This window comes from Psittacula echo (genome assembly GCF_963264785.1).
Source record: "Psittacula echo genome assembly, chromosome: 7".
Lineage (NCBI taxonomy): Eukaryota > Metazoa > Chordata > Aves > Psittaciformes > Psittacidae > Psittacula > Psittacula echo.
In genome coordinates this window covers 51,325,171-51,433,571 of record NC_137740.1, presented here as the reverse complement: position 1 = coordinate 51,433,571, position 108,401 = coordinate 51,325,171, and the positions used below count along the sequence as shown (strand labels likewise).

The 108,401-nt window shown below is 47.6% G+C and overlaps 7 protein-coding genes across 22 annotated transcripts; 4 read left to right on the top strand and 3 right to left on the bottom strand.

Annotated features, from left to right (window-relative positions):
* Positions 1 to 7,757: 7,757 nt before the first annotated feature.
* Positions 7,758 to 27,492, bottom strand: TRA2B (transformer 2 beta homolog). 5 transcript variants are annotated; one of them, XM_080622694.1, is made up of 10 exons: positions 27,352 to 27,449; positions 21,531 to 21,765; positions 21,089 to 21,222; positions 16,953 to 17,115; positions 15,973 to 16,161; positions 14,628 to 14,743; positions 13,682 to 13,765; positions 9,842 to 9,901; positions 9,041 to 9,114; positions 7,758 to 8,157 (listed from the first exon to the last, which is right to left on the bottom strand). In XM_080622694.1, the coding sequence occupies exons 2-10, from the start codon at positions 21,552 to 21,554 to the stop codon at positions 8,147 to 8,149; spliced, it is 855 nt and encodes a 284-aa protein (XP_080478820.1). In that variant the 5' UTR covers positions 21,555 to 21,765; positions 27,352 to 27,449; the 3' UTR covers positions 7,758 to 8,146. The 5 variants fall into 5 exon arrangements, with proteins under 5 accessions (XP_080478820.1, XP_080478821.1, XP_080478823.1 ...); XM_080622695.1 differs by lacking the exon at positions 27,352 to 27,449 and adding an exon at positions 26,778 to 27,313; XM_080622697.1 differs by lacking the exon at positions 27,352 to 27,449 and adding an exon at positions 24,401 to 26,717.
* A 4,178-nt stretch (positions 27,493 to 31,670) lies between these two features.
* Positions 31,671 to 37,335, top strand: CFAP410 (cilia and flagella associated protein 410). Its single transcript, XM_080623444.1, has 7 exons — positions 31,671 to 31,755; positions 32,014 to 32,032; positions 32,733 to 32,779; positions 33,563 to 33,792; positions 34,418 to 34,589; positions 34,961 to 35,054; positions 36,162 to 37,335. The coding sequence occupies exons 1-7, from the start codon at positions 31,679 to 31,681 to the stop codon at positions 36,285 to 36,287; spliced, it is 765 nt and encodes a 254-aa protein (XP_080479570.1). The 5' UTR covers positions 31,671 to 31,678; the 3' UTR covers positions 36,288 to 37,335.
* A 2,289-nt stretch (positions 37,336 to 39,624) lies between these two features.
* On the bottom strand, positions 39,625 to 47,173 carry PFKL (phosphofructokinase, liver type). 3 transcript variants are annotated; one of them, XM_080623964.1, is made up of 22 exons: positions 46,415 to 47,173; positions 45,826 to 45,899; positions 45,654 to 45,731; positions 45,380 to 45,569; positions 44,912 to 45,077; positions 44,786 to 44,830; positions 44,597 to 44,705; positions 44,181 to 44,276; positions 44,009 to 44,101; positions 43,540 to 43,665; positions 43,371 to 43,435; positions 43,133 to 43,196; positions 42,899 to 43,045; positions 42,719 to 42,789; positions 42,553 to 42,640; positions 42,254 to 42,406; positions 41,937 to 42,101; positions 41,675 to 41,736; positions 41,280 to 41,391; positions 41,106 to 41,205; positions 40,891 to 40,996; positions 39,625 to 40,785 (listed from the first exon to the last, which is right to left on the bottom strand). In XM_080623964.1, exons 1-22 carry the CDS (start codon positions 46,800 to 46,802, stop codon positions 40,638 to 40,640), a joined length of 2,646 nt encoding a protein of 881 aa, XP_080480090.1. In that variant the 5' UTR covers positions 46,803 to 47,173; the 3' UTR covers positions 39,625 to 40,637. The 3 variants fall into 3 exon arrangements, 2 of the variants coding, with proteins under 2 accessions (XP_080480090.1, XP_080480091.1); XR_013957458.1 differs by lacking the exons at positions 39,625 to 40,785; positions 40,891 to 40,996; positions 41,106 to 41,205 and having other exon boundaries at positions 41,326 to 41,391; positions 42,254 to 42,423; XM_080623965.1 differs by lacking the exons at positions 39,625 to 40,785; positions 40,891 to 40,996; positions 41,106 to 41,205 and having other exon boundaries at positions 41,250 to 41,736; positions 42,254 to 42,423.
* Positions 47,174 to 47,479: 306 nt separating this feature from the next.
* PROCR (protein C receptor) lies at positions 47,480 to 49,137 on the top strand (the record flags this gene model as incomplete). The annotated part of the gene is made up of 4 exons (XM_080624035.1): positions 47,480 to 47,534; positions 47,653 to 47,889; positions 48,680 to 48,982; positions 49,025 to 49,137. The coding sequence occupies 4 exons, from the start codon at positions 47,480 to 47,482 to the stop codon at positions 49,135 to 49,137; spliced, it is 708 nt and encodes a 235-aa protein (XP_080480161.1).
* Positions 49,138 to 55,600: 6,463 nt separating this feature from the next.
* Positions 55,601 to 68,463, bottom strand: DNAJB11 (DnaJ heat shock protein family (Hsp40) member B11). The gene is made up of 10 exons (XM_080624317.1): positions 68,266 to 68,463; positions 67,981 to 68,137; positions 64,799 to 64,896; positions 63,677 to 63,809; positions 62,603 to 62,745; positions 62,018 to 62,100; positions 61,354 to 61,411; positions 60,671 to 60,782; positions 60,131 to 60,290; positions 55,601 to 56,010 (listed from the first exon to the last, which is right to left on the bottom strand). The coding sequence occupies exons 1-10, from the start codon at positions 68,331 to 68,333 to the stop codon at positions 55,946 to 55,948; spliced, it is 1,077 nt and encodes a 358-aa protein (XP_080480443.1). The 5' UTR covers positions 68,334 to 68,463; the 3' UTR covers positions 55,601 to 55,945.
* Positions 68,464 to 68,744: 281 nt separating this feature from the next.
* On the top strand, positions 68,745 to 78,750 carry TBCCD1 (TBCC domain containing 1). Of its 10 annotated transcripts, none has more exons than XR_013957473.1 (9): positions 68,745 to 69,210; positions 69,290 to 69,439; positions 71,037 to 71,403; positions 72,368 to 72,554; positions 72,699 to 73,196; positions 75,386 to 75,549; positions 75,762 to 75,823; positions 75,994 to 76,180; positions 76,884 to 78,716. XR_013957473.1 is itself a non-coding variant. In XM_080624379.1 (7 exons), the coding sequence occupies exons 1-6, from the start codon at positions 68,872 to 68,874 to the stop codon at positions 75,513 to 75,515; spliced, it is 1,671 nt and encodes a 556-aa protein (XP_080480505.1). In that variant the 5' UTR covers positions 68,745 to 68,871; the 3' UTR covers positions 75,516 to 75,549; positions 78,736 to 78,750. The 10 variants fall into 10 exon arrangements, 2 of the variants coding, with proteins under 2 accessions (XP_080480505.1, XP_080480506.1); XR_013957474.1 differs by having other exon boundaries at positions 75,936 to 76,180; XR_013957471.1 differs by lacking the exon at positions 75,762 to 75,823 and having other exon boundaries at positions 75,973 to 76,180.
* Positions 78,736 to 84,421, top strand: CRYGS (crystallin gamma S). The gene is made up of 2 exons (XM_080624381.1): positions 78,736 to 82,044; positions 83,922 to 84,421. Exons 1-2 carry the CDS (start codon positions 81,736 to 81,738, stop codon positions 84,192 to 84,194), a joined length of 582 nt encoding a protein of 193 aa, XP_080480507.1. The 5' UTR covers positions 78,736 to 81,735; the 3' UTR covers positions 84,195 to 84,421.
* The last annotated feature ends 23,980 nt before the right edge of the window (positions 84,422 to 108,401 follow it).

The following is a 108,401-nucleotide window of genomic DNA, read 5'->3' as shown; positions in this document are numbered from 1 at the left end:
GCACGTTGGAGCCGCCGGACCCCCGCCGTGGGGCAGGGGAGGGAGGAAGGAGAGGGGGGGACCTGTGGAACCTGATCCGCCGCAGGGAGGGGGGGCCCAGCGCGGGCAGAAGCGGCTTCCAGTGGGGGTCTGCAGAGCCCCGGAGCGAGGTCCCAGCCATTTCATACAATCCCAGACTGGTTCGGGTTTGAAGGGACCTTAAAGTTCATCCAGTTCCAACCCCCTGCCACGGGCAGGGACACCTTCCACTAGAGCAGGTTGCTCCAAGCCCGATCCAACCTGGCCTTGAACACTGCCAGGGATGGGGCAGCCACAGCTTCTCTGGGCAACCTGCGCCAATGTCTCACTGCCCTCACAGTAAAGAACTATGTCAGGTCATTTATTCGTGGTGGGTCAGGGGGTGCAGCTCTGCCTGCAGCTGCTCTGCCTGCAGCGTGCTCCCTGCCTGCACACCCCAACATCTCAGTCCTTCAACTCATCACACCCCGTCTCTGGCAGTTTGGTTCTGGTGTCCTGCTCGCAGATCCGGCTCTGTCCTTGCTTGAAACCACTTGAGTACCTTCAGGGAGAGGGAAACTGTTCGGGAACCAAGGTAAAACAATCAGTCAATAAATAACAGCCTGGATTACGTGCACTTGTTTGGAAAGTGCGAGTGCACAAACCCGCCGCAGCCGACGTCTGAGTTGCCATCGCTATGTGCGAGCCCATCATTCAAAAGGCTGCAGGAAACAGCGAGCCAGTGCTGTGACACCTCAGCACTGAGTTTTGCGTGTTCTCAGCTCAGTGCTGGATGGCTGCTGTTGCTTCTGGGCCATATGGCTCTAAGGGGCTCTGCTGAAGGATGTCCTCAAATGACCAAGAGTTAGCGTCATGACCTGCCTTGTCTGCTGAGGGCTGGACACTGCTCATCAAGTGTTTCCTCCTCTCTGTTCTTGGGAATACAGAGCCAGATCTTTATGGAAGTGTGTCTGGGGTGTGATTGGACACTAAAATAAGGTGCAGAAGTAATACTGTCTGACGCGGGGACAAGTGTCCAGGTTGTTGAGTGTTGTGCCCTAGGGCCAGTCATCCTTTCCTGAAGTGTGTGTGAAGGGTGGTAATCTAATTCCCCAGATTTTAGGTTGGGTGGTGGGACAATTGAACGTGACGCTCCCTCCGGCTGCGCTCCATCCCGCTGTCACTCTTCCCCTGTCATGCGGAGGTGCTGGATGGAGTAGGAATAGCAGTGACGGGTGCTTGATGCCATGTGTACAGCAAAAATAGATGTGGTTGGACTGCGATGATGCAAAGCAAGAAGAATCCTTTCTCCTCCAATTTCTTCGTCTTCGTTTACAGCGCAGCTCTTGCTGGGCTGTCATTCAGCAACGGAGCTGGATGGGGGCTCTGCCATCTCCAGCACCTCTTTTGGGTGCTTTTAGACTGAGATGTGTTTGTAATGTCCTTTTAAAAACAAGGCTTATCCTCATCCAGGTCATGAACTCATCCCCAGTGATGAGCTATCAACAGTAACGGGGCAGGGAGCTGCCATTTCATCGTGTGAGATCATTGCCACTGGGAAGCAGCAGGAGAAACCCGATGTTTCTGGAGTAATTGGTTCCCACGGGTTGGAATACTCATTTATGGCTCCTCGCTCCGGCCTTCTGCGCGAGCAGGATGTAATGTAGGAAGTCTCCTGCAATTACCTGCATGATCTCATCCCTCCTGCCCCTGGTTTTTGGCCTTGCAGAAGCAGCTCAACAGCCTTCAGGTGTTCTCCCAACCCTGTGGAGCTGGTACTCGCTTTCCCAGAGTTTTGGTGGACTGGTCTTGATCTGGACGAGGTGCCCAAGGGAAGTATGTGTGCTTTGGAGAGGAAGATGTAAGAGCACTGGTACAGAATAGCCGGTGAGGCAGCAACCACACAGGCAAAGCTGGAGGTCAATGGTCCTAAGTGTGGTGCAGAACCCATCAGGAAAGGCAAGTTTTTTTAACAAGGGCAGCTCTGCAGGTGGGATGCGCAGCGAGATCATTCCTCTCTGAAGAGATGCTGCCATGGAATGAGTCCAGGAGGCAGCAGCGAGACTGATAAAAAGAGCAAAAACTGTGATATTGAGGGAAGGTTAAAGGAGGGTTTGTTTAGTCTGGAGGAGGACAAGATAAGAGGCAGTGTGTGTGAAGGGCTGCCTTGAAAAGACAGGAGATATTGCAAAAAATACCCTGTCTTTGGCTGATCAGACACAGCAAAATAAGGAGGTGGAGCTGTTCCTTGGCTGGAGGTTTTGGGAGGGTTTTTACCCAGCCTTCAGTGATCCTGTTTTGGAGCAGGCAGGTTAAGATCAATGAGGTTTCATCTCCCTTTTCTGATGGGCTGGTTTGACTGGGACCTGCAGTGAGGGCATTTGGTTGGGCTTCTGTCAATGAATGCTTTTGGGGTGCCTGGGATTGAGGCATCCTTGGATCCTGACTGCTCTTTGCACTGAGTACAGCGGGATTATAGCTGTACATGGTGCCCCAGGGGGTGGATAAATGGGCTGTGTGGGGAGAGGAAAATTGGCTGGACCAAGCCCTCATCATGCTCCCCAGGAGATGCATTAATCCCATGGAAAAAGCCTGGCTACCTGGCTCAGGAGTAACCTCCCTCGTCTCTCTATCCTGCCTGTTTCCCCTGAATCCTTAAGGGTATTTTTCACTCATACATCACACAGGAGGTGTGGGGTTTTGGGGGCAAGGTGGGATGCAGTTGCTCATCGCTCTGGGCAGGGATGCACCTCTGGCTCCTTCTCACCTTCCCAGGAGAAGCAGTGCCAAAAAACCCCCAAACATATAAATGCTGCCCTACAAAATAACTGAATTCCTTTACAAAAATACTTACTATTTGATTCCGAGTTGCAGAGGTGACTTCATGTGCCACAATGCACTGCAGAAAGGGATCGCCGTGTGTTGGTGGAAGTGGCTCTCACCTGCCCTAGACCACCTTGTACCAAGGAATGAGACATGAGGAGGTTGGAGCAAAGCTGAGATTTTAAACTCTAATACAGCATTAATGAGCTTTCTCAAAAGTGGCTTTTGGAAACCTCCTATAAGAGAACTGAGCGGCTGCTGCAGAGACGAGGGAAAAGCAGCACATACGTGGCTGCAGTCGATGGTGCACTAAAGCCACCTGTTATGGATGGTATATTTGAGAAAATAGTTCAGAATTTGGTTGAAAAACGCTTCTGTGCTTTTCAATCCACAGGCCCTCCAGGGGAGGCCATGGAGATGCTGCAAGGGCTGGAGCAGCTCTGCTCTGGAACAGGCTGAGAGAGCTGGGCTGGTTCAGCCTGGAGAAGAGAAGGCTCCGCGGAGACCTTAGAGCAGCCCCCGGTACCTAAAAGGGCTACAAGAAACCTGGGGCGAAGCTTTCGACAAGGGCCTGTAGGGACAGGACAAGGGGAATGGCTTTAACCTGACAGAGGGGAGATTGAGATGAGCTCTTAGGCAGAAGCTCTTCCCTGTGAGGGTGCTGAGGCCCTGGCACAGGGTGCCCAGAGAATCTGTGGCTGCCCCATCCCTGGCAGTGCTCAAGGCCGGGTTGGACGGGGCTTGGAGCACCCTGCTCTAGTGGAAGGTGTCCCTGCCTGTGACAGGGGGTTGGAACTGGATGAGCTTTAAGGTCCCTTCCAACCCAAACCAGTCTGGGATTCTGTGAATTGTTTTGCTCACCATTTGCTAGGACACAAGTGAAAATCTACTACAGAATTCCAGAGGCTTTCAGGTCATCAACCCAAAATGCTCAGGGGTGCTGGGGTGCCAGGCAGCTAGGATGGCTGGGTAATTGAATTAGTAACTGGGCTTCTGTTAATTACACTTGTACAGGGGCTGAGTGCGGCTGAGATATAACTCCAAAGTGGGAACAGTGGACAGAGACTGTCAGTAGGGATGTACAAATAGGTCCTTTGCAATAGGGTCTGACCCTCATAAGGTGATCTTGAAGGTATGGATGTCTAGGACTGAGGTGAGTCAGCAAAGGCCAGGTGCTGCAGATGGACACCAAAGAAGCCCTACTCAGCGTATCAGAGCAGGCAAAAGAAAGGGTCAGCTTCTCTCATCTCCGAAAGCAGCTCTGTTGGGTCAGGAGTACCTGCCTTTCCTGCGATGGATTTGCTGGAGTTGAAACGTGAAGCACCCTATAAATTGCTTGAACCTGAATTAAGGAGTTGCTAGGAAGAGGACTTTTAGGAACTCACCAAGTTCAGCAGCGAGGAGAAAGCTGCCGCACAGCTTGTGCAAGGGGTGTAGGAGTCACAGCCCCATGCTCTCCATCCCTCACATTCAGTACCCCACTGGTCCCAGATGGTCTCAAGACCCAGTTTCCAGTTCATGTGTATTTGTGAGACACCTTACACGTTGATTTTAATAATGTTTTCCTGAATATACTAAACCCATGCCTACTCCTGATGCTATCAACTGCTGTGCTGATGCTCAGCAGCTCCCCTGCGCTATGCCATCCCCTGCAGGGGAGATGCTGTGGGGTTAGGCAGGGACTGGTGCATCTCTCTCATGCCAAGGGAGGAGGCAGAAGCTGACCCAGAGGAAACTCCACCTGGACACAGTGGGGGTAGACCAGCGACACAAACAGTGCCCAATTTCCTTTCTCCCCCCACGTGTGCTTTTAAAGCTTTTTATTTGTCCTCCTCTTGACGGGAAAGCGGGTCAGCACAGGGCACAGCATGTCACATCCACCCCAGCAGATGTTGCTTGCGCAGCCGCTTCGGCAGAAGGCACTTCCCTGCTGCTGGTGGGATTCCTGCTGAAGTTCAAGGGACGCTTCTCCCCCCTTCCCCTGCTCTGAATGTGTGCTACATGCTGGCAGAGCATCAGGACATCCAGCAGTGATTCAGACGTGGTTTCAAAGTGCATCACATACCACAGCAATCTGTCATTCCCGCGTAACAGGGCAACATTACACACGACAGGGAGCATCTGACCAGGGGCTTTCTTCTGGACTGACAAGCAATGGGAGTGATTCAGCAGCAGGAAACACCCAGACAAAAGGCTCTCCCTACTGCAAGGCTGATGATTTCCCCAGCCCTAGAAACAGCTCTAACACAGATCTGAGGGTGCACTGGCACCCACCAACACACACCCCCCCTCCATTCCCTTTTGTACCCTTGGTGGAGGAAAAGCTTTTATTCAGACACTGCTCCACGGCAGGTCCGAGCTGTACCAGAAGTACCAGGTATCACTGTGCGGGGAAGGGGTGGGAGGATGCTCTGCTGGCAGCAGCGAGCCCTCAACTGAACTCAGCTGCCTGGAACTGCACCACGCATTGTGAAATCCTCGTTTTACTAAAACATAAAGCAGCTCGCTCCACGTTCGTCAGCCCCTGCCGGGTGATTCAAAGGAAGCGTAAGACCGTGACTAAGAAAACGTGGTCAAAAGATGGAACAGACTGCCACTCTGCGCAGGAGAAAGGTCAGCTCCAGCGGGGGGGACTCCCCCTTCCCAGCGGCACAACTGCACACATCCGTAACGCTCTCACTGAGCGGGGACCTGGCCCAGGGATTTGGGATGCTCTGAGTGCAGGAGCCACACTACGTGCTCTAGGGGACGTGTAAATGGGAATAGCAACTCAGTCCTGGATGTTACTGCTCATCCAGTTAAAATAATTACTGCTGCAGTGCTGCTCTGTTCGGGACAGTGAAAACATGGATTTAAAAATAAACCCAGGTATTTGTAAAAGCCTTCCTAAGCTGCCTGGTGTACTGCTGCTAGCTGCCTTTCCCTGCAGGCAGGTGCAGCAAGTAGGGCTCATTTCTTCTGTGTGTTGCTCCATGCGATTGCACAGAAGTTGTCAAACTGCTTCTGAGAGCAAAACAAAAGCATTTCCTTCCCTACATCTGTACAAACCATAATTCTGAGTACAGAAATGAATACACCCCTATTTCTGCACACACACAGAAAGCACTCACCCCAAACCAATGTGGGAAGCTCAATGCACATCCTCCAACACAAGGTTAAAAACCAACCAGATCACAAATCTAACTGCATCGATTTACCACACGATACGGCAGACATACTGTGTAGTGTTTGCCCAGGAGCTTTTAAAGCCAATAGGTAACTTGAGAGTTAACCTTCCTGAACAGCAAACTGAGTGATACAGTGCCGGCCCTGGAAATGAGAAATGGACTTTAGAAACAACTCATGAAGACCCACCAGTGCAATCCAGCCTTCATGGGACAGCAAATGACTGGTGGTTCCTATAAAAGAAATGAGATGTAGCTCAGACAGCACATAAACACTTGCTCTGGGGATTTACCTCTGAGGGGTTTTGTTAGGCTTGACAGGACTATTACAGTAGCTCCCACTGAAAAAGAATTTGGGGGTAAAACAGGCTTACCACTTAAATCCCAACCTGTGCTGGCTTTGGTGGCACTTCATAGCCAGGTGCCATCACAGCAGCTCATACAGCCATGTTTTAAATTCTCTGATGAAAGGATGACTGCAGGGACAGGCTCCTGATCATTCATCCTCCAGTGCAAGCTCTTGTAAGTCATATGAAAACCTTCAGCTCAGTAGTACATAACAGAACCAAAGCAGGACACTTGTGAGATAGTACTCAGACAGATGTCAATATTTTGTTACCACATAAACCCACAGTTCGTAAGCCTGTGGAATATCATGTGCCATACTGGTCTGTCCTTCCACCACCCTCCAAAGTTACTGAAAACTTCCATACAAAGATCTACCTCGAGCTGAAAACCACAGCAAGATGGGGGGAACCCCTGATTAGAAATGGTGCAGAAATACATGGAGAGCAGCTGCCTGCTCCATTCCCACACAGGAACAGAGGAAATCATCAAGAAAAGGTCAGGAGGCTGCAGGTCCACAGGGTCCTGAAACTGCTCTTAGTCCATGGAAAAAAAAAAAAAAAATGCATGGAAGCTACCATACAGGAAAAGCTGAGAGAACAGTGGTGGATATAGCCTAGGATCTCACTGCTCCTTTTTGCTAGGTTCTCCATGCATGGTGGCCATTGAGCTACGATACAAGGCTGAGGGAAGTTCTTGTTTAACAATGCTTTCAAATCTTGCATAGAATTTTAAGTGTTTAAGTTCATGAGTCCAAGTAGGCAAAGTTGCACTAACCCTGGTAGGAGAGCATCATTTGAGAGTTATATACAATTTTAGCTGCATATCCAGTTAAAGATGTACTCTTTAGAAGGAAGATCATCAGTGAATCAAGAATCATAGAATGGTTTGGGTTGGAAGGGACCTTAAAGCTCATCCAGTTCCAACGCCCTGCCATGGGCAGGGACACCGTCCACTACACCAGGTTGCTCAAAGCCCCATCCAGACCAGCCTTGAACACTGCCAGGGATGGGGCATCAGAAATAAGAAAAACCAAAGTAGTCTAAATGTTATTTCACTGGATTCTCTAAGCGTATGCTCATTTACTGCCACTGAAGCTCTCTCCTTTTTAAAGGTCTGTAAGAGATGAAGTGCTCCCAGTTCACCCACCTCAAGGCTCAACAGCATCACCAAGAGTTTGTTACAAGTCTTGCTCCATGCGTACAGTGCTGCTGAATGATGTTTCTTGCTCCTGCAGAGACTTCTCTACGTGCTGGGTTTACATACCTGAAGCTATTACATTTAGAGAACAACTAGCCAGCAACACAAAGTTAGGGTGAATTTTACTTCTGGGTTTTAAACATTATTGCAGCATACATAGTTTAAGTGTTCCTATGTGTTTTCAACCCATAACTTACACTTGGCAAAAGTAAGTAGGAAAAGAAAAAACAAACTTCTTTTTATTTTATTTTTCACTTTTGAAAGCATTTTACACAGGTTTTGATCTTCAGAATACCTTGGAATCAGTAGAAAAAACTAACTGAACATGTTTGTTTTTACAATAGAAACCTTTCAGGAGTCAAAATGGAGCCTAAAAAAATACATGCAAAACATACTCCTTTCAAAACACAACTTGAAACAAAGCACCAAACTACACAAATATGCAGAATGAAACGGCATTTAACACCACAGAAGTAGTCCTCACAAAAGGTGTAAAAGTCACCTATTCACTAGGCACTGTTCACTTGTTTAAATGGAAGAGACAATAAAAATATTGTCCACAAACTTGCAATTTCAACTCAAAGGCTGGAGCTAGAAATTCCTCTACATGTCATGCTTTAATAGCGACCTGGAAGAAAAGACAAAATACATACACTGTTAGACTTCCAAGGGTTGTCAGATATTTTAAGATTCCTTCTAAACTCACTGCCTCCCCTCAAATCTGCATTGAATTTAAACATCTTGTGATCTGTCGATGATCAATTCAAGCAGTCAGTAGAGTTCTACCATTAAGTTCCTTTGTGTAGGAAACTCCCAGTTCCTGTCATGTGCCCAGGGCCAATGTGAATTGGTGCACAATGAGAATTCATACTGTAACTACTCTGTGGTGGCCAGTTTCCCTATGGATCAGTAAAAGCAGTTACACTTGTTTTCATTTGGACACAAAGGGTAAACATGAGAACACGACCTATTCATTCACTCTGTATCCATTTACAAAGGGACTATGCTAGGAATGCTACTGTGGTTTATTACATTTCTGCCATCAAAATGCAGCTTTATCTTCCATGCAAATAAGCAATTCAGGGTAAAAAGAAAAAAAGCACTGTTTGGAGCTCACATGAAGTTAACCTCCTCTTTAACAAGTTATGTTGGGAAATTTTGTGTTAGTGTTAGAACACATGAGGCTTGGGGATTCAACCTTGCTGCCCTAGCGGTAACCAAACTGTCAACATACTACAAACTCCTGTTTTCCTGTTTCGGAGAAAGAAATGGTACCTCAGACTTTTTAACAAGTGGTATTATCTAGTTTGGTTTATTTGCAAACTGAATATTTGCTCTGTCCTCAAGGTTGCCAGTTGCTCAATGAAACATGAAAGGGAACTGTGGTTCAAAAGAAAAAAAATAACCACAGTGAAGTCAAATAGTCTGTATGGACACTAAAGCTCCACAGTTGTTGTTCAGGCAAAGTGCAGGGAATCTACTTTTGATATGCAAGCTCTGCAACTACTTACGAGGTGAATAGGATCGAGATCTGGATCGAGATCTGTAGCCCCCTCGGCTGTAATATGGGGATGGTGACCTCCTCCTGTCAAAGAGGGTGACAGAAAAATCCCTTTGTTAAAGCCTGTGGCAGATGAGTTGCAGCAGCTTTATGTTGATACCTCTAACCCCATCCTGGTATCAAGAGTATACCTGGGAAAGCTAACAAGCACATAAATGACTCATCAATATTTCTACTGGATAACAAAGCAAGCATTTGAATTTTCTTAATACTCTTTTTATTACCATTTCAGAGTAGTATTACTTTGGGCTAACAGAAGAAATACAAGCTCTCTTGCATTCACAATTTGACTAAATGCCATTTTAGTGCTTCAAGCCAGGAGCATCTCAAACAAGCCAAGTCACACTTTAGCTTTAAATCTAAATTATTTGTCCCAAGACAGAAGAGTTTCTTTGACTAGCAGTCACTGCTACAACCAACCTCACCCCCAAATCCCTCTAATCCAGGCACTCTCTCAAGCTTTGTGTTTTCTTGGCTCATTCTGCTTAATTCAGGACACTAACATCTTGGCATAAATCACAAAGCTTTTCCTTTGCTAACCTGTCCCTGTACTAACCTGACCCCTTTACACAGCAACGAAGGAACCTTTGCAATGAATCACACTGCTCACCGAAGAGCTGCAAGTGCTCAGCATCCACCCAGTTTCTGTTTAAAGAATCAAGCCTATCTGAGGGTTGAGTCATAGAACACTCAGTAAATGCCATATGTATTTCCCACTGATGACCAGACACTAAAAGCTTTCCTATTATACCTGTAAAACTGATCCCTGTCTTGAACAGCTCTCCATCCTCCGCCACCACCGCCACCTCCTCTGTGAATACAAAAGCAGAATGGTTTTTGAATTTTAGAAACAAACAAAAAGTTCATTGTACAAGCAAGAAGCATCATCAAGCATAAGAAAATAACAAAGACAAGAAAACATTGGTTCCTACATTGAATAATGTTGAATGACTTCATTATGTATTCCTGGAATGAGCTGGCTAAACTTGGTGGCAAGGAGCAGTCAAAGAGGACTAATGTTCCACCTCACCAATATTCTATTTCACAATGTCATACTCTTCAACGAGCAGCAATTCAAGATTGGTAGGTACCCTTCGCTTCTAAGGCCACTTCTATTCTCAGATGCTTACCTGCTTGAGGCAAGCAAATCTACTTTTTTTTTTGAAGTAGCAACATCAATTCACTCTCCTGAGGAAAAAGTTGATTTCAAGGGGGAGGTAGGGGGAAAAGTTCCACATCCTTACATTTTAACATTTCACAGTCATGTTTAAACGAGGGCATTTAAGATACAACTTCTACTGATTTAAGAGCCGCTGAGAACTGAAACAGTAAGTTACAGTATTTAACAGCCTTTGGGCTGGTACCGCCACAGATCTAGATACAGTAGAGCATTACCAGGAGACTAAATCAAGTTTGGATTATGGAACAGTCACTGCCAGAGATGTCTCACAGCACATCAAAAAAGGCTGCAAATCGGATGAAGGACCAAGAGCCCCCAAACACCACACTTGCAATCAGCAGGTCTCCTTTTTTAATTATTATTACTATTTTTAATGTCTTCTCCATTTGGTAGTGAGTCAATGTGCCAGTTGGGTTTTTTTAATGTTATTCTTTACTTTACAGACATTTTTCCAGACAAGATTAAGCATCCCACAGCAACAACAAGAAGCTGAAGTTTTAACATGACAATTCCCATCTGAAATTGTATTTCCCTAAAGGCTTCACTGCACAGGGGGCAAGGAAGGCAAAGTAACTGTTACCAATTGATTTTCTAGGGTGGAGTACTAGTATGCAATGCTCTACTGCATCTTTAACAATTCTAACTTCCTTAAGGAAGCACGCACAACATACCAAACACTATCCTCTCTCCCTCAAACCACCATTATCTGCAGGATAAAAACGTAGCCACACAAAAACCATTTGTGGCTTACATTTACTGCTTCAGTATCTGCTATCAAGAAACATTATAAAGGTTCTGCAGTGAGCTATAACACATTTGGGGGGGGTGGGGGTGTTTGGTTGTCTTGAGGTTTTTCTTTTCACCTCCTTTTTTTTCCACTAAACATAGGAAATGGGAAGTACCTCTGCTGGAATTGTCAATATTTGAGTATTTCCATGCCAAAGCCCTAGTTCACAACACACACAGGATGGGAGAACATGAAGGAAGGTCAGAACGTTGCCCAACACATGACTGCCTCACTGAGCTGGATCAGAGCATAGCTGGGAATTCTGGTAAGCTACACTCAGACTAGTACCCTAACTGCAGTAGCCCATCTTCTAGCATAGAATCATAGAATAGTTAGGGTTGGAAAGGACCTTAAGATTATCAAGTTCCAACCCCCTTGCTATAGGCAGAGACACCTCACACCATGTCACCCAAGGCTCTGTCCAACCTGGCCTTGGGATGCAGCATGGCTACTTACTAGTCTGCTCTTCCTCATCTCATGCATGTAGTCTCTTTATGTTCACCCACTATCACAGTCTGCAATTGTTTTCACTAGCATGCACCCAGAACTGATGTAATTACAACTTCTGATAATGTTTTATGAACATCTGAACCACTGTTCACCATCAGAAATCAAAAAGGTAACACTTAAGCACTTAAAGACTTGGGGTCATGCCATAACGTAACAAGGAATAAATTACACTTTAAGGACATGCAAGCAACAGATTTCAACGATAACCAGTACACCCTGACTGATCCTTTAGGAAAGAGTAAAGAAACCTGTACTGTGAAGAATAGTGGCATAAAACTCCTACCAAACACTGCAGAGCGCATCTTCTGCTGGTCCTTAGGTGACTTTGCCCTTCCAAGAGGTTTACATCAGAACCACATAGAAAACACGGGAAGTGGGAGAAGCAAGCTAGAAGCACCACTTAACAAAGAGCTTAGCAGATTATGTTGCAAGTCTTCTGTTCCCCAACACTCTGGCAAGCTGCTTCAGTTAATTTATCCACTGGATTTCAGTGAATTCCTTTCAGTACAGTAACTGAGATGAGGCTATATTAACTATTCCAAGCAAGCTTCTGTACCTTGTGCTCCGAAACAAACTGGAAGTTTGACTGAAGAGCCATCTTAAAGCCTACATACAACACATCTGGGTTGTGCTATGCCCACTATCAACTTCAGATTTTTAGCTGCTACAGTTCTCCAAAACATTTGAACCTCTGGTATTCCCAAAACCTGGACTGCTAGAGGCAGACAAGTAGCCTATCACTGCATCTCATATGTGGCAGAACGTGTGTCTCCTGTGTTCACTGTGGTGATATAGAGCACTTTGATCCCCTCCCTGTCCCCAGCAGCACTGAAGCACTGCAGAAGCAAGGCACCTGATTTAAGTGACAACAGAAAGGCAGGGAGAGGAAAAACAGATCAGAAGCAATGCCGAAAACCCAGAAAGGAGAAGTAGCTGGAAGCAGTAGTAGGAGAAGGAAGAGACAGCTTCCCTTGGTCAAATACCAAGACCATACAGCTACCAATATCAGCATAAAGATGATATTTAAGTCTTAGCCTACAAAAGCAACAGGAGAGAATACTGGAAGCTTAGAACTTATTTTTTTATTTCTTTTGTCCCTAAGCTATAAAATGACAATGCAATTTGAATTCATGTATTTCCATGAATACACAGTTGCTATGAGGGAACAATCATAAATGCACTCATTTCTAATTTAAGCTTTGCAAACCACTTAGGAAGTACTACTATAGAATTCTGCAACTACAGGAACATTTAGTAATTGCAGACAGAAAAAATTAACTCCTATCTTTGTGTTGAGAGTTACTAACTCCTAACTTAAGTGTCACAGAAATTGTCAGGATTTCACAGGGAACAAGTCTTCTTGGCACTCTTAATGGAAAATGCAGAGGACAAACTTGCTCTATCACTAAACCAATCACACAACAACCATGTTTTCTATCAACATTAAAAAAGAGATTTTCTATCAACTTTACTACTATGCCATCAAACACAGAAGTTTAAACCAAAGACAGACATAAATAGGAGTCCTACAAGTAAAACACACGCATCCAACCTGACAGAGTATGTTAAAAACCACCTTTTTTTTTTTTAATGCAAACGTCCAATATAGAACACAATGTTCCAATCCCTGATCCCTTATCTTTGGCAACGTTTGAGGTGCCATAATTTTCAGTAGGGAATACAAGTGACCACTGAATTTCCCACATTTATCTACTACATTACACTCAAAATGTTAAGTTCACACTATAATACTAATTCAAATATTAGATCTGCACCTGTGTTCTCACCATTTCAGCACTAACAGATGAACTAACAGAAGATTATTTTAAATCAGAGTACAGACAACACACTTTTTCAAAACATAATGTAGATTAAACAAACATTATGGACTAACTCATGCCACAGGTTAAACGTCGCAAAAGCTTCTCAATCTGACCAATCTGATTTGTACCGAGCAGTCATTTTGGTAAACGTTTCACAGTTAAGATTCCAGACAGACAGTGAGACCAAAATTATTTTGGCATACATACATATGCTTTACACTTATGTATGTGGAAAGGTAGATGAGAAAGCACAGTTTAAATAGCAGTCGAATATTACAAATATTGCCTCACCTGTATGATCTGCTGTAATAGTCACGATCGTCATACCCTCTGTCATACCCTCTGTCATAGTAATCTCGTCGTCGCGAGCTGCCACTACAAGCAGTGAATTACATTTAATAAAATATAAAGCATTAATATTGTTTGCAGTGCTTTTCAGTAGACATACAGTCACAACATTTTAACTGGGTTATATTATTACCTTGCATTCTCACAGCTGAAATGAGTGGGAAAGCAGGACTACTCACACCAGTACAGATGGAAACAGAACGCCTTAAATAACTGCTTTTTAAAAATGCTTGAACTTTAAGACAGCTACTTTCCTCCTTGGTCTGAAACCTCTTAACCTTTTGGTATCACAGGCACACAAAGAATTCCATTCTGTGACAACTCTTCATTCGCTTTTAACTCTCAGAAAGCTCCTTTTGGAAGAACTTTCTGATTAAAAAATAATCTGCAGTCTCAACAAAACATTAACTACATAACCACTAGTACCATAAGCTGAATGTTGTGGGAAAACAACTGCGAAATTACTTGGGGAAATTTAAATTCTTTGCAACTTTTGACTTAAAGTGCACTCTGTGGACAGGCAAACTGTGCCACACAGCTGCTCAATTAGTACTTGTTCATTCATTCTTGAAAACTTGAGCTTGCAGAAGACATTAATATTTGAAGTACGTGTGGCAACAATTTAAAATAATTTAGAAGTTGTCAAAAATCTTACTACAGACTTATTTAAATGCTTAGATAGCTTATGTCTGGGCCATGTAACTAAGGAATCCAAGTTTCTGCTCACTGTAATCCAGGCTGGCCCTCGACCAGTCACTGGTAAGTGCTATATAAATGAACCCCTTGTATCTGAAGAGGTGGAAAGATACACATTACTACTGATGGCTGTCACAAGACTACTAATCCTATCCCACACCTATTTGGAAATAAATCCACACAAGTAACTTACTAAGTGGGTCTTCCCATATAGATTCCAGGGGTTGGTGTATGAGGTCTTTTGGTTATGGAGAAGTCTACCCGGATCCTTCTTCCATCCAGCTCCATTCCATTGGCACGTTCCTTCGCCTGAACAGTGATAAAATACAACTGGCTGCAGGTATGAACTTTATTACCAATACAAGTTTCACTTCACACAACCACTGCTTCAAGTATTAAGTCCTAAAGTGGCTCAGGATGTACATCTTGAGTTTCACTTATGCCTTATACATAACACTGAAGATAAACTGCAAGACATTCTAGGCCAGCTGGATGTAAGGTTCAGTAACCACCAAAAATGTGACTAATACTGCATAACTGTTTCAATATATCTGTTTCTAATATGATTAAGAGGAACTTTCAAACATACTTATGGAGATGCAAACACTCCAGCACACAACATGAAGCAAAGCTTTTAGAAGTTCACAAAGGAGCACTGTTAAGACTTTTTCCTCCAATACATCCTCAAAACCTACCATAATCTCAAATATAGTAGTATCTGAGTCATAAGTAAATCTGATGTAAAAAACACAAACCAACCCACAAACACCAAACAAAAAAACCAAACAAAACCCACTGTTTTTTTTCTGCCAATTAGCAGGACCTACATCCAAAACTCCAACCTAACATGGAAGCCTTCAAACCAAATTTGGAAAAAGACTACACTAGAGACTAAAAATAATGGAACTTATGCAGAATATAAGCCTAGTTACCGCCCATAGGCATGCTACTCTCCAACAGCTGGCCTGAGCATAGAATTCTACACCCACTGCATACAGAATTCCCTGTTCATTCATTTGTAAACACAAATCCCATAATTTCTTGTACTGAGGCTGACACATACAGCCTGGCCTTTTATTTTTCTGAAAAAGATTCCACCCTGCTGCCGCTTTCAGACTGAAGCACTAGAGGTCAGCAGAAGGCACAGTAGCACTCCCAGAATGCTCCGAAAAGGCTGCCTGGTCTACTCTGAACATGCCTGTAAAACTAAGATCACATGTGGAGTTAGGAAGAAACTATTGTAATTAAAACAGAGCCTGTGTTTCTATTTTCTTTTCCTTATTGGCATAGTTTGCACTATGGCTAGCCTGAAGTTTGCTTTTCTGAATTGCAAAACAGCTCAGCCTGCACAGGGACCATTATTCATGCTTCTCCACCCTCTCCTCTGATACGGAGTAGATCTTTTGAACTAGGACTCCTACATTTATTATGAGGTGCCTAATATTTCTTAGGCCCCAAGTTTCCCCAGGCTATAGAATATACATCCTAGCACGTGAGAACACAGCAATCATTCCATATAATACTGTACCCCAACCTACTTCCTTAGCATCCTCAACGTTTTCGAAGTACACAAATGCAAATCCCCTCGAACGCCGAGACTGCTGATCATACACAATGGAAACATCAGCAATGGGACCATACTTGGAGAAAACTTCTCTGAGATCTCTTTCTGTGGTGTACAGGCTCAATCCAAACACGCCGAGACAACAATTTGGGTCAGGATTTGCCTAAAGGAAGGTGCAGACAGGTATTAGAATAAAATCTTCAACACAAAACAACAACAAAGATACTGATGCAATTCAGGCTGGGTTAATCTGCTAATAGACACTACTACAGTTAAGCTTACAGATTCACAAGCCTCCTTTCACAAAAATACTTTGCATTTCTCATGTACTGTGCGAACTACCATTACAGCACATAAGTACCGCATTTAAAAGAAATTTCCCTCCAAAGGCTAGCTTATGACTGTTCACTGTGGAGATTTATATATACACACACAGACTTGGATCACATCTTCATCTGTGTTAGTTACCACTTCCTCCCTCACTTCAGCACAAACCACACCACGCTCAGCTGCCTGTGTCGACAAAGCAGCTAAAAGCAAACTGGCTTGCATGCTCATTTAATAAAGATGCCATCCAAACAGCTTTTAATGAAATGAAATTTTAGTTTCCCAGGTTTTCTAATCAATAAAATCACAAATGTTTCTCTCCCCTCGTTCTACCCCCATCCTTTGCTGCATGTATTCACTCATTTATTACTGTGGGTATAGTGACAGCTGTTGGCACTGAATCACTTCTAAAGGCATCTGTTAAAAACCAGACAAAGAAGACACCCCACCCCACAATCCCCAATGATCTTACAGAGATCCATGGCTTATCAAAAGCTAAATGACCATTAAACTCAACAATATCTTTTAAATAGACCTGAAGCAGAACGTTTTTCTGGGAAACCCCAGCTAAGTGATTACAGGAGGTACTTAGGACTACGCAAGAGCCATCTTTGGTAACAAACATACCCTGTTTCCAATATGACGTCTGCGAGTAGACATGGGTGAATGGCTGTGACTGTGTCGCCGCCGATAATCCCGACTGTAAGACCTACTTCTGGACCTCCTGTGAGAGCGGGAGCGAGAGCGTGATCTTGTGTAGTGTCTACGGGAACTCCTTCTTGATCTAGATCTGAGGGAAAGAAAAGTATAGTGTTGGGTTTAACCCTTCAAAAATTCAGCCAGATGCTCACACACAAAAAGAGCCATTTTCCCAAAAACCTGCAGTACCACATGATTTAGCTGTAACCTATTTAGTCACTACTCTCAAGGACAGTGTGCTAAGTCTTTACAATTAGATTATTGTAGATGCTCAGAGCATTTCTATTGCAGAACAGGAACCTCAACTTCCATTTTAATTAACTTTTAATTCCCCTATAGCTTATAACTTTCTCTAGCGAGACTATCTTGGTTTCACACAGTATCTTCACAGCATTTACTCTAGCATTTAAGTAAAAATAGCTGGGGTGGCTTTCTTTCAAAGACTTAACACAAAAAGAGAACAGGAGTAAATATGACTTAACATAAAGCAAGCAGAATTGCAGAGATGCACGCTTTGCTTATTCTAGCACCCAGACTAGCACTGCTTTCAGTGTCACTGAAAAGCAGGTATACTTTTTACACAGTGCAGAACTAAAAACATAGAAGTCTGGCAAATGCCCCCAAAACAGAGCTTAATACAACTGAAGAAAAGCTGTAGTAGACTTATTTACCTTCTGGTATTTCAAAACTTATTTCACATTAGCTGTTCGTGAACGTTTATGTGTTCACACTTCAAGTGTATTTAGGCAAAGGTGCTCACCAATTTCAGCCTATGCCTCAGAACAGTTCCAGAATCATCTTCTGACAGCACTACGTCTGCGGACATGAGGTTCTGAAACACTCTGATTCCTTCTCCTAAACCCTTAGCCCTCCCAGAACAAACAATCTTAATTGAAAAGTTGGACAGGCACTTAAATTGGAATGTAATGCCTGACCTTGGCCTGCTGATGGCAGTCACTGAATAATCTGCGTTCTACACAACTACAAAGGAAATCGCTGCAAGGCTAAGAAGTGCAATAAGCAGTTTCATATTCAAGGGCTCCTAATCATAAATTGTTAAATCTTCAGACTTCTGTTTACATCTTAAACGTCCTTCCTCTAGTTTGTGAAAGCCAAGGTAGTTAAGTACTGACCAAAACCATAAGCTACCATCATTGATCAACCACATTTCACAGTACCTACACCACCACTACACTTGGCATGAGTGAAACTCTTAACCTGCACCCATTTTTACTCCTGAGCACTTACCAGCTTCTTCCAGAGTCAGGATTTCTCACTAGCTAAGTGGCATCAGACAGCCAAACTGTACATATATACTCTGTACATTACCGGCCTCCTTAAAAAAAATAAAATGCCTTCAGCCCTGTATGAAGTGGGCCAGCTAAGTTTTGTCTTAAATTTGAAATATATACATATATATAAATATATATATATATAAAAAACCAGGAGAAATGACTTTAGCATGTCCCATTACAACACTACTAACTACGTATTTAGAAAGACTTAAGTTATTTTTTTTTGCCACAGAAAGCAAAAAAAGAGAGAACTTCCTTGAGGCAGGAAAGACAGCAATAATAATAGCTCAACAGATACAGTCACATTTCAACCGCTGACATAGAAGAAAAAAGGCAAACACAGAACTGACGGTTCCAGGTAACAGAATACACTAATTACACTGAACAAGATCTGGATGCTTCTAGATCAGATTATCATTATGCAAGAGAACAAGGCTCATTTTATATAGGCACTGCTTATATTGCTGCCTTAAATGTCATACTGCTGTTATTCTGCTTTATTGTGAAGTCACCACAGCTGACAACTCCTATTCCTTCATTAAGAATTCTTTAGACTTCACAGTCAACGAAAAATAACAAGCTTGCTATGCTGCTAATGAAAACATCAAAAGAGCAGGTTTTTTAATCAAGTATATCCACACCCCAAATGATAAATATGCCAGGACACAGATTTGTTCCCAAATCAAAGTTTAATTTATAAAGCTGTTCATTCAGAAGTACATTTGCAACAGAAACCATCAAGAAATATAAAAGTGCTCACAAGGTTGTTTCTCTGGTGAGAGCCAGGGTTAAATGACTTGTTTGTGATCATATTCAAACATGAGACAGCACTGAAGAAAGATAAATATATATTGGTTCTAAGTATGTGCCTTGACACAATTCTGCCAATGAACACACTCTAGCTCTGCCAAAGGCTGGAAATACTTGAAGTATATATACTGCATTTTCAAGACAGCTGTTAAATGCTCAGGAAGCTGTTGCAGACATAGCTTCTACTTCTGTTCATCAAAAACTAACAAGTCAGTTGCCAGGGTACCAGTTAAAGGTCGATTTATCATATATGATTTGCTAGGTCTCCTGTAAATTCTCTATCTTGTATTTGCTTCTTCCAGCATTTTATACAATTTGTGACTACATTCTTATACAGTACTATTCTGCAAGTGAGAAACATGGTGCTTTACAGAATATGGCATCCCTAGGGCTGTGGATTAAGGTGCAGAAGGACATGCTGGGCTGGGTCCTGACTGGCTTATTATTTTAAAATTCAGAAGTGTTTTGCAGTCTCCATCCTCTGAGGTTTTCAAAACCTAACTGGATAAAGCAAGCCCTGAGAACATAGTCTGAGCCCAGAGTTGACTCTGCCTTGAGCAACATTTTGGACTGGGCCCTTCCTGAACTGTCCAATGAATCTCTTGCTACGGTCAATTCCAGAGGTCACTCCAATTTCATACTCTATAAAGTGGTATTACTCTACCAAGTATTTAATAATTTAACACATTTGTTCTTGTACTATAGGGATTGCCAAGTGCATAATTTGAAACCTGTGACTGTGCCTGAAATGCAACAAAAAAAAAAAAAAAAAGCCCCACAACCCATTCCCTTTGCTATCAAAATTTCCCAGGTATTTTCCTTCTCACAAAAGGCTTTCAGATGTATCACTTTGATCTTGCAAGGAGATCTAAACACAGTATTTGATAGCATTTTCCATCATGCGTGATTGCTAATAGCACAGTATGTTCCAGTGTTGTCATTCCTCAGCCTGACCCCCAGGCTTTGGCACACCTAATTCATTGCTTACACACATAAGTAGTATACTGTGAACAGCTCAGCTGGAAACCCCACTGCTGAAACCCACATTTTCTAACCTGAGTGCTTACGAATGAATAAAACTATGAACACATTCATTTCTATAACCAGCACTCAACTATCTAGACTATTTATAAAAATAACAACATTCACCCATTTACAGGCTTTGCTACCTTTCAATTCTTTATTTAATAAGTACATCTTACATGACACACCTATTAAAGCCAAGGTAAAGTGGCCAGCAGTGATGTTTACAGTCTTATAAAATATGCTGATAGTCTAGAAATGTCTGTTATGTGTCTTAGCAGTTTTAAGAGAACTCTGTCACTGCACACAGCTAGTTTAGCAGGTAACGATAGGTAATACAGTGCAGAAGGCATTTTCAGAGTGTACATTTGCATCACCACGTAACAAGTAAAATAAGCAAGCTACTTTCTCCACAACTTTGTTGAGAGCAAGGAAAGCCATCTAGTCTTTAAAGCTTTCCAGTCTGGTAAATTACTATTATTTAAAAGGTCAGACAGATGTCTGTTGAGATTCACACTTCTCTCTACTGCTTCTTTTTCATGGAATATACCATTAAGTACTCCAGAAACACCACTGTTTCCAGTAAGAAAATGTAACACATTAATGTGACCTAACTAAGATCTTGAGAAAAACTAAGATCTAGAGTTAGTAGCACTTCATGCTCAGAAAACTAGCCATTATTATAAGACTTAAAAAGCATGCCACCTCCAAATTGTAGCAGCAAAGATACATGTCTATGTAACTTGTACAGGAAAAGCTGCAGGAAGATCTAACTTGATAGTTCAGCTTTTCAAATCCTGAAACCAAATATGCCCAATGTCCACAGATCACCAGTTGTCTCTGGAAACAAAATTGGGCTAAATTTGACTTCAGTTCCCCTGTGACATAACGATCTGACTTGTGAAGAGGAGGAAGAGGTAAAAGAAGTAAACTCACCTGGATTCAGACCTGGATCTAGATTTTGACCTGGAACGCCTGGAATCCTCCTTAGATCGAGATCTTGCAGGAGTGTGCCTCCCCGACTTGCCAGACCCATGAGCACTTCCGCTTCTGGAAGCAGAACGGGATTCCTGCACGCAGATATTGAAAGCCTAATTTGTACACAATTTCTTGTTTACCTGAGGTCTGTAAACAAGCTCCAGTGAAATAAAAGGTAAAAATTCACATCTATGTGTCCGGGCAGTTGGCATTAGAACTGCCTAGATTTTTTTTTAAGATTTTTTTTTTCTTTCCTGGTAGACACTTCTTTACCCTGCATATAGTTTTGCTATTAAACAGATAATGCATGCATGTTTAGCAAAATATACAGGGACACATAAACAGACTAGTAATTACTTAGCGTAGTGCTTTCAGATTCCAGATTACTTCTTATCTTAACTTCATTTTTATTCCTTTTCTTCATTCTTCCGTTTCAAATTCTGACTTCTTTCATCTTCCCCACTTCACACAAATTGCTCAATATTCTACAAGTGGGACTTCTGGTCTGATAATTAGCATGCATTCACTTTCTTTTTTTTCAAATTTCAGCTTCACTTATTCCTGAGCTTCAAATAATTCTCATTTATAAAACTTGTCAAATGGCGACTTCCGCATTTTCCTTCTTCAACATTAACCTTAATAGAAAAAGAACAGGATGAAGAATATTTAAGAACTCCAGGATAAAATCTAGTGCCAAAACTGAAACTAGAAAAAAAAAAAAGTTTTGTGGACTTTTACTATTATATGCAGTTCAAGAATTGAATCTACCAAACGCCCTACTATTTTATAAACAGATTCAGTCAATTCAGTTTAACTTAGTACTAAGTAACTGAATTTGCTAGTTATTCCAGCATTTAATAGCAAATGCACAGTGGATCAACTGAATATCAACTAATGAATTCTAGCATTAGGAAAGTCAAAATACTTCACTGTCAGCCACATACTTAAGACAAAATCAACAAGGAGTGACTTGAGTAAGGTCCCTAGTGCGGCCACAGGTGACTGAAGTGCTTTTAGAATGCAGAAAGCACAATGCATTTGGTCCTTCAATGACTTACAATTATATTACTTTTTGGGATATTCTTGCAGTTTAGGCTTAATTTGAAGGTTTATGATCACACTCACGCCTACTCTGCCTGCACAAGCATGATTACACATGCAGGCTTCGTGCTTCCAAGTAAATCATCATTTTCCACTGACTGAAAATTCAATTCTGTGCAATATGCACAAACACTGTTATACAATAATATCCCATCTCCTCTACTATTTATTTGAAATCTTCTCTGGTAATGACATACCCTAATTAGCATTTTCAGCTTCTCTTTTTTTAATCAGTATATTAACTTCAGTCACATGGCCAAAACACTCAGTTTGAGCATGCTGGAAGGTATTATTTCCAGATATTAAGAGAAAATGTAAAATCAGTAGCAGAATTTGACTTTTCCCCCCCTAAAACCAAACAATTCTAGATTTTGTGTCAATTCTGATCACGAATGCTCACTAACACCATTAGAGTACCACAAAATAAAAATAACTTCTTAAATCTTTGTAACACCTCTTAAACCTGAACATTCAACTCAAAGACATTCTCAGAAACTCATCTGCTGACCCCAATTCAATCATGCTTAAACCACTTCCACACAACTCAAAACAGTTTAACCATTTACAATTGCCTACCATACAATACTAGGGGGACACAACTTGCAGGATAAAGCAGATTTTCAATTAAAAGAGCAACAAAGTCAAGGACATTCTTCTCTGTCACAATGTGTAAGGAGGTGTTCTAAACTATAGCTCTCTCATATACTAATCTGCAAAGGGCAGTGCAATAGAGCTAAGTTATAAATAACAAATTTAACCTAAACCCATTACTTGAATGTATTAATTTAACCATAATAAGTCCTCAACTCTTTTTAAAGAGTTAAAGCAAGACTGAAGAAAGGCTAAAAACCAACACCTGCTCTTCATTTGAGGAAAAATGCTCTCTTCACACAACCTAACTCTCTTGACAAACTCAGGCCAGACTGAAGGAGCCATGTCCAAATACTGGTGGTCTAATACTGAAAGGATGCAAGAAATAATGCAGGATGGGAGGGAAGCAGCAGGATCTTGACTGTAAACATACCCCATACCCTTCTCAGAGTTTTAGAAGTCTCTTGAAATCTTTATCTTCAATACGATTATGCCACTTCTTTATTACTTCCCGGCTTAAAGGAATTCAGGGCACCTCACCTGCTCCAGATATTACTAAAACTAGTAATAAGCCCTAAAATTTCAAAGTTGTTACCCTCCCCACCCCAGGAAATCCTTCCTACCCAAAATCTCAAGCACTGGGGGAGCTTGCAGCATTCCAAATTTCCTTTACACCCCATTATACTGCACCCATTGAGGGCTCCCATAAACTATTCTCATAGCTCACTTCACTTGGAGAGTTCTTTTGGGTTTTTTTACCATCTGTAAAAACATCTATTCTCTTCAATAACTTTTACTTTTCTACTTTTTGATGTTTTGCTTTGTGTGTTTCAAGGTTTGTTTTGTGTTTCTTAAATGCCCAAGTAGGGTCTCCTCATGACAAACAGAAGACAACAGAAGAAACAACCTTTTTATCCTGTCTGTATTGAAACACTACTGGTAGGCAGATCAAGACTGGTTTTCAGTATTAAATAACTGTTTTTTAATAACCTTGAGATTGTGAAGCATGGATTTTAAAAACCACCAGATCCCTTGATCTTTCCCAACACTTCTTCCCCTCCATCAGGCATTCCTGAATCCAGGTGGAAGCTCTGAAGTCCAGGTCTGTGGTTTCCAAATTATTCTTTCCATAGTTAAAGCATACTAAAACCAATGTGTAATACTGTAGGGATGGTAATTTTTTAACACCTCTAAGCACATTCATCTACTCTATGAGCAGAAAATGTCACAGCAGAAGGATTACTTTGGGGATAGTAGATAGAAAAGATTTCCATGGACTGCAGCAGCTGTAAGGTATGTGAGGACCATGTGTTCACACTTCTGAGATCCAGTTTTTCCCATGGGAATACAAGCTACAGATTTCAGTTAACAATGTAAGATACAAGCAAATAAAATTAACAGTATCTTTAAAAAAATCCTAAATCCCTATGAACTTACGCATATCCACCTGTCTTCCCAAAGCAAGGTACAGACTCGCACATTACCAAGTCTGCAGACAATGTATTCAAGGTGCAATTATGACAATTTCACATTCCTTCAACCTCTCTACTACTTAATTTAGCAATCCATCCAACAAACCCTTTGCCTCTCTACCCCTGAAGCACATGATCACCAGATCAGATCACTGCTGGGGGCAGCTGGGAATCCACTCGGGAGGGAAAGCAGAACAACCCCTTTACGTGACAGTTTCCAAACTCTGCCAAAAAGAAAAAAGAATGTATTTTGAGAAAACCCAAAATCAAGCTCACAGGCTAGGAGCATGGAAGCCCAGCTGCCTCCGCACTGACCCTGAGGGCTCATTCAGCGCACCAAACTGGCAGGAAATGAACAAACTGCTTTCTGGCAGCTTAGGGCACTGAATCAGCCACCAAGAAGTCAGATCAAGTGCCACTTGATGAAGGAGGAAGACAGAGAATGCCCTAATCTTTTAGTGGCATCAAGCTATCAGATTACTTCTAACCTTCCCAAACTGTTTCTTTAGACCTTCTTCCATGAGTTAGTAACAAAAACAGCATTTCTGGAAACGTATGTGTTAAGTACCTTGTAAGCAGATTTGCAGATTAAGCATTTACACTATTCAAGTTACTCTGATCAAAAAACAAAACAATGTTTTTTGACTACCTGACTCCCATATTAAATAGTTTCTGATCAGACACATACCAAGTAATCACCATCACTATTAACCAACAGATAGGATGAGACTCACTATTCTTCCTTTAACTAGTCTTTCCAACCCTTCCATGCCTGGATCACATGCACTTCAATGAGCACAATTTCAATGAATGAAATCAAAATAAAAGTGACTTAGGAAAACATGGCAATTATCACAGCATTCTGACAGTATTTTAAGCATGTTTTAGTATCTGAAGTATTGGCAGCATTCAACAATTTATAGTATTTTCAGCTAAAAAAACAAAAACCAAAGAACTTCTAGAGTTTAATCCCAGTATGGAGTACAAACTGTAAAAGAGAATTTGACCACGGATATTTTTCTCTTCTCCCTTCATTTTGTCGTCTTTAAACTGTTACATAAGCCCATCTGAGTTTGGGCTGCTGTCAAAATAGCAAGCCCCATTACTTGTGAAAGGACCTGGTATTTCTTCTTCATCCCCAATGCTGATTAGGACTCGTGGCTACACAATCAAGTCAAGCCTGCAAAGCAATGCAGCTGGAAACTTCCCAGATCTGACTGACTGACTATACAAACAGTAGCACAAGGGAGAAAGCAGGAACGTGTTTTCAGGAGCACAATTCTTCTTGGCAGCACGGACTTGGAAGAGCTTAACAGACAGTTGTAAAGTCATATCCTAGATTATTTATCCAAACACTGTTTCTACTCTGCAGAGACCTTAGTGTTTCCAGCTTGAAAAAGCAGAAAGCCATTGACTCAGTAAAATATAAGCCTTCAATAAGCAAAAATCATCATCAGTAACACTGGCAATAGAATCTGCTTATGATTCATAAAGTTCAGGCATAACTCATTTTAAGCCTTGGTGAAGACTGCCTGCACATGATGGAGCTTTTCTTAAAATAAAGGTATAGAAAAGATAAAATAGAAAAGCAGGTGGGACAATAATTGCTGTCCTATCATACCCTGCATAATCATGGTTCAAAGACACTTTGCTATTAACATTTCCACTCATTCCTGTTGAAAACTAAACCAAACTCCTAAAGTTAGGCTACCATCTTAAACTGGTAACCTAACTGAAATTAAACCAATTTTAAAAAAGCTAACACACAGAAATCCATCTTGAGCAAGTCAGAAGTAATACTCCCTCACTAAAAATACACCAGTTGTACGAGTGACACGATGACATTAATGAAATGTCATTACTGGGGGTGGTATGAGTTTTAATCCATGAGTCTTTAATCCCTACCTTTCAGCATTCATTTTCATCTGGCATTTTTAGCTTTCTTGAAACTATATTCTTCTAGCCTAACCTCCCTTGAAGTAGAAGTAGTCATACTAATAAAACTTACTACAGTGAATCTGAATGAGAAAGCGCCATATTCAAAGTCAGCCATTGCAATTTTGTGCTCAGAACCTCGAAAGTTTAAAATTTAAACTACTGCTGCACTCATGTGTTGTAGTAAAAATTAAAGACCCCAAAGCAAAACAAGACTGATTCACTAAAGCAAAACCAACTATGGATAATCTGTACTGCAGATGCACATCACAAATGTGAAGCTTAGCAAGTCATCTACTGCAGTATTAGTAAAATTCCATCCAGGCAGTAAGATCTTGCAGTAGCTATGCAGGTTTCACAAAGCAAAGAGACTGCCCTAGCTCTGAGCACGTTCTGTTTGAGGTTTAACCCTTCGACTATTGCCATCACACCTACAGACCAAGCCACCCAGATGAAAGGCTGAAACTGCATCAAGAAGCAGGGTTAATGTTTCACAAAGCGAGCGCAAGAAGCAGCAAATCGGAGCTCAAATTTACAAGGTATCTCACCCAAAGCGAAATGCAGTGAGCTTACAACAAAGGCTCAGATTACCAGCCCAGGACGTTCCTTGCCTACCCTAACCGGACTGGTGGAATAGAGGAGGCACCACGGCACCAGCTGATCCAGCCGCAGCCCGGCTGCGCACTTGGAGGGGCCTGAAGGGCCGCGCACCCACGGCGGGAGGCAGCCGGCCCCGTCACAGCCTGTGTCCCGCCACTCTCGGGGCAGGGCCGCAGCAGCCCGGCCGCAGAGAGACGAGCGGGCGGACCTCGGCCATTTTGTCCCAGTCTCCGGCGCGCCCGGTCACCAGCCCAAGATGGCGCCGGGCAGACTCCACGGAGCGCGCCGGCGGGCGGGCAGCCTACAGCGTTCCTGCCGCCCGCCCTCCCCGCCGGGCCGGCCGCCATCTTCCCCCGCCGGAGGCCTCCTCACCCGCCACCTACTCCGCCCAGGCCTCAGGACGGAGACACGGCGGATGCGGGGGGTGAGGAGGGGAAGCACCGCCCGGAGAGAGACGGAGGAGTGTAGTGGGGAGGGAAGACGGGACGCGGCCGGGCAGCGCGCTCAGGCTCCATGTATTACCCGCTCGCCGTAGTTCTGCTCCCCGCTGTCGCTCATCGTCCCGCCGCACCGCTCCCCACCGCTACCGCCGACACAACCGTCCCCAGCGCCAGCACGCTCCGCAAAGGAAGTGACGAGACCCGCGCGCGGACTCCGGGGCCCGCCCCCTCCGCCCGTGAGGGGAAGCTCCGCCCTCCCCCGGCGATGGAGGCTGTGGCTGTTACTGGTGGCTGCCCGTAGGGGATCGGTCGCTGCTCGGTGCCGGGTCACGGCCGGACCCCTTCAGAGCCGGGTGGAGACGGTCCTGCCTTCCCGCCCGGCCAGGGGAGGCTGCGGGCAAAGCCAGGTTCTCCTCACACAGGTCGTGCCGGTTTAAAAACCTCGCTGTGACTGTAAGCGGAGGAGATTGCCAAGAGTGTTAGAGCGCCAGTTTAGCTCAGGTCGGGAGTGAAGATTGGGATGTTTCTAAAGTGCCCACGCGATGGCAGCATAGCATCACTGAACAGTCACCGGGGCTCTGTCCTGGGATCGTGCCTTCCCCTGCAAGAAGCGACACAAACGCCTTTTTCTCCATCGCTCTGGCTGCCACGGTTTATTTCACCTTAGCAAGACAGGCAGCACGAGTAAAGCACCATCGTCCACAAAGGGTCTGCGCGGCTTCTGATTGTGCAGGTATTAAACGAGGACGCCCAAATGGAGAGGATTGCTGTGACTTAAAATACACCGACTTAAAATACACCCCTTCAGTTTAAGTAAAACGCTGACCTAGTGCTCTTGAAGCCACGGCACTGCACAAGGGTTGAAGTGTGGAGACGGAAGAGTCATCACACCCCGTCAGCACATCCCAGTGCACCGATTACCCCATGCACTGCTGCTAAAGGATGCACTCCCACTCCGTGGCAGCTCCCAAAACCATCTGACACGCCAGCAGCAATTATTTCCCTTCACTTGAATGCATTCCCTGTATAGTGAGAGTTGGAATAATGCTCTGCACACACCTGTATTTGTGCTGTTAAACGAGCAGCAAGGTAGAGAGTTGAACACCTCAGTACCTGTTCAAACTGTGGCTTTTTTTATTCCCAGCGCTATTTGCCACACATTTAAGAGGTGGCAGCAACGTGCTGGAACAGTAAAGCTGAAAACACCAGACAGCAGCTTGGTGGCACACTGTAAAGTGAAGACAGCAATTTGACTGATAGCTTTAAACGCTGGTAGCTGTGCTGTGTGATGAGCAGCTCCCGCGCTGCACATTTCCAGGTGATGGCCTCTGAAACGCCCAGGGGGATTCCAGCTCCATTAACTTTGACACTCACAAGAAGAGACAAGCTGGAGGCTGCTCAGCTGCCCTTCTGCCTCCCAGCCCCAGAACACAAAGATAAATGTATCAACCAAAGAGGAAGGCTTTTGCTGATATAGAGATACCGCAAGGTTTTTTTAATACCACTTTTCAATGGCTTCATCTCCATGCTTTGCTGCTGTTACAGCACAGTTAGTGATACACTGTGCTGTACAAAGTCACAAGCAAGTGTGGCAGGACAGAGACACAGAAAGCACCACGTGTTTGTTGAATCATTGAGGACTTGAGCTCAGGAAAATCAGTTTTTCCTATATGCTGCTTGTAAGAGAAGGGAGAAAAGGAGCATCCTGTACTGAAGGGTCGGGGAGAGACATTTGAAATGAGCTTCCAAAGCTGGCTAACATTCAGGAGCATGACACTGAAGTTACGGGTTGTCTTTAGAAACCATATCACTCCTCCAAAACGTGCAGCAAATAGTTCTGACTGACAGTGCCTGAACTCTACAGGGATCTCCTTTGGTTTGCTTTTGGTGCAGAAAGTTTAATGGCATTTATTTTCCATCCTCTTGGTCTGTATAAAGCTAAGTAATCCACAACCCTCAGAGAGGGTCCTGTGACTGTAAAAGCAAAACCTCTGCTGACAACACTCACTGCAGAGCCAGGCATTGGTCTGATCACCCCTCCTCAAGCTGTTCCCCTTCACCAGCAGGACTGAGGAGATACCACTGGGGATAAATTGGCTGAAGTCTGCTAGGAGCAAGGGCCTCTTGCAGCTCCGCTGTCCCCAGGGCTCATGAAGATGCTCTGAGCAGGAGAACAGGGCACAAAGGAAAAGGAACAGGTGATCAGAGAGTGCTCTGATCCTTTCTATTCATAGTTAAACTTGGTCAAGCAAGAGCTACTGAAGCAATCCTACCTTTCAGCAAACATCTGACCCCCCTGTTCTTGGCCTTTGCAACAGTGACGCACATGTGTGAGATGATCCCAAGGAGATTATCTCCCTGCTGAGGGAGGCACTCAGAGATGCAGCTCTTCCTTTCTCTTCATATTGGTTACGCAACTGAATTCAAGACATGCTTTCTGGTTTGTCTGGGCCAATCCCAGCTTGTGTTTCTACAGCGTGAATATGCATTTGTGGGACTCCTGACTGTGTTCTCCACAGCCATATTCCTGGCAGAGGTTATAAAAACCACTTGTGCAGTTAAAGTAACAGTCTCACACATGCTACATCATCTTCAGAGGCAACTCATTCCTCAGAAGAGATACCTCAAAATCTACAAACAGCTCAGGTCATGCACTCTTAATTTCAGAGCATGCTTAGACACGACTCGCAATCAAGCAGTGACTGTCCTCTCTGTGCTCATCTCCATTTGCTCTTTCAGCAAGTGTCTAATGCTGGTTCACTGATTATTTTTGAGCTGGCTCACTTCCTAATGTGGTTTCTGTGTGCTCCAGCAAGCGTGTTGGCGTGCTGCGGGGGCAAGGAGGGGCGGAGGGGGAGCAGGGAGCTGTCAGGTTGGCTCTGCAGCTGCAGACACGTTGGAATCAGAGTGTGCCACTGAAAACAAAATAAATCTTTCCATAAATTTCAGAAGTGTGGGTTTTTTTTTTTATATAGCCTGCAATTCAGTAAGCAAATGCCAAAGAATTAGCAACCCCTGAGTAAGCATTGCTATTTGTCAAAATAATAATTTCTCATCATCTTGCATTACTCATGGGAGTGGAGCCTGGGGAGTTCATGGTGGGAAGATTCCATCGCTGCAGTGGAGCCGTGAATGATCTGATAGGTGACACTGCAGGGCCGCAAGTGGGATGTGGGCATGCCATGGGTTGTAGGGGTCCTACACAGCCTTATGAGATCATGTGGTTCCAGACTTGCAGTGGTTCTTTGGTTTTTTTCTCCAGGCTGCTATTATTTAAGCTCTCTCCATTCTAAAAGACCGGGGAAGAGTTCTGACTGAGATTATTAGTGATACTACTTGCTGTATGAAACTGGGGATTAAAATCAATTTAATTAACCTGAATGAAACAATCTTTTGCACATGGATCAGTTGCGGGAAAGGTGTCAGAACAGGCAGAGGAGTTTAAACAGACTGACCTGTACCTGTGAGAGCAAGGTAAGTATGAGAATTTCTCTGTGGCACCTACAGAAGATTCTTTAATCTACTTAACCTGTTTCAGGGACAACAACGCAGCAATGCACGGCTAGGGCTGGGACTGTGCAGCCAGGCAGGCGAAAGCATGCTCTGGTGTTTCCATATTCCACTGGAAGTGAAAGCAGCCCAGGATTTGGAGAAAGCAAGCTGTGTACGCTGCTGTTCCTCCTGCAGCGCTGAGGATTTGGATCCTGCAGCTGCCTTCACCAACACATGGCTCGAATCCTGTGTCTCAGCACTACCTCCCATCAGCGGGCCTATGCACAGCTGCACACAGAACAGTCAGGAACTCTAAAAGTTGCTTCAACTGCCTCCAAGGCTTGTTTTTGCATAGTTTATATATATACAGATGTAGGGGTATACATACATGAGTAGATCTATATACACATGCATATATATACACATGTGTATATATATCCCTACATGTCATGTGTAAGTCATATATAAGATATAAATATGTCATATCTATGCTACATATAAATACATATCCATAAAGGTGTGAATGTATGTATGAAACGTTCTCTAATAAGATGTAATAAAATTAATAATCAAATCTACACACAGGTATGAGGTAATTAAGCACAACTGGACATCAGGCAGCTTCAGGATACCCAGCCTGCTGCAGGCAACACAACTCAATCCAGAGCGGGCAGGGCTCGAGCAGGAGACCCAAAGGGTCGGATGAGACCCAAAGGGTCGGATGGCTGCCGGCGATGTCCTCCCCGGCGGCCGGTCAGGGAACGGAGGCGAAAGGTATGCAACGCAAGGCAAAGCGCGCTGGAGCTTGAGGGCCCAGGCCCAGCCCCGTTCCGCCCCGGCCGGGAGGAGCCTGCGCGAGTGCCGGGTTCCGCCTCTGGCGACGGCGGTGCCGGGGTCCGGCCGGGCCGGGCCCGGCCATGAGGCTGACGCGGGCGGCCGTGCTGGCTCGGACCAAGGCCGTTGCACTTGATGGTGTCCGCCGCCTTAACTGCTGGTGGGCGCCGGAGGGGAACGGCCCGGGGCATGCGGGCCCGGCGGGAGGATGGGCGGGCGCTGGACCTGGGCCTGGCCCTGGGCCTGGAGAGGGGGTGCGGGCAGGGCTGGGGTTAGGGGCACGGGCAGAGCTGGGAGCGGGGAACACATGGAGGGCTGTGTCAGAGGAGCTTTGATGGATGCAGACCCGGCGTAGGGGCAGCAGGCGGGCGGCTGGGTCCTGCCGTGCTCCCTGTAACCCCCTGCTCTCTTCCCGCAGGGGCAGCCGCTTGACGGATGTAAGTACTGCGTGCCAGCTCCCATCCTGCCGGGAAGAGCCAACGAGGACGAGGCACCGCGGCTCCACGCTGCTGTCGTGGAGCCCCAGCCAGTGCCCATCAGGCTGGCCTTAGCCTGGGCCGGCAGCCGCGGCGGGGATGGGGTTAACAGGGCTCTGAGGAAGGCACCAGCCCGGGTTTGGGCTAGCTTGCTGCCAGTGGGCTGCAGTGATTTTCACTATTGATTAGCATCTCAAAATAACCCAAACAAATCAAAATCAAAAAGCCCATGCAGGGATGCTGTTGTTTCCAGGGAGCACTTGGAACCAATTCCTCACCAAGGCCCTGCATGGACCCTTGGACACCCTGAGCCCTGTCTTGTCTGTTTGGGACTTTGGATGACGTACTCTTGTTAGAGGGCTGTCTGGGGTAAGAGGGATCCTTCCCTGTATGTGGTGGCTGGAAGCCTGTGCAGAGTTGCTGGAGCAGAAAAGCAACATGATGCTGGCTGGTGTCTGTGCTTCCACTCTTGGGCAGTGAGGGTGGAGGAGCTGCTGACTCTGCAGTGATTGTCACAGCAGATCTCTCTGGTGGTATTAAGTTAGGCTGAAGCAAACCTAAATTCCTGTGCTTGCTTTTATCTTGTTTGTCTGTGATTTAAATTGCCTTTTTCTCTTTTCTGGAAGTGCCAACTTGCTGTTTCTGTCTCTTCCTGCCCCAGATATCAATATGCCGGGATTTGCCCAACATCGAGGTGATCACGTTCAGGTGACTGTTGGACTGCCAGTTTTGGAGAGGGCAGAGGAAACCACCTTAACATGGGGCTGTGACCTGGCCAGTGGTTTCTTACCACCTTTCTGTGGCTATGTGAGCTGCATGGCTCTTCATGCCCGATTTCTCAAGTGGCAGAGATGCAGAAATGATTATTATTTTGCTGGGTTCTCTGCACCCTTCCCTTTGCTACTCAAGAAAATAGTCCCTGTTTTGAGAAGTGTTGAAACCTGTTAGAATTGTTGCTTCCTAAGTCCCATTCTATAGTTTGGGTGGGGATCTTCTGGGCCTCTCTATGGGGCCAGTTTGCAGAATGCTTGTTGAAATGTTTCGTGGACCTCACAGAGCCTGTAATTTCTGTAAGACTCCCCCTAACAACACATCCATCTTTCCCCTGTCCCGGGCACCCCACAACAGCCAATGCTGTCTGTAAATCTGAGATCTTTAGCTTCGGGAATCTTACATAGGTTCTCCTTCAGTGAGTCTGAGGAACTGCTGCAGGAAAGGATGCAAATGTGACAGGCAGGCGTTTGGGGAAAGCAGAGGCTGTCACTTGCGGTAGAGAGGAGTGGCTGCTTATTTATTTATTTCTTCTGTTGAAAAGATTAAATGCTATAAGCTGTGGGTTGCTTGACGTCCCTTGCCATGATGTGCCACGGTGTGGAGTTGTGGGAAGGGGGGCTGGAAAGCTGCTGTGCTACAGGGGCTGTGCTCTCATCTGAACAGTACAGTGAGGGAGGGATGAGCTTACTGGTCTCTGATCCTGTGCTGTCTCTTCAGTGTGAATGGCATCTCAGATCTCGAGCCGCTGAATCAGTGCCAGAATCTGACTGAACTCTATCTGAGGAAGAACAACATTGCAAGCCTAAATGAGCTCTTCTACCTCAAAAACCTGCCCCGGCTGAGGGTCCTGTGGCTGTCTGAAAATCCCTGCTGTGGGACAGACCCCCACCGCTACCGAATGACGGTGCTTCGTAACCTACCCAGCCTGCAGAAGCTTGATAACCAAGGTGGGTAGACAGGTAAACAGCCCCAAGCCATGGGCAGGGTGAATGGGAAACCAGCCAGTGACATGTTGGTTCCTCTCTTTAAGGTGTCCTTTGACTCTTCCTTGAGTCAGGATGCATTGAAGGTTGAGTGTCTGCTCTGCGAGATCCACTGTTTCTAAGCTGGTTTCTGCCTTTCCTGCAGTGCTAGAGTTAACACTAGTGGGACCGAGAGTGCCTCATTGTAGCTTAGATAGTACCACTAATTACTGGTTTATAGAGCTCTCTCCTTAGCTGTGGCAAAACAAAGATTCTGTAATTCATGCTGGCATAAAAAAGAAGCTTTTCTGTCTGGTAGCTGTAGTGCTGTGGCTTTTGGAGCTTTTTCCAGAGACAAGAAGTAGCAAAGCATATTTGCAGCCCTCCTTGATACCTTTCTCACTTTGATAGACTGGTGATGGCTGCCATCATTCTCCTGTTGGGTTTTACTGTAGGAGGAGGATAAAAGCAGAAGGCCAGTGCAAAGGATGATTTTTGGGCCAAACCTCTGCAGTGTATCTCTGCAGCAGTAGTACCTGCCCCGTTAGAGATGCTGCCTTCCTGAGCTGTTGGAGTTCATTGCCGCAGGCTTTTGTTTTGGCTTTTGCAGCTGTCACAGAGGAAGAACTGTCCCAGGCCCTGGTTGATGGCGAGGAGATCACGGCCCCACCAACAAGGAGGAATGTGGGGAATGGCTGCCCAGAGTCCACTGAATCCAGTGCTGCTGAATCCACCACAGAGACCGAGAGTGAACTGCTGAACTTCAGTTTGGAAGAGACAAAGTGAGGGCTTGCTTGTGAGCTGTTAGGATGTCTGGGCTGAACTCATGTAGTGTGAAAGGAGGCTGGCAGCCAAACCTGATACTTCATGGGCCAGGCCTGCAGCTGGTGCAGATTCCCACTGTTCCACTTATGGTGCTGGAGCTGTGCTGGTTTAATAGCATTTGTGGGTTTTATGACTGGGTGGATGGCACTTCATGTGGGAGTTTTACTTGGGATGTTGGTTTGTAGGCAGTGGTGGCGTGAGAATAGATGCACCTCCAGTCCTTCAGCTACATGCTTCATTCATGGTTGCCATGATTAGAAAGGACTGGCCTGGCAGAGTAAGGTTCTCCCAGCTGGTCATAACATTTGCTCTTCCTCCCCTTCTTCAGCAAAATCCGAGAGGAGCTTGGTATGAAGCCTGTTCCCAAGGATAAATTTTCCTCCTTTTCACCTCAAGAGACAGACTGTAACCGCAAGAAGAGAGTGAGTATCTTCTAAAGACCAGATTGCTTTTTGTTGCCTGCAGTTCTGGGCCAAACCATCTAAGAATGATGTTAAGGTACTCGAATGCTTCTAGAGGAGGGCAACAAAACTAGTGGCAGGGCTGGAAGGAATGTCCTGTAGGGAGTGGCTGAGGACTTTGGTTTTATCTAGTTTGGAGAAAAAAACTGGCTGAGGGGCAACTCCGTTGCTCTCTACAGCTTCCTGAGGAGGTGAAGTCGAGAGGGAGGTGCTGACATCTTCTCCTTGGGATCCAGTGATAGGACATGTGGGAATCATCATAGAATCATGAATGGTTTGGGTTGGAAGGAACTTTAAATCTTATCTAGTTCCAACCCTCCTGTCATGGGCAGGGACACCTTCCATTAGAGCAGGTTGCTCCAAGCCCTGTCCAGCCTGGCCTTGAACACTGCCAGGGATGAGGCATAAGAAATAAGAAGAAATAAGAAAAATCAAAGTAGTCTAAATGTTATTTTACTGGCTTCTGTAAGTGTATGCTAATTTACTTCCGCTGAAGCTCTCTCCTTACTCAAAGGTCTACAGGAGATAAACTGCTCACAGCTTACCCACCACAAAGCTCAACAGCATTACCAAGAGTTTGCTACAAGTCTTGCTCCACGTGTACAGTGCTGCTGAATGATGTGTGAGGGTTGGGCTGGGGACCTTCAAAGGTTTCTTCCAGCTCGTGCTTTTATGAGTCTACCAGCTCTTTATTCCTCAGATCAGAGGGTTCCTGTCCTTTCCCATCCTACATTCGATCATGCTGGAGAGAGAGAGGGTGGTGGCTCATGAATGCGCCTTTCCTTACAGAAGGCAGTTGGGAGGGTGGCCAGAAGCCAGAGGCATGTGGGCAGTCTGCAGGACTGGGTGGATGGGTTTGTCCTGCATTCCAGTTAGCCTCCTCACATGCAGTCTCTGCCCCTGTCTGCCCCAAGGGCTTGGTTGTCCTGTCCTTGTAGCTGCAGGTGGCTGTTGCAAACTGGCGGTGGTGGAGTTCCTAGAAAGAGCAGCGTTTTAAAAATCAAGTGTGCTTTTCTGGGCTTGGTGTTAATATGCTTGTATAAAGTAGTGGCTGTCTCATTCCAACAGAACAATGTCCTGAATGCCATCCTACTACTCACAAAGGAACTGGATGCAGAGGGTCTGGAAATCATCCATCAGACAGTGGGGAGGAGGCTCCAGGCCATTCGGAAGAAGGAGCTGCAGGAGGAGTGACGGTGCCCATTACAAACCTCCCTGGAGAACCAGCCAGACCTGCAGCACCGTTCTGCTCGCACATGCCTGGCTGCAGCCAAAGCCTCGGTGTTTTGCTCTGTGCTTTCCCTGTGGAGGGGCTGGACTGGGGTGCTGCTGGCTGCCCCTGTAGCTCCTGACAACGCCCCTGGCTGTGCACTTCACACTGGGGCTGGCAGCGCCTGAGCCGGCTGTCGGGAGCTTTCCTGCTTGTGTAGCAGGCTCTGTTAACATTTGTATCTCATGTTGCTGGGGCTGTTTGATGGGAGCTGCAGGCAAATCAGCAAAGCAGAAGTGAGCAGGGCTGCAGTGAGTGATGCTGCTGTGCTGTGCGATCGAAGGGGGAAGGCAAAGCCTGCTGACAGCCAGAAAGGTCACTCGCTGCTTGTTGGTGGCTCCCTGTCAGACTGGTCCTTGGCCAGCCTCTGTGTGTAGCACACTCTGAAGGCAGTTCTACTGCAGAGATTTGGTTTTGTGAAGTCTGCTGGGGAGACGCTGTCTGAAGTGATCACCAAGAACTGTCTGGTGCAGATGGTGAAGGTCAATGTTGAATTCTTTATCTTCAACTCTTGACTTCTGGTCCTCATTAGCAATGTGCAGCATCTGACTTGGCCGGTCAGGCAGCCCAAAGAAAAGCTGATGCAGCCTCAGTGAAACAGCAGTTACACTCTCCCAGATCCTGAATGCTCGGCTCTGCTCTCACCCCCTCATGCCCCTGCAGGCATTAGAGCAGCTTAAGGAAGCAACATCAGAGTAAAAAGCCCCTGGGCATTTTGCAGTTAGGAGGAAACAAACCAGGTGTTACTGTCCGGCTTGCACAGGTGTCAGGAGTTGGTGTTTCTTCTTTAACTGAAAAAGCTGCATTTACTAAGATTTTATAGAGCTCCTAAACACAAACTGAAATGTTGTGACATACCAAATAAAACCAATTACCCCTCTAGGATGCGTCACTTGTGGCTGGGGTTCAGCAAACATAGTGAGAACAACTGACTCTGGGCATTGCTCCATTACGTCTGGTTCATGGCTTGCATTGTTATCCCTGTGGAGCAGGAAGGGGGGCTGTGGGCCCCTGTGCCTTCCCGCTTCACTGAACCTGGGAAATGGCTCACCAGCCTCTGGTGTGGGTTAGTAGCACACCGGACTGCTGCAGGGCTGCTTTTCAAAGGCACTGTGGTATTTGGGAACCTTCTTGCAGCCACATGGAGCGCAGGAAGCAAAGGAGATGGTGAGTAAAGCTCACTTGCTTGTGCAGAGGTGCAAAGGGATCGTAATGGCTCCTGAAACATAGAATGTGAACCCTGTGTGCTGCTCAGCTGTGGACCATGGTGCTGTGCTGGGGGACGTGGTGTTTTCCATGTCCCCACTCTCCCTGTTTGTCATGTTGCCAGAAAGGAAGGAATGCTCGTCCTGGGGGATGATGACAGCCCTGTGTCTACAATACTGCTGACATTGGTGGGAGGGGGCACAGTTTGACCCTCATCACTTGGGTGAGGATTGCTGAGGCATTTAACTCCTCAGATGATTTAGTTCTTGCCTTCTGCGTCAAACCCAGCTCCATTTAAATGGCCAGTGTGATTTATACTATACCAGACTTCCCTTGACAGCCAGGGCCCAGGAGACTTACCCGTCAATCTTGCTTGCATCTTGCCCTTGTGCTGAGGGCAAGCCCTTTCCCAGGCTGTCTTGGTGGCAGTAGTTGTGCCTGTCCAAGTTGGGGGGAACAGGAGAGCTGCTCTTTGGGCATGCCAGACCCCCCCCCACACCTCAGCTTTGCTGGAAGGAGAGTGATCAAAGTGTCATCTGTCATGGGGGCTCCTTGCTGTGAGGGTGGCAAATGGAGCAATCGCCATGGCCTGAGGCTGCTTTGGCACAGTTCCTTCCTGCTCCACTGGAGAAGCTGGGCTGTTAATCCCTGACAGCACGACTGTCCCTGAGCTCTCACAGCTTACGTGCTGCACTCTTCACACTTGGCGACTGTGGGTGCTCCCGCTGCCAGGAGAGCTGCCCTTGATGCTCCCAAACACTCCTTGCAGGATGACCCTGCAGCATCCCGCTCGCTCTTGGCACAGCCCCGGGGGAGCTTGGCCCCTTCAGCTCATGCCTTTTCACCCCAGGGACCTGGCAGCCTGCCCTTCGCTGAAAGATGCTCGTGCCTTTTTGTCCTGCCTTCTCTATGGGGAGAGTGGGAACCTGGGCCTGGGCTGGATGTGCTGGGGAGCTTGGGTGCACAGTCACTATGTCCCCTCCTGCTTGTCCTGGTAGGGCACGGGGTGGTTGCTCCCCACAGGATGGGAGAACTGTGCTTGCCTGTCTCCCCCCAGGAGTTTGGCAGTGCAGGCTTTTATGTTTTGGGGTGGAAATGAGGTGTTAAGGCTGCGGTGACCCTTGTCCATGTGGGGATACCCCTTCCCCATTCACACTCTAAACCTGGCTGTGGTGTCACGCCAGCCCATCCACGGCCCTGCCAAGAGCTTTTTGGCATGACTTGCTTTCACCCACACCTTTTGTCTCAGCAGGGATATCTAGCGGTGAGGGCAGATGTTTCCCTGTGGTGGAAAACACCAGCAGCTGCAGGTACAGCCTGAACGTGTGCTGAAACTGCCCTCGGGGACTCTTGGACGTTGAGGCAGGCGAGTGGGACCACTGAAGCTTCTTCAAAAGTGCACACAGGATGGTGCGATAGGATAAGGGGTAAGGGGTTTAAACTAAAACGGGAAATTCAGGTTAGATATAAGGAAGAAGTTCTTTACTGTGAGGGTGGTGAAGCACTGGCACAGGTTGTCCAAAGAAGTGGTAAATGCTCCATCCCTGGCAGTGTTCATGGCCTGGTTGGACAGAGCCCTGGGTGGCATGGTGTAGTGTGAGGCGTCCCTGCCCAATGCAGGGGGGTTGTAACTGGAAGATCTTAAGGTCCTTTCCAACCTAAACCATTCTATGATTCTATTTCCCACTCACCGGTGCTGGCAGGAACAGCCAGGTCTCTGCCTGGGGTCCCCAGAGCAGATACTCACCCAGGAACAGCAGTGATGCTGCCTCCATCACCAAGGCCTGCTAATTCTCTGTGTGCCCAGCTCTGGCAGGGAAGATACAGTAATTACGATCTTCCTCCAGAGCCTAAAACAAGTAATGGGGCCAGCTAAGGGAAAAGCACTGAAATCGGGGGGAGAAGTCATCGCCTGGAGACAACTCCATGGGGAGGAAAATATAACTGCATGTTCAACCCAAAAGACTGGGAAGCGTCCTGGTGCTGGCCATGTCCCAGGGGCTGGAGCCATAGCCAAAAGCCCTGGGAGGAAAGCGGCCTGGGAATGAGGCTACATGTGTCCATCTGGCATTAGCTGAGCTGAGCACTGCACGCGGGAGCCGGCACGCTTGGCAGCCGCCCTGGGAAACTGCCTTAACAAACAAACATAGCGCCTCCATAAATCACTTCTGCGCTTTCTGTGAAGGTGGGAACCAAAACAAAGGAGAAGCAATTTTCCTCCAGGATTGCGAAGTCTGCCTGCAGAGGGATGCTGACGTCCAGCTCTCCCAGGCTTTGAGGATGCATGAAGAAGGGAAGCCTCACGGCCCAGTGTTATTCCACAGCAAACCATCTGGCTTCATTCACCCCATCCTAACCACAGGTATCCCCCCACAATAATCACTCTCCAGCAAGGCAGGTTTGGCTCCAGCAGGTTTTATCTCTAGAGGAAGAGAGCAGCACCACGAATGGTACAAGATTTGGGGAGTGAGATGACGGGCACAGCACTCAGGGCCGCACGGTGATGGTCGCAGCCAAGCATCATGCAAGGTGGCCGGGAAAAAGGGGCTTGCCAGGACCAGTGCTCTGTGCTGAGCCCCCGAGACACCCCACAGGCCAAACACCACTGGAGGATGGAGCTTTACCAGGGCCCTTGGGGTAGCTGAAAGCGCCTGGGAACAGCCCCTACCCACTCCGAGATCTCACCACATCCTCCTTGGCTCTCCTGCACACAGGACAGGTGACTAACAGCAGCAGTTGGCTCAGGCGGTCAAGCCGCTAAATAAGGAATCAAGATACCCCATCGTTAAATAACAGGAATAAACTATTAAGGGAAGACAAAGGGTCTGGGCTCTGCAGCAGGGCTCTAGCAACGTCTCTTCTCTGCACCTGCACAGGAACCAGACCCCTGGACCAGCATTTTGGGGCAGGATTGTGCTGGTTTGGGAGCTGCGACCAGGCTCTGCCTGCTTTAAGGGGTTGATGGCAAAGCTACAGGGCTACTGAGAACAGGGGACCTGGTGCTCCCCGAGCAGCATGTGGGGATTGAGATGACACAGGGCAGGCGGCTATGGCTTGGGCTGGTGGGATCAGAAGCCCTTCTCAATGCTGAGAGTGCGGCGGGTGACGTGCTCCATGGTTCCCGAGATGTACTCGGTCAGACTGATCTGGTAGTTGGCGAGCATCTTCAGCATCAGCCGCAGGTTCAGCCACCACTGCTCCTGGGGCAGCCTGTGCCTGCACAGGGGGAGACACAGCTCTAGTGTGGCCTCAGGGACAACCCAGGAGAGGTTCTCCCCCTGGGACCTGGCGAACCGCTGGGGCACAGGGATGGGGACTTACTCAAAATCAGTGACTTTCTTGAGCTCGGTCACAGGGCTGAAGGCCACCACCTTCTTCCTGAGCCCGATCACACAGGCAGACTCTGCTGAGTTGGCAAACGTGCGCCCTGGGAGGGAGACGGATGCTGCCAACCATGGCCACCTCACCAGGGCCCAGTTGCCCAGTGCCACCAGCATCCACCCACCCCACCACAGGACCCCCAGTCTTCGGCTCACCCTTGCTGTAGGCCTCTTGCAGCTTCTCCGACATCCACAGCACTGCCTTCACTCCCAGCTTGGTCCCATAGTTCCGGTCAAAGGGGGTTGGTGCTCCCCCCTGGGGACAAACAAATGGCAATGATAAACCCACCCAGCTCTTGGGGACAGCATGTGTTGCCCCATCCCCTGTACCTGCTGGAGGTGGCCCAGAACGTTAATCCTGCAGTCAAAGATGCCTTTGCCCTCAGAGGAGTAGAGATTGTAGAGGAACTCGGTAGTGTAGTGTTCATGGCACTTCTCATTGCTGGGGGAACAGAGGGAAAGGATTGGAGGGCATCCCTCCATGCTTCCCTGAGCATCTTTTTTGCTGCTCCAGCTCATCTTCCCAGCAGGACTCTGGGGCAGGGGTGGGGACAGCGGCAGAGGCATATCCCACTGCAAGACTGTCCCCCAGCTGAGTGCCCACCCCACCAAATCTCACTGCACAGAAGGACCCTCTCTGGCCACAGGAAGGGCTCAGCTCCAGCCTCTATCCGTTCCACAGGGCTGGGTTTTTCAGTTAGCATCCCCGGGGGTTCCCAACTCACCGCAGCACCAGCCCTCTCTGTATATCTGTCTTCATTTTGTCAGTCAAGTGTTCCACGTTTGCCTGCAAGATGAACACAGCCATCCTGGGTCCCTCTGGTTCTCTTGTTTGGACCTAAGTGCTACTAACATCGACCCAGCAGCTTCACAGGGGTTGGCCATGTTCTCCCACATTGTGCCCTGTCCCAGAGCCCTCCCTTTCCAAGTTTTCCTTCTTATTTTACCCAAATGATACTGCCAGAAAGCAGGTCCTGCCCTGCTCACCTTCAGATCATGGATGGTGAAGGGATCTTCATAGACATAGGCAGCATCGGCACCCACCGCAATGCCGGTGACAGTGGACAGGTACCCACAGTAGCCCCCCATTGTCTCCACGATGAAGACACGGCGCTTGGTGCCTGAGGCCGACTGCTTGATGCGGTCACAGCTCTGTGCCAGGAGAAGTGGGGGTCACACAAGGAACACTCACCTTTGCTGCCTGGGATGGGAGCCTGGTTCATTCTCAATGTGCCATCCCAAAACATGATGTGATCTGCTGGAGCAGGACAGCTCCGGGAGCTGCTCCCTGCCCTGTCCCTCACCTCCATGGCTGCATTGACAGCCGTGTCTGAGCCCAGGCTGAAGTCAGTGCCAGGCACGTTGTTGCTGATGGTGGCAGGGATGACACACATGACGATGCAGAGCTCCTTGTACTGCCCGCGGGCCTCCACCAGCTGCAGCACCCCCTCGTAGGCCTGCAAGCAGCCCAGAGCTGGGGATGTGCCAGCCCTTAGGCCGGATCCACATCCCAAAAGGGATGCCCTGGACTCCCTGCACCACGTGGGATGCTGACAGCCCACCCCAGCCCCCTCTGAAACAGAGTTGAGGATTCCCCCCGCACCTCGAACCCCCCGATGACCAGCAGCCCCTGGATGTTGAATTTCCGCACGTTCTCCACGATCTTTTCCATGCAGGTCTTGGGCAGTGTCCTGGGGGAAACGGAGGAGAGACCGTGAGGTTAGGACAGGGGTACCCCCTCCCGTATTGCCCTCTGGGGCTGCACTTACCGCTTGGTGCCCAGCATGGACCCACCACGTCCCAGCCAGCCTGCCACGTCGTGCCAGCCCACCTCACGGATCTGAAAGCAGCAGAGTTCAGTTGCGGGGTAAAACACCCTGTAACTCCCTCCAAGCCCAAACCCATTCCTCTGGGCAATCTGTGGCACCCATGCTCAGCATCCCACTCACCTGCCCCTTGGACAAGCCCTCGAAGCCATCGCTCACCACGTAGACGGTGTGTCCCTGGCAGATGCCGATTCGCACGGCCGACCTGACGGCAGCGTTCATGCCGGCAGCGGGGGCACCCACGTTCAGGATGGCCAGGCTGAAGGGGCTCTGTGGGGACAGCGATGGGGATGGCACATCGGTGCGTGTCCCCCAAGGTGGGGACAGTGACCACTGACGCTCTCTGTCCCTCCTCACCTTCTCCTGCGCTGGCTTCTGGTGCGCCAGCAGCTTGTAGATGTTCCAGTTGTTCTCAAAGCTCCTGCAAGAATAAGGCAGCGTGGCCCTGAGGGGCATCTAGACCCAGAGAAAGGAGGGGGGATGCCCTCCCAGTGGCAGGAGTCAATGGTTTCCCCCCAAGAGAGAATCCCCCATCGCAGCACACCCTTTTGGCCATCCCATAGGGAGGTCTCGCACCATCCCAATCCCTGCTCACCTCCCACGCAGCTGGATGGCCTCATCAAACCTCTTCTCATCCATGGCCTTCTGCACATCCTTAGTCTTTGGGGGTATAAGAGAACAGCACCATGAGACCCCTGCTTGCAGGGAAGGGGAGCAGGACCCGCACCCAGCAGGCTGGCATGCCTCATCCTCCTGGTACTCACCACCTGGACGCACTCCATGAGCGGCAGCCGCACCGACTGGTTCCCCGAGAGGCTCACCACGCAGGCCGGCGTGTCCGGCGTGGCCTCCAGCAGTGCCATCACTGCCTCCATCCCCATCTTGCTGCTCTGCAAAGGGAAAGGGGCACCCGGTGCCCTGTGACATCAGGGCCGCCCTATGCCAGCTGGCTGGGATGCTCCCACAGGCTTGGAAACTGCGTGGCTGCTTGCACAGCTGATTTACAGCCAGGGAGCTGCTGGTTTTATTTAAAAACCCATGGAATTTGAAGCAAATGAGGGAAAATGGGCACATTGTTCTGCAGTGCTGAGCCTGTGGGGACCATCTGAGTCTCATCCCAAGCTGGCAAGTCCTTTGCAATGGGTAGAGGGAAAGCAGGAACAGGGTTCCCCCAGCTGCCTTCTCCTTTCTGCAGGATGACCCCCCCCATATCAACCCTCACCCGGGACCTACCAGCACACGGTCAAAGGCTGATGGAGTCCCGCCACGCTGCACGTGGCCAAGGACGGTGACCCGTGTGTCGAAACCCAAGCGCTGCACCACCAGCTGCAGAGAAGAGAAGAGGTCACACAGGAACCCACTGGTCACTGCAGGTGCCGGAGCGGGTGCAGGAGCAGTCACTTACATCCTTCACGTAGTTGGAGGAGATTGGTTTGCCATTGCGGTCGATGGCACCCTCAGCAATGATGATGATGTTGAGCCGTGAGCCCCTGCTGCGTGTCTGGTGTGGGGAGGAAATCAGCCACCGTGGTTAGCCAAAAATCACCGGCAACCAAGTCCCAGCACCCTTCCACCCTCCCCACACTGGCTGCTGCCAGGGGGTGGCTCATGGTCTGGGTGCCCAAGCCCCAGGGCAGCACTGCCCCTGGCACATGAGGGCTGGATTTGCACTCAGCTGAGTGCCCTGTTTCACAGGGACAATGGTGGGAGCTCCCGAAGCTTCGCAGGGGTTGGCCACTGGCCAGAGGGCTCAGCCCAGATCCCTGTGGGGACTCTCCAGAGAGAAAAGTGGGATGTGACCATAGGAAGCCCCCTTCTCACCTCCCCAAGCCTCTCACACATGAGGTCCTCCCAGCCATCCTCTGGAGGGGATTCAGGGATGAAGAGCCAGTCTGCGCCTGAGGCCAAGCCAGACACCAGTGCCAGGTACCTGCGGGGACACGGTGGTGGCAGCATCAGCCCCAAGACGCAGCATCTCATCCCATCCCATCGATCCCTTCCCCACCTTACCCGCAGTGGCGGCCCATCACCTCCAGCACAAACGTCCGCTGGTGGCTGCAAGAATACAGGTAGGAGGAGATGGAGAGTGGATGTGATGCCAAGGATGGTCCAGAGTCCAGCCCCCAGCCCACTCACCTCTGTGCCGTGGTGGTGATGGCGTCGATCACCTCCATGATGCGGTGCAGGGCCGAGTCGGTGCCAATGGTCATGTCGGTGCCGCAGAAATCGTTGTCGATGGAGCCCACCAGCCCCACGATGTTCAGGCGGCAGTTCTTGCGTGCCACCTCCTCACTGATCTGCCCTGCAGGGGGGGATGGCCGCGCCACCAGTTATTATAGGGCACTCCCATTCCCTGCCCCAGTGTTGGGCTGGATTCTGCAGAGCAGTGGAGGAGCCCAGCCCTCCCTGGGTCTCATAGAATGGACTAAATCAGAAAAGACCTTTAAGATCATCAAGTCCAACCAGTACCCCAGGACTGCCAAGACCATCACTAAACCCTATGGTGGTGCTGTATCGTGGTGGTAGGCTAGAACCTCTGGACCTCAACACCCCTCGAATGCTTTCACTCTACCCACCCAGGGTTTTGGGAGGGGGTTCACCCACCGTCTCGGACCAACTCCTCCAGCAGCCCACCCCACTCGGAGCGGAAGATGTCGGCGCCTGTGAGGCTGCCATCCCCACCGATGACGCAGAGGTTGGTGATGCTGTGCTCCACCAAGTTACGGGCAGCCCGCAGCCGGCCCGCACGCGTGGTGAAGGCTTTGCAGCGGGCACTGCCAATCACCGTCCCACCCTGCAGAGAGAAAGGGGGAACACAGCCCATCGTACAGGTTTGGGGTGGGATTTGGGGGTCCCATACCCTACTGCTGATCCTCACCAGCTGGATGATGTTGGAGACGCTGAGCCAGTTGGCTTGCTTGATGTTGTCTCCCCCCTCCACCAGCCCCTCGTAGCCCTGTGGAGAAGCAGGGGGTGGAGGTGAGGGGTATCCTGGCACATGGGGGGAAGCTCCCCCCGACTTGTGATGGGGAGTGGGTGTGTACCCCAACCTCATAGATGAGGAAGACCTTGGCTCCCACATATATCCCCATGCGGGTGACGGCGCGGACGGCAGCGTTCATCCCTGGAAAGGCAAGATATGAACCAGGATGGCCTTGAGGGACCCTGTGCCCCAGAGGGTACCAGATCACAGCGATGACCCTGAGGTGCCCCCTTGAGGAGCGGGGGCCATGCGGGCAGAGACCGGGGAAACTCAGTACACGGGTGAGAGCTGCAGATGAGCAACTGCCTGCGAGCGAGGTGCATTACAAACACTGGCTGTGGGGGGACGGACCCCACCGTCGGGCTTGCCCTTGGAAGATGCTCCCGCCGGGGTGATGGGGACAGGGAAGCGCCACGGGTGGGATGCACCGCGCGGGAAACACGGCAGGAATGTGCGTGCGTGTGTCCGTGTCCGTGTCCGTGTCCCTGCTGCGCCCGCCCCGGGCGTCCGGGGAGGAGCTGCGCTCCCCGAGGCCCCGAGGACTCCGGCCCCGCCGCGCCTGCGACGGCCAGGGCGGACACGGCCACGGCCACGCAATCCCGAAGGGGTGAACTCACAGGGGCCGATGTCCCCGCTTCCCCCAAGGCGGGCCCCACCTTGCGCGTCGCCGCCGCTGGTGAGGACGGCGATGGCCATGCCGGCCCCGGCCATCCGCAGCCGCTCCAGCTCCGCCGCCGCCATCGCTGCGCTCCCGGCACCGGCGCCGCCGGACACGCCCCCGATAACGGACACGCCCCCGACGGTTAGGCCACGCCCCCGGCTGTTAGGCCACGCCCCCCGCGCCACGCCGCAACGTGCGGTGGCGGAGCGCGGCGTTTTAGCGCTCATCTCGTACCGTTTGAACGCTAAACCGCGGCTCCTACAAACACCCGGCACACGGAGCCAGCACAGCCGGGCGCTTCTCGGTCCCGACCCCCCCGTGAGGGGTACGCAGGGATGCTGCATCCTTAGAACCGCGTCCTTCCAAGGATAAGCGGGGGTCATGTCGCATCAGCGGTTGCCGGGAGCACCGGTGCCGGACGTACGTACCAGGCCCCCCACGGGTGCAGCATGTGAGGCTGCTCCCCTCCGTCCTTCCCTTCTCCTTCTGAAGTGGTCCCCAGCCGCTGTGTTTCCCCGCCGGCATCGCACATTCAAAGGGCAATGGGTTTAAAAGAAAACGAGGGAGATTCAGGTTAGTTGTAAGGAAGAAGTTCTTTCCTGTGAGGGTGCTGAGGCGCTGGCACAGGGTGCCCAGAGAAGCTGTGGCTGCCCCGTCCCTGGCAGTGCTCAAGGCCAGGCTGGACAGGGATTGGAGCAACCTGCTCTAGTGGAAGATGTCCCTGCCCATGGCAGGGGTTCGGAACAAGATGATATTAAAGTCCCTTCCAACCCAAACCATTCTGTGATTCTATGATTCATGGGGTTCCTGCCCAAGGGATCCCTGGAGCTCATCCTCAAGGGATGGGGAAACTGAGGCAGGCGCTGGCTGCTCACTCCCCTGTGAGCTCAGAGCTTTAGTGCATGTCCGGCAGGGAAGGGGTGCCGGTGGCTCGGACTAAGGAAATGGGAGAGACCTGGCCGGACTCCCACTCTCCTCCTCCCACAGCCCCACCTCCCCGTCCTGCTTAACTCCCCGCCAGGCCACCCGTGGGGCCACCATTCCAGTCCCCATCCCCACGATGCTCCGGTTGCTGCTGCTCTGCGGGGCCCTGGGCTGTGGGGCGGACCAGGCGGGTAAGGCAAAGGCACGGTGGTGGCTGGGGTTGGAGGGACTCAGTGTTCACATGTGGGGACACCCATGGCTTTTAGGGGAGGGGATGAAGCGGTGGGTGATGCCTGATATCTCCTGCAGCCCCGCTCACCTTCACCATGCTGCAGCAGACCCGCGTCTCCAAAGGCAGCTCTGAATTCTGGGGGAACGCCAGCCTGGACGGGCAGCTCAGCCATCTCCTGGAAGGGCTCAATGTCACCCAGGTGCTGCCGCTGGAGCCCCCTGACGCCTGGGCCAGGCGGCAGCAGGATGTGACCACCTACCTGGACTACTTCAGCCAGCTGGTGAAGCTCTTCAGCAAGGAGAGGCCTATCAACTGTGAGTGGTACCCTGGGAGGGCACGGGGATGGGTCCCAGTGGGGAAGAGGAGCCCCCATTCAGTGCCTGGGCACTGGGACAGCTTGGCAAACGGATGAACATGGCCACGTGCAAATCGTCTCTGTAGGCAAAAGGAGCCCTTCTGCTGAGCTGGGAATTTCTTATCCAGAGCCCATCCTGGGGTCAGGGTGACGCTCAGCCTTGGGAAAAGGGCTGGGGGCTGCAGCCTGAGGGGATGGAGAGCTGTAGGTATTCTGCCTGCACCCTGCCTTTATGTTGCCTTCACTCGCCTCCTGCACCCCATCTGCACCCTGCAGCTGCTGTGGGAGGTGCAGGATGCTGATGGCAATGGCTTCATGTCCCTGCCTGCATTGCTCCTCTCATGTTCCTGCCCAGGCTGTGTTTCCTTATCATTTCCTTTTTTATACCCAAACCAGCTTTGCCCCAGCTCTGCATTTCCTTACCTGGCCTTTAGGAAGCACTTTCTCACCTTGGGGTTTCCCCTTGCCCAGGGTCCCATGCTCCCTGTGCTGCATCTTTCCATGAGGGTGAGGAATAGCACCTAAAACCTACCCGTCTCTTTGACACTGAAGTTCTGCTGTACTCAGATAAGGACGGGGAAGATAAAGCACAGTGCCCATCTGCTGGAAAAAGTTGCCGTTGCAGCTAAACCTTGTGGTGCAAGGCTGAGGCCTCACAAACTCAGCGCACAGCTTGATGCTGGTGACAGCCATGGGCTGCCGAGGGTTAGGAGCACGCTGACCCTGACCTGCTCCCTCTGTCCCCACAGACACCCAGAGCCTGTGCTGCCGCCTCGGCTGCCTCCTCTTCCCCAATGGCACAGCTCAAAGCTTCTATGAGGTGATGCTCAACGGGACGGCTTTCCTGAGCTTCCACGTCCCCAATGCCACCTGGGAGCGGCGCTGGCCCGGCAGAGACGCGGTGGCCACCTTTGCCGAGAGGGAGCTGATGAAGTACCCCAAAACCACGCGGGACCTCCAGCATTTCCTCAACACCACCTGTGTGGGGCTCTTACAAGCTCAGAGCGCTGGAACAGGTCTGTGTCAGGTCCAGGAGGGGAGAAGGTGGCTCGGTGGGTGTGAGCCCTGTCTCACCTCCATCCCTCTTATTGCAGGTAAACAGAGCAGCCGGTCACACGCCCCGCTGGTGCTGGGCCTGATCCTGGGGACCTTCTCCTTGCTAGGCATGGCCATAGGGATCTTCCTGTGCACAGGAGGGAGCTGCTAGCGGAGCCAGTGGTCCCACATCACCCTGTGGAGGCAGGGAATGGACCCATCAGGGACCAAGCCTGTGCCCTATGAGGGACGTATCTCCCTAGCACCGCAGGCTTTGCTCTCAAAGGACACTGGTGGGTTCCCTGCCCTGTCCCAGATGGGTTGAGCCCCCAGGCAGCAGCAGCGCCTTGCACTAGGGATGGTCCCCACACCAGGCTGGTATGATGCACTGAGTCTTAACACTGAAATACACTTGGCACGGAGGAAAAAAGACAAGGAAGCAGGACGCGGGGTGAAATTAGCAGGAGAAACAAACAAGCAAGTTTAAATGCTTGGGTGGCATCATACCCTCATTTATCCTCGTTTAATGGAGATAAATGCATGGGAGGGCAGATGTCAGACCCTGTGGCACTGCTTGGAGCCGTCGTGAATAAAATCACTCATCAGCTGTCATGGTGTGTTTGGCTGCTTTCATTTTCCCTCCCCCCAGTGCTGATGTGGGGCTGCAGATCCATGACAGGGGAGGCAGACATGGGGAGGGACGCAGTTGCTTTGGTTCAACTCAATTAAGTCACCTCTCCCATGGCCAAGTGGCAATGCTTCATTTAGTTTTCATTCCCTCATCTTCTTATGAGGCATCGAAGTTGAGCACAGACAGCCATAACAGGACAGTCTGTCCTAGCAGATTAATGTGTTCAGTGCTCTGATGCCCTGTAAGGATGCTGCCAGAGGGATACAGGAGCGGGGGGATGCCAGGTGAGGGGAGATGCACTGGAGACCCCAACGTGAGAAACCGCTCCCCAAGGACCAGCTAAAGACATGCAGAGCTCTGTTATTAGTGCTACTGTGGTACTAGTACAACAGCATTCATTGTTTTATTTTCCCTTTCTGCAGTCTAGATCTGAGATAAAAGCTCTCTATTTAGACTTTGGTTACATTCATTATTAATCTTGGCTGCATTTCCCTTTCACCCATAGCGAGATTTTGAGCACATCAGCCTTCTTATGCTCATCACTGCTGCCCCAAAGGCAAGAAGGGCTGGGGATTAGCCAGGAGCTGGCTTGGGCCACCAAAAGAGGGGACAGCATAGGAGCTAGGAGCTTTCCTGGATTAACTTCCAGCTCATTCCTTTCTAAATACCCTTCCCTGCAGCTCAAAGAAAAGGAGGCAGGGGGAAAGATGGGGAGAGATGCAGGGCAGAAAGGGGATGGGAAGATGACATAGCGGTTGCCCTTAAGGAGGGATGGAGGGGGAGGTCTCCAAAGACCACATCTCATCACCCTGGCCCTCAGCCACAGCACAAGCAGCCCTGCCAGGCAGGCAGGGGCCGAGGCGCTCCCCACCCTCCAGTCAGCTCCTTTGCACAAGGGGAATGGCAGCCAAGAGGTCACAGGCTCCAAAACAAGGCTGAGGCACATGGATGTCACTGCTTGGCCTCGAAAGAAGCGTCCTTGGCCAGCAGCTTTGCTGTGGGCTGAGCACTACAAGTCCTCGCTGTGGGCATCAGAGGACAGGGGTCTGATGCTGAAGGTTAAACAACACAGGTTTGCTCCCCACAAAGGGATAAGAATGCTTGTAGCCAGCTTCCAGCAGGGAGAAACTGCTTCATTCCCAGCTCTGCCTTGGTTTTTGGGCTTGAGGCATCACCGTTACCTGCACATGGAGGCAGATGTTGCACTGTGGTCCCAAGACACAGAGTGATTCTTAATGCCAAGTGTGTCACTGGGCACAGACTGGCATCAGGGATGATGGCACCAGGGACAGATCCAGGCTGGAGAAACAGGGCTTGTTTTGCTTATGAAACTTGTCATCTTTTGAACAGATGAGGAAGTCTCTGCTTTAAAGCTCTGTAAAAGCCTTTTTCCTGACCCCAGTTCCCTGTGCATGTTGGTTGCAGCAGGAGAGAGCTCCAGAAAGGAGCAGACCTTGCTGCTGATCTGAGTCTCTATCGATGCTCACAAGGATATGGGGCAGCAGCCAGCAAGGGGGATCCTGCTGGAACTGCTGAATCCCAAGGAACAGCCTCATCTCAAACTGTGCCCATGGGCAATGCACCCAGCCCAGTGCCACCTCCCTGGTGGTGACCGGCACCTGCGCTCAACATATCACAGTGGCCAAGAGCAGAAGGGTTATGGTAACAGTGTCTGCTCCAGCACATCATAGCCCCAGAACTGCTCTTCCTTATCCCAAACTGCCTCATCACAGGGTCACCGATACCTGGCCCCATGCACCATGCTGGGGACACATGGCCAGGCTGTCCCTCACTGTTCTGAGGTGTACCATGGCTGTTGCTAGCTACATCCATGGCTGATCCTCTACCAGATTTAGCTATTCTGCCCTTAATCACAGCCTGGGACAGGCACTAACACTTAACTGTGTATCCTGTCAACTGAGGATTGTTTTTAGTTTGCTACTTGTTTTGCTTCCTGCAGGAGGGCCAACAAGCCCACACACAGCCCTTCAGAGGCTTTAACACCAAAGCAGCATCTTCCCTAGGGAAAACTATCCTCGTCATCTGCACTGATCACTGCATGAGGCTTGGCCTTCCATGCACCACATGGTTTCCATCACCCAGCTCTGCTATCGCTAGCTTGGATAAGAGTTGAGATAAGACACCCAGCCTTGAACATTGTTCCAATGAGTAAGATGATGCCGATGTGCTGAGAACTGGCTTTCCCTTTCACCCATGTTCCATGGGATGACGGGCTTTATACCACTTCCAGCCAGCTCCCCAGAGCTAGGGATGCCTTATTGGGGCAACATAGTTTCAGAGGTGGAGGCTGTTTGGTATCTGCTTTCTAGCAGCATTCTAATCCAGCATGAGTGGGCAGGTCCCTGGAAACACTTAACAGTAGGAGAAAGGGAATAGGGTGTACGGATGCCCAGGACCCATCACTGCCCTCTTCCCTTTCCTCTCACCTCCCAGCTCAGAGTGCCTGACCACACCAGAGGAAATGGGAGGAGAAAGCTGGCTGCTGGCCACAGTCAACACCAAGCAGGGCTACGTGGCACTAGGGATGAACGGAAGCTTCTGGGCAGTGGGATACCACCAGTGCTGCCACACCTCCTGCCCCAACCGGGCTGTCCCCTCCCTGGGCTTTGGGCTGAGCAAGACATCCGTTGCTCTTGCCATGGGAGCAGAAAGCGAAGCTGTTGTCTAGAAAGCACATTATCCAGGAAGGAATCATCACTTCCACCTTCCCTTCCTAACCAGGGATCCCCCTGGTACTCAGCTGTTTGAGCAGATGTATTCAGGAGCACCGCAAATCTGTGTGCCTTCAGAGCAATTTTATCCTGGCATCAGTCACTTCTGCCCTCTTTCCTCTCTCCCCGCACTGCGTATCTCATAAGCAGAAAAGTTTAGACAAACATAGATAAGTACTTTAAAATAACAAGCCCTTAAGTAAAAACAAAAGGAAAACCAAACACTGTACTTGCAGAGAAGCTTCCATGGAGAAGAAACATGTTTCCACTCCCTGACCAGACTTGGGGATGAAGGAATGCTCTATGCAAGCAGTGCCACTTGCTATAGTGAGAAGACAGCAGTGGCCTTCTGCATAGCTAAAGCCCTCAGGAACAAACTGCACCTTTGGGCTCCTCAGGACACACATATCTAATACTGAAGCTTGTGTGCATCCTGGGATGCATTAGGAAGAGTGTGGCTAGCAGGTCAAGGGAGGTGATCCTCTCCCTCTGCTCTGCCCTGATGCAGCCTCACCTGGAATACTGCATCCAGCTCTGGGCTCCCTAGTACACGGGAGACACACAGCTCCTACAGCAAGTGCAGCAAAAGGCTACTACAACAAGTAAGGGTCTGGAGCATCTTTCATGTGAGGAAAGGCTGAAGGAGCTGGGCTTGTTCAGCCTAGAGAAATCTCTGGGGATCTGATCTGTGTGTGTACGTATCCAGAGGGTCAAGAGGATGAGGCTGGGCTCTTCTCTGTGGTGCCGGGGTATAGAACAAGAGGCAATGGGCATAAGTTAAACACAGGAAACCCCACCTGAACACAAAGAAGAGCTTCTGTACCGTAAGGGCAACTGAGCACTGGAATAGATTGCCCAGAGAAGTTGTAGAGTCTTCTGCCTCGGAGATAGTCAAGAGTTGTCTGGACACAATCCTGAGCAATGTGCTCCAGGAGACCATGCCTAAGCAGGGAGGCCGGATTAGATAAACCCCTGGTGGTCCCTTTCAGCCTCAACTGGTTTGATTTCATGAACATCTCAGCCTCCTAGGAAGCCTTTATATGAGATGGAGTACATGCACGCTAGGACTCACTCACACCAGCTAAATGTTACTAAAATATAGGATGCAAGATATCACAGACACTGAACAGCTTCCACACCCTCACCGGCCAGACATCCTGGGGCCCTTTGGAGGACAAATACTTCCTCCCATGATGCTGCAAGCAGCACAAGATTCCTCAGGCAAGCGGACAAAACCAAATGGAAGCCTTTGAACCAGACCCTGGCAAGCACTAGTGTATACTGGTGCCTGCAGAGAAAGCATGGAAATCCTGGAAGTTCTGTCTGAAGGTGGGAAAGGTGGAGGACCCCAGCTCTGCACAAAGCCAGGGGGAAAAGGAAGGAAGCAGAGTTGCTTGCTGTGATTTGAGGCTTTCTTTCCTGTTCTGATTCTCACCCTTGTAAAAGCTGGGGCTTTGCAGTTACTGTTGTTCTGCACTAGCTCTCACAGGAGTACAGACCCACCACAAAAACTAAAACAACCAACAAAGGAAGGAAAAGAATTAGCAGGAAAAGCAGCAGCAGGAACAAGTACTCATGCCTGAAATAAACGCACTGCCTGCTGCTAGGGGTGCAGGTAGGAAAGGTTACACCACCTTCTCCTGGAAAGTTGAGGCTTTGGTGTCAAATCCCAGCTTTTGGCTTTACTGCTACAGGTGGCCACTGGCAGCATGGTTGTGCACCAGTGGAACAGCAAGGCAATCAAACCCTTGAGGGTCTGAGATAACAGAAAAACAGCCCCCCACACAGGGATAGCGAAGATTTTCTTTGAATTCTGAGGTTTCTTAGAAATCAAATCTAAGGGGGGAAGCGCAGACAGAGCTGCCTACACACACCTGCAAAGAGGCTGTCATCAAGTGGGCTGACACTCAGGCTCAGCTGGGATTAAAGCTCACACTTACAGGTTTGGAGGAAGACAAGCATTGAGAGCAAAGGCTTGGCATCCTGGGTTCGTCTTGTCCCTCTCTCAGCTGATCCCGAAGCCCCCGCTTTGCTCTGCGCCAAGGCAAATGTACAAAGCATCCAACAGGAAACCTTCCTGGTGCTGCTGCTTCCGTTGCGTCAGCTCCCGCTGGAGTTGAAGGGTTGGGTGGGACATTGCTAGACCAAGGGCACACACAAGGGGTGGGCCAGAGCTGCTCTCCACCTTCCCAAGCTCACATAGGAGCTACTTAAAGTCCACAATGAAGAAAACCAAACACCACAAAACAACTTACCTCAAGTTTCCTGCTGCTGCTGCCAGCAAACACTTCCATATAGAAAACCCCTACATCTCATCCAAATCCCAGGCACGGCACAAGGTATAAGGATGTAAGGATCTCACTTTATAGTTCCTAAGAGCCCAGAGGGAAGCAGCAGAATGCTGTGCTACACCAACTCATTTCTCTTGCTGCCTACATCCCTTGTCAGTAAAGCAGAAGTCTGACTGACACAGGCATCTCTGAGAAACTGTTTAGCTACCAATCCTGAAAAACTTACGGAGATGTGCATCTCTGATCAGAATACATAAGCAGAGTCTTCATGACAGAGACCAGAGCACCACAGGAACCTCCCCATCAGGTTACCAAGCCCTCAACTAGTTCAAATAAAGCAGCTACAAAGCTTTTGCTGGTATTACCAGCTGTAGTTTCACCCCTTACAGCAGCTCACAGCTTAGATCATTGAAAGGACCATTCCTTGTTAGCTGTTCCAGGGCTGAAACACATAACCAGGTAGATTTTGCCATTCCAACTCAAACATCTTTATTTCTGTGCTGTTGGCTTAATCTGTCCTCACAGAGGACAGACTGCAGGAGGTAAGAGAATTTTTCCAGACAAGCTGTTGGTTACATTTGGGAGCAACAAGGAAGAATCAAGGCCATGAGAAGCTGTTCTCATTATTTTCCATGGAAGTCTTGAGGAGTCTTTGCTAAGCTGTTGTGACTTCAGATTCAAAACCAAGCATTAGCTTCTGGGACAAGAGGACTACTTGGTAATTAAGAGTCCACAGGAGCAAGAGACTCTTCCCCTGCTTTCCCAACCGTATGTGGGGCTTAATACAGCCCCTAAAGCCCCTCTTGCCAGTCCACTCCCACCAGCACCTGTACTCCTGCCCCAGAAGCACATACTCTGAACAAACTCCATACTCTGGGCTCAGAGGGGAAGGGGATGAAGGGCTGGGATTAGAAAAACAAAACAAACTCCAAAGAGACTGACACAAAGGACATAAAAAGCAGGAGAAGCTATGAAAATATGTGGAGATGGTCAAGAAAAGTCACATCAAAATATATTTAAAAACCAGAAATTCCAATCTGTGTGGAATTTAAAACTCCTTTCCCCACCCTTTTTTTTAATCCTCTGCTCAAGGAGTCTCTGTTGTTCCAGGACACGGAACATGATAGGCAGCACCAGTTACATCCTGAAAAGGGTAGCATTTCTTCCAAGTCGTCTGAGCACTTCCACCATTGACAAAGAAAAAGAATTATATATACCTCAACAATTGCCCCACCCTCCCTCTTTTCCGTTCTACAGTGGGCAGGAGAAAAGTCGGCAAACAAATTTGACTGTCTGTTGCCAGGTAAGTCCCATTTTTCCCACACATCAATATCCCTGCAATCCATTGTACACCTTCTGCACCGATCCTTGTTTCAGCAATTGTTTGAGACCTGCAAAAGAAAGGAAGGCGTTACTGCACAGCACAAACAGGACTTTGCATTTACTGTTCCCGCTGCATTCACACATCTGGCTCAGAGACCCGCTATGGCTGAGCCCATTTAAGTAACACAAACACTGGTATTCTAAGAGAATCACAAAACCCAAAAATGAGAACAATCCTCCAAACCCAGCAGTGTGACAGCTTTACTCCCACTCCTTCAGCATCCCCACCAGGAGAAATAGGCCTGAGGTTAGTAATGTTGTAACGGCACTTTCATGCACCCTCAGGACCACACAAGACCAGTGGTTCCAGGGAGAAAGCCTCCTTTGCTACAAACACAAGCTCCTCACAGCTCTGCAAGGGATAAAGCTGACTCCCAGAGCTGCTTTGCTGTTGAAGTTGACAGCAATTTTATTGCATTTGTACTTTAAGATGACAACAAACAACTTGCTAAGTACTTCCAATGTCTAATTAATGTAGCGCATCTCCCAAGGCTCCCTCTACAACCCAAGAGAAACCTCCTAGCAGCAAGCTCAGGAGGGCTACATTTGAGTCCTGGACTTGCCAGCTATAGAAATCCACAGGAGTAACTAGAAAACAGGTTTTCACACTGGTATGTGGTGCCTGGGGACACTACCATCCACTAAAAGCAGTCCCTGAAGGCAACCAAGAGAAGCAAACTTATCTATGGGCTTAAGGATCCTATTGAAGGCCTGAAAATCTTAAGGGTTTTCGAAACCCACTGTTTCAAAAGGATTCTAGATGACTTTTCAAATACCACCTTCCACATTCATAAAACACTTCAAGGAGCTGACTGCTCTTAGCAGAACAGGATAAAAGTGAGTCAGCTTTTAAAACCATACTAGCTCATCTACTGGGGTCAGCACATTCAGGGAAAGACTGGCAGTGCTATTGAAAGGGCAAGTCCACACAAAGCAGAGGAAGCAGACTGGCAAGAACAGATGCGTCACACTGTTTTTTCCAGAGATAAAGAGGGAGTCCCCTCTAATTAAAGTCAGCCCTGACACACACTGCCAGGACTCCCACTGCCCTGACCACAGCATCCCTCAGGGCACGGCAGCATCTCTGCTCTGACCAGCACCAGAAACCACTGAGCCTGAGGAAGGGCTGTCAGGACTCAAAACAAAGGAGAAAACTCCCCACACCATGGGTAACTTTCAAATAACAGTAAAAAATTAAGCTAAACTGCTAAAATTCTGCTGCTGGATGTTCCCAGAACAAAGCGTACAAGCAGCTGGCTTGCACCTCAACATGACAGTAGATAGGACTGCAGTCCTGCCTCAAAGGACCTTAATCTGCTGCTGCAGTGAAGCCAGTCTTGGCATCACAGTGTACAGGTTTGTACAACAGGTCAGATCAGGCTGCCTAGAAAATCCTGCTACAGTTGTTAACTTGAAGTGAGGTACTCCGGCATGAGGAGGGAATATCAGCAATTAAATGAATCAATTTGTGACGTTCCTGCAAGGTTAGGGGTTTTTCCAGTCCAAATCCTTCAACAAATCCAGCTAAAAGATATTATGTCTCCCTGCAAACCTTGTCCTGTTTGTCTGCCCTTCAATCATTCTGGCTGCAGATACTACTGTTCTTTAAGACCAGCGATTTCATGCATAAGGGTCACAGTAGCTGTTAAAATACTGGAAAACTGTTCTGGAAGTAGTAACTGGAAAAGAGATGGCTCTCTGCCAGGCAAGAGTTATTCATGCTTCTTGCTTGATAGCCAGAGAATCCTGAACACTCTTCTACGCTCAGAAACATCCCTAACAGTGGGGCAAAGCAAGCCCCTATACAGGAACCCCTAATTGTTAAGGGTAGGTCATTCTCCAGGGGAGTGCAACACAAGTTCACTTCCCCTCCACAGCCAAAGGAGGCTCCAAGTCACTTCCTGGCTAATGGGCAAGAGGAAGTGCCTCCTGGATGTGTAGTTCTTTGGAATGAAAGCCATAGCTGGAGAAAGGTGTGCTCCAGTAACCCTGAAGAACCATTCCCGTACCTCGTTTCCTGCTAGCTAGCTCTAGGCAGCTGCCTGCTGGCCTGAAAAATCCCCCATTATTGCACAGCATACGTCAACATGTACCTGATGTTCAGCCAGGAGCTACAGCACCTCAGGCACTTTTTACTAGAGCCAACTTCGAGATTATTCTGACACCATCAAGAGGTGACAGGTTACAACACAACCTGGGCACTTCGCTGAGCCTGCTGCTGCTCTCTGACCACTCCAGAGTTAAAGCAGGGAATCCAAAGCTCCAAAACAGACTATAAGCAAGCATCAGTAAAGATGAATGAGAAATGTCAAAGAGAGAAAGTCACCTCTGATCAACAGACAATAAATTCCCTGATGTCACACTGGCAGGAAAGAAAGCATATTATTTCTCTGACTCTAAAGCTTAGACTGACCAGAGCGGTGTTCCCTAAGTCGAGTATCTTCCAACTGCCCCAGGAGCTGTGCATATGGTTACGAGATAAGAAATTAGGACCTCTGCCAACAATAAGAAAAAAGGGATGTTTTGAATCCTGAAGCCTACAGTCTTCCTTTGAATGTGTACACTGAACTGCTGCCATACAACATGAATAGATGTATTCCCTCATAAAACTCCTTAAATCACTGGATGTTTGGAGATATTCTACCACTCAGAAATGCATTTGACTGCCTACCCAGTAACCTTCTCCTGGGGAGCACAGAACTGCTTTAGGAGGGAGTGAAATGTGCAAAGGGCCCATGCCTGAACACACTCATGCCAGTATCGTCACGTCTCTGATGCCAGGATATCATAAAGGTCTGTGAGCAATTTTGACAAACACAGAGGCTTCTGTGACTGCTCCTTGCCTCTTCTAAATTGCCAAGAGCAACAGCTGGAATAACCTCAGGTCTGTTTGAGAGGTGTCATTGCCTTACAAAGCTTCAAGAAGGGCAGCAGATCCTGGAATGAGACTTCACACTGATGTGGTCACTGTGCTCTGCAGCTCTCACTGGGCACAACACGCTTGCAACAAAAGCGGGAAAGCACAGGGGTCAAAACACAAAACAAGTGAGCTCAAAACACAGCCCACAGGCACAGACCTCGCTGCAGAAGTCTGCGACAAACAGCTGCAGAGTCACAGAACATCAGTCAGCCCTGGAGCTACCAACTGGGCTCTAAGTGGTAGCTAGCACAGTATGGCCAATGCAACAGTAAATGCCACAAGGCTGAAAAAGCCCTCCCAGGGATTGGCTTCCCTCTACACACTTGAAGTGTACAGGAAAGCTGCACATATGCCTCATTCCACCAGGGCAGCTGCCAGAATCCACTAAAAGCGTAACTTAAAATGAAGAAAGTATGATAGCCCTGGCCAGCAGGAAGAAGTTTTGGGGTTAGGGTTTTCTAAAGAGCTGTACTGGTACATTCCAGGAACTTCTTTGTTCCATAGCAGAAGATAGGGCCCTTGATGCCTACTCTGAAACCTTGTGAACCTACCACAGAGGCTGCTGAAACAAAGAGGAATTTCCAGCTAGGAGTATAAAATTTACCCTCCTGTCAATCTTGGGATTTCTACATGGGTCATCAAGTTTCCATTTGAGTACTAAAGCTGAGAAGCAGATCTCTATTGCATCCTTCTTCCCTAGACAGTCACAAAGCACTTAGGGTAGAAAGAAATGTAGAGAGGAACAATCCTTCTGATGCTGTCTGACTCTTTACCCTTGACAGCAGAGGGATTTTCACACATCTTGCCTCTAAGAAAGCAGAAGCAGGGCCTGGAAAACTGCCTGCGATCCCATTCCAACAGCAGCAAAGCAGGCAGAAGCTAAGCCCAGTAAGTCTTTCAGTTCAGACAGATGGCCAGCTACAAAACAAAGAACCTGCAAATTTGCCAAGTGCTACATCCCAGCAGTAGCACATCCCAACTTAATCTGGCTCCCTACAACTGCAGCAGCCAAGTTCACTTGGCTTCAAAGGGAAAGAGAAGTTAATCACAGGGCACTGGCCAACTGTGTTTATGTTGTGCAAGGGGCACAGGGAAAGGAGAGCCCCTCCTGACCACTGCAGGCCCTGATTCCGTTGTGCCAATGTCTTATCAGCTTTGGCTAGAGGTCTGTGCAGCCTGCTGCCATGGCAGGGCTTGAAAACACGCACCTTCCCGCTGCTCATTTGTCAGTTGCTCCTTGGGGAACTCCACATCAAACGTTATTATTAGTGAGCCTTTGATATTATTGTTATCAAAATTTGGAAGACCTTCTCCTTTCTTCCACAGTTTGGCCCCAGGTTTCGTAATTTTATCCCGAGCAATGTGAACCTACAGACAAAAGAAATTTCAAGACATTACTAGTGCTCTGTGTGTACCCCAATACATCAATGCCCTTTCCAATCCACTAGAAAGCTTCAACTGAGTCTTTGCCAAAGTCAGTGATATGCAATGGGTCCAGGCGGTGTTACTGTCAGAACTAACATCACTGAAGACAGCAGCTGCTGTGACAGCCACGAACAGAGCACCACGCTGTGCACCCCTTGTACAGCCTGTTATGACTCCATGGAAATTTGTTTGGAAGGCACTAGCCAAGGGGATGCTGTATACAAGCAGCAGCCGCACACCCCCTGAGCAAGCTAACCCCCCGCACAGAAGACCTGCAGTTAAACTTTTTTAATACACAGCAACAACACAAACTGTTGCCTCACCTTGTGCCCATCCAAGTGGGCGATATCCATTTCAAAGCCTGTAAGTGCCTCGACCAGCGAGATTGTCACATTTGTATACAGGTCATCTCCTCTTCTTTCAAAGACTGGGTGCCTGCGGAAATAAAAACCATTGGAACTTTTCTTCTTCCCCATAGGGAAAACAGGTCCTCTAGCCTCTTCCCCTCTGTTTATGAGTTTGGAAAACTCACAAATCAGAGAGGAAGTGAAGAAGGAATTAAATTTAGCTTCATCTTCCTGTGTGTGGTATGTACTACCAAATAACATTTCTATTTCTAGGGCAATGAGTGGCAAGGCGTGTCAAGAAGCTGTGACTCACGCAACAATTTTCTTAGTAGTGCATTTCCTTACAATAGGGAGATAGTATGTTTATGGAAAAAGGAGATTTTTCATGTGATTCACACAGAAGCCACTAATGCATGCCAGCATTCAAGCCAAATAAAAGTGGAATTATCGCAGCATCTTACCAGTGGTGAATCCAGCTACTTTAGCATCAGCAGGGTTGAACATCCTGCACAGCCCTGAGTAACCAACCCTTGGCTGCACTAACTCTGCTGAAAGGCAAGACACATACTAGCCAAGCAGGCAATGCTGGCCAGAAAATTGCTTGCAAGCTTCCTTTTATAGTAACCAGAAAGAGAAGACTAGCTAGGCCAGTTACTTACTTAAGGACTTTTATTCGGAAGCGCAAATCGCCTGGCTCCCCATCCACATGGGGCTCACCTGTGAAAAGAAAAGCTCTGTTTAAAAGGGCTAGCTAGTAACAACTGAAGAAACAAGCAGTATTTTAAACACAAGAGATCTTCAGTTCACATGTTAGGAGAAAAAACAGGTAGTTGATCTTTACATGACTAAAATCCTGCTTAGACAGATGTGCTATTAAAGAGCCGAGGACTTTTGAGTAGTTGCCTCCATGAGCTCACACCAGTCTGCTGCTCTGAAAGACTTGCCTGCATGCTAATGATGTCCCTTACTTGTTGAAGGACTTACCTCCTTGGGCAGAGACATTCCCTCACATACTCAAGCCCAGCACAGATGCTCCTACTCAAAAGTTATCTGAAACATCAGATGTAGAAATTGCTTTATATTCTTTTTGTGCACACCCCCAGTACCAGCAAAGGGAGTGGAACTTGGAGCATTCTCCATACTTATCAGAGAGTATGCTCCTGGATTTCAGCAGCACACAGAGGCCACAGCACTTAAAACCACATGTGCTGATCATTTACTAAAGGCAGGGCTTGGACACTTTGACTGCCACACAGACCAGCTTTGCATGACAGGAAAGGAGCAAGTCAAAGCTGAGCAGCAGGGCAGTGACCATATACATACCTTCACCAATGAAGGGATACTCCATACCATCCCTCACACCTGGCTCTATCTCCACTTCCAGCGTTCGCTCCTCATTCACAAGCCTGCAAACGGGAAGAGCAGCCAGGCACTAAGTTTCCAACACTAGGCAGCAGCACCTACTTATGTTACTGCAGTAACACATCTAGAACTGAAGGATGAGTGTTGCCTTTCTTGTGTGCTGATACTTAACTACCAGAGAAGGCAAGGTTAAGCTACTAAATGCATAGGACAGCAACTGGATGTGCAATTATGCCAGTATTCCATGTCCAGCTGTTCCCAGCTGGAAACTCTGGGCTTCTCTCACTTTGTTTATTGATATTTAGTTGTGGAACTCCCACTGTAGTATTACTGATTGTTCAAGGAAAAAGAGGCTGAAGGAGCAAACTGGGGAGTTCTGCTTCTAATAGAGATTGCCAGCTCTACTGTAAGAATAAGGATTGGCTCCTTGGAAATGAGAAATCTCTGTTTTCACTCCAGATCTTATTGGTAGTAGAGATGCCTTCCTCCATCTAGTGGCAGGTTTTGAATAAACACCCATATATCATTACAGAGCATACAACTCACTTGACATTTGGACATTCATCACAAACGACTTCTTGAGTCATCTGGAAACGTCCAGGACCCAACTGGGTGGTCCTCATCTCCTGCCGGCAATTGCATTTCCTTTTGCCAGGTGCCTGTCTTGCCACTGGCTTGTTCCTGACAACCTGCAAGGAAGAGGAAGAGGTCAATACAGCACACAGGCCAGTAGCACTCCTAGGGCTCCACAAGCATCTGGATTTCTCAAACACCTTGAAAATACTTTGGTTTCGTGTGCTGCCTCTACAATCCACTTGCCAAGTGGCCTCAAGCAAAACATTGACAACAGCTTTCATCTTGTGCTTCTTGCTGATCACACATTAAATACCAGAAAAACCTCTCTAGGACACCACTATTTCCATTTCTTTTTCCTGCACACCTTAATACATAGAAAAAGTAAAGCTAGGATGAAAAACCTCACACTTTGGTTACAATCCACACCTTGTCCTGCACAATGGACAAAATTATTCTGAGTTCCCCATTTACCCAGAAACTCAAACTTAAGCATCACATATCCTAATGTGCAAAGTAGCAGGGATTGTCAGCACCAAAAATTTAGCTTGCTTAAAACAAATACCAAAAAATTAAAGGGCCACCATATATTCATCAAGTATGCAACTCAGCAATTTGCAGTGACATGTTTGGCCATATAAAGAGACTATGAAAAATCCTCAACATGGTTTTGCAAGAATTACGACATGAATTTAAGGCTTACAAATGGACCCTCAAATATCAAATTCTACAGAGAGAGCGCTTACACTATTTCCAACTGGGCTACTGCAACAGAAACAAGCTACAGATGGTCACTGACAGCAAATAAATAAGCTATTATCACAAGAAGCATTATTCTATAAAGAATGGCAGATGGCAAAGTAAGTGTGTTGTTTCTTCAGTTAACTATTAGCAAACAGCATCATAACATCCTTCACTGTCACTGCAAAATACTGAGAAACTGAGCACCTATTTTAGTTCCATTCTTTGGAACATGATATTGTGTCTGAGGCCAGACACCTCAAACCTGAGAACACACTGGACAGACCAACAGGCAACCAAACTTACTTCTACAAAGTTTCCTGAATACACCTCCTCAAGTGTAACCTCCAGATCCACAATTATGTCACTTCCTCGGGGAATATTCCTGTCTTGTTGGCGAGGGTTACCTCCGAACATGAATCCAAAGTCCCCAAAGAAGCTGCAGTAAAAGCACATCAATTAGCTCAGGAAGGAATTCTCAAACAAGGCTCTGAAGAGAGAGCCATCCAAGGCAGCAGCAACATGGTGCTTGGCAAATGCTTCTAGCCCACTGGTGAACAGCCTTCTCACAGTACAAAAGCACCACTGTAAATCCAGATACCTTTTTCTGCTCCTCCAGAACACAAGCTAATGCCTTCTAACAAAAGTTGTCATGTTGGAAGATATTTCTGTACTAAAGAAACCCAATTTTGGAGCATGAATTGAACACCTCAAAAATCTGACCACTCCCTAAGGGTACTCCTCTCCATATTACACTGCAACCATTACCACAAGGCACAACCTCCGAGTAGTGCTCCACCTCTGGCATTTCAGGTCAATGCTAGCAGGTTGGTTTTCAGTAGTTTTAAGGACAAAGGGCAGAGATGAGAAAAAACTTCCTAGCAAGTCTCTGTATTTTTCCTCAAAACAGACCAGCAGATAGTGTGAGATTTCACCCAGAAGGATTACCTGAGATGAGCAACTTCAAGAGCTGTTCTAGTAACTGTGTGCCTAGCAGAACCAAAGGAACCTTAAACAGAAAATCAGGTTCTGCCTGAGTAACATGCAAGTGCTTTCAGATTTTACTGACCCAAATTCTACAGTTGCTCTAAAACTTACTCTAAGTCAATACAGCATTACTTTGCAGAAGAAAAAAGTGACCCAAAGTGCACATATGATCTGTGAGAACAGGTTAAACATCAAGACACCACTGGTTTCCACTCACTGCTTGTGAAGCAAGGACTGATGCATGACAGATAACTGAAAACTGCACATGGGATATCCACTGTAAATATATTTCTTCAAATTCTCAACTGTTACTTCAGATCAGTGCCTCTAGACTGGGTAAAAGACCTTAACGTAGAATTTGCCCACGTCAAACGTGTGCATGAGCATCACAAAATTAAAGCCCCAACAGTAGAACGGCCTGAAGTGGCAAAATCTCCTTACTGTGAGAATATGTCTCCATGAGAGCTCTGATGCCCATCCTTCAATCCCTCCTCACCATACGCATCATACTGCTTCCTCTTCTCCTCATCTGACAGCACCTGGCAACGGCATGAAAGTGGACAAGTCATTCACCCACAGCTGAGCTGAGTTATTTGAATAAGGCTCTGAGAGGAAGCAGCTCAGCAGTGCTCTTCACTGGGGGACAAGCTGCAATGCTTTACATTACAGAAGTACTGGCTAGAACTTGTTTGCTGCACTAGACTAGAAAAAAACACTTATCAGTTAAACCCATAAAAAATAAGTTATTTTATTAAATCAGCAGAAGCAACACAGAAAATTAAAGTAACACTGAGTTTTCTTATGGATTAAAAAAGAATCAGAAGGAATAATTCAAATAAGTTTCTGCAAAGCAGCAAACTGAAAAAAAAAAAAAAACCAACAAAACCCAAACCCATAAATCATGCCACCCCTGTTTCTCAGTTTGTTCTTCAAGCATGCAGAAGATGTATTTCTCCAGCCACTATTTCATGGCAACGATGGCAAGTTAGCCTACCAAGCTGAACCTGCCAAATACAGTAACTCTGCACCAGTTTGAATGCTGGCCCTCATTCCAAAGGACTACAGAAGTTAGGAGTAACTTCAGTACTTAGGCAGAATAACACATCCCAACACACACGACTTTCAGGACTTCAGTTTTAATTCCTGAACATTGATCTCTGCTCTTTTCTCCTGCAGAGATCCAGAAGTTTCCAGTCACATTTAGTTTTCCTTCCCCTTCTTCACCTGTTGACTATGTTAGGAAGGTCAAAAGGCTCGAGAGGAGTGAAAATAAATTCAGAAGCAACTAAACGGGTGGAGAAGCTGGCTAAATGATGAAAACCAGCCTGAAATTGTAACTGATGGTAAATGCTAACAGTAGGGGAAAAAAACCCCAAGTGACTTCACTAGCATCATCTAGTAGATGAGTTAAATTCTCCCTTTGTCCTATTTTGTATTAAATCACACATTTCCCAAAGCTGTTGGAGAACACAACTATAAGAACACAATTTCAAGACTCCTTGGTTGTTACGTTGGTTGCCTTGACAGCAAAGCAACTACAGTGGACAAGCTTCAGGTTAAAAAGAGAAAAACAAACACCCTCAAGCCATCCTGAGACTAATCACAGACTGGCTTGGTTTGGAAGGGTCCTTGAAGTTTCAGCCCCCTGCCACAGGCAGGGACACCTTCCACTACAGCAGGTTTCTCCAAGCCCCATCCAACCTGGCCTTGAACACTGCCAGGGATGGGGCAGCCACAGATTCTCTGGGCAGCCTGTGCCAGCGCCTCACCACCCTCAGTGAAGAACTTTTTCCTTGTATCTTATCTACATTTCCCCTCTGTCAGGTTAAAGCCATTCCCCCTTGTCCAGCCACCACATACCCTTGTGAGAAGTCCCTCTCCAGCTTCCTTATACGCCTGCTGAAGTAGGGTAGTTTCAGTTCCCTCTTCTTTCTTATTGAAACAACTGCGCACAGACCACACAGCTGCAGGGTGGAAATCACCTAGGCTATTATTAAAATGTAAAACCAAGTAGTTGAATTAACCTACTTTCCCCACATTTTCTTTGAAGACTTTGCTATAGATAGGCAGTCAGCTGAACCCTGAAGAGCAGTACTACTACAGAGGCTGTTGCATTATGGCACAAAGCATCTTCATTTAGGTTACAACATACACATAATTCTACCTCCCTTTTACCCAAAACAATCAAATCAACATCCTGACTCTAGCAGCCACTTTAGCAAAAGGATGTGCAAGCTGTACTTGCTAAACAAAGAGACAAAGACCTTGCAGGACATCAAAGCGTTACTCCTTCCAAATCTATTTTAAAAGCACACATATGTCAATACTAGATTTCAACATTCTGATGCATCAGCCTCCAGCTGAAGACTTTGAAGGGAGGTTTCCTGGTTTAATTTTACCAGCATCCAGTGAGAGCATGTTACATTCATATTGTCTGTGCTAGCACCAGCACTCCACACTTCATGTTGAAGAAGGACACTGTTGTACTTCAATAACACCCTGGTTAGGGGAAAACAGGCTCAGTCGCTGCTCATAATTCATATTCACCTCCTCCTGCCACCACATACCCTGCTGATTTGATTTTACAACCATTTGCTTTTAAGAGTACTCTCAACTGTTACTATAGCAAAGAAATAAACTGGGACTCAGGGAGGAGGTAGAGAAATGCTTCCTATGCATACTGTCAATGTGACAAGATCCCAACTCAGCAATGACACTGAGCTCACAGCTTTAAAGTAAAACACATTCATCAATCTCCAGATGCTGCAAGTGACAGGTAATAATTCTGTCCACAGAAAAATTTTTTATGTTCGCTGGCTTCCCTGTGATAGTTCAGCCAATTTGTTTAAATAGGTAACTCTGAACTAAAAAGAGGTTCAGGTCTGATACAAAAGTAAAGTTACATACATTTTCTTTCTGCTCTTTTATCTCCCATCAGCTCAGCCTTACTCACAAACACACACATTTGCTCCTGTGCCAATACTCAGGGTTGCATCAGCTATATTCCCTCCTCAAAAAGCTATTAATAAATACCAGAGAATTTAGGTTGCTGCCCTCACTTTCCTCTGGCTAAGTAAGCTAAGGTCTTTTATTGTCCTCTGACAGAAGGAGCTCTGTAATCAACCTGGCAGCTTCTCCACCTTTGTTTTTTATTTGGTAGAATGCCTGAAATTCAATATAGTAATAATGGAAGGATGGATTGTACCTGCACCTTATTAGAAGAGCTTTCACATTTCCTAGAAGGCCTCCTTTCTTTTTCCCCTGAAAGCTATATGATAAAGTTTCACAAGACTACTTGCTGGCCAATCTCAGCTTCATGCTCCCAGAATCATAGAATGGGATGGAAAAGGCCTTAAAGCTCATCCAGTTATAGCCCCCTGCCACGGGCAGGGACACCTTCCACTAGACAAGGTTGTTCAAAGCCCCATACAACACAAACCCCATCTACCCTTTACAGCATGGGAGGACTTCAGGTTCCCCGATCTACTTACGACAGGGTGCACAGCTTCACCCCTCATCTTCCCCCGCAGCTACACCAGCCCTCACTACACCTGCCCTACACTGCAGCTAGCAATGCCCACTGATGGGCGCAGGGCAGGGGTAACCCGCAGGCCCGGCCTCACCTCATAGGCAGCCCCCAGGTCCTGGAACTTTTCCTGCGCCCGGGGGTCGTCGGGGTTCCTGTCGGGATGGAGCTGCAGCGCCAGTTTCCGGTACGCCTTCTTGATGTCCTTGATGGAGGCGCCGCGGGACACCCCCAGGATCTTATAGAAGTCCCTCCTGCAGGGAGAAGGGAAGGAAGAGACCGCGGCCCCGTCAGCGCCGCGGCCGCCGAGCCGGAGGTAGGGAGAAGGGGGCCGGCAAAGCACAAAGGCGCGACGGAGGGGACTCAGGCCCGGCGCACTCACCCTGCAGCGGCCTCCCCGCAGAGGCAGAGCAGCAGCAGGCAGAGACGGCCGAGCCAGCCCAGGGCCATGGCACGACGCGGCCGGGCCTGCCCTGCCGGGGGGGAGGCGGGGAGAGAGCGCGGCACTCCACAAGCGGGTCCGCAGGCGCCCGCCCCGGCACAGACACTAGCAGACGCGACGACGGGGCCGACCACATCCACTGGCCAATAAGAGCACGGCGTGGCCCCGCGCGCTGCGTGCCGGCTGCCAATCGGCTGCGCACACTTCACCACCGGCTCGACTCCGCTGACCTATCGTCTGCCAGGACGTTGGCTCTGAGCCTCTCGATCCAATCATAGCTCACTTCGTCACGCCACGCCCTGCCCTATCGCAGCTCCATGCCGCACGGAGGTAGGATTTCACGGTGTAGTAGCCAATCAGAGGGCGTGCTGTTAATTCCCTGTAGTTGCGCAGGCTTGGGAAGCCAATCGAAACCGGCTTCCTCAGGGACGGGGCGGGGCTGCGCGGCCCAAGCGGAGTCCTCCAAGGGGTGAGGGAAGCGCCGTCTCGTTGGTGTGCGTCGCCGCCGCTCTGCGCGGGCACCGGAAGCGGGCGGTACCGGTCACCATGGAGGCGTCAGCGGCGGTGCGGCTGTGGGTGAAGACGGAGCCGTTCGTGGTGGGGGTCCTGCCCGCCCCGCCGCCCGCCCGCCTCGGCCCGCACTATCTCCGGAAGATGGCGGCCTACGCCCGAGCGCGGGCGGCCGAGGGCTGCTTCCCGCGGCTGTCGTGGCCCCGCTGGCGGCACATCGCCTGCGGGAAGCTGCAGCTGGATCGCGGCCTAGCCTGGCTCTACTTCGAGCTCTTCCACAGTCTCCTCATGCCCGACCCACCGAGCAGCCTTGAGTGGGCCGAGGCCGAGGCGACATGTGCCAGCGCCGAGGAGCTGGAACGGGAGCGGAGCAAGGCAGGAGCCTCAACCCGGGCAGGGCTGGCGTGGGGAGAGCCCAGGCCATCCTAACGCCTCTTTTTCTCCTCTCGTCTAGCTGTCGGTGGACACGCTGCAGTTTCTGCTCTTCCTGTACATCCAACAGGTAAGCAAGGTGTCTCTGCGGAGGTCTCTGATCGGGGAGGAGTGGCCCAGCCCCCGGACCAAGTCTCCTAGCCTGACTGGAAAATCAGCCAGCGAGAACAAGGTAATTGTGGCAGTAGGGCAGTCTCCTTGTGTGGCCGTGTGAGGAGCTGCACGGCCCTGCCTTGAGGTGGGTTGAAAGTGGATGGTTTGTGCCTGGGAGGGTGTGACTCTGCCTGTGGTGAAGTCTGAGCTAGGGTCAGGTTGGGCGTACTTCACACAGTAGTAAATGGAACGGAGCTGGTGTATTCTCTGCAGCTGTACCTGCAGAATTGCTGGTAAAGAGAATCTGAGCTGTGAAAGTACTCCCAGAGTCATGGGAATTATCCTTTTAAGAAGTAATTGCCAGTTTGGTGAAATGGAAAGCTTTTCTTGGGTTGGAGGTCCTGTGATCCACTGTGGAGTATTAGGATCCCAAGGTGGTCCCTCACAGTGTATTTCAGACAGGAGCTGGTTGATCAGCTGTTGGTCAAATATGTGGAATTGCTAATGTCTCCTTTTAAAATACTATCAAGTGTTGAAAGAAGAGAATCGAGTTGGATGTGTTCGGTGTAGCTCTGTGTTTGAGGGTGAATTGTAGGTGGGCAGTGTCATTATAAAGTGCAGTTGCAAATTGCAGTGGGTTTCTATCACGACTGTGATGCTGGGAGCTGTATGAGCTAGTGAAATACTGCTTGGGAGAAGCTGCAGGAATTAAAAGCAGGAACTGGGTGACTTTATACTGAAAGATTTAACAAATGAGAAAAGAAGTGAGGGGACCTGACACAGGGCTGTGAGTTGGGTGGCTGTGGAGCATCCAGTGTTATTTGAAAGCTGATGCTTTCCTTTAACTGTTGCCATTACACAGAACTTGGGACAGGAAGGAGGAGAGTCTTGGCTGCCACTGTAACCTACGCAGGGGGTTTGGTTCCGACAGGATTGGGGTTGGCTCCACTGGTGTTACTTTTTGTGACTGGGAGAGATTTCCCAGCTTCAGCCTTTCGCAGTGGTATAGTGGGGCTTGTCTGGTTCACAAGGGTTTGTGTTTCAGAGCAAGGATTACAGCTGCTGGATAAAATGTGATGGTGAGGACAGTGTGTGATTGCAGCTTGTGCTGCTTGTTTTGCCGTTTGCAGGCAAGCAGCAGTTGTCTTTGTTAAGATCTGCCATAATTCTGGTCTTCTGCCTTGGTTTTTTGGTCTGGAGCCCTTTAGAATTTAAACCGATGATTCTTTCAGAGGTAGTTTGGTTTATTGGTCCTCCTGCTGTGAAGAGATGACCCTCTGCTTTTTTCCCTGCAGTGCCTCAGCAGGTGGCAGTGAATCATAGCTGAAGGTCTGGGGCAGATGGGGTGATTTTCCAATAGAAAGTTGCAAGACCTTGACTGTCAGTTATTGATTTATTTCCTACCTTTAATTGTCAGCCAGGAGCTGGCTGAATTTGTGCGGGAAGGATTGTAGGAAAGTGTTTCTGCTTTCTAGAATGAAATATTTGTTACTTGGAGTTAGACTATTATTTTTCCCTTTCTGAGGGAGCTTTCTGAGTTTGGAAGCAGCAGAAACAGCAGGAGAGACCACCATGTTTGACTTGACTTTCTCTTTTAGAACAATTGTAAGGAAGCGTATATAATGTCAGCTTTGTGAGAACTCACCTTCCCCTTGTGTCTTTTTCTGTCCACCAAGATCTGGAATGATCAGGACCACCGTGCCTTTGTGCAGAGCCACCTCTTGGAGATGCTTGAACTGCTGCTGGAGCCTGAGCAGCTCAGTGCCTCCTCCCATTCAACCCCCAGTAGCCTGGTATCCTACGAAGCTGTCTGTGCCCTCAGCTTCCTTATTGAAGGGACTGTGAACAAATCCAGGACGGTTCATCCACTGCACGAGCTCGCCCTCTGGCAGTCCTGTCCTGGGCAGAATGGCTACTCAAAGATCTCTAGAGCCTTCTCTTTCCCCAAGCTAGAGAGCTGGCTGCGGTCTTGCCTGACAACAAACCCTTTTGGAATGACTGCCTGCCTCAAGTCCGGGAAGAAACTCGCATGGGCACAGCAAGGTACCTACAGGCCTTGTCTTTATCTTTAGAAATAGCTTTCCAGTCTCAGCTCCTCTTGCTGACTGGGTTTTATGAGGGCTTGCCTCCTTTTTCTGTGGATGTGAGGAAGGTGGCAGCTTAGGGGCAAGTCTGGGAGATAAGAGAGCGCTGCATGACACCTGTGTATGTTTTTCTGGTCTTTGGATCACTTTTGTGAGCAAACATTAATGATGTTATTGTCAAAGGCCCCTCTGAGTGAGGTCAGGATTAGTACCCTTGTTATTTAAGTACAGCTGGGCACAGAGAATAGATAATGTGATGTGTTTGTGGCAAAGCTGAGAACTGGTCTGGGTTTCCTTGGCTTGAATCACAGCCCCTTGCCTGGAGGGACATGGCAGTGGAGCCAAGGCACCTTCTGCCTTAGGAAGAAAAAATTTAAATGAATGTTTTGTTTCTCTGATTGCACAATTGTAAGAGTGACATGTGTTAGGTAGGACAGTGAGGTTGCTCAAGGATTGTACTGTAGAGGGAGCATTTCACTGTCTTAAACCATACAGTTCCTGCTTTCAACATAAAACTTGCCGTAAGGATCTTCCTGCCAAGCAAAGTCTCGTGTTTGGGAAAAGACTTCTGGAATTGGAGGTGCCCAGGTCAGGGCTGCCTGTAGCTTGTGGGAGGCATTGGCCACCCCTCGATAATCTTGAAAGGATTTTGATTTTTCAATGTGCCCTGACTTCTGGAGCTTCAGACTGCCTTGTGCTGCTGAGCTGCCTGGTAGGCATCGGTGGATGGTGTGACTGGTGCATGAAGAGTGGAGTGTGATGGTACTACCCTGCAAGTTTTGGGCTGATTATTTTCTTGAGGGATTGCTGGGTGATGTGGACAGTAAGCCATCATGTCTGTCTCTCTGTAGGAATCTCATGTAGCCTTTCTGTGCTTAAAAAATAAAAACCAATTAAATGCATTGGAAAACTGTATTTTGCAGTTGAAGGAACAACCAGGAGAGCAAAGATTGCCTGCAATACTTGTGTGGTGCCTGAGGTGTTTCCCATGGTGATAATGAGCCAAGTGTACAAGCAGACGCTGGCCAAGAGCTCGGACACCCTCGTAGGGGCTCATGTAAGAATTCATCGCTGCAACGAGTCCTTCATTTACCTCCTCTCTCCCCTCCGGTGAGTTTTTGTTCTCCTGGGACACAGTCTTTTCAGCAAGTCTGTTCAAGTGCTATGTTCTTGTTAGAATGGACTAAGCAGTGAAAAAGTCCTGGGTTTGCTCTTTCCTGCTCACCATGTCCTCTCCCTCATGTTCTTTTGCAGGTCTGTGACCATTGAAAAGTGCCGGAATAGCACTTTTGTCCTCGGCCCTGTGCAAGCATCTGTGCACGTCCACAGCTGTGACAATGTCAAGGTCATCGTGGTTTGCCATCGTTTGTCCCTTTCTTCCACTGCTGGCTGTACTTTTTACACTCTCACACCTACCCAGCCCCTCATCCTCTCGGGGAACCAAGCAGTCAGCTTTGCCCCTTTCCACACCCACTATCCCATGCTTGAAGACCACATGGCTCAGGTGGGCTTGGCCACCCTGCCAAACTACTGGGACAGTCCCATGCTGGTGTGCAAGGAGAGCAGTGACACGAGTGTCTTCCGCCTCCTGCCACCCTCGGACTTCTACACCTTTGTGATTCCTTTTGAGATGGAAGGAGACACCACAGAGACGCCGGGTGGGCTTCCCCATGCGTATCAGAAGGCGCTGAGTCAGAGGGAGCAGAATGTGCAGATATGGCAGAAAACTGTGAAGGAGGCAGGCCTGACCAAGTGAGTGCTGAATCCAAATGGGAGTATGTGAGATTCAATGAAAAGCATGCCCAGATACTGTTGAGGGCTGACATGAGGGAACCATCCTGGCAGTAGTAAGAGTTTACAAATGATCTCACGCTGGGTGCTGTCTCTGTTCTGCTTCCAGTGTTGCATGCTGCTGTGGGTGACATCTAGGTGCGTACCCTGAACAACAGCTCTACTAATTATTGGCCTGCAGCTGATTGGGTCTTAGTCCAACTGTTACAAGGAGGCTGAAGCTTTAAGTTACTGTCCCATCTGTTGTTGAGGTGAGCTGAGAATGTGCATGTGAACCATTACAGTAGATCACCTCATGGACAGTAGCTTTTAAAGTCCTCTGTCAGATCGTATCACATCCTCTGCCCAGCTTTTACTATACTAGCTAGGCCTGTCCTAGCCCATCTCATGTACTCATGTGCTTCTGCTTTCTCAGTACCTATTGTGGAGTTCTGACAAAGTTCTTCTTGCTTCTTTGTCAACATGCTTTCTTCTGCAGCCAGCCAGATTGGACAAAGCTGCAGAATCTCTGCTGACTTCAGTTTAGCTGCTTTTATCTTTTTTTGTGAACTGCAAACCTGAAGGACCTGGCTTCCTTTGCAAATACAGAATGGGGTTAGAAACCCAGATATTCAGTTGTAAAGACTTGAAAAGATGAGAACAAGTTTAGTTCCCTAAGCTGGACTTAAGCTGTATAGATTTTCTTTCTGTTCTGTGCTCAGTCGATGACTTGTAACGGGTGTGTAACTGGGTGCTGATAAGCAGTGATTTCGGAGGGGTTTATCCTGTGGGAAACTCAGAATATGAAAACCTCTTGGGTCAGACTGTCAATACTTCCCATCATACCAGGCTGAGGAGTTCTAACCCAATTGATGGTTCATTGTTTTGGAGGAGCTCCCTCTGCTTCTCTTGATCCTCTCTGAAATCCAGGTGCCTCCATGCTGAGTGTGGAGGAGCATGCAGTTTGAAAGAGCTCGAGAGAGAAAGGATTCTGGGTCAGGATTTTGCTGCAGGTTCAGGGTGGCTGAGCAGTGGTGACCCAATAGTGATGACAGAGGTGACTCTGGACTTTCAGCCTTGAGTCTTCAAGGGCAGCAGAGAGGAAAGTTACAACTTCAGCCTTTATGGTTAGATTTAACCTCTTCTACAGCAGTCACAGGAAGCAAGCCAGTCACTACTGGAGTGGCTTATTTCATAAAAGGGGGGAGAACTGTGGCAAGTTTAGAAGCTTCCTGAAAAGAAACTGGGCAGCTGATGGTGTAAAATGTCTGTCTCCTACAGGCAGAGAAACAACTCGGGAGACAACTAGGAAGCTTGGAGCAAGCGGGGTATCAGACTTGTAGAAAATAAAAACCTGCCATGCTTGAGTGGGGAGGTGAAAAAGAATGTTAGAAATAAGAAGACATCTTTCAAGAAGTTGAAGTTGTCTGAATGAGGAAAGTGGGGCAGAAAAAGAATGTAAATCCTGCCAGGCTGAAAGTAAAACCCCCGTAAGACAGGACCAATAAGACAGCTTGAGGAACAACTTGCAAAAGCATAAAATCCTGTTTATTCATTTCCTGAGCATATCAGACAGAAAGTCTTTCAGGGTCAGTTGCAGATCAAGGTATATAAAAAGCACTTGGAGAAAATAAAGCCATAAGGGAAGAAAGCAGTGACTGTCTTTGTGTTCACATTCACTGGGGAGGAATTTAGGTTAGTTGCTGTCGTAGAACCCTGCTTTCTGGGAAAACATCTCAAATGGAAGTGATAGTATAAAGAAGAGCCTATAACTTGAAAAAAGGGTCTGGGTACACTGAGCCTCTCTAAAGCTGAGTGGCACAAAAATGAATAGGGCTTATGTGCTGCTTTTCACACTAGAGGATGGGATCAGCACATCAAATTAGGATTGGGCTCCTCCTCGGCAGCCCTGTGGAGCCGGGTTGCTGTGCTAGTGGGATGGGGAGATTTGCGTGGTTTCTACCACCACGAAGTTCTGCCTTTGGGGTTCATTGTAGTCATGCTCACTCAGTAAAAACCTTTTCTTCCTGATACAGACAGTTCAGGAACCAAGCCCAGCTCTTAGCTGGTACATAGGGAGGCTTGTTTTGGTAGTGAAGATGCAGTTAGAAGTATAATACTATAAATAAATGACAGCTTTACATACTTCCCTGCTGATCTTTTGGTTTCAGGAATCAAAGGAAACATTTCCAGATACTGGTAGAAACCAAGTTCTATGAGTGGCTGGTTCAGACAGGGAACCGTCAGCAGCTGGATAGCCTTGTCCCTCCTGCAGTAGGCTCCAAGCAGGCAGCAGGATAGCATCACGTTCATGTGCAACAAAAGGAGTGGAACGGTGAGTAGAAGCCTGTTTCTCTTGATTCTTCTCAAGAATTGTCCCATGGTTGTGTGTACAGGTTAGGCAGAGGTAGAAGAAAGAGGAGGCTGTTCAATAGACTATTCTCCCAATAGCCTTGCGTTTGGTTTTAGTTCTTATTTTGCAGTCAAAACCTCTTTTCAGTTTGAATCTGTTCACTGTGTACTCAGCACATCTCTTGTTCTGTGCAGGTGTTCTGTTTGCTTTGTAGGAGAAAAAGAAAGCTGCTGTGTGCATCTGTAAAGGCAGACAGGTATATTGTACATAATCTGATGTAAAAAAAAAACCCTGATTTGAATAGCTGCTCTTTCAAAGAGGTGCTGTGCATTAATATCTGTACTTACCTGTCTCCCTTTTTGCTTTAGAGAACCGAGTGAGACTCAAATAATTATTACTTTGTAGCGTCTTTTTCTTCCCAAGCAGAAGTGGTTTAGGAGCCAGAGACAAGCCTTTATCATGCTTTTCAACAAGTTTTTGGTGGCCCAGATGGGACACCATTTGGACTGGACCTTGCTTGGGAAATCATTGCAGCCAGAAGGATTCGCCAGATGAACTCCAGCACACACCGGTGTGATTATCCAGGGACTCCCCTGGCGAACCCCTGGTTGCGGTGAGTTCTTGAGCTATGTCCTATACAAGATATTGTTACTTTTATTTCTGTTTTGATTTCACCCTCTGAGCAACTTGTATTAGAAAAGATATGGATCAGAGGAGTAAAAGGTACCTGAAGGTATTCCCGTGCATGATTACGGTGATGACTGGAGCATGTGGAATTTGGATTATTGTTATATTCCTAAGAATTGGTTTGCAATGCATATTGGCCCATCAGGGCAAATGTAGGGGAGATCTTTTAACTTGGAAAAAGTTCTCTTTCACTTTTTATCAGGCACCATGCTCAGTCTTTCCTATGCTGAGAGGCCACCACTGATTACAAGACACTATCAGCTTAACTGAGCATAGTGCCTGATTAGCATGAGAGGCGAGAGAGACTTTTAACCAATAAGTAAAGGGTGGAATACTAGTTAATTGTGTAACTCTCAAACAAAGGACACTGATTACGTTGTCAAAATGTATAAATAGCTTAAAGATACGATCCTGGGGGTGCTTGATTTGTGGAGACTTCTGAGCACCGTGCGCAGAGTAAACAGTGTCTTCTTTCTGAACTAGACTGTGTGTCTTTGTTCAGAAAGTCCAAATCGGCAACAAAAACATTAGAAACTTGGGTTTGGTTTTTTTCCCCTTTTCTTTATTCTCTAAGTTGCTTTTTCTTTGTTGGTGCTGTAGTAAAAGTTTCTCCTCTTATTTTGTTACAGAGCTCTGGGAAAACAGTTCTCATTAAGACTGTGGCCGTCTTGCCTGAACACACTCGATGTGGATCTGACACCCACCCTCGGTGTGGATTGGACTGTCTGTCTGGTTTAGGATTTGTGATTGCTGCCACTTTCCCCGGAATGTGCTGTAGCTATGCTGTTGGTAGCTGAGAAAGTATGTTGCTAGAGGATGAAGAAGTATGCCTCCTTGAGTGAGGAGGCTGTCATCGTGGCTAGTGTCCATGGCATGCAAGTATCCAGCAAAGCAGCCCTCCCTGGTACAAAGCTGGATGCAGGGCCCTTGGCATCACCTGCATCTTTTTATGGTACAAGCCAGTTGCACTGGTTTTGTGAATATGAAAAAGAAATGTTTGATTTTGTTATGGATGAAATGAAACTGATTTTTTTTAATTAAATTGATTTAAATTTAGTTTGATTTTTTAAATACGAAGATGGCACTTAAGCAATGTGATTTTATGGAATTTACTTCCTTGTATGTTTGCATGTTTTTGACAAATGTCAATAAAACAGAGTTCTTAGATAAGCTTTATATATGGCCTACTTTTACCTGTACAGTGAGTGTCAGAGGGACACAGCATATTTACTGCTTCATGAAATGTGAACCGTTCAGAGCGGAGAAAAGTGCCAATTTATTAACAGCCATGGAATTGAACGTTTTGAAGGCTGCCCTAGCACAGCATTTTGATACAAACACTGTTTCCTACCTTTAGTGTTTCGTCTAAAGAGTATCAGCTTGAATGAGTACTGTTCTCAGGGGCTGGTGGAAGCAGTCCTGAGAAGATGTGCTTGTAGCTGAGCACCTAAATAAGGAAGGCAAAATAGGCAGAGGCATTGGATGACCAAAGGCAGCTGCTAAGTTGTCATTCCATAGGACCTGGATTGTCGTTGAACACTGATCTTCATAAGGCAGATTTTGTTTTCTTTTTAATTGACATGTGGAGTGTTCTCACAGCGTTCGAGCAGTAAGAGCTGTAAGCAGCAGCACTGAGTGATTCAAGACACCTAAAGAGGGAGAGGGTGAGATACTGCTGAGCACATCTGTTTCAGGCTGTCTGTCGGACTGCTGCGGCGATGTACATGGAGTGGCATGCAGAGCTGCTGCGGCCAGACTGCTTGTCCTAACAGATTTGAAATGGGATCTGTGTGCTGCAGGCGCTGCCGTGCCGAATTCATTTCCCTTTGTTTCACTAAGCCTTTGGGCTGGTGCAGTGAATAGCTGCAGAGGTGTTTTTTCATATCGTGCTGGCGGGTGTATGTAAGCCAGCAGTCTCTGCCCCCTCTGCTCAGTGGGCCTCAGTGGGCTAAAAGGAAAACTCCTCTGCTCAAGCCTCAGATAGTGGTGTAGGAGCTCTGAGTTGCGTTTGTGACATTAGCAGATACGGTCAGAAATTTGGACATTGTTCCTTACTATTTGACCCTTTGGTGGGGTGTGGCTAGATGTTCTCTGATGAATATTGGGTTTCCTCCTCACAAACAGAGATGGGCCTTTTGGAGCTGACAGAATGCCTTCTTGTTTAACATGCTTAAAAGGGAGAGAGCAGCCAAATTGCACCCCATCCTCCAGGACTTGGCAGGGGCTGCATGTTTTTGAGTGTGTTTGGCAGAGTTTTGGTGTTCTGATTCAGCAAATGGTAACAAAGGGAGGATGGCAAAGCCTTCCTTTATTCCATAATCCTGCTTGCTTTTCTGGAAATCGGCTATAGCTTCAGAATTACTGACTCAATTTTTGGATCCTATTCTCATGACAAAGCAGCTGTCTCGTTTAAAACAAACCCGTTATAAAAAGGGTGCCTTGGATCCTGGCTGTTTGTAACAGCTTCTGACATTCCTCTAGTACTAGGGAGCTTGCCTGGAACAGAAAATGTCGGGAGCTGGAACCAAGGTAAGTTCATTTGCAGCCTATTTGTTATCGTGGTTAAGAGCCCTTGCTAGTCTTTTCCCAGATCTTGGCTGTCTCCTCTAGGTATGGCTCTGTGAGAGGATGGAGTTGAACACAGTGACTGGTGAGAGCATACTTAAAGATGCACCAGGGCCTAACGCCTTGCACATTATTGGTGGAGGCTGCTGTGCCGGCAGCAAACCTGACGAGCTGTATTTGCAGGGCGGAGTCTTGTGGAAGGCTTCCTTGGGACAACCTGAGTCTGTGTTGGGTGCCTTCCACATTCCGCTTCCATGGTGGAGCAAAAGGTGTACTGTGACAGAAAGATGCCTGAATGATGACCACAGCACTGAAACCAATAACTTTCCCAGAGAGATGCCAACCGGCCTTGTGGTTTGGTGGAATCAGAGGTGAATTTAAACTGGAGAAAGAGATGCATCAGAAAGTTCAGCTTCAGCTTGGAAGGGTGTGCATCAGATGGGGATCCAGCTCTATTGCTGTGTTCTTCAGCCTTGAAGTTAGCAGAGCTAAGCTGTTTGGTCACACAGACCTTGTTGCAAGGTTGGGGCTAGGCAGGAATAAACAGCTGGGAAAGGAGGGCAAGAACTTTAGCTACTGGCCAGTTCCTCCCGTCAAACATTAAACATCAGTTAAGAGGTTGTGGTCAGATGTGCATCTTTTCATTGTATGAGTTGCTGTCGTGTGACATTCCTTCAGTAAATTCCTCCACAGTGCGGAGACTGTAAGACCCGAAGTAGCAGAAGGCTCAGAAGCAGAGTGGGTTGTAGGCACTGTCTGATGTCTATGGAAGATCTGGGATCACTCTCTGCTTCCCTGCTCCTTCCATCTACGATCTTGGCTCAAAGTGATTTGGCCATTTATGAGCAGTCTTTAGAAACTGAGGGTGAGTGTGCTGCTTGCTTCTAACCTGCTGGTTGTCAGATTGCAGTGGATACAGTCTTTATGTACCTGTGCATAAAGAAGGTGCTGGTGAACTGCAACTGATCCATGCTGGAGTCTCCTGTCTGCTTGAAGAGACCTAAACACATAACTGCCTTTACCCCTGCTGAAAGCCGTGTCCCTGTTGAGTGTGCTACAGGGAATTATGTGGTGCTACAAAATGTCCAAGGGGACTTAAGTCAGTGAAAGAGTGTGAATCTCTTCTTTTCTCTATGCCATGCTCTTATCTAGCATGTTCCAGGAAGAAGAAGAGGGCAAAGGAGATAATTAAACACTCTTTCTCACAACCTGAGCAAGCAGTCTGCCCTAGAAAGGGAGTTGCTGCCTCCATGCTGCTTACTTAGAGGGCACTGGTAGTTATTGTTTATGAGCTTTCTTCTAACAGAGCTGCTGTTGGGAAGAAATATAGTAACTGCTATGGGGTGGCCAAAGGAGTAAGAGTTTTACAGTCCTGTAAGGAAGATGTGTTGTGGCAAATCTGTTATCTGCCAGGTAAGCCCCCAAAAAGCAAGTTTGGGCAGTGAGTGGTTAACAGGTTAGCATTGTAAGCAGAGAAACTTGATGGCTTTCCTGAAGGAAGGTGATTTGTGTTGGAGGAAGATGCGACTGAAATGAACTGACGAATCTGGAACTGAAATCTGTAATTCACCTGTCATTATCCTGCGGGTGAGAAATGTCGATCGGGTCAGCTTGAGCCTGGATGGCTGGGGGAAAACTGAGGAGCCCCAAGTGTGAGGGTCTGAACAAACTGAGGTGTGTGCGAAAAGGGCTGTGATGGAGAATGGGTGGGCAGGAGCCCTGTCCTTAAGTCTTCCTATAAATGGTCTAGGAATAAAACAAACACCACTTGTTTGGTCACTGTGTGGTGGGAATAGTCATACCCTTAATGTTCTCTTGGTTTTTTTTCACTTTGTGGCTTTATAAATACAGGGAAACAATGAAGTTCAGTTTTGTGTTAGGCTGGGTAGGGAAGAAACATCAAATGAGCTTTTCTGTTACAAAATTAAAGGCCAACTTAACCAACTTCCTGCACAGTTGCTGTGATAGGGCATTGCAAGAGGAGCTGGTTCTGCTGGATGTTAGCCACAAAATCAAGGCAACTTAGGCAGAACCAGGACCAGAGGTGATGGAGAACCATTCCTTTCCCACTGCCAACTACTGAAGGAGGCATCCCTCTGCCCAGGCAGAGTGCTGCCTGCATGGAGACCAGACCTGTGGTCTTACAGATGTTGGGAAGAGTTCATCATCGACCCTGCTGGACCCTCACTACATGGACAGCGGTGGGACTGCAGAGCTTAGGGAGTGAGGCTGAAGAGGGAAAGATGCTGTAGCTTCCTTGACCACCGACTTCAAGAAGAGGATTACTGGCGATGGGTGGCTGCCAAGCCTTCACGAGCAGGGCTTTCAGTGTTGCCTCTGAGCTCATGCTGGCAGATTTTTCAGGGGACACCTCTAGGAACAAAGATCCAGAAGCAGGATCTGTAAAGCAACAGCAGGGCTGTGGCTGGCAAGGGCCAAGCAGCATAGTTAGCATGGGCACAGAGGGGCTGGACATTTTACTGCACACCTTTTACAACCTTTATTCATTTCCTGGAAAGATGATAGTGATGTCCCAACTCTCCATTGCACTGAAGATGGGAAGAACTTAGGAGGGAGAGACATGGGGACAGGTTACACAATCCGTTGACTACTTGGCTCTCTTGGCCATAATTTATTAACTACTGATCTAGACAAGGTGGGAGAGAAACGTATTAATAGTGTTTCGCTGCTGTTTGGGGCTTCACCAAGGGAGTTTTGTGTTGGACTGGAACAGAACTAGGTGCTGGGAAGGGTAAGACATTGGTGGCAGACTGGAGGCATTGGGACCACACTGCTGAATCGGTTGCCAGGGTTAGTTGGGATGGTGTTCATCCTGCTCAACGGTTGGGCTCCATGACCTTTTAACATCTTGAAGGCTTTGTTTTCAGGCATTTCATGTCGTGATGTGGCTAGAATATGGCTGCAAGCATGGGCTGGGGGACAAGGAACCTCCCTGCCTTCCTTCCTCTGCTTGTGTTTCAGGTCACCTTCTATGAAGACAAGAATTTCCTAGGCCGTAGCTATGAGTGTGACGGTGACTGCCCTGATTTTCACACCTACCTGAGCCGCTGCAACTCCATCCGTGTGGATGGAGGTGCCTGGGTGGCCTATGAGAGACCCAACTTTTCTGGGAACATGTATGTTCTGACACAAGGGGAGTATCCTCACTACCAGCACTGGATGGGCCTGAACGACCGCCTTGGCTCCTGCAAAGCCATTCAGATAGTAAGTGTGACTTCTTCTCAAGGGACATCTTAATTTGCACACCTATAATTAAAAGGTTTCAGCATGTTTGTGGGTGCTTCCTTGGGGAGGATGGCTATAGAGGGTTTGTTCCTTCAGCCCTTCTCTGGGAATAGCAAGGTGTTTGGTGGAGAGAAGAACTCTTGGCTACAGTGGGAAAAAGCAGATGCCTTTGAGTGCTTTGTAGGTGAATTTCCATAGGAACAGCAGCATAGTTTTATCTGTATGTTCCTCTAGGGACTTCAGTGTCCAGGCAGGTCACTCCAAGGTTTGCCTCTTGCTTTATCCCCAGAGAAAGATGGTGGATGCAAGGCTTGTAACAGTGGGATGCAGATTTTGCAGAAGCACTTGGAATGAGGGGCAGTTTATTTGCCTCTGTAGCAAGCCAGGGCTCCCTTCTAATACAGGGAACCAAATCTCAGTACCAGCAAGCCCCTCTGGGCATGGGGACAATGGGCCCAGCAGCAGACCTGGAGTGACCAGGACTGGGAGTGACTGAAGCGGTCCATAGGCATGCTTGGAGCAGCCCTTTGTCACCTGGCATTAGGAGAGCACAGGGCAATGCGTATATCCCTGCTGCAGTAACTGTGCTCATCCCCTCGTAACTGGGGATGGGGAAAGACGCTTCTGGAGCCTCTGGCAGCAGCTGTCCTTCCACCAGCAGGAGATGGGATAAATGTGGGTTTATCCATCCCACAGTGTTTACGCTTTGTGGAAGCACTGGCGGGGAGAAAGTAACAGAGGGAATCATCCCTTTGGGAAGCATATAGAGAGAAGCACACTTTAAAACTGGCAGGGATGAGAGCATAGATGAAGTGTGAATTGGGGTTGAGACTGTTGAGTGCTGCTGCTGTGTTTTTGCCAGCAGTGGGGCAGACATTGCTGATCTGTGCATTGGTGTCTTGAGTAGCAAGTCAGCATGGAGCAGGTCCCAGAGCTGAGAAGGGGTTTTGCTTTTATGCCTGCAGTTTTTTCTGGGTTTGAGCTAGGTCTAAATCCCTTTGCACAGGGCAGCGGAAGTTTCCAGCCGGTTCAGAACACAGTTCTGGCAATAAGAGATGGAAACAAAACACCCATCAGGATGAAATGCGGAGGCCTTATCCTGCATGTCCACCTGGTGCCAGGCTTCCTCTCCTGAGCTTGGGGACGGTGCATGGGGACCTGCTGCTTGTAGGTGTTGAGTCAGAGCATCCCAGTGGCAGCGATGAGACCCTGCAGAGCTGGGCTGGGGCTGGCAATGAGAGCAGGCTTGGGTGGATGGGGGGAAGTGGGGGATAGGCGGTGTCCAGGCAGCTGAAGATTAAACCTGCAGTGCCTTCAGGCAACACAGTGCTTCAAATCACAGTGGAAAATACCCACGCTGTGTTCGCTGTAATACAACCCAGCCGGGGTCACCAGCTCATTAAACAATTCCTTGCCTGGAGGAGCAGGGAGTGCAGGGGGTCCGGCTCTCCTGATGCTCACGTGGAGTGTCTGAAGGGTCAGACCAGCAGTGGGACAGTCAGGCTGCCTGGGATAGAGAGCCTAGCGCTTGCTGACTTGGCCTTATCCCTCCCTGCAGCCTTCCTCCCTGCCAAAGTGGGGCTGTGGTGGGGGTTTGAGCTGAAACTGCTCTGCTTGGTGCTTTTGTGTCTCTGCATGTGATGCCCAGGCAAGAGTTATCCCGACTGCTTCCCCACTGTGCTTCTGGGGGGCTGCTCAGCCCTGTCCTGGTGTGCTGGGGGGATGGTTTGTACCTGGTCTGAGCCTAACCGTGCCTCAGCTCCGCTCTCATCTGCTGGAGCCAGGTTCTGTCATCTGTCAGAGATGTACGGGTTCCCCTCTCCAGCTCTCTGCCATTTTCTCTCCTTTTCCTCTAGCCAAGTGGAGGCCGGGGCCACATCCAGGTATTTGAGAAGGGAGATTTTGGTGGGCAGATGTTTGAAACCACCGAAGACTGCCCTTCAGTCATGGAGGAGTGGCACATGCGCGAGGTCCACGCCTGCAGAGTGCTGGAGGGTGTCTGGGTTTTCTATGAGCATCCCAACTACCGGGGCAGGCAGTACCTGCTGCCCAAGGGGGAGTACCGCAAACCTGTGGAGTGGGGAGCAGCCAGCCCTGCTGTCCAGTCCTTCCGCAGCATTGCCCAGTGAGGAGCCCATTGACTCAATAAACCAACTAAGTTGCTCAGCTCAGCCTGGCCTGCTTATTCCTGGGGTCTGTGTGTGAGTTATCCAGCCCTGGAGGAGGTGGTGCCTTCTCTAAGCAAAGCACATCTGTCTATACTGTCATCTCTTTCCTCCAGTCTGGCCCCGTCCCCTCCATCCCACTGCTCCTTCCTAAGGAAAAACAATCCCAAAGCTGGAGCTTAGGCTCCAGCGTTTGGCCAGTCCAGTGAAGCAGTTGGACCACTCCAGGTTTTGGTGCTGGCTGTGGCAGGTTCAGCCTGTCATGATCCTGTGGAATCCCTGCTTGCTGCTCTGCTGCTCTGTGGCGGCTTGGGAGAAGGGGCTGCTGGTGGCTGGGGAGAAGGGATGAAGTTTGCATCCTTGCCACATGCAATGAGACCTCCCCAGGGAAGCTGATCAGGCAGCAGATTTCCTGTTGCTGGAGAAGCATGCTCCTCTCGTGATGCATGGGGCAATGGGGCTGTGGGGAAAATGGAGGTGTGAGAGACAGGGATCCCAGAGCGGGAGGGAGGGAGATGGCTGCAGTCTTGATGGGGGATGCTGGGCCAGATGCAGCATCCAGATGCTCAGGATGCAGCCCAGAGTGTCAGGTACAGGATGCCTCTCATAGGTGTGAGACAAGGGATCCAGCAGCTTAAAAGGGGGTAAAGCACTGCATCAAGATGGGCAACTGGAAGAGGAAGAAGAGGCTGTGAGGGGACAGATAAAGTGAGTGCCACTGAAAGCTGCCCTGGGATGGGAGGTTGCTGCTGAATCATCTGAAAGGATGGGAATTGGTCCCTGGGCACTTGAGACATGCAGAGAACTCCCAGTCAGCCCACTTTGCCGCCAGCTGGAACATGAATTTGCCCAGTGCTATTAGATGTCAGGCTGGGTCCATGCTGTGGGCAGGGACAACTGATACCCGCTTTGTAGGGCACTCTGCTCCCGGGTACCCAAGGGACCTGCAGCCTGTTTGCTTATCAAACCAAGGGACTTTGGGATAATGATGCTGGACACAGAAGTAGAGCCCTTCTAGCCATGCTCTGCAGTCTCTTTGCGGTTGATGTATGAGGTTATTATGGAGCAGGAAAGCAGGTTAAGTGATGCTTGTCAAGTTGTGGTGCCACGACCTCCGAGAATGCAGCTGCAGGCGGGGAGTGGGAAGAGGCTGCCGAGAGGGGCTTCCCCCGGCACAAAGGTGGGCTGCAGAAAGTTGCCTTCCTCCTCCTGCTGTGATCCTGCAGTTCACCCTCCGGCTTTAGCCTCCTGCCCTGTTTCAGCCCTTTGCTACAAGGGGTGGCGCATCCTCATGACCAGCTTTTGTCCCACCTTGCGCTTCTCCTCTATCACCTCTCCATCATGGGTCAGCAGGATGCAGGTGATTTGTCATTACGGTTGTGTCTTGGTGCATTATTTCTCCAGGACCAAACAGCCCTGCCAGCATCAGCTCCAGCTCCCTTTTTTCCCCTGCCTCCTGGCACAGCTCTCCAAGAGCTGCTGGCTGCTGCCCATGCAAAGCACCAGCTTGAGCATGACCTTGGACACCAATTTCTATGGGGAGCTTGTTGCCACCCCTGTTTGGGAAGGAAAATCTTCTGCAGGTAGGCATGCTCTGGCCAGTGCATTTCCAACCTGATTTTGGGATATGTCTGCCTGAATGCTGTGCTTCTGCATCCTGTGGTGGGATTTGTCCCCCTCTGCAGCGGGTGCTGGGGCTGCAGTGGACAGGTTTGAGGTGCTGCAGCCCTGTGGCTGCTGGTGTACATCCACCCCAGAGCCCTTACACCAGCATTTCCTCCCTGCATCCTTCCCTTAACTCACTTGATCTACCCACTGTGAAAACACAATTATCCCAGCTCTTTCCCCCCCTCTTCCTCCTCTGTCGGGCTCTTGCCCTCTGGTGAATTTTGCATTGTGCCCTGGACGCTGGCAACCAACACGAATAACAATAAAATATGCTAGTTTGGTGGTGGGGTTTTCATTATTATTATTTTTTCTTATTTTATTATTATTCTAGATTACTTTTTCCTTCGGGGGCTCCCTCGTCACGGCTGCACATGGAGCAGACTGCATATGGATGTGAGCGGGGAGCGCAGGCAATCCAAACACAGCCTGCTGATGCTGTTTCTTGCTTGACAGCTAATTTCCATTCCTCAGTATCAGGGGGTCTGCTCCAGTAATTGGCATGCAGATTGTGTCTGATGGGCCTGTTAGACACGAGAAAAGACTCTGCTAGTTAGAATAAGCCAACCCCAGGCTGATGGATGGGGTGTAAGGAGGTCATTGTGAGAGAGAATATACTGATGCCCATATGCATCTACAAAATTTCGCATATCGTGCCTTCCCCCCATTCCTACTTACTTTATCCAGCAAACGCTAATCTATCATATTTCATTGAGACAAATCCTGCTCCATTTCTCTCTCTTCCCCTTTTTCCCTTAAAGGGAAATGTGATGGAACCTACTCCTGGATTTAATAAGAAGATGGTGCAGCATAGCAGGAATTAAAGCAGTGCTATGCTTCATTAGCAGCTAGGGATCACACCGAGCTGGCCCAGATGTTAATTACAATGTGGGAATTAATTGGTATGAGGCGTTCCTCTCCTCTGTCATCCGTAATCTGGTGGCTGTGTGAGGACTTCTGGAAGTGGAGATCTCCCCTCCTCAGCCTGATCGGCGCTGCCTGTGAAATCTTGAAGACACCCTCATTGCAATGAGGGTGGTAAAATCCTGGCACAGGTTGTCGGAGAAGGAGTGGATCCACATCCCTGGAGACACTTGAGGCCAGGCTGGATGTGGTTCTGAGCAACCTATTTAAATGAAGGTGTCCCTGCTCATTGCAGGGGGGTTGGAATAGGTGAGCTTTTAAGGTCCCTTCCAACCTCAACTATTCTATGATTTCCAGCCCCTTGGTGCCCAAAGACCTGCTGCTATTTTTACCTGTTTTCCTCACTGTGCCACTCTTCGAGACTTTTTCTCCAGCTGCTGGGGAGGGGAAGATGGAAAGATTGGGGAATGGTGGGAGGTGGTACCTCTTAGAAGGAGGAAAGACTGCCCCCATTGAAGATAGACCCTATGGTGCCCTGTATGAAGTCTTTCTCCTGCTCCCAGACCCATCCCTTCCCTCCAGCTCTGAGTGCAGCCCCATGCTGTTCCCTGCGCCACAAGGGAGAGCCTCAATCTGTCCCTGCAGCACCTCTGCTGCTGAAATCCATCCAGTTCTTGAAGGAAGATGGTCCCCACTTTCTTCCCTCCTTTTCTCCACCTTGAATTCATACTGATGAAATGCAAAAGCTTCTAAAAAGCTGGATGGGGAGGGGGAACTTTTTGCCAAAGGACAGAAATGATATGCTTGGAAATGAAGAGTATTCCTCTGAATACCACCAATTTGTTCATTTTCTGAGCTGCCAATACCTGGGTGGTCTCTGAAGGTCCTCACTAGCAGTTACAGCACATACTTCAGTTTTGCCAGTGTGGCCTTCCAGACAACCTCTTTCCCTCTGCTTAATGTGTGAACCACCATAGACATCCCCTACTCACAGCAGCTGAAATGCAAAGGTTGCACAGAGCAAAAGGCATCAGGAAGTGATACTGAAGACTGCCTCTGTCCATCCTGCTTTGAGCTTCTGGGTAAAGCCTGGCCCAGCTTTGGATGCACAGAGCTTTCAAGCTGTGCACAACCAGGTGCAATAGCAGAGCCAAACTGCTCTGTATCTCGCACATGTCACACATGACTTATGCATGTCCTGCAGACCCCTCTGGTTTCTGCTTACTGTCATGGGTGACCTCTTGGCCAGATGTGCTGGCCATCCACTGGGTTGGCCATGTCCCACATCTGTGGGCTTCTCTGGAACATGTGAGTAGTGACAAGGGATCATGGGGAGGCTCTGTCACACCAACCTGGGGCTCTGCAGCTCTCCCAGAACTGCAAAGGAAGGCGAGAAGGCACGGCCCAGGGCATCAGCCTTGCCTTTGACAGTGCCCAGCAGAGGGCAATAGAAGCAAATGGAAGAGACGAGACCTTGCAAGCGGTGCGCGAGAGGAACAGTTGTAGCGACCTGCAAGCAGAGCGATGTACAGGCAGTGATGTGCAGACAGTGATGTGCAGTGGAAGCCGTGTTTGAGGGTTGCTGAGGAGGAGGTCAAAGCAAAACAGAGCAATTCAAAGATAGTTTGGTAGGAGTTAAAGCAAAACAATTCTTTCCCTAAGTCCAAAAGTAATTGCTTTGTGTTTGGACGGAGAAGAAAGATATTTAACCTTTTTGTTTAAACTTTTTTTGATTTTAGGTCAGTTTTTATGTGAAAAGTGCTGCCAGGACAGGCATGGCTGAGCATCTCCACTGAATGGAAGGAAAAGCTATGGGAGATGATAGAATCGCAGACTGGTTTGAGTTGAAACAGACCTTAAAGCTCATCTAGTTCCAACCCCATACCACAGGCAGGGGCAACTTCCACTAGAGCAGGTTGCCCCAAGCCCTGTCCATCTTGGCCTTGAACACTGCCAGGGAATGGGCAGCCACAGCTTCTTTCCCAGCACTGATTGTGTTCTACCTGGTCAATTTGTGTGACTGAGCTGAACTCGGTTTCTGTGTCTCTTTCTGGATACTCTGGTCTTTTGGACATCAAATTCTACCATAGCCATATGTGCCTGGAGGTTTTGGGCACTGACCTCTGCCTGCAGTGTCCCTTTCTGTCCATGTTTTGTTTGTCCCAAACCGCTTGGAATTACGAGGGTAAGGAAGGAAAGCTTTCTGTGGCAGGAGTGTGATCCCACAGATGTCCTCCCAGCCAGGACAAGACATCTGCACAAACACCAGAAGGAAATATTTTCTGGCAGTATTCCCACCTAGGTGTAAGAATGAGACCTGCTCTTTTTTACTTTTGGAAAAAATAAAGCAATTATTAGAAAAGGAAGGACAAGATCCATGTGGACACACAGGGAGCTGTGTGCTGGGGAGCATCGTCTGCATGGATGCAGGGTGTTCAGGGGGGCAAGACACCCCAGCAAGCAGCTGGGGATATTATTTGGTCAAAGCCCTACACCACGGTGCTACTGCTGAAATGTGGGGCTAAGGGCAAAGCCTTGGGGAAAAAGAAGCTTTTTTGGGAGTCCTTTTGTTGTGATGCTGCTACTTGGAGAGAGCACAACAGGCTCCAGCCCTAAAGCAGAAGGACGAAGGGGCTCCACCACCTTTGCACTGCAGAGCCCCCTGATCTGCCTCGTTAAACCCCTCCTTGCTGAGTCAAGCAAGGCACAATCCCCCCATCATGTGCGTTATCTCCCCATCTGCCTTCTCTTCCAGATGCTCCTTATCTGCTCTCACCTTCTCCAGCAGCCCGGTGTGCTCCTCCCGCTCCCCCGACTGGAGGCAGAGACAGCTGCCCGTGCCAGGGCTCTCTACCTGTGATCTCCCTGGCTCTTATCTGCCGATGGGAGTTTTGATCCAGCCCCTGTCTCAAAGTCAAATGGATTTCTGGCAGGGTGAGCACGGGAAGGTCGGCAGCGGGAGGGAGGCAGGGACCGCTCTTTCCATCCACCCTGCTCGAGCCAGTTCTCCAGGTAGTGCCTCTCCCCATTTATTCTCCGACATTATCAGTTCATTTGGATTATTATTACTCATTGAAGCCAAAGTGAGTCGCAGGCAGCTATTTCCTAATGGGGAAATGTTACAGGCAACTTATTAACGAACAATGCGTCATTAAGGGGGGGAGAGCTTCAAAGGCTCATAAATGCATTTCAAAGGACACAATGCGAGCAGAGCCTGCAATAACATATCTGGGGGACATGGGCAAAATTTGTGACAAGAAATATACTGGGCCCAATGTAATTAACTAATTCTCGATCAAAGGGGTTTTAGAACTGAATGGTCAGGGAATTCAATTATGGGTTTCCTAATGAACCACTGTGTGCCAAGGCAGGGGGATATTTTCTCCTGGAAAAGCAAGGCTGATCAGGACTAGCATTTCCAGGGAGATCTGGGGAGAGAAGCACTAGAAAAGCTCATCCCCTATGGATTTCTGGGGTAAAGGTTGGACTTGATGATCTTACACGTCTTTTCCAACCTAGCTGGTTCTATGATATGATGCAGGGGGGACGGAACAATGCACCATGGAGGGAGGCACTGTCCAGGTCCTATATGACAACTCTGTGTCCCAGAGATGGGACATGTTCACCCTGCATCTGATCTTCGGCAGACCAACAGCTCTGAGGCTGTTGGAAGCTGAAGTTGGCTGTTGTTGAAGCTGAGGCTGGTAGAAGGGGTTGGGGGATGTAGCTCTGCAGCCCCTATGGGAGGAGGATGGCTGCCCTGGGGCTAGCACCTCCTGAGCCCCCCCATGGAAAACCCATGCAAGGGAGATTTCCTCTCTGCCATCGGAATTCAGTCTCTAGTAAAAATAACGCTGTTCTCCACTTATGAAAGAAGCATCTTCTAGTCCTCTGTTAGTTTCTCTTATTATAGAAAGTTGGTTTGCTCACTTTACAAAGGGAAATGTATTATGAATTTTCCCTTCATTCTCCTCCTTTTTTTTTCCACGTTTAACAACCGATTTGTGTGTTGCATGAAAGTTACACAGTTCTTTAGATGCGTCTGCTATTTTATTTTCTTTCATTCAAAAATATGTCACTAATCTTTTTGTTAACATGAAAGATAAAGGATTAGTAATGCAAGATGCAGTTTTCTTGTAACCTTCTTGAAAGCAGACTATAGTTTCTTATCTGGCTCTAACATTCATTTTCCTGAAATGAAAAAAATAGAAAAAAGAAAGAAGACTTTTAAAATGAAATAAACTATATTCGATTCAGACGAGCAGCGCTAGCGAAGACATTTATTGCAGGCGGCAGAATGGAGCAGCCGCACACAAGTCTCAGTGTTGCAGCAGTGAGCACCTTTCTAAGCAAACAGCATACATTCCATAGTCTACAAATGGAAAATGCTGCTGCAAAGAGAAAGCACCATGACGAAGCCTCGTGTTGATATCACAACACATCCCAACATATGCCTGTCCAGTTGACTCCAGTAGCTGTGACACTTGCCTTGGGAACGTCCAGGAGCATGTGATATGTCGCAGGATGGAGATGGGCCACTTGTTTCCTGGGCTTGATGTTCATTGCAGGTGTGCATCAGTGGGCTGCCTGCCTGCTACGCGCTGTGTGCACCGCTGAGTCCCTTCTGGGTTTGACCCAGAAGTGCTTGTGAACTAAGGTGTTTTTTGGGGCTACAGCTGCACCGGGTGTCCTGCAAGACCTAGAGACTACAGAGGCCAAGAAGGAGGAAATTGGTGCGGTTTTATGTGCTGATGATCCCTTGAGAAATGTTTCTAACAAAGCCACACATTTGAAGGATCTCTTCTGCTAAGAAGAGGGACTCAGTAACCCTGGGTTACAGTGGTCCATGCGAGCGCCCCTGGTTCCCTGCTGCTCACCCTGCTGTTGCACCAGCATCTCTCCTGCACCCGCTGCCCTCTTGCACCAGCCTGGCAGCTCCATAAGGGTTAAATCATTATTTCAAATGCTGGATTTCTATGGCAATTAGCTAATGGGTCCTCAGCATCTAAAACAAAGTGGTTTTCCCCATCAAGTAAAATAATAAGGAGCTGCTGTTTACAACTTTGTTTATAACCTCATTTGCAGGGATACTTTGTTTTGCTCCGGAGAAACCTGATCTTTTCTACCGCTTTATGGAAACGTTTTCTGTCGCACAAGACATGGATTGTGTCCTGCTGTCCTTGCAGGGCTTAACAATTAGAAATAAATAAATAAATAGCATCATCTTTTGGGCTGAAATCTTTGCTTTTAGTGTTTAAGGAGGTCTCTCATCCTGTGCTAACAGATCTTTGGTTTCATTTGAGGAAAAGTGTGTTTTCATATCAAAGGAGCCCCACCTCACTGACCCAGCCTTCCCTTCCCCCCCTCTGCCCCAGCACACATGCTATTTTAATATTTCATATATTTCATAAGCTTTTATGCCTCTAAAAGAGAAGTGAATTTGTGGAGAGTTGAGCTCTCCAGAGCTGTACTTCAGAGCTGGGAAGTAATTCAGGGTGAAGCCTGTATTAATCTCAGGTGAGAGAGATATTTAAATTCAGGCTACCAGTGTGAATATAAAATGGGGATCTCTTTACAAAAATTTCAAATTGTAATATGCAAAGCTTAAAGACAAGAAACCCCAAGGGAACAGCTTTCTTCTTGAACATTTTGTTCCAACCATCATCTCTTTACCTTTATTTTTTTATTTAAAAACCCTCCCTTTGCCATTTTGTATTTTTAAATTAAATCTTTCAGTTTTTAAAATGAAATTCTCTATTGCTGGGAGATGGCAGTGGGGGTGGAGGGGTGCGGAATGTATGTGCCTGCCTGTGAAAGACGGTGCATGGGCCCAAATTTTAGCTGGAGCAGAAGGAATATTGCCAGGCAGGGAAGTAAAACCCTGCCCTGTTGTCCCCTTGTGTGCCCAGGAATGCAGGGGCACCAGCCATCTCTCCACTTGAAGGATGCTGTCTGCATCTCACTTTTGGGGCAGCTGTCCCCCCCGGAAGTATCTGTTTAGAGGGAGGGGAAGGGCAACACAAGGATGTGGATGTGGTGGCCGTCCCACACCAACAGCCCCAACAAGGGCTGAGCTGGTCCTTCCCCATCAGCGCCTGGTGCACATTCAGCCTTGTCCTTCTAAGCAGATAAAATGTTAATATTTCTGATCCTAGGCAGCATTTTGGTAGGGGTGGGATCAGCTTGCAGATGTCTGTGTCTGGTGTACTGAACAGCAAAACCCAAACCCCAGAGTACCACTCTGGGGTTTGCACCCGTGGCTAACCCCTTGGGCTGCAGCCAGCTCCCAGGTCAGGAGAAATGGTGACAGATGACATGCTATTATCAGCTCTGTCAATTAATTAAATTATACATTATGCTTATGAGGGTGATATACTGAGCCACTCTAGATTAAGTTACTCAATTAAGTGTTTAATTTATCTTTAATAAGTAAGTTATTATATGTTAATAAAAGATCAATTAGTTGTTAAAAGAGCATTGATGCAGGTACAATAAGTGTGTCAGGGAGACATAAGCTGACATCGAAGAGACTGGGTGCTCAACATGTGTACAATTAGGTTTTTAATAGAGTCATACTGGAGTGGGCACAGAGGCATCTAGTTTGCGTGAGTGGGATATCACACTGTCTTGTAAAATCTGGCTCTCCTAGGCTGTAAGGGCTGAGAAAGCCAGGTCAGACCCAATCGTTTGGTCTCAGAGAGAGAAAGCATTTCCCCCCTGTGTGATGACCCCAAGAAAGGACCTTCCATCACCATCAGAGAAGAGGTGCCTCCAAACCAGGGGGTTTTATTGCTTGCTCCGCTATGAACTATGCACGACGGTGCCTTTCTATGTGCCTGATGCACGACCCCTTCTTCTGTGATCCCTAGCTGAGCCTGCTCATTCTCACAGGGAAATTTTGGGTGAGTGTGGACCAGCTGGGAGCTTGCAGCTGGGCTTCCAGGGGGAGAGGAGGGAAGCGCTGGGCTTCAGCGCAGCCAAGATTTCAGCTGAATATGGATGACATCATTATACGGGTGATCCTTTCAGCAACAGCGAGCCGGGTTTTAAAGTAGCGACCTACAGCATACAAATGATGGGTTTAAAGGAAATAAAAAACGAGGTGATTTGAATAGCATACATTTATAGAAGAAAAGCCTCCCCCCCCCCCCCCTTTCCATTTCTAATATCTTTCTACGGGGCAGGCGCTGTGCATTCGAAAAGAAATTAAAATACTCCTCTTAAATACACTCCAGGCTGTAACAATGGCAAAGTTAAGAAGGTTACGAGACTTAGTTGTCCCAGCAACATGTCATCAAGTTGAAATGAGCAAGAAACACAGATAACGTAAGAAAAGAGGAGGGGGGAGGAGAAGAATAAAACCACAGGAGGAAAAATGCCAAGAGATTGAGAAAGAAAAGGGAAACCCCTTTTTATTTGCTGTTTCATTAGAATGAATCTGATTTTATAGTCTCTAAAAGAAGCTAAAATATAATCTCCTTTTGTGTAATGCATGTGTTAGGAAAATGTGTCATCAGCAATTCTTCTGTACACTACAGCAATATCCAAAAAATTAGCAGGGATATTCAAGTCAAGCTACAAAGAGAAACAAACACAAGGCTCACATTTCAAGCCAGGGCTGTCATTTAAGAACATTTTCAACTTTTCATTAACCTTTCTGATTGTCCCCTCTGGTTTCTCTCCGCCTCAGCTGAAGAGCTCTGAGTTTCAAAAGGAAGACAAAGCATCCCAGAGAAAGAGGTTTGAGATGCAGCTCTATCTGCCTAGCAAGCCCAGGGCTCCCTCGACTCTTCCAGCATGGCAGGGTTTTGTGCTTGGCGCTGTACGTGAGCACAGGGAGAAAGCCCACTTGCCTTGTGCAGTGTAGTGCCTGATAAAGGATGAAGAGGTGGTCAACAAAGAGAAACGAAGAGCTCATCTGAGTCATAAACCCAAATCCGCCTAATCAAACATAGGCTGCTTATTTAAGGCACTAGCCCAGTGCTAAGGCTGCGTTGCACATCAACGTATTTGCTCCCATTCTATGGGGGCAAACCCAATTGTCACGGGAGTCTAGAGCTTTTGGTGGACATCCCTCCAAAGCCTTGTTTGTGTGATGCTCATCAGTGCCTCCCACTCCTGTGTCCTTCATGTGTATGTTGGTCTTGGGTTGCCCCACAATGACATGTGTCTGGCTGTTGTCTTCTTATTGGCATCTTCCCCTGATGTTGAGGTTTGATCCCTGGCTAGATTCACTAAGCGTGACTTTAACTGAAATAGTATTAATAGATCAATCTAGTTCTCAGCCTCATTTGTGGTAGCTGCAGGAAACTCAGGCTGCTGGGAAGCAGGCTGCTTACTTTACTCTTCAAATAGAGGGCACTGGAGCACTTGGCAGTTAGTTCAGTTACAATGCGGTACTGATACTGGAAGAAATGGGTTTGAACTGGGAGAAAATGAGGCTGACTGCTAGTAAGCAGTTTCTGATGGCAAAGTGAGGAGGCTGTGGAGGAGTCTCCCTACCAGCACACTGCGCACAACATCCCCCAGACTGACTCCTTCCTGCAGAGGAGCTCATTTTATGCTGAGATCCACGACTGATGAAGGGGATTAAACACCAGCATTGTCCGTGCTGTGGGGGGATGGACTTCATGGTTCCGGAGAACTTCTCCAGTTATATGTACCTCAATGTGAACTGAGGAACCCAATTTTATGCACTACTTTCAAAAATCTTGATCCAGGCATTTTTTTGAGTGTGTACCTCCAAACTCATGACACCTCTTAAGCCCCTCAGCTGCATTTTACAACCTCAGCAGTATGTCTTAGCTTGCTCCCTGCTGAGATATTTTGTGCTTGTACATTACATGCAAGCACCCAAAATTAATCTCCCCTCTTTCCTTGCCACCCTTTTCTCCCACAAAACATATTTATTCCTTGTGCCTCTGTTGTTTTTTTTTTTTATTGTCTCTTGCTGTGTCTTGTTGTTGTGGATTATATTTTAAAGCAAGGATTGATTTAGTTAATTGATGGAGAGCTTTGCCTGTGAGAATTTCCTAATCCTTGCTATTTTATCTTTGCAATAATTGCTGTGTTTGTGATTATTTCGAAGGACTAAGAAAAAGCAGACAACGAGAAAACAAGCTCATCCACTCCTATTCTGCAGCTTCTCCAGGCACCTGGGTGGGCTCCTTCCTCTGCAAGATGTTCCCTGTGCTGCAGCTCAGGAAAGACAACCAGGCAATGCAATGGGGTGAGATAATGGGAAAGGATAAGGACCTGGGGATCCAAGGCAAAGCTCTGTCATGAAGATCACTTAGGGTCTCAGTTGGCATGGTGACAATGAAGACTGAAGGCCATCCTTCTGGGGGAGAATGAGGAATAGCCGCCAAGGAGAACTGAGTATCCTGCATCCATATGTTTAGCCACACCTGGCCAAGGGTGGTGCCATTGTACAACTGCACCAGGATGAAGGGCAGTGAAAGAGGTGCACCCCTTCGCATGGCCTTGCTGCTGGAATGACATTGTCACAACATCGCATGTCCATGCAACAAGGACAAGGGCCTGTCCCATGTGTCTGTACCATTTCTGGTCAGAAAGGGACAAGGCTTGTTTCTGCTCACAAAAAGGCAAGTGTGATGGTGCTGTCGTGTCAAAAAACTGCCTTTTTGGTGAAAAGGATATAATTTATGTCCTTCTGGGTTTGGACCAGCTGTGAATCCCTGTGGGCTGAGATCTGGTGGGCCTAGATGTGATGAAGGGGGTAGCACTGACAAACCACATGAGGAAGGGGGAGTGTCATGAGGATGGAGCCAGGCTCTTCTCAGTGGCAAACAATGATAGGACAAGGGGTAATGGGTATAAACTGGAACACAAGAGGTTCCACTTAAACTTGAGAAGAAACTTCTTCTCAGTGAGGGTGACAGAACACTGGAACAGGCTGCCCAGGGAGGTTGTGGAGTCTCCTTCTCTGGAGACATTCAAAACCCGCCTGGACACATTCCTGTGTAACCTCATCTTGATGTTCCTGCTCCGGCAGGGGGATTGGACTAGATGATCTTTTGAGGTCCCTTCCAATCTCTAACATACTGTGATACTGTGATACTGTGACACTGCATGCCAAGCCATGCTTATGTTTGCTATGGGATTTTGGATGTTTGCCGTAGGATGTCAGGCGTGAAATGACACCGGTGTTCACCGTGGGACATTGGAAGTGAGGCCAAATTGACGCTTGCCATGGGATGTTGGATGGGAGGCCAAACTGGGTTTCACTGTGAGACATGGAGCATGAAACCACAACGGTGTTTGCCAGGGGACGCCAGACATAGGGCCACATTGGTGTTTGCCTTGGGACACTGGTGCTTATGGTGGCACTCCAAGCGCACAGCCGTGCTGGTGCTGTTTGCCAGCTCACCGCTGGAGGCTGCTGCTGTCTTTGCAGTCACCAGCAGCTGCCTGCGATCCCTGAGCACCCATCCGGAGCAATGCCCAACAAGAACCAGCGTGGACGTGAGGTACGGTGAATGCCACCTGGAGCTCCTCCAGCAGCCCAGAAAGCATCCTCCATGGACCTCCCTTCCTTCGTAGGAATGAAGGCAACAGGCTGAGAAGGGATCGTAGGATGGGAAGGGGGTCTCTGTGTCACACTTTGAAGGGGCAGAGTGGTCTTCTAATTAATCAGTGCCCAGGCGTGTTTTTAATGGAAAATACAGAGTTTTCAATGCTCTCTGTATATTTTGTTAGATTTAGAAACTGTTAAGAAAGGGTCACAGCTTGGTATTACAAACAGCTGTGCCCTGGGGGTACTAATACACCTTGATTGCCCTAAGCAAGCTCACCTGGGGCCCTGCTGCACACAACCTGCTGCCCAAAGCTCAGGAGCAATATTTAAGCCCAGACTTGGGTACTTGCTCCTGGTTTGGATCATGCTGTTAGGTGTGCTTGTCTCCAGTTTTGCCTCTCTCCTGGAAGGTTTTGAAGGTATGTTGTATTTATGTTGTTTCTGCCCCATCTTCTGAAGGGATTGCTTGGGTTGGTCCTAGGACCTGGTGCATCCTTTAGCTGTTACCAGACCCTGTTGCCTGGCTTTGTGGTGCTGAGGGCCTCTGCCTTGATGAGTGAGGGCACTGCCTGTGCTGAGGTCACCCTTGGCTCCCAGCTCTTCCCACCTTGCACAGCAGTACTGCTGCCTGCTGTGTAGTACTAGATACAACCTGATTGTGGCTACCCTGCTGTGCGCAGCTTGCTGCTGAGGAACCGGGGTTTAATTCAATGAGGAAGGTCATACTAGTTTGAAGTTTATGCATGAGGAAGGTAATGATTCACACTCTGAAAGCTACTAGATTGGAAGCTTGGGTGAGAAGCAAACTCCAAGTTGAACATCCAACACAGAGAGACCAGGCTTCTCTTGTGGACATGGCTGCACTTGTGCTTCCACGTTCCATCATGCAAAAGCTAATGCTTCTGGTGACATTCCCTTGGTCCCCTCATTAAACCTGCTCTGTATTGAGAGGTCAAAGCACATTCTAAGTGTTTTCCCAAAAACTTGGCAGTGACCAAAGATGTGCTAAGACTTGTTCAATGTTGTGGCTAATAGTCATTCCACTGTAATCAGAAAAAGGTGGTGTTCATGGTGAGCACGGGTCATCTGAGTTCTCAGCTGTTGTCTGGAGAAATAAGAAGGGAATGATGTTTTGGGGAGTTTCCATGGATGGGGTGAGTGCAGAGCAGGCAAATCATAAAAATCACCTAATAATTGTTTCAGATAGGGAGGTTACAAAGTCCTGAAAAAATGACAGCTTGTAAGGATGCTTGTAACTTGCATTTATCTGCCTGATTGTTGGGGTGATATTTTCAGCTGTGGGTTGGGAAGAACAACCTCACTGAAAGCTATCAGTGCATGCTGAGTCTGAGGAAAACACTTCTGTAACTCTCTAACTGCTGTAAAATGGGTTTTGGTGATTTCTTTTGAACCAGGGTTTTCTGCCGGTTAAATACTACAGTTTGATCAAGCCCTTTGAGTACACAGGAAAACTTAAATTACACATGTCTCATGTCCCATAACAAAATGCCTTCAGTGTATGGAGTCTGTCAGGCTTTCAGCAATTGCAGGTGATGTTTCTCACCTTTTCTCCTGCCAGTCCTCTCAATCTCAGCCTTTCTGCATCATCTCGGTCTGATTTGTACCCAGCTCCTTCAGGTGTGCCTCAGCCTTGTCTGTACCGTGTGTGGTGGGTATATGGTTGCTGGGTGTATGATCTGTAGCAGGGGAGCAGTGGGATTTGGGGTCTCTCCCAGCCTAAGAGGCAGAAATGTGCATGGATTGAGAGCTCAGGGCACAGGAGCAGGGCTTCAGCCCTTCGAGTAGACTGGATTAGTTCCTAGCAACACCTATGCAGTCAGCCCTCTCCTGCTGCTGCTTCATATAGATGTTCCTGGTGCTAAATCCAGGGAAGCAAAATCTGGTGATGTGATTGCAGGAATGGAGCTCAGCTTGATCAGCTCCTAAGCCCACTTGCTGAAGTCCTGTGTTTTTCCTAAACCTGTAAGCTCTGGAATTGCTCAAGATGCTCCTGAGTTTAACACCTAACACCTGAGCAGCTGTGCATTAAAAACAGCTGCTATACCTGGAAGAAAGTATCATCAGGCTTATCTTTGGGCTGTAATCCTCAGGATCACCTCCCCTGATGGAGGTAATGTTAACACCAGGGAAAGAGATTGAGTCAACTGTTCGGCACAGATCCTACATCTCTGCATGAGATGAGACTAACAGACGTTCTAGCAAGGAAAACTGGGTTTTGCTTAATGTATGCAGATGCCTCAGTCCGGAGTTTTGTCAACATGATTTAGGAGTCAGAGCAGGCTTTTGGGTACTAAAGGGTAGAAATAAGTGCTGCAGTCCTGCAAGATAGAGGCTGAATTTGGGAGAAATAGAGATTTTTTTTTTTTTTTTTTTTTCTTATTAAGAGTATTTGAAGAGAGAGGAATGCTTTTGAGTGTAAATCCATAGGGCAATTGGTAGAACAACTAGTAATTATCCTGAGGCTTCTGAGATGATGCTATCAGCACGGGTTTCAGCTAGGAATGGCTGGATATTTCCTCTTCAGTTACTCAACTAGTAAGTACCACTCAATGGGCAGAGGTCTCCAAGGTCATTGATTCCAGTCCTTTCCACTCAACTGCAGAAGAATCCCAGAGGTATTTAGTTCACCATGGCCTCTCTCATGCCCCCTGGATACAAACCTGTTTCCAATACCCGTAGCAAGTAAATGGTACCCTCAGGTTTCTGTGCACTGATGGTGACCTCCTGAACTTCTAGCTTTGTCCCAGAGCTGGTCCTTGGATGTGACCAGGGAGGGATTTTATGAATAAAGGTAAAACAGGCTGCTGCAGCCTGTGCTGAGAAAGACTAATCATGACAGAGAAGTAGTGGAGGCTCTTGCAGTAGCTCTGCCAAGGTCATGAGAGATTCACTCTCTCCAGCATCTCTGTGGTAATATACCATAACAGAACCACTTCCAGTAAGAAAAACCTGGCATTTGAGGCAGATTATTTTCTGGCAGATCAGAGGGATTTTTGTTGTTTTATTTTTTTTCTGCTGGTGGGATAAATTCATATGCAAAATGATGGATACAATTGATTCCCTGCCTTTAGGCATCTAGGGTAATAGCTAAAAGAGATGGAGAACACAGAAGGTGGCAAGCGTGAAGAGCTGTGGTCGGCTAAGGTGAGACATACTGCTGCAGGAGCAGATTTACAACAACTTTGTATTCCCAGAGGTAGAGGAGACTGGGGACTCTTCCAATCCAAGGGACATCAGCTGACTCTAGCAAGGCAACAGATTCACAATGGACAGAAAGATGTGTTTCTTTGCACAGTGTATGTTTAAGCTGCTTTCTCTGTTAATGTTGGATGATCACACTGTGGGTGTGCTGGTCTTCAAGGATGAATTCCTGGGCTGCCTTTCTTAAGCTAGTGTCCTGTTTGAGCCAAATGCTGAGCAGGTATAGTGTGAGTGGATGGTTTCTATTAGGGCCCGGTAGTATCTGAGTCTCCCAGAGCTGCAAATACCTTTTGTCTTGGAACATAAAGTGGAAAAATGTAATGCATTCCCTGGAAATGCCTTGCTATGCTAACCCTGTCCTGACTCCACTCTTTGTATGCAGAACCGGCTGCTGGGAGTCCTTAATGTTTGTGCTACTTCATGTTCTTGGGGTTTGCATCACTTATGGTGTGAGCCATTTCCAGAGAGGCTCAAGTATTTGGGCAGTTGGTTTTAGCACTTTTCCATCCACTGAATGCCAGCGTTTTCCTCCTTCATGGATAAGCAGTAGGTGCACTCTGCAAATGGAGATAGGAATGCTATGGTTTGGAAGCAACAGCACTGGGGGAAGAAACTATTCTTCCTTTCACAGAAGCAGCCCCTCTGATCACCTGTTTCTCATCTGCAGGATGAAAAAGGAGCAGGGAGGGATATCTCATTAAATGCCTTGCTATTAGGAATGGCTACATCTTTCAGAGTGGGCAAAATTACTTATTTCCTCTCCGCAGGTTTGGTTGGTTTTGTTTCCAGGAACTCCATGGAGGCAAGGAGTTCATTTAAAAACAAATATACATGACAGTGTGCCTGCAGGATGCACTCTTCCACCATGGGGCTGCTATCCCAGTACCCAGGGAATTGCTCAGTGGTTGAGTCTAGTTCCAGCTCCCCATGGCAGTGTTCAAGGCCAGGCTGGACAGGGCTTTGAGTAACCTGGTTTAGTGGAAGGTGTCCCTGCCCATGGCAGGGGGCTGGAAGTGTATGATCTCTAAGGTCCCTTCCAACTCAAACCATTCTGTGATTTATGGAGTGGAAATGTACTTGTAGGTATTAATCTTTACATTTGACTGTTGCTCCATTTGCCTTGTCTCATATCATGTGAGCACTGAATGGGGATGAATGGGTCTCCTTCGCTGGAAATCATGCACTATGGAAAGAAAGAGCAGATGAAGAGCTAAAGGTGGTGGAGGGGCTGAAACTCCTTTCCCACCACCCTACCTGCATGCACACAGGCGCGCACACTTGCACACGCAATCACTGCAGTTGTGCTGTACTCCTGCCAAGGGAAACTTCGCAAGGCAGGGGGGGAGAGCCAGCAAGCACACTTATCAAGTGGCTTGGACCGTAGCCGATTTGAAATATTACTAACCTTGCATTTTCAAATTTGATGCACAACAACCAAGATGCTAATACTTTCCTTAGTTTAGAAAAAAAAAATCCTTTCACCCATCTCTTCCAGCCGAAGATTAGGAGAGAAGCTTTAAGAAGATTTAAAAAAAAAAAAAAAAAAAAAAATCAACTTCTGAGCAGCGGAAAAAATGGTTTGTGATTCAGGGGCTCCGGGCAATTCATCATGGAAATTGGGTTTCTTAGCCGACATCATGTGAATCCTTTCGGCCCTGTCAACTTTTTAATACATTACATTGAGAATGTAAATCGTGTTGGTAAGGGGGAAAGAAGAGGGGAGAGGGGAAAAAAAAAAGGAGAGAGGGAGGAAAAAAATCAGAGCTTCATTTTGGGTTTAGAGGGGAGGCAGCTTGAGGCCTGTAATTCATATTAACTAAATAATAATGCTAAAAAAAACCCCTCTCTAAATATACAGGCATGTGTATTGCACCTAGGGAGGGAGGGGGGGGAGGGAAGTGAATGAGACAGACCAAAATTGAAATCATTTTATTCTTTTGAAGGGTGAGTATTTGAAAGGAGTTTGTTATGGATTTATTTTTATTTTCTCTTTTTTTTTTTTTTTTCCTTTTTCCTTATTTGGGTTTATTTTATCCCTTTCTCTGCTTTAGCCAGTTCTTCCATCAAAGAGAAGAGTAAAATGGATGTTTTGGAGGTGGAAGGAAAAACTGCAGTAATGGTCCAGGATCTTCTCTGTTTGGCTGTTTACTTTGCTCACATGTTATATTCTGGTGATCTTGACTAACTCTTCAGTGGACAATGAAAGGTGATGCTTATTTGTTGACATATTACAGAGCAAGAAAGTGAAGCACTGGATGAAAAGCCTGCAGGTAGTGCTGTGAGATCTCTGAAGCGTGAACCTTGCAGTGCATTTACCCTCTGAAGACATCCTTCTGGAGGTTCAGTGCAACCTATATGCAGCACAAAGGCTCTGTATAAACCCCTGGATAGGGCTTAGCTGTTGTAGAGGCTCACAGCTAGCTGGGCGGTGGGGATCTTTACTGTGCATGTTTTTACAATTGCTGGTTGCTTCCTCCATGTCTTGAAATACTCTCAGCATTAGAAAAGTGAGCTCATAATCTAGAAGAGGCAGGGAAAACAGAGCATCCAACCTTGCAGACGGGGCTGCCTTTATGTTTTTCTTATTGGATGATGAAACATGATGACCGAGACACACCTTTTATACCAGTCATAAAATAATTTAGGTTGAAAGGGACTTCTGCAGGTGCTTACATGGATGTCCTGCTCCGAGCTTGGCAGGCTTCTGTGTCAAGCCCTCTCTGTACAAGGGCAACTATGGAAGAAGACAATGAAAAAGACAATGAAACAAAGGTGTGTGAAAGCAGTCATGTCAAGAAGAATAGCAAATAGGGCAAAGAACTGATTGGTTTCAACACAAGTTATGAGCATCTGGAAGGCTCCTTTAGTACTCTCAGAGAGGGCAGAATGCCTAGAAGTGGGAGTTGTAGCTGAGGAAAGATCAGGAACATGAGCTTACTTGGTCTGCTAAAGACTTCTTGGAAAGCATCTGAAAAGATTAAACTCTCCTAGAAAAGCCACACTGATTCTTTCCTTCTGAAACACAGTAGCTGGTTTGGATACCTGCTGGAGCTGGTAACACGATGTGGTTTTGTCAGCAGTGTCTGCTCTGAAAAGCAACACCCAAGCAGATTATTTGACAGTATCTCAGGTATAGCACATGGCACTGGGCTTGGATATATGCTGTCATGTTTTTAGGCAAATCCAAGCATCCAAGAAATGCATATCCAATCTGCTGCCTGGGGAGGTACCTCCTTTAAGAAGGGCTGTCAGTGATTACTTAGGACAGGGGTGTGCTAACCACATCTAACAGTTCCCAACATCTCCCTCCCTTTGCATTTTGACTGTAACAGGAACAAGAGAGCACTTTCCACCCTTCCCATGGGAGAACTGTTTTATTGCTGGTGCTTTCTTTGCTTAACATCTGCCTAAGTCCTGAAATACTGATGTAAGGCTGAATGTGTTCCCTTTACTGAGGAATGTATCTTATTAAATGCAATTTACCTCTAAGTAGTGCCCTAAAAACAAATATAAATTCTGAATGCTTCTATTAGGTTTAAGAATCCCATTTCCTTCACCTTTTGCACTGCTACAATTAGATGCTACTTCTCTCTCCATGCTTGTAGCTCGGATTTGCAACACAACTGACAGCAAACAGTGATCCTTCCATTTTCCTAGAGATATTTGCAGGTCAATTTCTAGATACACACATGTAGACTATGCAGCTATGCAAATAGGGGGGTTGATATTAATAATGCACAAGGAAGAGGTTGGGAGTTATTTTTATGCATAAGAATATTCCTGCATGTGACTTTACTGAATACTAGACTGTAGTCAAGCAGCTGATATCATCAAGGTATTATTTAGCTGGTGTCTGAGTACAGCATTTCCAGAGGGGTTTTCTGGGCCTAGTGTCCTTCAGAAATAATTAATTTTCCCTTTTTCTGCTCCCAGACCTGTACTTTTCCAAGGCTGCAGTTCTGCTCTTAGAAAACAGCCCTTCTTATGTTGCATTCTCATTTGGGTACTGCACCCAGGTCCAGAGCCTAGTCCTGTGTGCCAAGAACCTGGTCTGTCCCACCTTTGAAAGGCTTCAGAAGGGTGAAACCAAAAGTCTGTGATCGTAGACTCTAGAACACTGGAGTAAATGGAAACTTCATTGATGGGGTCACCTCTGAGAGCCTGGAGAAACAATTTGCAGCCTCTCTCTGTGTGCGTCAGGAGGGACAAATCTTGGCAAACAAGAAGCTCTTTAGCAGATTCAGGTTTGACCCACAAGTGGTGGAGGTTGTGTACAATTCACCACTCAACCTCAGACACATCTTCACCTCATTCCGCTGAGCCTGGCTGCCTGCCTTTAGCCTAAACACCCCTATGCAGAGATCTTACAAGGATCTCCCTTTAAGGGGGGTTCCGGATGTTTTGCATCCTCAGAAGAAGCCACTTGTTTGCAGGTCACTTCTAGTAAAGCTTTAGGTAGGTTGCTTGGGCTTTTTTTAGCCCACACTCCCTGAAGTGCTTCAGTCCCAACTGCCACCAGCTCATACCTTGGAAATGAACTGTTGAGGCTGTCAGGACTATGCAGTCCATAATAAAGAGTGCGCACACACACACACACACACACACTTACATATATACATATATGGGTGGGCTGTCTGATTTTGTGATGCTGTAGTACAGCTTAATTAGGACATCATTCAGACATCTGGGGCCATGCCTGAGCTGGAGAGCTTTCTTTCCACCACTCTCCCCCTCTTTTTTTTGTGTTCTCATTTAGGTTTTGGTCAGATTCCCAAATGAAATAAACAAAAGGCTAATTGCTTTTGGATTTTAATTACCACTGCAATACCTGGGTTTATTGTATGAATTGTACTTTTTAGGTGGCTAAAGGACACCAGTAGGAAATGATTCTCAGCTGACAACAGCAGCATTTAAAACCAAAGTAATTCTCTGCAGCGGGATGCAAAGGACAGCACGCACATTCATTCGCTGAACTCCTGATTTTTTTTGTTGTAAAATGTAACTTCAAGTGTTGCTGACTTTTAAACATGATATAATTAAGCATGCCTGAAAATGTTGTCTTTAAAGGCAAAAGTGGATGTACTTTATAATCCAGTGTTAAGTCTCTTAAAAAGTCTTTGTATAGTTACATTTCTGCTTTGGTTCAAGGGTGGCACAGCACGCTCCCAGCATATAACTGCCAAGTGACTCTCCACACACTCAGCTACTACAGCTGTTTGGTTCATGTTGATTCGGAGAAAACTCCAGGAACTTGCCAACAAAGTTTTAAGTTGACAAGTAGGTATTCTTTATTGGGATGCCAGGAGACATGGGGGATAGCTCCTCCAAGTGTGTCTCTCCCAGGCATCAACCAGGTTGTGCTTATATTGTCCTTGAACATACATATTCTTTAGATTACATACATTACATCATACTTTTTAGAGAATGCCTCCTGTATGCATACAAAAATGTGGCAGTGGGCTTTCGGACCCCCTGTGGTTGTTTTTTCATCACTTTGTTTTAGGATCATTGTCATAGCAGTGACCACCAGGTGGTTCTGGCAAAGCTTATCTTAGTAATTTTCTTTTCTCTATAGTGGCTAACAAAGCCTAGTGTTCTTGAGGTTACTTATTTACAACCCTATTCTTCAATGTTTAGTTGTCTTTAATGCCTTGATCCATATATGTTTCTGTATGCCTCCTACTTTGCCAGGTGGATTATTCCACTGACTTTTAAAGAGTATAAAAAGCTATGCATTCTACATCTGCTTATCAATCCTAAAATATTTAACATCCTTTTTCTATCCATCTGTATTTTCTTGTTTGTCCTGATTGAACAATTGTAGGAGAAATGCTTCTGAACTTACCTTTTGACAAGTTAGAAACTCTCATTTTTGTTTCCATTGGTGGCTAAAAGGAATTGGAGCAGAGAGGTATTTTTGAAGAAGCTGGGTAATGTATTCCAAGTGTATTTATTAGAAATATCTCAATTTGGGAATAATGTTAAGTCTTAAATAACTTTTCTTATAGCAAGCCTTGTAAACCTGTAAAGCGAGGAAAACAAGGAACCTCAGCTGAAGGACTTTGAAATGGGTACTTCAGAATGAGAAAAGAGAGGTGAGAAAGTTAACTCAGGTTTATGTGAGCCATCCAATCTTGACAGCCCTTGGGCAGAAATGGAGTGTGGATTTGATAGGATTTCTGATGTTTTGAGCATATAGGTGGGAGATGTGTGGAAGGACAAAGAATCTACTGGGTAGAGACCTTCTTGGAGGTAAGCTAGCTATAACTTTAAAAGGGTTTAAGGTTCATCTGTAGGGTATTCTTCACTATGAGGGTGGTGAGACATTGGAACAGGTTGCCCAGAGAAGTTATGGCTGTCCCAACCCCAAGAGCTGGCCCAATTTGTGTTAAGTGGATGAACTCTGAGACTAAAACATGTGGTTACCCTTGGAATGAAGAGGTACTTTGATAAGCAGGTATGATTGTGGGTTTCTGTTCTGCAGGTATGTGCTAAACTGAGAAGGAAAACCAAGCAGCTTTCTGTAACTGTATTAAGGCTTTTCAGTTAAGCTGCAAAAAACCCAGCAGAATTTCAGGGTTTACGGACAAAATAAAATACCAACTGTTCTTAATATATTAGCAAAAAACCACTGAGAAATTGTTTTACATTAAGGATTTAACCCAACAAAGATGGAGCTTGTTGTGAGGCAGAATTGGAGTGAATTTTGAAATGTTGAAAACTTCACTGAAAAAAGTGTTTCAGCTTTGAGGAGAGCTTCTGTGGAGGCTAAAAGGATGTAAGTTTTATTTGATAAGACAAAGATAAACTTGTTGCTAGCAAGGGCAAATATTTAAACAAAAGACTTAGGAAACACTGAGCTAATAATTTAGATATACCCTGGGAAGCAGTGAATTTGAAGGGATTTTTGTGGTGTTGTAAACAAGTGTTTGTCCTTCCTTTTTTTGTACTGGGGCATAAACTGGCATAGTCATTTGAAGCAAGTAAGAGATTATCTCTGCTGGCGGAGCTGGGAAGATCGTTATTTAAAGGCAGCATTCAGTTTTGGTCTTCACACTCTGAGTGGGGAGCACAAATACACCAAAAAACCTGGGGTTCAGCAAACACCTACACACAGATGTAGTAATTGGTGTATTCAGGCTACCCAAAGAAAGCTTTAGAGGGTGATTTGACTGTGGGTATCTCAATGTCAACACCTGAATCTGATACTGAAGTGATCTTTGCTCTAATAGGCTCATCAACTTCTCACTAAACTGTTATAGCAGAGTGTTGATAAACATGAGCATTTGATTGGACATAAGTGTGATAAATTCCAAAGGAAAATAAGATGCTGACAGTGAGAGCAATTAACGACTGGAACAGCCTCTCATGAAGAGCAGTGAATCCATCATGACTGCTTGCCTTTTAATTCACAACCAAATGGCTTCCTGCAATGTTCTCTCCAATTCAACTACTGCTATGGAACAGGCTCAGGGTGTCTTAAGAAGCTGGAGCTCCTATTGCTGTACATGGGAGGTGAACCTCTGTGACCCTTATGGACAGCACAGGCTTCTCCAGGCTCGGCTCCCACTCATTTTGTCGTAATGTATTCAGACGCAAGCCTGTGCTCATCTTCACAAACGCTTTTGGCATAGCTGCTTCCCTGAAACCTGTAAGGATAATTTCATGAAGGTACTGTGATTTAATGTGAAATTATTTACCAGATCCTAGGCCCACTGGAATTCCAGGGTGAAAGATGAACCCATTACATTTTAAAATGTGTATGATGCAAGCGGGCTGAAATCCTTGACTGGTCCTGAGAGTGTGAACACCAAGCACACTGGGTGCTTTATTTGGATTTAAAACTTGGTTTCCAGACAGGAAAAGATAATACACCCAACCGT

Excerpts from the sequence above, each read along its gene's own strand:
- TRA2B (XM_080622693.1), bottom strand. The coding sequence starts at position 27,387 with ATGAGCGACAGCGGGGAGCAGAACTACGGCGAGCGG. Across the intron at positions 16,162-16,952 it reads GACGTCATATTGGAAACAGG|GCAAATCCTGACCCAAATTG; the intron begins GTATGTTTGTTA and ends ACCTTCCTTTAG. Across the intron at positions 14,744-15,972 it reads ACGTTGAGGATGCTAAGGAA|GCGAAGGAACGTGCCAATGG; the intron begins GTAGGTTGGGGT and ends ATCACTGTTCAG.
- CFAP410 (XM_080623444.1), top strand. The coding sequence starts at position 31,679 with ATGAGGCTGACGCGGGCGGCCGTGCTGGCTCGGACCAAGGCCGTTGCA. Across the intron at positions 32,780-33,562 it reads ATCGAGGTGATCACGTTCAG|TGTGAATGGCATCTCAGATC; the intron begins GTGACTGTTGGA and ends CTGTCTCTTCAG. Across the intron at positions 33,793-34,417 it reads GCAGAAGCTTGATAACCAAG|CTGTCACAGAGGAAGAACTG; the intron begins GTGGGTAGACAG and ends TGGCTTTTGCAG.
- PFKL (XM_080623964.1), bottom strand. The coding sequence starts at position 46,802 with ATGACCCCCGCTTATCCTTGGAAGGACGCGGTTCTAAGGATGCAGCAT. Across the intron at positions 41,206-41,279 it reads TTCTGGGCCACCTCCAGCAG|GGGGGAGCACCAACCCCCTT; the intron begins GTACAGGGGATG and ends GTTTGTCCCCAG. Across the intron at positions 40,786-40,890 it reads AAGAAAGTCACTGATTTTGA|GCACAGGCTGCCCCAGGAGC; the intron begins GTAAGTCCCCAT and ends CCCCCTGTGCAG.
- DNAJB11 (XM_080624317.1), bottom strand. The coding sequence starts at position 68,333 with ATGGCCCTGGGCTGGCTCGGCCGTCTCTGCCTGCTGCTGCTCTGCCTC. Across the intron at positions 62,101-62,602 it reads GATGAATGTCCAAATGTCAA|GCTTGTGAATGAGGAGCGAA; the intron begins GTGAGTTGTATG and ends TCCCGTTTGCAG. Across the intron at positions 56,011-60,130 it reads GACAAATGAGCAGCGGGAAG|GTCTCAAACAATTGCTGAAA; the intron begins GTGCGTGTTTTC and ends TTTCTTTTGCAG.
- TBCCD1 (XM_080624379.1), top strand. The coding sequence starts at position 68,872 with ATGGAGGCGTCAGCGGCGGTGCGGCTGTGGGTGAAGACGGAGCCGTTC. Across the intron at positions 71,404-72,367 it reads ACTCGCATGGGCACAGCAAG|TTGAAGGAACAACCAGGAGA; the intron begins GTACCTACAGGC and ends TGTATTTTGCAG. Across the intron at positions 73,197-75,385 it reads AAGGAGGCAGGCCTGACCAA|GAATCAAAGGAAACATTTCC; the intron begins GTGAGTGCTGAA and ends TTTTGGTTTCAG.
- CRYGS (XM_080624381.1), top strand. The coding sequence starts at position 81,736 with ATGGCTGCAAGCATGGGCTGGGGGACAAGGAACCTCCCTGCCTTCCTT. Across the intron at positions 82,045-83,921 it reads CCTGCAAAGCCATTCAGATA|CCAAGTGGAGGCCGGGGCCA; the intron begins GTAAGTGTGACT and ends CTTTTCCTCTAG.